The following is a 110689-nucleotide window of genomic DNA, read 5'->3' as shown; positions in this document are numbered from 1 at the left end:
TCAGCAGAAAATGGAAAAACATTTGGCTGCAAACTGAAAAAAGTCGGTTTTCTGCTTAAAAAAATTGTCAAAGAAAGCAGATACTTTCTGTAAACACTTTCCTTTAATGGAAAATGTACATTCCATCAAAACAAAGTTGTAGCCAGCTCCACTAATGAACAGCAATAATTTTGCTGAGTGATTTTGGAGAAGGTTTAAGGTCTAATCCCAGTGGGTTTTTCTAGCCTTAGAAATTATGCCTCTGCGTCTCTTAGGCTACATCTACACTTCAGCACTATTGAGAGATCCTGGAGAGATCTCGAATCTTTGGAGCACGCCCATGATTTCAAAATACAATGGGCTCACTAGTCCGATGTCCCTGTTAATCTCATTCCACAAGGAGTAAGGGACGTTTGAGAACAGCGCTTTATTTTGAAATAAGTACTATGTAGACAACGCCAAATTTTGACATGAGCTATTTTAAAATTGACTCGAAATAAGCTACGCAATTCGTGTCACTCAAATTGAGTAGCTTATTTCGAGCTTCGGGTGCAGTGTAGAAGCACTCTTAAGGAGCAGGATGAGAAAGATTTGTTCATTGAGCCTTTTGGAAGCTTTTGGGAGAAATATCTTAAATTTAAGTTGTGCTGCTGTGAGGTTCTTGTATGGCAACAGAGCATGAGTTGGTAGATACAGTGGGTGGAATATTTTAGGAAACAAGTGTTAATCCCAGATTTACATAACATCATAATTTAGGGTTTTAAATGACACCCTTGTACTTCAAGAAGCAAGAAAACACATGTCTCTAAAGCTATTTTGGAAATGCTCACCTATGATTTCTTCATTGCACTTTGCTAATAGCTATTCCCTGCCAATTACAGAACGGGTTGACATTGTCACAGGTTGCTTTAGATGTCTGTTAAAAGCAGCTCAGGCCTTTATTTATTGATTTCCCCACCTAATTATCATCGCAGCTATCGCGTTTTAAATCCTAGTTCCTTTAAGTGGTGAGGTTTGAAGATGACGTGGATTAAGGATCCACTCAGTTCCAGTCTAATTTAAACCCATCATTACCAAAATCACTGAGGCTAATCTCAGTTACACCCAGGCTTCTAAAATGTCACCCCATAATGATTACACTCATTATTATTGCAACATGATGCTCCCAGCTGAGCTCAAGGTTCCATTGTAACTGACCAGACTCTACAAACACGAAAGGCCACACGTCAGAGTGTAAACACAGGCGCGAAGATGGGAAGCGAATTCCCCGGGGGTGACACAGCAGGTCAGGAACAGAATGAAGAACAAAACCTAAATCCCCTGCATCCCAGTTTGATGCCTCTAGTTAATAGATCACACACAATATCTCTTAACGGACCCTGTGAAGAGAGAAATGCCTTTTATGGACACATTGGGCCAAATTCATCCCGGGTTTACACCAGTGCAAATCCAGATGAACTCATCTGGATGGCTCCAGATTTAAACAGGGGTTAGCATGTGTCTAATGAATTCTCACCGTGGCTAGAACGCAGAAATCTTCAGACGCTGCAGGTGATTGGTTAACTAGACAACCTCTTTGCAAACCAGGCTGCTCCCTTCGGGAATCAATCACCTTCACACCTCCCAGCGAAAGACGCCTGCCTCCTGGCCCCGCACACAACCCCGCAGGCTGGGAGATGCCGGGATTCATATTCTTTCCATCAGAGCTTTCTTCTCAATGTAAGAGCAAATTCTCAGGCTGGGGGAAATTCTTCTGAAGCAGAAACCTGAATTGGGAGTTACAAATGTAACAGAGAAATGCCTCCTCCTCCCATTCCCAAATCATTTGCTCAACCCAGAAATCTGAAAGGTAAAAACCTTCTCTCAGTATGAAGTCACAGAATCCTAGAATCCTAGAACGGGAAGGGACCTCGAAAAGTCATCACGTCCAGTCCCCTGCCCTCACGGCAAGACCAAGCACCATCGAGACCATCCCTGACAGGCGTCTGTCCAACCTGCTCTTCAATATCTCCAGGGATGGAGATTCCACAGTCTCCCTGGGCAATTTGTTCCAGTGTTTAACCGCCCTGACAGGCAGGAAGTTTTTCCTAATGTCCAACCTCAACCTCCCTTGCTGCAGTTTAAGCCCATTGCTTCTTGTCCTATCCTCAGAGGCCAAGGAGAACAATTTTTGTCCCTCCTCCTTGTGACACCCTTTTAGGGACTTGAAGGCCTCATTTTTTGAGGAGTCCAGGATCTTTCGAAAAAGGGTTTATTTTTCGACAGATCTGTGTCTAGACTGCCAATTTTTTCCGAAAAAGCTCCATTTAGAAAAAAAGCGGTGGCCATGTTTATGCTAATGAAGCACAGGATATTTAAATCCCTACTTCATTAGCAATTTCGACATGCCCATTCTACATCTCTCTGTTGACAGACAGGTGTAGTCTAGACATACCCGAAAGCTGCTATCATGTCCCCTCTCAGTCCTCTCTTTCCATCTTCCCATGTGGGTCCAATTTTCTAGACTTATACCTGTGTCCCCAGCAGTGATGGGACGGTACCAATGAATCAAGGACATTTTGGCCCTGACTTTCCTCTCCTTTGCAGAACTGTGACATCCACGTAGGTCCACAGACTTCAGTGGGCACCCAGCTTGTGCTGATTACCAATGAGGCTCAAAGCTAATTACCAATGAGGCTCAAAGCCAATGCACGTTGGAACAGACCAAGGAGTTTTGCTCTGGCCATGTCTGGACAGATCACATGGGAGAGGATGTCATTTTCTTCATCTTGGAAATGTAACTGTAAGCCACACTTCGGCTACGACTAGACGGCAGCACTTTTCCGCGATACCAGAGGTATCCCGGGAAAGCAATGCCTCGTCCAAGGAACACATCCGCTTTTTCAGAAACATTTTCGAAAACGCGGAGACGCTCTTTCGCCCTCCCTGGAAAGTTCGTTTTAGGAGGAAAAAGGGATGTGTCGCAAGAGGACTTTTTTCCGAAATTTGGCACCGTGCAGATGCGCCGAATTTCGGAAAAGCCTCTTTCGACAGTAAAGCGGGAAAGGCTACGCAATTTACATACCGCAAATTGCATTTCTTTTTCTGATTTATCTTTGCAGTGTAGACCTAGGTCTGGTGTGGGTCACTGCTCCATGTAGCAGCACTTAGAGTGAGAGGTAAGAAGGAGGGATGCTTAAGCTGGGAGCCAGTTGGCTTTAGCGTGCAAGCTGGAGGCTTCTACCCTGAGGTCCCAGGTTCAAATCCCCCCACCACAATTACACAATGTTGTCTTCTGTAGCCTCCAGAGATGTAAGCAGCCAAACTCTACAATCCTGGGATTAGAGCACCCCCTTGCTACAATGCTGCCTGGGCCCTACCGTTGGTGGTTTAATTACATGATTAATTAAAAAAAATGTTTTAACTGAACGAGCTTCAGGGGCTAATGACTCACCTCCTTGGCGATAAGACGCAGCAGGAATGCTGGAGGGACACAGATTGGGCATGCATCAGGTTTTCAGATTGCATAAACAAATCAGTTTTAATTCAGGTTCTTTCAAGTTCTGAGGCAAAGGAAACTTGGTTTGGAAAGTGATCAACAGAAAAAAAAAAAAAAAAAAAAACCCACGGTGAGACACTGTGAATGGTGCCCCTAAGCCTCTAATTTTGGATTCAGTCCCTGTGCTGGCAGCTCACGCACCTGAGTCTGCAACAATCGGAAGACGGGTTCTGATCGCTCTGCTTTCCTCCTGCAAAGCGGTTTCGGTGTCATAGCTCCATCCGACATGGGCATGAAATTCATGGGGGTCTGTAGAAATTACTCAAGTCCTGGAGGGCGAGAGAGACTCTTCAGCCTGGAAGTTGATGGAGCCACATTTGCCGAAGACACGTTGGCAGAATCTGGGTTATGAGTCATTCTACTCGCTAAACGTTTCTACTGATTTTCAGGGACTTTTCTCTTAGAATCCTAGGACTGGAAGGGACCTCGAGAGGTCATCGAGTCCAGCCCCCTGCCCTCCCGGCAGGGCCAAGCACCATCTAGGCCATCCCTGACAGGCGTCTGTCCAACCTGCTCTTAAATGTCTCCGGTGATGGAGATTCCACAACCTCCCTGGGCAATTTATTCCTGTGTTTCACCACCCGGACAGTGAGGAAGCTTTTCCTAACATCCAACCTCAACCTCCCTTGCTGCAGTTTAAGCCCCTTGCTTCTTGTCCTGTCCTCAGAGGTTGAGAACAATTTTTCTCCCTCCTCCTTGTGACACCCTTTTAGGGACTTGGAAGTTGCTCCCATGTCCCCTTTCAGTCTTCTCTTTTCTAATTCTAATTTTCTAATTTGGTCTTTTGAGATTTCTTCCTGGGGTCTGAGTCCCAGAAACTGCTCCCTGAGACTCAGAGCCCCCTTCTACCACAGCAGGCAGGGGCCCCCAAAAGCCAGGACCACCCACATCGCTAGCAATGTTTGAGCACGTTTCCCTGAGGGAGGGTGGGCAGCATTGGACGTCACGCCACACGGCTGGGGAGTCCAGCGGGAAGAGAGCAGACTGCTGCTCCAGCCTGGAATCCCACAGCCAAGCATCGTAAATTTCAGCTCAGTGGGGGCGGGGAATGCGAGGGGGGAATCAAGCACGGTACACACACAGTACACACACACACTGTACACACACACACACACACACACGGTACACACACACACACACACGTTGCTGGTGGAACAGAGCCCGGCTGAGAAGTCCAACGGGATCGGCTTGGGAACGGGCGACCTTTCTAGAGGTCGTTTTTAAAAAGAATCCCTATGGAACGTAATCGATAATGCCGTCCCCCCGGACACACCCGTTGGAGGGCTCCAACCGACGGTGGAAGTCCCATTAGGTACCAAAGACTGTATCCTGAGCAGGTGTTGCTCCGTTAACATCAAGGCTGAAGAGACTTTCTGACCCTCCAGAACCCAAGTCATTTCTACAGCCGCTTGTTGATTTCAGTCCAGTTCAAATGTTCAGTGTCATCAGTTAAACAATTGCAGCAGCCGCCCGCCCTGCCGCCACGGGCTGGCACATCCTTGCCTGTTCCCATTCCCACAGGGGGCTGCTCCACCCTCTACCGGTTAACCGTAATCCCGCGTTTCTCAAACTGTGGGTCCCGACCCCCTGGAGGGTCGCGGTATCACAACGTTTGAGAACCCCTGCCGTAATCAATAAGCCTCACCTGCTAAGGGCGAGGTTTACCAATTAACTGGTTAACCAGTTCACCATTAACATCCCTCATTCGTATCGAGAGCACGTTTCCTTAGGGGGCAGTGGAATTTGCAAATGCTCCCTAAGGTAGGATGTGTGGGTTTTTTTTTGCAATGTTCTTTTTTTTGCAGGCTCTGAGGCTGGACGGAGGCTTCTCTTGCCATGTGGGGCTACGTTGATTTTTGTGGGTGCGTGCAAATGCCAGTTGGAGTCGCCTTTGAAAGGCTTGGAGGGGGGAGCCGTGTGAGTCTATAACTTTAAAAACAACGAGTCATCTTGGGGCTCCTTAGAGACTGACAAAAATAGGTACACCGTATCAGATGGGTCGGAGTGGGGGAAAAAAACGGGCCAAATTTAGAACAGGAAAAAAGGGAGAAAGAGGGGAAAATACCTGTCAATTTTAGTGCAGGTGTTAATGAGGCTAATTGAGTGGGCACACTGCAGCCTACTCAATTAGACTCATTAGCGCACACACTCCAATTGGCAGGTACTTTTTTTTTCTCTCTCTCTCCTTTTTTCTGTTCTAAATTCTGGGTTCCTGTTTCCCCTCCACTCCCGCTCATCTGAGGAAGTGGATTTTGCCCACGAAAGCTTGTGATGCTAGATATATATTTTTGTTAGTCTCTAAGGACATGTCTACACTAGGAAATTATTTCAAAATAACTAAATTCGAAGTAATAAACTCCCGAAATAGCAATATTGAAATAGAGTGTCCACTCTACAGGGGAGCCTCAAAATGAGTCCGAAGCAGGCTCCCTTAATATTACTTCGACTTAGAACACCACGAAGCACTGGGGAGTAGTTAGTTTGAATGACTCCGGGGAATCGCTATTTTGAAACAGTAGCGGCAGAGCGTCCACACGACCGCTAGTTCGAAATAACTATAGCAGAATTTGCGTTATTCCCTGAGGGTACGTCTGCACTGTGGCGCTATTTCAGGATACTTCGGGTATCCCGAAATAGTGATTCCGTGTCTTTGAAACAAGCCCGTTATTTCGAAAGAGGCCAGGCTTGCTCTTCCGACATCCCTGTGAACCTCATTCCACAAGGAGCAAGGGGCGTTTCAGAATTGTGCTTTATTTTGAAATTTGACGCTGTGTCGAGTGCGCCGAATGACGCAATACGCTGTTTCGAAATGAACTCGAACTGAGCGACGCAATTTGCATCGCTCAAATCGCGTAGCTTATTTCGAGCTAAGGGGGCTGTGTAGACGCTCCCCGAGGAGAGCAGGAGTACAGACTTCGAACTAACCAGCCCGTTATTTCAAAATAGCAGGCTTGGTAGCAGGGATGCTCCGCGTGTTATTTCAAAATAACTCCCCGGTGTAGACCAGGGCAACGGTGCCGCAGAACCACGCGCTGTTTTCATCGTTGGACGCTGGTTCAACTTTCCTCTGCTGCTCCGTTTGCCCAAACCCAGATGCATTAAAAATAAATGTAAAAAAAGTGTTCGGCTGAGATTTTCAAAGTTGCCTAGAGGATTTGTGCACCCGGCTCCACGAACATGGTCAAGAGTGGGCCAGCAAAACTCCCAAGGAGACTTGGAAAATCTCCACACACAGACACAGACACGCCAGTGTTGTTCACACCCACCCACACACCAATGCTGTTCACACACACACACACACACACACACACACACGTACACACGTACACACACACACACAGATACACACCAGTGCTGTTCACACACACACAGGCTACACACCAGTGTTGTTCACACACCCACCACTGCTGTTCACAAAAACACACACACCAGTGCTGTTCACACCCACACCCACCAGTGTTGTTCTCACACACACACACACACACACACACACACACACACACACACACACACACTGGTGTTCACACATACGTACACACACAGTGCTGTTCACACACACACACGTCCCAGTGCTGTTCACACACACACAGGATACACACCAGTGTTGTTCACACACCCACCACTGCTGTTCACAAAAACTCACATACCGGTGCTGTTCACACCCACACCCACCAGTGTTGTTCACACACACACACACACACACACAGAGTGCTGTTCTCACACACACAGATACACACCAGTGTTGTTCACACACCTATCACTGCTGTTCACAAAAACACACATACCGGTGCTGTTCAGACCCACACCCACCAGTGTTGTACACACACACACACACACAACCAGTGCTGTTATGGCTCTAACGGGCGTTAGTGGTGTGTTTAAGAGGCCGATTTCTCGGCAGGCTGTGCGCAGCGTGCTTTGCACGACCGACTTGCTGCCTCTTTGCAATGTCCCAAACGTGCTCTCAGGCCTGCAAAGACTTGAGCGGGGGAATCTCTCCTAACGCCAGCTGCATTGCTCAGCCCCGCAGAGCAGCTGGTGTGGTCTCCTCCCGCGGCTCGCCCTGCGATAGGGCTGTCTCCAGCGACGAGCCCTGACAGACCCGAATCGCCGCCGCCTGCCAAATCTCATGAGTCAGGGGTTCAGAATCAGGCCCACCATCAGGCGTAATTAAAAAAAACAACAACCCAACACCCCTCCGTCGGGCTTAATTAAAAAAAAAAAAAAAAGCCGCCCGGCTGCGAAAGGGCGAGTGAGCTCACCCCGTTACTTTCTTGCCTACAAACAATGCATTTTTTTCCCCCGCTCCGGGCGGCTGCCGAGGTGTGTTTGACGAGACAAGTCGCTGCAAGGTACGTCAAGCCCGGCACCGCGCCTGCATCCCGCGCCAAGGACGGCAGGCCCATAAAAGAGGAGGCGCCCAGATCTCCCCTCAGAGGGGTCTCATCTCCTTCGCTGCCTGCTCGTTCTCCCGCTCCGCCTGCCTTTTGCTCCCCCGTCTTCTCGGGCGCCGTCGAACGAGGCCGCCATGAGTCAACTCTCCATGAGGAAATCCACCTCCGGTGGCATCAGGAACTTTAGCTCCGGTTCCGCGGGGGTCGGAGGCTTCGGCGGCGGCGGCGGCAGGAGCAGCTTCAGCTCCGTGTCGGTCTCTCGTGTCGGCGGAGGACGGGCCGGCGGTTATGGAGGTGGCGGCGGTGGCGGCGGCGGCGGCTTCGGCAGCAGGAGCCTCTATAGTCTAGGCGGGAGCAAAAGAGTTTCCTACGGCGTGGGCGGCGGAGGTTTCCGGAGCGGCTATGGTGGCGGCGGCGGCGGCGGCAGCGGCTACAGTTTCGGTGGCGGAGCGGGCAGCGGCTTTGGTCTCGGTGGAGGCGGGTACGGGATGGGTGCTGGTGGTGGTGGTGGTGGTGCTGGCTTTGGCTGGGGTGCCGGCCCCGGGTTCGGCGGACGGGGCGGTCCCGGCTTTCCCGTGTGTCCACCCGGCGGCATCCACGAAGTGACCATCAACCCGAGCCTCCTGGCGCCCCTCAACCTGGAGATCGACCCGGAGGTCCAGAAAGTGAAAGTGCACGAGAGGGAGCAGATCAAGACCCTCAACAACAAATTTGCCTCCTTCATCGACAAGGTGAGTTGCCACGACGGTCAAACCACGTGGACCGGGACCGTTCCGTAAGCACGTGTCGCGGGGGCGATTTCGGTATTCACCCAGATTTACCCGCAGGTGGCGGATTCCTTGTCTTAGGAGAAACCGCTAAGAACGAGGATTCCCCCCCTAAATTTCCACTTCTTAGAGACACGCCGGGGGATAATAAACGACTTTGTAAAGGCCTTCCCCCCCTTTCACTCGATAAGAAACCCTCCACCCGTGTCAGTCCGAGGGCTCCGTGGACTCGACAGGAGTCACGTGGAATTAAAGCCGTGGTGGATCTGAGGCCGGATTTTCAATGCTAAGGGGGCACCTAAAGTCAGGGAGTTGCAAGTCTCCAAAGAAGAGGGGTGCCTAACTTCCTTAGGTTCTTTGGCAAATTGCCACTGGGCATTTGGTGCTTAAATGCTACTGCAAATCTAGCCCCTGGTTTTCTAGTACCCACCACATCCTCCTTACTGGCATCTCTCTCTTTCTCTCTCTCTGTGCCAATTGATCGCTCTTCTTCTCACCAGTGCTTTTGTGTCTACTTGGAAGGAGTTTCACCATGTTTCTCTGGGTTGTTCCCTCCCCAGGTCCGATTCTTGGAGCAACAGAACAAAGTCTTGGAGACCAAGTGGTCTCTGCTTCAAGAGCAGGGCCAGATAACTGTCCAGAAGAAACTGGACCCTCTTTTTGAGGCCTACATTAACAACCTCAGGAAGCAGCTTGACGGCCTGCTGGGAGAGAAAGGACGGCTGGACTCCGAGCTGCGGAACATGCAGGACCTCGTGGAGGACTTCAAGAACAAGTAAGGAGCAAGGCTTCGAAATCCAGGCTCGTGCGAGGCGGGAAAAGCCCAGGCACAGACATGCGCAGAGCTAGGGTCAGGCCTCGGCGCATCTGGCGCTAACTCCCTTGAACGCTGCGGAATTACCCGCGCATAACCGAGCACGGCATCCGACCCGCCCAAGTGGCTTAGGCACATCAGGCCCACTTGCAAAATGCAACCTGGCACGCCGCGTTTCGTCGCGGTGACGTTTGATGTTGCAAACGAGACCCTGACGTAGGCGCCTAAATCCAATCGGCTTCCAGTGGGACTTAGGCACCTTGGAAGATTTCGGCCAATATCTAAATTGCCGTCGCTCTTATTTACAAGACGGCCCTCGCTCCTGCACCCTGCGGGGCAGGGGAGGGACCCAGACGTGCCGAGTGCAGAGCGGAGATAAATTACACTGGAGGATCTGAAATGTTAAGCTGGGTGTGTGGTTAGGGATCTGCACAGAACGTTGCAATGGGGGTATGGCATGAAGGGGCATCTGGTATGCCTTTGCGTTTCTTATATTTGTATATTTCAGTCACTTTTTAAGTGCCTTATAGAGTCATATACATTCCAAAACATGCACTGTATCATTCAACCCACTGTCCTTCTTGTTGGATAGAAATACTGGATAGGAAACAGATCTTGTCCTCTTTCTAATCTATCTATGGCTTCCTCCCATGTCATCCACTCCCAGCTTCTGACAAACAGAGGCCAGGAACACCATTCCTACCCATCCTGACTAACAGCCATTCATGGATCTATCTTCCATGAATGTATCTAGCTCTTTTTGGAACCCTGTGAAAGTCCTGGTTTTTGCAACATCCTGTGGTAAGGAGTTCCACAGGTTGTCTGTGCATTGCATGAAGAAATACTCCCTTTGGTTTGTTTTAAACCTGCATCCTATTCATTTCATTTGGTGACCCTTAGGGTATGTCTACACTAGCCACCCTAGTTCGGACTAGGATGGCTAATGTAGTCATTCGAACTTGCAAATGAAGCCCGGGATTTAAATATCCCGGGCTTCATTTGCATGTTCCCGGGCACCTGGATAACGCTTCCTTTCTCGCTCTCGCCATGACCCACTATGCCTATTGGATTTACCCCCCAACCATGAATTTTCATACAAGCCTTGTTGTAGCAGGCTGGGCTGCTTAAAAGAAACTCCAGCTAAAAGCTCTTGGAATAAACTGTGCAGTGGGTCCATCAGGCTACTTGATGATATAATCACTGCCTCTAGCGTAATTAGTGCTGCTTGATAACGGGCCCTGATCCTGCAAAGAACTTATCCACACGCTTAACTTGATAGCTCTATTGGACAAGGACCAATGCGCTTACATTGCAACAAAGTAGTGTGGAGAAAGTGCATAAGGAAAAGTTATTTACTTGTTCCCATAATATAAGAACTAGGGGACACCAAATGAAATGAATGGGCAGCAGGTTTAAAACAAAATAAGAACATAAGAACATAAGAACGGCCGTACTGGGTCAGACCAAAGGTCCATCTAGCCCAGTATCCTGTCTGCCCACAGTGGCCAGCACCAGGTGCCCCAGAGAGGGTGGACCGAAGACAATGATCAAGCGATTTGTCTCCTGCCATCCCTCTCCAGCCTCTGACAAACTGAGGCCAAGGACACCATTTCTATCCCCTGGCTAATAGCCTTTTATGGACCTAACCTCCATGAATTTATCCAGCTTCTCTTTAAACTCTGTTATAGTCCTAGCCTTCACAGCCTCCTCTGGCAAGGAGTTCCACAGGTTGACTACACGCTGTGTGAAGAACTTTCTTTTATTAGTTTTAAACCTGCTACCCATTAATTTCATTTGGTGTCCTCTAGTTGTTCTATTATGGGAACTAATAAATAACTTTTCTTTATCAGCCCTCTCCACACCACTCATGATTTTATAGACCTCTATCATATCCCCCCTTAAGGGAAGTTCTTCACACAGCGCATAGTCAACCTGTGGAACTCCTTGCCTGAGGAGGTTGTGAAGGCTAGGACTATAACAGGGTTTAAAAAAGAGCTAGATAGATTGATGGAGGTTAAGTCCATTAATGGCTATTAGCCAGGATGGGTAAGGAATGGTGTCCCTAGTCTGTTTGTCAGAGGGTGGAGATGGATGGCAGGAAGAGAGATGGCTTGATCGTTGCCTGTTCAATTCACTCCCTCTGGGGCACCTGGTGCTGGCCACTGTGGGCAGACAGGCTACTGGGCTGGATAGACCTTTGGTCTGACCCCATGTGGCCGTTCTTATGTTCTAAAGGAGGTTGAGGTTGGACATTGGGAAAAACTTCTTCACTGGTAGGGTAATTAAATTGCCTAGGGAGGTTGTGGAATCTCCACGGTCCCTGAAGTTTAGGAATACACGTGGCCTGTCTCACTGATTGAGGAGGGACCTCGAGAGGTCACCTCGCCCCCTCCTCTGCCCCCTCCCGCAGGGTTTCTGCCCGCCCCTCCAACCTGCCCCCCTCTCTCCCCACAGATATGAAGACGAAATCAACCGGCGCACGGCCGCGGAGAACGACTTTGTGGTGCTCAAGAAGGTGAGTGGCCCCGCTTCCGAGAGGCGCCCCGCAACCCGCCGGGCCCCACCAACGCTGCGGGGAGCCGTGGGCCCCCAACCCCGGGGCCTGCCGGGGAATTACAGCTCCCGCCGGCATCGGCAGCTGGAGCAATCGCTCGTGGGCGAGAGGAAGTTGGCGCGGCGCCGCTCGCCTTTGACATGAAACCCCTGCGGGCGGAGGGAGACAGGGCGGAGGGGCGTGCTTGTGCTAGGGGAGTACAGCGGCGGGTGGAGGTGCCTCGTGGGGAATCCAGTAGCCCCGCCCTCGTGCGCCCTAAACGGAGCCCACCCTCTGAGATCCAGAAGGGGCAGAACCCGGGGTACAGAGAGGATTCGAAGCAAGGGAAATATGGGAGGGGGAGAGTTTCTTTCTGCCCCCACCCCGGACCTGGCTGCTTTCCTGACATGCGTGTGGTGGGGCAGAGACAAGTGGGGGGCTGCCTGCCAGGGAGCTGGGTGGATTCCCCAGCCTGGCCAAGTCTTGCTTTCCAGCCACTGCGGGCCCTGCTGGAGACCCTCTTGCCTGCCAGCCGCCAGGCACTTGGGTGGGGAGCATCGGGGCACGGGGCTGGCACCAGCTGCCCAGAACTACCCAGATGCCCCTCCCCATCCCTGCTGCCCCTCTGCCCCCTGCCTCACTGCCCCGCCTGGCTTTCCTGCCTCCCCTTTAGGACGTGGACGGCTCCTACATGAACAAGGTCGAGCTGCAGGCCAAAGCGGACGCCCTGATGGACGAAATCAATTTCCTGAAAATGATCTATAACGCGGTAAGCAGCCCCCCTTCCGCCCCCCCGCCCGTGTTCGAAGCTTAGAGAGGGGTCAAGGAAGGGGGCGGATTACGCTCCCCTTTCACAGGGTTCAAACTCTTCAGCGTCAGGATCCTCCACACCCCCCGGTGGGCAGAGAACTGCTAACCCCCCTGGTTTCGCAGCCGGGAAACTGGCAAACCGAGAAATGAAGCATTCGCCTCAGGGCACACAGAGCAGAGAATGAAACCCAGGTCGGGGTGGGGAGCAGGGAACAATTTTTATAATGGGGGATACAACCGTAAATCCTGCATAGAGTGGAAATCTCTTCAAGCCTGGGGGTGCCACGACACTCCCTGCACATCGAGTTCCAACGCCTCAGGTGTCCTAGGCTAGCGCTTTAACCATTGCACCATACTGCCTCTGAAGTACAGACTACTGTAGCAATCCCCTCAGCCGGCATTGGAGGCAGGGGTTGAAGTCTGGGCCTACCACACAGATTGCTACTTGTCACACTGCAGGCCTGCAGGAGCTGCAAGTCACAGACCAGAATCAACGTGGTGCTGGTGCTTATTTATTAGGTGTATTATGGTAGCACGACCCTGCTCCAAGCACAGACCAGCACACTACTGTGCATTTATTAGGTGTATTACGGTAGCACCCAGGTGCCACAGTCATGCAAGGACCCCAGTGTGCCAGGTGCGGTACATTATGTATTAGGTGCATTACGGTAGCAGTCAGGACCGTAATACACCTAATAAAGCGGCTACCGTACAGTGCCGATGACTGAGGCTTTGCGATCCATGCAGGAACTGAACCAGATGCAGCAGCAGGTCTCCGATACCTCCGTCGTCCTGTCCATGGACAACAACCGAAGCCTGGACCTGGACAGCATCATCCGGGAGGTCAAGGCGCAGTACGAGGACATCGCCAACAGGAGCCGCACTGAGGCCGAGTCGTGGTACCAGAGCAAGGTGAGTCCCCAGGGTCGCAGCTGGGATGAGGGCCAGTGACCACCTGGGCTTTTTTCACTCCTTGGACCCACGGCAGGCAGCTACACAGCAAGATTTTCATCAGCAGCTCTCAAACTACTTCCCAGGGGGGGATAAATATCAGTCTTAATGTGGGGAAACTGAGGCACACAATATTAAGAAGATGTGAAAGCGCAGTTGGGGTCCAAACTGTGTGATGGCTAACGCTAGGTGGACCCCCACGGCCTGGTTGCACACACGTGCTGTGGGTGCGTGACGCCGCGGTGGCTTCTGCAGTAGAAGAGGTCGGGCTCCGTCCCCGTCTCAACGGCTATTCCCCAATTCCCCACCGCGGCAGCGAGTAACGGGCGGCGCGTTCTCCCCCTTCTGTCCGAACATTTAGTACGAGGAGCTGCAGCTCACGGCCGGCCGGCACGGGGATGACCTGCGCAACACGAAGGTGGAAATTTCTGAGATCAACCGGATGATCCAGAGGCTGCGGAATGAAATCGACAACGTGAAGAAGCAGGTAGATGGGGAGCATCTTTGGGGGGACGAGGACACTTTTCCTCTGACTTCCCTTCCCTCGTCACATGAGGGGTGCAGGACTCGGAGTACAGAGCCCCGTTATGTTGATTCTGAAATGACGGGCTCACTGAGTAGACGGGCTCTTTATTCCGCGCTATCGCGGCTGTGTAGACATGGCCTTAGACACCAACAAATATGTCCTGAGCTCGCATGGGTGAAGCCCACTTCATCAGCTGTCCTGCGGTGTGGTGCTGAGGCCCTCGCGGAGAGAGGAGGAGTTGGGTCTACTGTAGGGGTGGGCAAATCTGGCCTGCCATCCTTCCTCTTGGCTCCTCTGGCGCGGCTCTGGTTTAGGATTTGGCCAGATCTCTGTCCGCGGCCCAGGATGCAATGCACAACCGTGGCGATGCGTCAGCCACGCGGCGATTGAGTCAGGATCTGGGGGCCCCTCGTGCGACTCCCTCCAATGGAGCAGTGGCTGGTTGACACCACTGCCTGCGAAGGGAGTCTCACGCCCATTCCGAGTCCGGGTTTACACGACAGTAAGCACCAGGGGGAACGACTCCCATTCACTTGGAGGAAGTTACTCCTCATTGACCCTGGTGCATGCAAAAGAGGAGCATGCCTGTTGACGTCCAGCGGGTGAGGCCTGATTTGCACCCGCGCAGGAGACAGGGACTCATCCCCGTTGCCTTTCAGTGAAGTGACTTCAGATTTGCCCTCAGTGATCTCACGATCACGCGGGATTTGCATGGTCTGGAGCAGGCAGCCGGGCCCAGTGTGAGTTTTTGCTGCTTGGGCCACCCGTTGAATAACACGATGATTTTTCTGTGTCGCAGTGCGCCAACCTGCAAACAGCCATCTCTGAGGCAGAGGAGCGGGGTGAAATGGCCCTGAAGGATGCCCGAGCGAAACTGGCTGATCTGGAAGATGCCCTGCAGAAGGCCAAGGCGGACTTGGCCCGCCAGCTGCGGGAGTACCAGGAGCTGATGAACGTCAAGCTGGCCCTGGATATCGAGATCGCCACCTACCGCAAGCTGCTGGAAGGAGAGGAGAGCAGGTGGGGGCAACCTTACATAGTATTATTCGGGTTATGTCCACACAGCAACGGTGCAGTGCAATGTACACAGGAGTCAGACAGCTAGCCTGTATGCCGGGATTTTGCTGCTCGGTTTGGTGAGCTGGGTTGATCGAAGCTGCCTTGGTTATGCCTACGTGCACTGCAGAAGCACCTCCTGATTGCAGTGTAGACGTACACACAAAGAGGGGCAGAGTAAAGGGTACCTTCCAGCAGGCGCTCTCGAGAGCAAAGAAAAGTGGTTTCTTTCATATTGGAAGAGCTTCTTGCACAGGGTGGGATTTCCTGGAAATTAGTAGACACTAAAAAGAAGCCACATAAACAATGAAAGGAGGGAGGAGACCCTATGGGTATGTCTACACTGACACCCTAGTTCGGACTAGGGTGGCAGTGTAGACATACCCTATGTGACGTAAGCCGCGGGGATGTAGATGTAGGGGATCCGACGCGATGAGCCCGCTGGTCCCTGCGGGGCATAATATACATCGGTATTGGTCATTGGTTGCCTGTGAGCTGAGCATGTCACTTATGTCCTTTCCCTCCCGGTCTCCCTCTTCCCTAACAGGCTGGCAGGCGAGGGCGTCGGACCCGTGAGCATCTGTAAGTGACCCAACGTTTTCATGGTTTTTTTCCAAATGAAACTGCTGTCTGGGCCGTGGGGGCTGGCAGACCCCGCAGGCCCCAGGGCAAGGAGTAGGGGGAGTTGGTTCTATACCCGGAAGGGGCGGGGCCTCAGACAGAAGGGGCGGGGCCTAGGGTTGAAGAGGCGGGGCCTAGGGTGGAAGGGGAATCATCCCTTAGCACTGCCCAGACCACGGTTCCACCCCCGCCCCCAGCCCTCAGAGCTGCTTGGCGTGTCCAGCACAGCTCTCGATCTAGTAGCAGTGGGTGCTCTGGGCCCCGGGCCGGGCCCGTGTTTGAGTTTTGGAAACAAAGTTGTGGTGTTGCTTGTCCTGCAGCTGTGGTCAGCTCCTCGACTTCCATGGGCGGCGGCGGCTACGGCATGGGAGGCGGCGGCGGCTACGGCATGGGAGGCGGCGGCGGCTACGGCATGGGAGGCGGCGGCAGTGGCTACAGCATGGGAGGCGGCGGCGGCGGCTACGGCATGGGAGGCGGGTCCGGCCTCAGTTTGAGCGGCGGCGGCTACAGCATGGGAGGCGGGTCCGGCCTCAGCTTGGGCGGCGGCGGCGGCGGCGGCTACAGTTACCAAAGCGGGCTCAGCAGCGGCGGCGGGGGCGGCAGCTTCAGCGGCGGGAGCGGGAGAGGCGTGAGCTCCGGAGGAGGCAGCAGCTCCAGCATGAAGATCATCTCAAAGACCACGACAACCAAAAAGTCCGTGAAATAAAGAGGAGGCCCCCGGCCACGCCCCGCGCGAATGAAAACCCGTCTCCCCCCTTCTGAATGCAAGTGCCGCCCTCGACACCCGCGGTGTAAATAGCTACGCAGCCCCTTTCTCTCTTGGCCGTTCCCTGTTTCCCCGGGGCCTGCGCACCGCCCAGGGCTCCCCGAGGGAACCGGGCATGTGGTTGGCCAAAGCGTTCCATTTCCTGAGCCTCCATCACAATCCACGTCCCAGGTGAGGTTCGGAAAAGCACAGAGGCCAGGCCGAATTCCCGGCTCAGCCGCGCTTTAACTGTAATTCCCATTGGAATCGTTTACTTCAAGAGAACCTGGAGTGTTTTGCTGAATCGGGACTGGTCTGATCCCCGCCGTGAGTAAAAGCCATCACTTACAGCGGATGGGAAGGGGGGTTTCCATTTCCATGCCTGGGAAGACGGTGGTCTGAAATCCTTCCCCGAGTGAGCCCGTTCATTCGGCTCACCGGAAAGCGAAAACGACAGCCTCAGGAAATCACACATCAGTGTGTTCTCACTAGCGGAAGCAGTTGCCTGAATCTGTAATAAGATCAGGTCTGGCCCCTAAGGTGTGTCCTAAGATGCGGGCAACGAAAAATATCTTCAGCTCCATCTTTGTGTGTGGGTGTGTGTGTGTGTGTGGGTGAGTGATCCGGTGGAAAGGTGATTGCTTTTCTTGATGTATAAACTGCAACACTGGTTTCTTCTTCTTTGCTCGCGTGGCAACAGCCCCTTGACTGCCGGGTGTCTGCTACTGTATGTCCAATAAAAAGCATTTCTCATTTTTAAACCTGTTGTTTCACTCTGTTTTTCCTCCCAAATGACGTGTTATCACAACACCAGGTGTACCTCAACTGAGAACAGGTCCCCTTTGCACTAGGAGTCTATAAACACCTAGGAAGAGACGGTCCTTGCCTTGACGAGCTCATGTCTAAGGCCTTGTCTATACTTACCCAGAGATCGACACTCCAGAGATCGATCTTCCGGGGTTTGATTTAGTGGGTCTAGTAAGGACCTGCTCAATCAACCACCTATGGTGCCCCCATCGATCCCAGTACTCCGCAGAGTCTCAAGGAGTAAGCGAAGTCAATGAGAGAGTTTCTCCCTTCAGCCTCCCCGGAGCTAGAGTGGCATATCTTAGGTTGACTTTCTCCCTCAGATAGACCTGGTCTAAGACACAGCTGGGAGGTATAATTCCCCGTTCAGCCAGTGCCCTAAAATAACCATCTGGCTTCAGCACAATGGAGAGCAGGGCGGGATAGCTGCCCACGTCCAATCCCAGCTGAGATCCGACGTACGTGCTTGGGTAGCTAGAACCAGAACCACTCTGGCACGACCGTCCAGACTTTTTTAGTGCATTCGCATACTGTGTCTACCCAAGCTGGGAATTAAACTTCCCAGCTGCAGCGTGGAGGTAGCCCCGGTGGAAAGAGATTAAAAGCAGGAGAAAAGAAGAATCATTACCGCCCTGTTTTCCAGAGCAGGCCCAGAGAGTCCACGACCTGCCCAAAGTCTCACATAAAAGCCTGCGGGAGAGCTACAAGGGAGCTCAGGTCTTCAGACTCCTGGCCAGGACATTAATAACAAACATTCCCCCGATGTGGCACTTGGTGGAAGAGGGGTGGGCGGGGTAGCGCCTCCCAAACGTTGAGCAAGATTTCCTGCAATCGCGTTTACTGGCAAATCTAACCCCTACAACGCCCCCCTCCAAAGCCAGTGGAAACGCTGGCGGAACGTGAGTCACGTTCAGTGCCGCCACAGTGAACACGGGTGGATTACAGCGGGAAGAGGTGACATTAGAGAACCCCAGGGTGGGCAGAGACCTCAGGAGTCACAAGTCCAACCCTCTACCCAAAGCAGGACCAACCCCAACTCAATCAACCGAGCCAGGGCTGGGTCAAGCCGGGACTTAAACACCTCTAGGGATGGAGACTCCACCCCCTCCCTAGGGAACCCGTCCCAGCGCTTCCCCACCCGCCTAGGGAAATAGTTTGTCCTAATCTCCAACCTAGACCTCCCCCACTGCAATTTGAGCCCATTGCTCCTCATTCTGCCATCTGCCCCCACTGAGAACAGCCTCTCTCCAGCCTCTTTGGAACCCCCCTTCAGGGAGTTGCAGGCTGCTCCCAAATCCCCCCTCACTCTTCTCTTCTGCAGACTAAACAAACCCAAATCCCTCAGCCTCTCCTCGTCGGTCATGTGCTCCAGCCCCCGAATCATTTCCCGCTGGCCCCTCTCCAATGCGTCCACATCCTTTCTGTAGTGGGGGGCCCAGAACTGGCCGCAACACTCCAGACGTGGCCTCCCCAGTGCCGAATAAAGAGGAATAATCACTTCTCTAGATTTGCTGGCAACACTCCTCCTAATGCCCCCCAATCTGACAATTGGAGAAGCAACCGAATTAGGACAGTCTCTTGGGAGCACAACACTGTCCATACGTGATGCAGCTGACTGTAGAAAGGATCCGTGGAGGATACTTCCAACCCATTGTGTGTGATCACACAGCACAGCCAACAACTTGGCTGTGGGGCAGAGCTAAGGGTAAATTCCAAATCCACCAGCTCCAATGAGAAGTTTACAGGGCGTTGCTTTAGTAGGGAATTTAGTAGCCAGATCTCTTGAGGGCCGCTGATGAATTAACGCAGGGGCCTGCCAGGGATGTTGGATGCTTAATCGCCCGGACGTATCTCTGGAAATCTCCACTCACGCATCGTGTGAGGCCCACGCAACTTCTTGTTCCCCCAACCCGCCACTCAGTAGCAGGGGCAGCAGAATGGGGGAGGGGGAGGGATGGAAATACAATGGAGGCTCCCCCTCTCCCCCACAGACACACGTGTGCCCCGGGACAAGTGGCAGGGGGTCCCAGAGGATCTGGCGTGGCCGGCACAGGACCCAATGGTGCTGGGATGGGACCTGGGACAGGTAGGAACCCACAGGACCCGGCTGGAACTGGCTGCCAGAGGACCCACTGAGTCTCTCCCTCTAGAGCCTCAGCAGAGCCGTCCCAAGGGAGGGCACAGGGCTACCTTCCACAGTGCCCCAGGCCTGGGGCAACCCCCCTGCCACAGGCCTTGACTCCACCCTTTCCCTAAACCCCGACCCTCCCTCCTTGCCCCCTCCCTCCAAGCAATGTTTCCCAAGGGACTACCGGGGGGAAGGGGCTGGTGTGGCGACAACTGGGGGTCTCTCCCCACTTGGGCGGTGGGACCAGTGCGGCCCAGCAGCATGCACCACCCCACTGCCTGTGTAGGGGGTGTGTGGGGGGAACCCTGCTACCACTGGGCCGGGCTCCTATAATCCCCGGGTCCCTCCCGTCCATAGGGCGGTTGGGGTGGCCCCCGTGGGACCCACAGAAGCACAGAACCTGGGGCAGCCGCCTGGATTCGTCCTATGGACGGGACGGCTCGGACCGCCCATCCCAGGCAGACCCGCCGTACGCTGGAGCCTCCGCGGAGACGCTCTAGAGCCCGCCTGTGGGACGCTGGCCGAGAGTCGCTCCGGTCTGGAGAACAGGGCTGCGTGATCCCCTCCGGGAGTGGAGGCCCTGGGGGGCAGAGGGAGGGGACTCCCTGAGGGGGCCCATGGTGAGAGGCAGCCGTGCGGGAGGCCCAGAGAGGGGCTGTCTCATTGAAGGCGGCCCACCGTAGGCCACGCTCTTTGAGTGCCTGACCCCTTCTCTCCCTCGTGTCCGCAGGAAATGCAAGAAGGGGAAAGACGCGTCTCCCTGCTGCAGCTCAGCTCCCACCCCATCTGTGCGGCCCAGGCCCCATGGCGCCCCCATCTCAAGGCTGGAGTCAGGGAGAGGTTGTAAGTAGGGTTGCCAAGTGTCTGGTATTGACCCGAACAGTCCAGTATTTTCGCCTCCTGTCCGGAAAAAAATCCAGAAAATACTGGACACCTAAAATGTCTAGTATTTTCTGTGGTTTTTTCCCTACTAGGAGGCGAAAATACTGGACACCTGGCAACCCTACGACACACTCAGCAACTGGGCCCAGCCCCTGGCCCACTCCCCCCCAGGCTCCCACCCCCGGCTCCCCTGCTTACCTGGTTCTGCAGGGAAGCTGCCTTCTGGCTGGGTCAAGAAAACAAGATGGCCGCCAACAAAAAGCCTAAAGACCAAGGGGAAGCAATGCCTTCCCTGGGTCTTAGTGCTCAACCTCTCCCCTGTTCCTATCCCTATTCTGACTCTGCACACACTTAAAGGGGCCATGCTGTTTTAATCATGGGGTTTTTTTTTTGTTGTGGGGGCAGGTGTTCGGTATTTTTGGTTAAACCATCTGGCAACCCTAGTTGAAGGGTGAAAAGATCTGCCCTCCCTTTCCGGCAGGAGGGTTGTGATCCCTGCTGGGGTGGACTGATCCTAAGCTGGTGTGTGGGCGTGACATGCCCTGGAGCCAGGTTGGAGTCTCACTGAAGCGGCTAAGGCGAGACTGACACATTCTCCTCCGTAAAGAGTTGAGCTGTTGACCCAGCTCTGCGGTCGCGATGGAGTTCCTGGATCAGGCGGGGTGTGGCCTCTGACAGCGATCTGCCTTCCCCCGAGGGTCCTGGCTTTGATCTTCTCTTGCATGGCTAATAACAGTCGCTTCATTTCAGATTCTTTTTTTCCCAAGAGCTGGTGGGGCAATGCCGGTGTTATCGACATTTTGTGAGAGGTCATGAAAAAAGAATGATTTCCCGGCCAGATCTGGGGGGGAAACGGGTGAAAATGAAGCAAAACGTCTGAGGAAGGGTGCCACTGTCTTTGGAAACCCCCAAACTGTTCAGCGGTGGGTGAAAATTTTCTAGGAAAACTGAAATTCAAGATAGAATGAGAGAAATTCTTGAAAGTTAAGTCCATCCAGGATGGGCAGCGATGGTGTCCCAGGCCTCAGTTTGTCAGGGGTTGGAAATGGGTGACAGAGGAGGGGATCACACAATGATTTCCTGTTCTGGCATTGGCCACAGTGGGAAGACAGGACACTGAGCTAGAGGGACCTTTGGTCTTACATTCTAATGCTCTAGTCTGGGTGGACATTCTCATTGCATCAAGTATTTTCAAGCCAGAAATATTTAAATGGGAAAATTTGAACCAGGCCTAATTTTTTCCTCTGAGTTTACTTTGGGAATAAGTATTAGATTGCTCTGTTTTCAAAGGCCATATTGTCCATCCCCAAAGGCGCTGGCTCCAGCCCATGAGAAGCCACGAACGACGGCTTATACGATGGGAATATGGAAGGTTAAAGGTTATCAGTCAAAGGGGTTGGGAATTTTTTGAAAAATTCTGAGTTAGTGGAACTCAACTTTTGCTCAGAAAAGCAGGGGTTTCGATTAACGAAAGATGGTGCACGATACGTTTATGAATGAGGTTCACCACTAGGTTTTCTAGGATGGTCAGGAACTAGGGTCAGCAACCCAGGAAATCCTTTTCTATCCTGTGTGCGACATTGCAATGAATTTTCTCGATCAATATTTTTTTGAGCACACATTTCTAAATCTTCACAACGTCAGAGAGCTTGTCCGTCTGTCTGTCTGCTTGTCCAAGAGTTCCTCCTAACCGGTAGAGCTAGGACCACCAAACTCAGTGTGCTGTTTCCGTTTCTCCTACGTTAACGCAACATCAGGGTTGGGTTGTGCCAGGAAAACGGGATGTGCCTGGAATGGGACCACTCGTAAAACCATGCAGAAAAGAGACAGAATCACCAAAGCAAGTACAGTCCTCAACACTGACGTAACTGAGCAAAGGGGGGAAAAAGACGGAACCAAGATGCGCCGGAAAAATAGGATGAACCTGGAATAGGATTGCTTCTCCAGGAACCTTCCAGAAAACCGATAACATGGAGAAATTTCCAGCTCTGAGAGGCTTAAGGAATCCAAAGAATTTTGAAAAGTTTCATGAAAATAAACCCTCTGTTACCGATTTGCAGTGTTGTCTTCAAGTCGTCATTGTCGAGACTCAAGTCCCTAAAGTCACTTTTGAGTCAAGTCCCAAGTTGAGTCTCAAGTCTTAATTTAAAAAATGTCCAGTCACTTTTGTACAAGCCATCAATATCGGCGTTTTTGGACAATTGTCTCACCAAGTCGATTTAACAAAATGAACAAGTCTCAAGTCGAGTCTCAAGTCGCAAACAATGAAGCCGAGTCGAGTCTCGCGTCGAGTCACCTCAGCGACGTAAGTTGGACTCGAGTTCGAGTCGTGGGACTCGAGTCAACACCTCTGCTGATCTGTTCCCCTAAGCGTAGCCTCGTCAAATGGTGCGGAAACCGACTATGAATGCAAAGCCAGAAATTGATCTGACAACATTGCTCTTTGGCAAGCACAGAATTCATGCCAGGCTCCGCTCACAGAAGAGCCGCTGGCGTACTGCTTGGGAGACCCAAAACCTTCCCAAGAAAGGTGTGTGGGTCCCTTCCAACCGAGGAGTTTAAGTGATTTAGGAACCGAAGCCACACTGAAAGTGACTAAGTTTTGGGCTGCTGCAGGCTTTAGGGACAATTACCCTCAAACCCTATAGCACGTCATTAGAAACGGGGCCTCTAATGCCTTTCCTGGTCTTTGAACAATCTTGGCCAAGTAGCCGACATCTCATCCTTGACCATGGGAGGGCATCTCCCTACATCTTTTCTTCCAACCCCATGATTCTAAGGGAGAGCCCGATTGTAAGAAGACAGAAACTACTCAGCTTGGATGTTACTGAATGAGTCATTCCTGGCCCTGTAGAAACAAGAATGCTTCGCTGCCGGACCTACTTGGGCTAATTCACTCTTCCCACGGAGCCTGGTTCGAAACGAGTATTTGGCCTACTCAGCATCCCCTCTGCTGGTGTAAATCCGACATCGTTCCATTATGAGAAGTGGAGTTACTCTGGGTAAGAGAGCCCCGTTGACTTCAGTGTAGCCTCTGCGGGGTGACGTGAACCTCTTTGGTCTGGGACGCTGGGGTCCGGCAATGTCTGTGGTCCAGCGGCCCACGGATGGTGCTGGACCAGAGAGCCCTGGTGGCTGGAAGTGGGGGCTGACTGGGAGTCTGGCAGAAGTGGGGCTGGAGCCTGGGAAGCCATCTGGGGCAGGGCCGATGGCTGAGAGCGCAGAGGGCTGGGAGCAGAGGTGGGGGGGCCAGTGGGCTGGTGGCAGAGGGGCGGGTGGCAGGAAGGGAGCCTGGAAAGAGAGGCCGCCTTCATTAACCGCTCCTGGTCTGGCAAACTCCCTCGTTCGGGTGCCGGACTGGGGAGGTCCAGCTGTTACCCTCGGGTGTTCTCAGTCCGCAGGCCGGCTGTGAGACACGGCTCTCTTGTTCCACAGGGGCCCGCCCGACGCCTTTGCCAGTTGCCGAGGCCCTGGGGGAAGGACGCCCCTCCAGGGTTTAGCTGGTGTCTCAGGGCGTGAACCAGGAACGACGGGCGCTTTGCACGGAAGCCGCTGCACCCTGAGCAGAAGAGCCAGACTCACCACCAGGCCGCAGAGAGCCGCTGGGCCTGCGACAGCAAGGTGACCCCACAAAGCAGGGGCCCCCAACCTTTGTAAGCATGAGATCAAGTGCAATCCAGGATCTACCTCAGACCCAAATGCCCTGGCCCCGCCTCCTTCCCTCCCCTTCCCCGACGCCCCACCCCCTTCCCGCCCCTTCCCCGAGGCCCCACCCCCTTCCCGCCCCTTCTCCGACACCCCGCCCCCTTCCCGCCCCTTCTCCGAGGCCCCGCCCCTGCTCACGCCGTCCTCCCTCCTCCCCCATTCAACCTCCCTTTCACCAGGCAGGGGCAGAGGGCTGGGAGGCCGGCTCTGGTCTTGGGCTCAGGGATTTGGGGTGCGAGGGGCTCTGAGCGGAGCCTGGGGCAAGGAGTTGGGGTGCAGGAGATTCAGGGTACAGGCTCTGGAAGGGAGTTTGGGTCCAGGGGGCCCAGGCCTGGGGCAGCGGCTTGGGGTGCAAGGGGGGGGGTTCATGACGGGGGTAGGGGTTCGGAGATGGCTCCAGCTGGGCCCTGCTGACCTCAGGTGGCTCCTGGGTGGGGGGGGGCAGTGGGGCTAAGGCAGGCTCACCCCCGCCCTGGCCTTGCACCACTCCCCAAAGCAGGCAGCAAACTCCCTCCCAAGTCCTGTCCCCCCCCCCCCGCATCCGTTCTGCGGGGACAGGATACAGGGTGGGAGGGGGGCACCTTGACATGACAACCCCTCCCCTCTCTCCCCTGCCCTGCGCAGCAATTGGGCGGCTCGCAGGGGGAGGGGGCAGCTCTGAGGCAAAGGGCAGGAGATGCCCAGCAGTGGGGGCAGGGCCGGGTGACGTGTGGGCACTTGAGAGCCTCCCAGCCAAACCAGTCGGGATCCCCTGCCAGAGGCGCCGAGATCTCCCGGGAGATCCCGATCGACTGGCGGGTGACCCTGCCATAAACAGCCCTCGACCGCTGGGTGTCTGTGCCCCTTGATACCCCCGTGTATTCGTGACCGGGAAGGGGCTGCCGGCTTTCCCCTCGGCCCGGAGGGCAGCCCCCAGCACTGACGCTGGTCCTGAGGCTCAGCGATCTTCCGCTTGCCGCTGCAGACGCTCCCGCTCCTGCTGGTGCACAGTGGCCCTGCGCACCACGCTGCCACACGCCGGCCGTGTTCCCTCTCAGCGGAGCGCCTGGGCGGCCGGCCAGGAGAGATTCAAATGCCACCTGGGTGATTAGCCACCAGCCCACAGCCACCAGCATGTGAGAGAGACTCCTCGTGGTGCACATCCGCACCTGCCTCGGTGCATAGAACAACTTTATTCCACACATGCATGGGGAAAATTAGAGGGAACACTGCTTGCAGGATTGGGGTAGAGCTCTGGTTTCCCACTTCCACTAGGGCTGGGCAGGAGGGGTGAAGAAAACGGCACGGCCAGAGCTGTTCCAATTCAGGCTTCCCCCGTGTAGGAGAACATTTGAGGGGGTGGGATCGGGCCTGTTTCTGTTCCCGTCTCATGGCTGGCTTGGGACTAAGGTTACGTCTACACAAAGGGGTGCGCACAGGCATCATAGACTCCTAGAACAGGAAGGGATCGCGAGAGGGCATCAAGTCCCGTCCCCTGATCTCATGGCAGGACCAAGCAGCAGCTAGACCAGTGTTTCTCAACCTTTTTTTTTTTTTTTTTTTATAAAGTACCCCTTAAAAAAAAAAAAAGATAAGTACCGCCAGTACCTACAGCTTTCAGACACACACAATTTTTTTCTACCCTTGCAACACATTTGTTTAAACAACTTAATTGCAGCCGGGCAGGTGATGACATTTTTATGTGTAAGAAGTACAAAAATAATAAAACGCTGTAAAACTTAAAACAAAAATTCAGTTTTCTCCAAATTTCAGTTGTGTTGATGTACGCCCCAGACGTCTCTCGAGTACCCCAAGGGTATTTGTACCACTGGTTGAGAAACACACTGGTCTAGACCATCCCTGACAGGTGTCTGTCCAACCTGCTTTTCATAGGCAATTTACTCCAGGGCTTCACCACCCCTGACATTTCTCCTAATGTCCAACCTGAACCTCCTTTGCTGCAATTTAAGCCCATTGCTTCTTGTCCAAGGAGAACAATTTTTCTCCCTCCTCCTTGTGACTCCCTTTTAGGGACTTGAAAGCTGCTCTCACGTCCCCTCTCCGTCTTCTCTTTTCCAAACTAAACAAGCCCAATTCTTTCCGTCCTCCCGCATTGATCATGTCTCTAGAACTTCCATCGTTCTCATGGCTCTTCTCTGGACCCTCTCCAGTTTCTCCACATCTCTCTTGCAATGTGCTAGAACTGGACTCGGCACTCCAACCGAGGCCTAATCAGAGCGGCGCGGGAGAACGACTCCTCGGGTGCGCCTAGACTACAGGGGTTTTTCGAAAAAAGTGGCCTTTTGGTGAAAAAACTCCCCCTGCATCTAGACTGCTGCCGCGTTCTTTTGAAAGTAAATCGAAAGCCCGCGGCTGTTTTTTCGACCGCGGAACACCTCGTTTTACGAGGAGGAACGCCTTTTTCCGAAAGGGCTCTGTAATGCAAACTGTGCTTTTTCGAAAGAGCGCATCCAGACTGCCTGGGGGCTCTCTTTCGAAAAAGCGGCTCGCCTTTTCAAAAGTACTGGTTGTCGTCGCGACGCTCTTTTTCGAAAGAGGCTTGCTGTCTAGACGTAGCCCCCGTGTCTTGCTGCTCATGCCTCCTAGAGTCTATCCCCTCTAGCGCTCTCTGCGCAACCATGTTCTAAACAGCGCACCGGGTACCCCAGGCGCATATCCGAGGGGGGCCAGCTGGGTTTGCTCCCCCCCACTGCAGGCATGCTGCTTGCTTCAGGATGCTAGTGAAAGGAATCAGACCCCCTAGCTCCAAGTGTCGACCACACGGACTCCATGCCACACCAGGCCTCTGCCTGCGTTCATACGGCGTGCCTAATGCATTCCACAAACACCGCATTTCGACAGCCGGCTAGGGTGGGGGCCGTCTTGTCATCATCAGTCACTGCAGACCTGTAGCTGCAGCTCCTTGCACATTGAACTCTGCCTTTTGTCTCTGGCTTTCCCTTGGAATTCCTTTCTGATGAATGACAGCCGCGCCGTCCCCGCCCGGCCGTAAGTGCTGAATGGAAAGTTTTGTGGAGCTCCTTTCAAGTGGGCCGGGAGAGTGTTCTGTTTGCAACGGTCTCCACCCCAGCTGGAATGTTCTTTGGCTCACAAGGTCTGTTGCAAAATTCAGAGGGGTAACCAGGGAGGGCCACAGGGCAGCTTAGAACCCAGGCCTGGGAGTTTTCAGAACCTCAGAAATTTCAGTAGGGGTGTGTCTAGACAACAGGTTTGGGGGTTTTTTTCGAAAAAAGCAGCCTTTTTTTCTGAAAAAACGCCACCTGCGTCTAGGCTGCATCCGTGTTCTTTCGAAAGTAAACCGAAAGAACGCAGCAGCTTTTTCGATCGCGGTCAACCTCATTTTACGTGGATGAACGCCTTTTTTCGAAAGTACTCTTTCGAAAAAAGGCGCTATTGAATGCAAACGGTGCTTTTTCGAAAAATCTGCTTGCAGTCTAGACCCTCTCTTCCGAAAGCAGCTTGTAGTCTAGACGTCGCCTAGGTGATTAGCATAATCATAGGGATGTGGAGGTGGAGATTGGATGCTAAACTACATGGCTACATCTACACTACAAGTTTTCTCGGCCAAAAAAACACTAATGAGGGACTCATTTGCATGAGTCGCGATCTCATTTGCATATTTTCTGCCGCTTCGTTTGGTGCTGGGGTAAACCTCCTTTTTCGGCGGCATAAGGATCTTGCGGGAAAAGGGAGTTTCTGCGCAAAAAGAAAACGTCCACGCGGCTTGTTTTTGCGCAAAAACCCCAGCGCCAAAACGGATCGGCAGAAAATATGCAAATGAGATCACGACTCATGCAAATGAGTCTCGTTAGCATTTTTTTCGCTGAGAAAACTCATAGTGTAGACATAACCCATCTGGCTTCTTGCGTTTCACCCATCAGGAAACCATGTAAACGTGAGGGCTTGATTCTCCGTCGTTGCTTGTGAGGTCGTTTGCAGCTGCGCCAAGCGAACACGATGCGGGCCCGTGAGGCGGCTGGCAGCACGCGGGAAGGGAGAAGTGATCCGGGATCCTTCTCGAGCCGCCACGGCATGGCTGCTGTCTTGCCCTGCGCACTGGGAACCGACAGCGCTGAAAAGGCCGAGCTGCTACAATTTGAGCAAAAGCAACCGCTGGGAAAATCGACTGGTATTCTGGGCGGCTCAGGCAGAGAGAGGGTTCAGTAGCAGGCTCCCTAGTGGGGTACATCTGCCCAGGTGCAAAAGACGACCCAACCTGTAAGTCGGATGAAAATCAGGCCAGAGTATTGTCAGCAATTCAGTTCTTCTTTGAGCTTGATCCGGCAGTTTCTTACATAGGGGACTATCCCTTATTCATGCAGAAAATCCGGTTTCTGGGACTATGAATAAGTCTACTTGGATGAGTAAAACCTGTGAACTTGGCACTCAAACACCACATCAGGAGCGCTTCCAGTGCCACCCAGCTGATTAGCAGAGCCCCCCAATGCTAGGCTTTTGTTTCTAGGGGTGGTGCACATCCGCACCGGCCTGGGTACACCGTGACCAATTTATTCCGCACATAGGTGGGAAAAAAGATTAGAGGTAACCGTCGTCTCGCCATCTGCGTGGCTATCCGAGCGGACTCGGCTGAGATGTCAGTGCAAAGGCAAATCGATGCGGTGACCAGCTAATCGGGGGTCTTATCTCCAGTGCACGGCAATTTGGGGGGGTCCATCTACAGCACGCTAGCGTGTCACACACTGCCTGGCCACCGGGTCCCCGCTGCCGTGCACTCACAGTTCTGCAGGGAGGTTCAACCAGACGTTCTTTCTGGGATCTGGGCTTGCACGGAAAAACGAGAAAAGAGGAAAACTCCCTAGCGCCGGTCGGGGATGACTTTTCACTCCAGCTCTGACTTCTCCAGCCTCACCCTTAAAGGAACCCCCCCCCCCCCCACCCCACCCCCGGCGTCTTCCAGAAACAACTCTGGGAGCTAAACTTCCTAAAGCTGCTAAGCGCCCCACCGCATGGGGTTGCTAAGAGACGCTGGTTTGAAGTCTCGCTGATACAATCTGGGACACACCGAGGCTTGATGCTTTCGTGGGTTGGGGGTGTGAAAACCCCCCCCCCCCCCCGGCTGATCAAAGGGCGACACTCTTGCCCACGTAGCTACGGAGCCTGCTCCCCCTTGTCTTGAGCCGTGACACTCCGAGAGGGGCAGGGGGTTGGGAAGGCTGGCCCCTGGCTGGCCTGCCCTCCCCATAGAGCCTCGACCCCCCCAGTGTGGGCTCTTCCCCGCCCCGGAGCTCCCGGGGTGCAGGCAGTCAAGGGTCTGGCTCCAGCCACCCGGAGGCTCTGGGGGTAGGGTGGCCCCCAGCAGCCCAGGGCCAAGGTGCTGGAGTGCTCCCAAAAGTGGGGGGTCAGGATCCCCCACCGAGGTGGAGGCAGGCAGCCCGTGTCCCAGCCCCCCGGCCCAGGGCAGGTGGAGGAGCATGGCCTCTCTCCCCCCCCGGCTCCGGCTGAGGGGAAATGAGCATCCTTCCCCTCAGCCCCGGGGACCCTCCACCAGCCCAGGGTGTGGGGGGCTGAGGGCAGCCCCCAGCCATGTCGCCGTCCCCTGGCCGGGCTGCATCCCCGAGCCAGGTCGGGGGGAGCCTGTGGGAGCCGGTGCAGAGTCCCGGCCCCTCCTCCTGCCCCCGGAGAGCCTGGGGAGCAGGGCTACGAGCCCGGGGTTGCTCTCAGCTCCCTGCACCCCACTCGGGGGAGGGTCTGCCGCAGCTCCCTACAGCGGCCTGGGCTCCCTGGCTAAGGCCTTGTGCCCCTTCCTCCCCGCTCCCCGATTTTGGCACCTCAGACTCAAGGCCCCTCCAGAAAGCAGAAGGGGCCTAGAGCTGGAGTGAGGGTGGCTTACATTTTGGTCCCTTTACCCCTCCCTGCCTCAGAACCCGCCCTCCCCCCCAGCTCTCTGATTTCTCCGTGTCACTCAAACACTGGCCTCCCCCACCCACGGAAGTCGGCCCAAAAACAGACTCCCCCCCCCAACTGCGTCGCTCGCTCGCTCACGCCACCGGCCCGTCACCGTGCCTTCCAGTTTTCTAATAGAATGCCACGCCCTGGGGTCGGAGAGACCCGAACGCGGGCCCACCCGGGACCCCACGACCTTTCTGGGACCCTCCCGGCCTCATAGACTCATAGACTTTAAGGTCAGAAGGGACCATTATGATCATCTAGTCTGACCCCCTGCACAGCGCAGGCCACAGAATCTCAACCACCCCTCACGCGACTGCGAGGGGACGGGAAGTCAGGGTGTTTTCGCAGCCCTTCGGGGCTCGTCCCCAGTCATTGCTCCATCCCATTCTGACAGCCTGCAGGTCCTTCGATGTGCTCATCGTCAGGCTGGAGCGTTCCCAGGGGTAGGTGGCTGTGAGCTCACTCTGCCTGTGTCAACAGATTTGGCATGAATCATGTAGTCTTCAATTCACCGGAATGCACCCACTGTCTCAGCGCGTCCCTGTGTGAACCTGATTGAAACGGGACCATCCCTTGGATTGTACTTCCACCTGCCAGCTGGATCCCTGGTGACGCCAGACACAAAGCCGGTGGCTTGCGGGAAGACAAGCCTTGAGAAAAAGCCAAGAAAGACGGTTGAGATGGCTAGCCCGCCTTCCCAGTAAGAGCCTAGATGAAAAGAGCCAAAGAGAAGGTAGGAAAATGGAGCACACGCAAGTACAAAAAATCCGGTGGTCGCAATCTAGCACCTTGCTACAAACAGTGTTGCAACCCACTTTCGGTTCTAACCCCCAAGCATTCAGAACCACCGGAAAGTAGCCTGCTTTGGCTGTCTGCAGCACAGTGACTCTCCCCCGCCTCCCAGAAAGTGTGAATGAAAAGAGATCTTGGAGGAGAGGTCTCTGAAAACATCCATGCCATGGTCTGCGGCCGGCAAACACGCCAACAGAATGTTGGGGATCATTAAGAAAGGGATAGAGAATGAGAAAATATCGTATTGCCTCTCTATAAATCCAAGGGACACCCACTTCTTGAATCCTGCATGCAGATGTGGTCGTCTCATCTCCAAAAAGATCTATCGGCATTGGAAAAGGTTCCGAAAAGGGCAACAAAAAGGATCAGGGGCTTGGAAGGAAGAGCGATTAAAGAGACGGGGACTTTTCAGCTTAGAAAAGAGGAGACAAAGGGGGGAAGTGATAGAGGTCTATAAAATCATGACTGGTGTGGAGAAAGCGAGTAAGGGAAAGTTATTTACTTGTTCTCAACATGAGAACTAAGGGTCATCCAATGAAATGAAGAGGTAGCAGGTTTAAAACAAACAAAAGGAAGTATTTCTTCATGCAACACACAGTCAACCTGTGGAACTCCTTGCCAGAGGATGTGGTGAAGACCAGGACTTTACAGGATTCAAAGAAGAGCTAGATAGATTCATGGAGGTGAAGTCCATTAATCCACGATGGGTAGGAATGGTGTCCCTAGCCTGTTTGTCAGAGGGTGGAGATGGATGGCAGGAGAAAGATCGCTTGATCACTACCTGTTCTGTTCTCTCCCTCTGGGGCACCTGGCTTTGGCCAATGTGGGCAGACAGGACTGTGGGCTACATGGACCTTTGGTCTGACCCAGTCTGGCCGTGCTTATGTTCTTATTTATTTTGAGATGAAAACTATTTTAACCAGGCTGTTTAGTGAGCGCGACAGGAAAACTGGCCACAGCTTGCATGGCGAAATTGAGACAGGCCATTGTCACAATTAAGGCCGAGTGTCACTGGTTGATTGGGTAATCATTTTAATTTCACAAGGAAATGACGATTTGACAAGGGCCTGTTAAACACACTTAGGAGATTTCCTTCACTCTACTGGCGAGGCGAGGCAAATACCAGCGCACCGAACACATGGGCAGAGTTAGTTGTGGCCTAAACCTGAACGCTCTTGCGCGTACCCAAGTCAATGGGAGAGGAAGGGGTTTAGTGAATACCAGGCATGGTCAAGCAACTCTGTGTAGCGCACCTGATTTTAAGAGTTTCAAAGGTCTGGAAAATCCACCAGGGTTTGTAAGCCGTGTCTGAGCAGGGCAGCGGCGACGGGAGTTTGTCGAGTTTCATAGAGCCAGCACAGGGCTTAAGCAGCATCAGTTTCCGGGTGAATTTTGTCTCCTTTGTTTCTTCCAGTAAAATGAAGACTGAGCAGTTTCACAGCAAGTGAGGGGACGGTCGCACCCACAGGGTAAGGGCAGCTGTGAACATCTCAGGCATAGTTCGTGATAAGGAGCACGCCTGTGCAGCCGCGCACAAAAAATCTTCCCCAGCCCATCTGGCTGCTCCGGCAGGCGGGGCCGGCTGAGACAGCGTGGTGGGGGAGCTGCTGGGGTGGGGGGCGGGACCTGCCGTGGCAGGGAGGGTGGGGTCCACTCCGGCGGCTGGACGCGGGACATGCTGCATGGTAGGGAAGGGGAGGGGGTTTCTGCTCTGGCAGCCGGGAACGTGTGTCCAAACCAGCACCCGTGGCCTCATATTGGCGCACAAGCCAAAACTCCCTCTGCGCAGTTGGAAAATTGTAGGGGGACCCCTGATCTCTGTGTAAATCCATACAAACCCCCCCGAATGGGTGAGATCAGCCCCGAAGAATGGGGGGTCGTGGTGGCCAGGGGGGTCCCCGGGTATCAGGGAGAGAAGGGGGGTGAGCCGACTTATTACCTCACTCAACGCTCAGGGATTTCCAGGCTGTTTCTGTGACATTATCTCGGCTTTTCTCTACTTATGTGTCCAGATGGGCAGCTGACGCAAATCCAGAGTCTCATTGATTTTAGTGGAGTTATTGCGGAATCCCAGAACAGTAGAACGGGAAGGGGCCTCCAGATGTCATCGAGTCCAGCCCCCTGCCCTCACGGCGGGACCAGGCACCGTCTAGATCATCCCTGACAGGTGTGTGTCCAGCCTGCTCTTAGATATCTCGTGATGGAGATTCCACAACCTCCCTAGGCAATTTATTCCAGTGTTTAACCACCTGGACAATGAGGAAGTTTTTCCTAATGTCCAACCTCAACCTCTCTTGCTATTTCAATGTATCCCCAGTTTCAGCCATGTCAGCGCTGCCGATCCTGTCTACTTTTCTACAACATCTCTGGTTTAGGTTTCTTATCCACCAACACCTTCTCAAACGCATTTTGGGTCCTGAGCCTTTTTGAGTCTCTGACACTCATTTAAGGCCCTCATGAGAGCTGAACACTTTGGGAAATCCAGTCCAGCGGTGCGAAGCACCATGGTGATTCATGAGTCTCGTGTAGCATGAAAAGAAAAGTCTCAGAGGGGTCGCCGGGTGAGTCTGTAACTTTAAAAACAACGAGGGGTCCTGTGGTACTTTAGGGTATGTCTACACTGCGCACGGGGGTGGAAATAACAGAAACCGAGAGATCGATAGATAGATATAGAAATGTGTGTGCTTGTGTCCCACTCATAGCTTTTGATGTGAAAACGTGGATGTTAAAGGCAGGGGAAATTGGCTTTGTAGTGCGCCAACCAGTTACTGTCTTCATTCAAGCCCAGGATAACAGTGTCAAATTTGTAGATGAATTCCAGTTCTGCAGGCCTGCTCTGTAACTGGCTAGTGAGGTTCCTTTGTGGAACAATGGCTACTTTTAAATCCATGCTTGAATGGCCAGGCAGGTTAACACGTTCCCCTACAGGTTTGTGTGTGTTACCATTCCCAATGCACCTGGCAGAGGCGCACTGCTGGCGCTCGATGGCACAGATCACATTGGTGGACGTGCAGTTGTAGGAGCCCCTGATGTGGAGGCTGACGTGGTTACATCATGTTGATGGTGTCGCTTGTATAGATGTGTGGACAGAGCTGGCAAGGGGGTTTGTGGCAGGGGTTCCTGGGTGACTGTCAGAGGTGTGTTGTGGGTCTCGCCAGGTTTGTGCGCTTGAGGGATCCTGTAAAACGAAAGTGCCAAAAAAGCTGACAACAGAACGTTTGATTCTCTCTCTCTTCTGCTGCCGCAGGGAGGGGAGGGAAGCAGTTTTGCACGGGAGCAGGACCGATCGATCGGACGGCCCGCTCGCTTTGGCACAGAGCAACCCAGGCGACCTTGCTCTGAAGGGAGAGCCGGGACCGCCAGGACGAGACTCGGCCCTGACGAAGCGTAAGGCTGGAGCGAACCGGGTGACCGCAGCGCGTTCCCGCGGTTGGGTCCTTCGGGCCCCGAATGACGTGCACCGGCCGTGCCCTCGTTCACACTGCTTCTCGTCTTGCCCAGGCAGAGGCCTAGAGGCGACAGTTATTTCCAAACAGTCGCCGTGTTGCTCAGAGATGCAGCAATCGCTTTGCACTGGGGTGTGGCGAAGGGATGACCTCACTGTTCGCACCGCTGCAGGGCATGCCTTGCCCAATTCATCAGGCAGATAATCCGCCTCGTCAAGCCAATCCCAATTGTTCAAGCAAATAAAAGAGGCACCCTCAGCCTCGGAGAACAGAGGTGCATCCTTCTCTTCATTGCTCTGTACTCTCCAGAAACCTCTCTCCTTCCTTCCTTCCTCCCGTGACTTCGGTTTACCCAGACCCACGACAATGTCCCACCAAGCCAGCATCAGACTCCAGGGCGGCAAACGCGGCTTCAGCGCCTGCTCTGCCGTCGTCCCAAACAGCTGCCGTACCAGCTACAGCTCGTATTCGGTGTCCCGGGCCAGAGGCTGCGGCGCTGGCGCCGGCAGGGCTGTGGGCGCCGGCTCTGGCTTCGGCAGCCGGAGCCTCTACAATCTAGGTGGATCTAACCGCATCTCCATGGCCGGAGGCAGCGGTGGCTTTCTGTGTGGCGCTCCTGGACCGGCTGGCTTTGCGGGAGGTGCCGGCTACGGGTTCGGTTGTGGGGCCGGAGCTGCTGGCGGCTATGGGTTCGCTGGAGCCGGGTTTGGTGGTGGACGAGGTGGCCCTGGGTTCCCAGTGTGCCCCCCTGGCGGGATCCAAGAAGTAACCATCAACCAGAGCCTCCTGAAACCTCTCAACGTGGAGCTCGACCCCAGCATCCAGAGAGTGAAGCAAGAGGAGAAGGAGCAGATCAAAACCCTCAACAATAAATTCGCCTCCTTCATTGACAAGGTGAGAGAGACGACTTCGCAGCTCTTTTGCCTGGCTGGTGCCGCGGGGAGGGACACAAACGCATTTCCTTAGCAGGAGGGCCCTGCCGGATTCACAGCCTTGCGAAACGCATCTTGGGGTGTGAAATCCGGTGTCCTCTCGGGGAATTTGCCTCTTTGTGTGCTGCTGGACACTACAGATTTCCTGGGGGAGCCGCATGGCTCAAGTGGGGGTCCTGACCCAAAGGGGAGTTGCAGAAGGTTCTTGTAGGAGGGTCGTGGGATTGCCCCTTTACTTCAGTGCTGGGTAACTGGAGAGCAGGGGTTGTAATGTGGGCCGGGTACCCAGCTCTGAAGGCAGCGCTCCGCCAGCAGCAGTGCCGAAGTCAGGGTGGCAATTCCATACCCATTCGCTCTGACTTCTGTCCTGCTGCCTTCAGAGCTGGGGGCCCAGACAGCCGAGGGTGCTGAGTGGGCCCAACTCTGCTGGCAGCAGCACAGAAGTAAGGGGGGGCGGGTCAGCAACATCTCAGGCCGTCCTTCCTTCTGCACTGCTGCTGGCGGTGCTGCCTTCAGAGCTGGGTTCCCGGCCAGCAGCCGCTGCTCCCCAGCTGCCCAGCTTGGAAGGCAAAGTTGCTACCAGCAGCTGGGCAGAAGGTAAGGGCAGCTGTGTGCAACCCCCCCACAGTAATCTCACACCCCATGGCTCCTTTTTGGGTCAGGAGCCCTCCAATGATGCCCCCATGTGATTTCAGATGTAACTATCTGAAGTCATGAAATATGCCATTTAAAAACTCCCGTGACCACGACAGTGACCCAAATGGACTGTGAATTTGGTAGGGCTCTGTGGCTTTATCCACTCACAAATAGAGCCGGGCGGGGAGAATCTATCAGCCCCTTTTAGCTGACATTTGCATCTGGCCTGGAGAGGCTCTTACTGAATATCTATTAGCTAGAAAATGGCCAGGGAATGGAGCTGTATCCATGTAAGCTAACAGGGAACCAGAGTAGTGTTCCCTGTAAGTTGAGTGCTTGGGCGGCTGCCCAAGACACATTCAAATGCCGCTCAGCTGATTAGCAGAGCGCCCCCCGCTGGCAGCCCATGTGTCTAAGGGTGGTGCACATCTGCCCATACCTTGGTGCACAGAACAAAATCTATTCCGCACCCAGATGGAAAAATGAGAAGGCACACAGAACCAGACCTCCAGACTTGATAATGCTGACACGTGGGTGGGTCTTTTAGAGTCAAGGTATTGGGAGGACTTAACCGCATCGCATTCATCTCTGCGGATTGCAGTCAGATTTGCCAGAACAAACAGAATCAGGGCAGAACAAAACCCGCTTCTCATTCTTGTTGAGCAATCTGCCTGCATTTGTGCTCAGAGCCAATGTGACTTTGTCATTCTCTACACTCGGCTCCTTTAAGGAGGATCATAAATACCTGAGATTTATTTTCCACTTAGACGTTAATTGTCCCCTGGCCTTGTCCCATGTCCCGCATACAGCCTGTCCGTCTCCATCTCATTTTACAGCCACTTGGAGCAGGCGTCAATAATTTCAGAGGGCACGGATATCTTGCCCTGGCTGCTCAGTGGAGAGTCCACAGGATGGTTCGGGGCGGCTGCCCCAGGCCCTGCACTTTGGGGGGCCCCCACGGTGGCAGCCTCCACCGTCCTGTGGACAGGCCTTGTGCTGGGCAGCAGCAGAGGTCACCCTGCCCCACACTCTCCCTGGAAGTGGGAGTCACAGTGGCCCCAGCACAAGGCAGAGAAGTGGGGTGCAGTGGGCCAGGAGAGGGGGCAGTGGGGCAGGCTGCCGGGTCACTCCGGCTCCCATCGCCATAGAGAGGACAGGGGAGGTGGCCCTCACTGCCACCTAGCCCCCCAGTAATCCCCTGGCTCATGTGGTGCAGCACAGGGGGCAAGGGGAAGGGCAGAAGCAGGAAGGGGCGGGGCAGGGGCGGAGCTTGGGAAAAAGGAAGGGGTGGGGCAGGGGGGGCAGGGGCGGAGCTTGGGGAAAAGGAAGGGGTGGGGCAGGGGCGGAGCTTGGGAGAAAGAAAGGGGCGGGGCAGAGGTGGAGCTTGGGAGAAAGAAAAGGGCGGGGCAGGGGTGGAGCTTGGGAGAAAGAAAGGGGCGGGGCAGGGGTGGAGCTTGGGAGAAAGAAAGGGGCGGGGCAGGGCAGGGGTTGGAGCTGAGGTGGGCGGGGGCTGCGGGAGGGGGTGCACTTGGGCCCACGCCTAGGGCACGGGGGGGCGATGGCCCAGGTCCCGTGCCCCCCCAGGGATGGCCGTGGGGGAGGTATATTCTCTAAGGAACAGGGGGAAATGGCTTCTAATTACATTGTAACTTGGGCAGGATCCTTGAAGTCAAATTTGCTACACTAACTTCCCAGCTGAGGAGCTGGCCTAGGCTATTTTCTTGCCAGCGCCAGCTTGCTCGCTACCTCCTAGGAGCTCGGCGGGAGCTGAGAGCACTCAGCATCCTCCACCTGCATGGCCGTTCCCCCGAAACGACCCGTATTATTGTCATGCTTTTCTGGATTTTTATGCCCCCTCCCCCCTCTTAAGCATCTTCTGCATCCTCGTGCATTTCAGGTCCGATTCCTGGAGCAGCAAAACAGGGTGCTGGAGACCAAATGGAGCCTGCTGCAGGAGCAGGGACAAAAAACGGTGATGAACATCGATCCCCTCTTCGAAAATTACATCAGCAATCTCCGGAGGCAGCTGAACACCCTGACGAACGACAGAGGAAGACTGGAAGGGGAGCTGAGCAACATGCAAAACGTGGTGGAGGATTTCAAGAACAAGTAAGACCTTCCCTTTCACCTGTTTCCCATTTCCACAGGTGCTGGGGTGCTTATATAAAAAAATATACAGGGCCTCTGTGTAGTAATATCCAGCCGAAAAGGGAGGGGCAAGGCTAACAAATTTCCAAGTTTGCATCTTATATTGTTTGGACGTTTGCCACTTCCCCATAGTTAAATTAGAAGAACATAAGAGCAGCCAGACGGGGTCAGAGCAAAGGTCCATCCAGCTCAGTGTCCTGTCTGCCCACAGCGGCCAATGCCAGGTGCCCCGGAGGGAGTGAACCGAACAGGGAATTCTCACATGATCCCTTCTCTGTCATCCATTTCCAGACAAGCAGAGGTTAGGGATCATTCCTACCCATCCTGGCTAAGAGCCATTGATGGACCTAACCTCCCTGGATTTGTTTAGCTCTTTTTTGAACCCTGCTAAAGTCCTGGTCTACACAACATCCTCCGGCAAGGAGTTCCACAGGTTGACTGGGCGCAGCATGAAGAAAAACTTCTTTTTGTTTGTTTTAAACCTGCTACCTCTTCATTTCATTGGGTGACCCCTAGTTCTTGTGTTATGGGAACAAGGAAATAACTTTTCCTTCTTCGCTTTCTCCACACCGCTCGTGATTTTATAGACCTCTGTCCTTGCCCCCCTTCGTCTTCTTTTTTCTAAGATGAAAAGTCCCCGTCTTTTTAATCTCTCTTCATAGGGCAACTGCTCCAAAGCCCTCCTCATTTTGGTTGCCCTTTTCTGAACTTTTTCCAACATTAATTAGGACTGTTAAACATCTCTCTGTTGAGTGAAGGGACACAAGAGGTCCGGAGGTAGCAGTATTTTGTGGATGACAAGTTCCGTCTAAAATCTGCGAGGATTTAGGGAAGCAATTACCGGTGTGAGTAAAAACATCCATGCGCTTTAGACTTTGGGAGGCTGCCTCCTTAAACTCTTAGGCTGTGTCTAGACTGCAGGGTTTTTTCCGAAAAAAGTAGCCTTTTTTCGAAAAAACTTCACCTGCATCTAGACGACAGCCGCATTTTTTCAAAATTAAATCAAAAGAACGCGGCTTTTCTTTCGACAGCGGTACTCCTCATTTCACGAGGAAGAACGCCTTTTTTTCGAAAGTGCTCTTTCAAAAAAAGGCGCTCTGTAATGCAAACTGTGCTTTTTCGAAAGAGAGCATCCAGACTGTCCGGGTGCTCGCTTTCGAAAAAGCAGCTTGCTTTTTCGAAAGTACCGATTGTAGTCTAGATGCTCGTTTTCGAAAGAAGCTTTTTCGAAAGTATCTTTCGAAAAAGCCTCTTTCGAAAGAGGCTTGCAGTCTAGACATAGCCTTAGGGAAGAAACAGTGAGAACGAGGGACAGCCAGGAAGCGAGAAACTCTTCAGACAGTTGTCTGGGCAGTAGTTGTCCAGAGACACGGCTTTGCATGTTTTTCTCTGGTTTTGCCTCGCCGCACGGCACACCGCCTGCGCCTCCTGCACACGGAAATTCAGATCCCGGGGACAGCAGAGAGCGGCATGCTCACCACCTGCTCTTTGGGGCGTTTATTCTGACAGGCTGCGATTGTCTCTGTCGATGACTTGCCTAACAGCGACCCTCCCTCTGCCCCATTCTCTCAGGTACGAAGATGAAATCAACAGGCGCACGGTGGCGGAGAATGACTTTGTGACACTCAAGAAGGCAAGTGACGGTCGTGCGGTCCCAAGCCTTGAGATTGTCTTTCAGCAACACCTGGGGCCGAGGGACCTGGGGAAAGGGGGAGGGAGGCTCCGGGCCCCTCCTAAAAGGGGCGGGGCTTTGGGCAAGAGGCTAGTCTCCCCCCATAGGCCATTCTGCACTGCCCGGACCACGTGGCCACTATTGAAAAGGGCCCAGACCTCCGGCTACCACTGCGGCTGCAGTAGCAGTGATGCTGGCCATGACTCCCAGACCAGGCCTGGGGGCAGCTGCCCTGTTTCCTCCCCACATTGACAACCCTGCCTAGAGATCCGGGCACCACGGTGCTAGGCGGTCTCCGGACGCAGAGCAAGAGGCGGGCCTTGCCCCAAAGAGCTTGCACTAGAGAAGACGGACAAAGGGAGGATTCTTAGTCCTATGGTATAGACGGGGGACTGCAGCACAGGCAGGTCCCAGGGAATCCGGAGCCCTGCTGGTGAAAGAACTTTGCTCATGACCCCCGCTTCCCTTTCAGGATGTGGATGCTGCCTACATGAACAAGGTGGAGCTAGGTGCCAAGGTGGACTCCCTGACGGACGAGATCAACTTCCTGAGAGCCCTGTACGAGACGGTAAGTCCCGGTCTCCTGCCGTCTCTGCCAGCGGCTGAGTGGTCCCAGCAATGGTCCAAATTCTGAAGCTTGTTTGCGACGAGTCTTTCCCGATCTTGATTGTTGTTTGTGGGGCGGGCACGCCTTGCAGGAGCTGAACCAGATGCAGCAGCATGTCGGCGACACCTCTGTCGTCCTGTCCATGGACAACAACCGAAGCCTGGACCTGGACAGCATCATCCGGGAGGTCAAGGCGCAGTACGAGGATATCGCCAACAGGAGCCGAGCTGAGGCCGAATCTTGGTACCAAACAAAGGTGAGTCACCATTGTGGTATACGACTGTACCCATAGCCGTGTGCAACCGTGGATAGTAACCATAGCGGTGTACAACCGTGTACGGTAACCATAGCCGTGTGCAACTGTGGATAGTAACCATAGCGGTGTACAACCGTGTACGGTAACCATAAGAGTGTGCAACTGTGGATAGTAACCATAGCGGTGTACAACCGTGTACGGTAACCATAGCTGTGTGCAACCATGGATAGTAACCATAGCGGTGTACAACCGTGTACGGTAACCATAGCTGTGTGCAACTGTGGATAGTAACCATAGCGGTGTACAACCGTGTACGGTAACCATAGCAGTGTGCAACCATGGATAGTAATCATAGTGGTGTAAAACCGTGTATGGTAACCATAGCCGTGTGCAACCATGGATAGTAATCATAGCGGTGTAAAACCGTGTATGGTAACCATAGCAGTGTGCAACCATGGATAGTAATCATAGCGGTGTAAAACCGTGTATGGTAACCAAAGCAATGTGCAACCATGGATAGTAATCATAGCGGTGTAAAACCGTGTATGGTAACCATAGCAGTGTGCAACCATGGATAGTAATCATAGCGGTGTAAAACCGTGTATGGTAACCATAGCAATGTGCAACCATGGATAGTAATCATAGCGGTGTAAAACCGTGTATGGTAACCATAGCAATGTGCAACCATGGATAGTAATCATAGCGGTGTACAACCATGTGTAGTAACCATAGTTGTGTACAGTGATAGTGATTATAGAGGTGTACAACCAGATATTGTAACCATAGCGATGTACAACCATGTATAGTAGAGGTGTACAACCGAATGTGCTGTTTGGAACTCAGCCCTGTGAGGGGTGAGGGTTGGGTTCCAATCAGTGGCACCTTCGGTAGGCCGCTATTATTAGTGCTTACTTGTTTGTGTGGCTGCGCGTTCAGAAGTACCGACCGGGGTTGCCGAGGCGACCGATTGTACTGGACGCCACACACACGTAATGCCATGCATTGCCTGCCCCAAAGAATGTGGACTTTAATGAGATATGTGTGTCCTTCTGTGCATGGCAGTATGAAGAGCTGCAGCTGACCGCAGGCAGGCACGGGGATGACCTCCGCAACACCAAGCACGAGATCTCAGAGCTGAACCGGAGCATCCAGAGGCTGCGGGCTGAAATCGATGGTGTGAAAAGACAGGTAGGCGCGGCGGAAACCACAGGGGGGTGTTTTCTGTGTGGGCGTTTCATTGTCTCAGGTCCAAGACTTGGGACCATCCTACCCCTTAAGAGAGGGTCAAATGCACCCTCGCCGATATCGGCTGTGGTCCCTCGGTCCCCTTGGATCGCAGAGTAAAGATGCCATCAAGAAGTTCACCTGATATTTCTGCCTCTAAAGAAAGCGAATAAACGACTGTCAAGCAGAACCGACTGCCGTGTAAATGAGCGTCACTCCCCTGAACTCAATACATCCAGTGGCATGATACACCGTCTGGCGAGCCGGACCCCAAATGGTTAAGCTACACGAACCTATCCCGAATGTTCCTTCCCTTGCAGCCCCTTAGCCAGAACCGGTGAATTGTTGTCAAGGTGCTAGATTAAACCACAGAGAGAGAAATTCTCAGTGGGATAAATCACTGACACGAGCACTGGAGTGAGGATGAGTGACACCAGCTGCTGATCAGTCCTAAAGTTGATGGGTGGGGATGAAATCCCCAGAGAGGAATCCCCTTTCTCTGCAGCCATGCCGGTTCAATTTCATCCGAGGAGGGCCAAAGGGTCTGATGTTTCTGTGGAAGTGTAGCTAGCTTGTCTTCTGTCCCACAGTGCGCCAACCTGCAAGCGGCCATCACCGAGGCAGAAGAGCGTGGAGAACTGGCCCTCAAGGATGCCCGAGAAAAACTGGCTGATCTGGAAGATGCCCTGCAGAAGGCCAAGCAGGACATGGCCCGCCAGCTGCGGGAGTACCAGGAGCTGATGAACGTCAAGCTGGCCCTGGATATCGAGATCGCCACCTACCGCAAGCTGCTGGAAGGAGAGGAGAGCAGGTAGGTGAAACGCAAACCCTTTGTGTCCAGATTGTAATAAGTGCCAAACGGCCAATTGCCCACCTGAAGCCAGTGGGAACGGCAGGTGCCCCACAGTCCTGAAAACTCCTTCCCGAGACACGTCATTTCCTGCTGGAATCAATTTAAATCTGAACAGAAACCTGTTTTGAAATGTGGCTGAAAAGTATCTGCGATTTGAGTCATTCGCAAAGGTGATCGTTCCCTTTGTCAAGCGGTGTGCAGGGAAGTTGCAATGTTTTGAAGCATCAAAACACAACTAGAAAAAACCCTTGAAGACTAGTCTAAATTTCAGGCCCAACTTTTTTTGTTTTAGTTGGAAAATTGAGGTTTTGGCGCACTGAAGGGGCCTGTTTTCTGCATGCCAATTTCAACTCCTTAAGGAAAAACATTAATTGATATTTTATTTTTGCTTTATCTTCCACCATCTCTTGCCAATGAATGTGACTTGAATTCTTACGGTGCTCTCTTCTGTCCTCGAACAGGCTGTGTGGAGATGGTGTTGGAGCCGTGAATATCTGTAAGTCATTTCAAGGTGTACATTTTACCACTGCTTTGCTTTCGTCACTCTCCGCCTCTCGGTGGCCACCGCACCATGAGATCTAAATGAACGGCGCTTTCTTTTTGCAGCTGTGGTCTCCTCAACTGTTGGAGGCGGATATGGAGGCAGAAGCGGTGTCTGCTACGGAGGCGGAAGCGGTCTCGGCCTTGGAGGTGGAAGCGGTGTCTGCTATGGTGGCGGAAGCGGTCTCGGCATGGGAGGAGGAAGTGGTGTCTGCTACGGAGGCGGAAGTGGTCTCGGCATGGGAGGAGGAAGCGGTGTCTGCGTTGGAGGCGGAAGTGGTCTCGGCCTTGGAGGTGGAAGCGGTGTCTGCGTTGGAGGCGGAAGCGGTCTCGGCCTTGGAGGCGGAAGCGGTGTCTGCGTTGGAGGTGGGAGCTTCAGCTCTGGAAGTGGAAGAGGCGTCGGTGGGTTGAGTCTTGGAGGCGGAAGTGGCTCTAGCGTGAAGTTCGTCTCAAAGACCTCTTCCACCCGGAGAAGCTACAAAAGCTAAAGCTCAGATTGCAACGCCCTCGCTCCCCGAAAGAAATAGCGCTCTGATTTCCTGATGCCGATACGTTCCTCACCCATAATGGGGCCACCGCCACGAATCAAGGCGACTTTTTCTAACCTTCACTTTACGAACCAAGCTTAAAAAATGTTTGAATTTTCCAAACGTTGTCTTGAACCTGTTCTTTTTTTCAGTCTTTATTGTCTCTCACGTAGCCACCTAGAAGCCCTGTCCAACAAGAAGGGAAGTACACATTTCTCCAACAGAATGCTGACAAAATGAATGTTTTTGACAAAGCCAAATATTTCTGTTAATTTTCACCCCCAAACGTGCAGCCACACATACCAGCATCTCCTCCCTGAATGCTGAAAAGTGTCTCCAAATTTGGTTTACGTCAAAAATATTCAGTGGAAGGGCTACCTTTTTTTCTAGTGAAATAGTGAATTTTTGTATGGGAAAAAAAAGAGGTCTCCAATTTCTGAATACCTCTGGTGATTACACTGTTTCTCCCATTTCTAGTGCAACCAGCAAAGCCACCCTTCTTTCCACATATATTTTCCTTTTTCTCTAGACCAAGTGGCGCGTGTAATTCCATATTTTTTTAGGCAAAGATCAATTGTGTAAGTTGTAGAATGGCAAGTGAACCATTAGGTTAAGCACTGATTTTTTTATTCTGATCATTCATTTCTTATCCAAACATAGTGCACATTTCAAAAAGAGGTCTCTGTGTCCATTATAGGACACGATGCACATGGCTCTCTCTTCATAGTGATTTGTGTCATCCTGATGGTTCAGTATTCGGTGAAACCGGTGGCCGCTTGTCTAGAAATTTACAACCCAGACTAGCGTAGCTCATCCAGATTCCACTGAGTTCTGTTTCTGCAACTTGTTCTGCATTTGCCGCCTTTGTTGCTCCTCCTGCATGTATTTCCCCGTTTTATTTCCAATCGACTTGGAACTTTAGTGGTCTGGCCTTATGTTGTATATAAAACTTGTTGTGCTATTGTTTGTTCTTTGGGTGCAGGAGCTCATGTTGTTGGAAACTTCATGTTGCTTTCCAGTGTTTGTCTAATAAAATGCATATGTCATTTATTCTGCTGTCCCCGTCCTTTTCATTAACGATGATTCAGGGAAATAATCTGGACTTATTTAGTTTGCAGAAGAGACGGGTGAGGGGGGATTTCAGAGCAGCCTTCAAGTTCCTGAAGGGAGGTTCCAAAGAGGCTGGAGAGAGGCTGGTCTCAGTGGGGGCAGGGGGCAGAACAAGGAGCAATGGGCTCAAGTTGCAGTGGGGGAGGTCTAGGTTGGAGATTAGGAGAAACTCTTTCCCTAGGAGGGTGGGGAAGCGCTGGGCTGGGTTCCCTAGGGAGGGGGTGGAATCTTCATCCCTAGGGGTGTTTAAGTCCTGGCGTGACACAGCCCTGGCTGGGTTAGAATCATAGAATCATAGAATAATAGGACTGGAAGGGACCTCGAGAGGTCATCGAGTCCAGCCCCCCGCCCTCAAGGCAGGACCAAGCTCCACCTACACCATCCCTGACAGATGTCTATCTAACCTGTTCTTAAATATCTCCAGAGAGGGAGATTCCACCACCTCCCTTGGCAATTTATTCCAATATTTGACCACCCTGACAGTTAGGAATTTTTTCCTAATGTCCAATCTAAACCTCCCCTGCTGCACTTTAAGCCCATTACTCCTTGTCCTGTCCTCAGAAACCAAGAGGAACAAATTTTCTCCTTCCTCCTTGTGACACCCTTTTAGATATTTGAAAACCGCTATCATGTCCCCCCTTAATCTTCTTTTTTCCAAACTAAAAAATATTGAGTTGGGTGGGTCCTGCTTTGGGCAGGGGGCTGGACTCGATGACTCCTGAGGTCTCTTCCAGCCCTGGGAGTCTCTGATTCTATGAAATGAATATGCTTTTGGTAAGGCAGTAGTCCAAGTTGAGGGGGCAAATTTTGCTCTCCGCTTCCAGTCCATGAAACTCCACGGATGCCCGCTGTAATGCACAGTAACAGAGCAGTATGCCTTCCAGTGTTTTAAAATAGTCCTAAAAAAGGAGGTTTTTTCGAAAAGGGTTTTTTCCCCAACAAAACGCATCCAGACTACTTTCATTTTCTAAAGATCCTCTTTTGCAAATGCGACCGGAAGAAAATATGCAAATTCCCATGTCCATGGGAATTGGCATATCCTCTTTCAAAAAATCTTTGTAGTTTAGACATTCCCCTAGAGACTAACAAAAAAATATATAGTATCATGTGGGCAAAACCCACTCCATCAAATGAGTTGGAGTGGAAATAACAGAATTCAAGAGATATATAACAGCACAAGAAGTATCTATCAACTGTAGGACCCGTGTTAATGAAGCTAATGAAGTGGGCTGGATGTGTCCCATTCATAGCTTTAGATGTGAAAATGCAGATGTTAAAGGCAAGGGAAATTGGCTTTGTAATGCACCAACCAGTTACTTTATTTAATGCCAAAGCGAGATACTGCAAGATTTCAAAAGGCGAGTGAAACACTGTGTTAAGTTTAGTTGGAATAAGGTGAGAACTTGCGTTCTGTTCCTTCATTACTGACCCAATCCCGTGCAGAGCTCTGTCCATTAACAGGTGTATTGTGAGCAAGACATGAGAAGTCATTCTCCTGCTCTACTCTGTGCTGATTAGGCCTCAGTTGGAGTATTGTGTCCAGTTCTGGGCACCGCATTTCAAGAAAGATTTGGAGAAACTGGAGAAGGACCAGGGAAGCGCAACAAGAATGATTAAAGGTCTAGAGAACATGACCTATGAAGGAAGACTAAAATAATTGGGCTTGTTTAGTTTAGAAAAGAGAAGATTGAGGGGGCACATGAGAGCCGTTTTCAGGTATCTAAAAGGGTGTCACAAGGAGGAGGGAGAAAAATTGTTCTTCCTGGCCTCTGAGGATGGAACAAGAAGCAATGGGCTTAAACTGCAGCAAGGGAGGTTGAGGTTGGACGTTAGGAAAAACTTCCTGTCCGGGTGGTGACACACTGGAATAAATTGCCTAGGGAGGTTGTGGAATCTCCATCTCTGGAGATATTTAAGAGTCGGTTAGATAAATGTCTATCAGGGATGATCTAGACAGTATTGGGTCCTGCCATGGGGGCAGGGGACTGGACTCGATGACCTCTCGAGGTCCCTTCCAGTTCTAGTATTCTATGATTCTATGATTATAGGACACAAGGCACCTGGCTCTGTAGCATGGACAACATATTAGGTTGCCGGGAGTATTTCATTATTTGGTTAAGAAAGTGGCTTCTTCCGCTCTGCGAAATTCCATCGACACCAGCTATCGTGGACAGCTCCAGAGTAGCAGCCTTTTAATTTACGTTGGGTGCCCTCTAGTGGCGTTCGCTGTGCTCTGTGGTTTTCTAGCCACCTGAAACAGACTCACGAAGGAAACACCCTCAGAGAATGGAGCGGAGAGCGAATCGGGTGTGGAGAAACATCTAAGGATTTGAAAGGAAAAAGACGTTTGAAGTCCTTCCGGGCAACAGCGAGTTCCCTGCCCTGGCGGGTTTTGTGTGGCTGTGTTTTGATACAAATCTTTTTCATCGCTGGCTGTCTCGTCAGTGATCTCCAAAGCCTTCCAGATATTGGGTAAAATCGTGACCTCAGAGGAAAACAAATCGCTGGGGAATGAAAATAACCAGCTCTCTTCCAGGGGAGTTTCAACTCGGCGTGTCCACGCTCCTGCCCCGTTTAACATTTGGGGTTTTTTTTTTTAGTGATTCAGATTCAAAACTATTTTGTTGTCTCCAGGTGTTTTGCAACATGGGGTAAGGAATTGGAGCAGTATGGGACAGGAAATAGCAAGATGGGCTAATGGTTATCACACTTGCCTGGGACCTTGGACACATTGAATCAATTCTCTGCTCTGGGACTGGGGTCAATTCACTTCATACCTCGTCCTTCTTAACCCCAGCTGTAAAATGGGGATAATTTCACCTGCCTTTCTGACAGGATCACTGTGATGTTAAAGACATCAAAGCCTGTTGCCATGTGCTCTGAAGCTGCAGTAAAAGGGGCATATCAGCACCTAAGGCCTTGTCTACACTAAATGGAAGATTATTGCTGCCGTGATTGAGCTTTTGGAGTTCAATTTAGTGGGTCTAGTTAAGACCTGCTAAATGGAACTCAGAGGGCACCCCCACTGGTGGCCTGTACTTCTGCTTTTGTGAGGAGTAAAGGAACCCAATGGGAGTGTTTGCTCCTGTCGGCCTCCCACTGAGGGGATACCACCAAGCTCAGCTTCCATTACACCTTGTAGAAGCAGGAGTATTGGCTGCCAATGGGGGTGCCCTCCGAGTTTGAGTTAGTGGGTCTTAACTAGGCCTGCTAAATCGAACTCCAGAAGATCGATTGCAGCAGAATTGATCTTCATCTGAGTGAAGACGTGGCCTTCAGGACAGAGGTTTCCCTGTCTTAGGAGATGCCACCAGAATTCCCTGTAAGCTAACGCTTGGGTGGCCACCCAGGAGAGATTCAAACGCTGCCCAGCAGATTCACCAAGTGTCCACAACCGGCAGCCCATGTTTCTATTGGTGGTGCACATCTGCAGATGCTTGAGTGCACCGGACAAAATTTATTCTGCACACGGCTGGAAAATAGAGAGAACATTGGCAGCTGCTTTTGCGGAAACACTTGCCAGTCTAGATGCAGCCACCGTGTAGAAATAGCCTCAGCCATGTAAACGTATGTAATTGACTTACTGATCCTGGGGGCGATTTTACGGGGGGGAGGGAGTTGCCTGGGTTCCGTTCCCATTTAAACTAGTGGGAATTGTTCACCAAAGCCCGTTTGGATGGTTAAAAATATCAGCTGCTTCTATTCCAATCAGCTGTAGAAAATACCTGTCTCGTGTTTTGCAGTGTGGCTTGGTCCTGCCGTGAGGGCAGGGGACTGGACTGTGATGCCCACTTCAGATCACTGCCCGTTCTAGGGTTCTGTGATTCTATGAGATTTAAGCATCTGCTTTAAAGGTAAGCACGTGAAAAGATATGCAGAATCGTGGCCTAGGGGAAGATAGCTTTTAAAGAGGTAAATCTAATCCTCCAAAGTTAAATGCTGGACTGAATGAAAGAGCAAGGACTGAAATAATAGTCCTGGTCTCTCCCCCCTGTATTTCTTCTTTCTTGGCAACAAAGGGCCAAGTTCTGTGGCCAAGTCCAGGCTCCACCCCCAAGACGCAGGATTCAATCCTGAACGAAAACCCAAGAACTCAGATCTAGGTTCTGTTTTCCAGCTCTGCTGAGAGATCATGGGCTGTTGCCTCTGTCCTTCACTCAGCCCCTCTGAAAAAAAGGCACAAAATCAATGCCCATGCCCCCTTTGAAATATATCGATGCAAAATGACATGGAAGTTCCATCAGCGCCCCCAAACGGCTGGCCATTAAGCAGAATATACGACAAGTCCTTCCTGGTGTATCCACAGTCATTACTATCTAGCGTTATTAAGCTTTATGGGTACCTAAGCGAGCTAAATTAGTTCCCTGGGAGACTTCCAGAACTCCAGATGTTCCAATTAAATGCAGCGTGGTTAAGAGGAGGCTGTGGTATGACTAAATCAAAGTACGTGGGGAGTCTCGGTTTCGGTAACGGTTTCAATTGCCTGTTCAACTCGCTGCTATGGGACACATGCCCAAGATGGCATTGCAAATGGAGGCCGCGACAGCTGTGCTCTAAGGGTATGTCTAGATGACAGGGTTTTGTCGACAGAAGTTTTGTCGACAGATACTGTTGACAGAGCTTCTGTCGACAAAGAGCGTCTAGACAACATCCAGTTCTGTCGACAAAGCAAGTCGCTTTGTCGACATAACAGTGTGGACGCAAAGGACAGTGTAGATGCAATAATGCCGTCTATCGACAGAACTCTATCGACAAAAGGCATTATTCCTCGTAGAACGAGGTTTACAGCCGTCGACAAAACTCAGCAGTTATATCGACAGAACTCAAAGGCAGTGTGGACGCAGGTATAGTTTTGTCGACAAAACCCTGTAGTCTAGACACACCCTAAGGGTGGTTGGGGAAGGCTTCTGTGATATCAAACCAAGAGAGGCCCTGAGCACAATGCGTGAGTGACACATCCTATGACCTGCGTTACGTGGGACCTCAGACTGGATTATCGCGGGGGCTCTGAAAATCTCCGGACCTACAAGCTGTTGCATCTGTTGGAGCTGGCTTCAGATTTACACCCAGATGGAACTGGGCATAGAATCTGTTTCCTTATGAATGACTCCTCTTTCCAAACGTAAGAATCAGAGAATCATAGAACACGAGAACGGGAAGGGACCTCGAGAGGTCATTAAGTCCCGCCCCCTTCCCTCACGTCAGGGCCACGTACTGTCTAGACCACGGCTACTCAACACAAGCGGCCCACGGCCTGTTTGAGGCTTGCGGTGCGGTTTGGGGCTCAACACCTGGCCCGCGGGTGGGATGCTTTGAACACGGCCTCTGCCGGGAATACGCTCCACAATGGCGAGGCGTCTCCCAGGCGGGGTGAGCACTGAAAGATGCAAGCATATGGGCTGGCTGGAACAGGCGGGTACAGGGTGTCGGCATTTCTAGCCCCCAGGGAGGAGGTGCCGGGAGCACCGGGGCATTGTGGGAAGTGCTCTGTATTATGCTCATCAGTGTGAAAGAAGCTATTTGCATATATTTGCATATATATTTACATGTCTATGCAACCACACTTGAGTGGCAGCCCTCGGCATGTGCTGGGAGTATCATCGTGGCCGCCGGGGCTTCCAAAGTTGAGTAGCCTTGGTGTAGATCATCCCTGATAGATGTCTATCCAACCAGCTCTTAGATATCTCCAGAGATGGAGATTCCACAACCTCCCTAGGCAATTTATTCCAGTGTTTAACCACCCTGACAGGCAGGAAGTTTTTCCTAATGTCCAACCTGAAACTCCCTTGCTGCAATTTAAGCCCATTGCTTTTTGTTGTATTATCAGAGGCCAAGGAGAACAATTTTTCTCCCTCCTCCTTGGAACTCCCTTTTAGGTACTTGAAAGCTGCCAGCATGTTCCCTCACCATCTTCTCTTTTCTAAATTAAACAAGCCCAGTTCTTTCAGTTTTCCTTCATGGGTCATGCCTTCTAAGCGGTTCATCATTCTTGTTGCTCTCCCTGGACCTTCTCCAATTTCTCCACGTCTTTCTTGGCACGGGGTGCCCAAAACTGGACACAACACTCCCGTTGAGGCCGAATCTGCGCAGAGCCCAGCGGAGGAATGACTTCTCGTGTCCTGCTCACGACAAGAGAAGGCTGTTCAACTGAGGCATGAGACGCCTTCTTGGGGACAGCTGAATCCAAGCTCTGAGCCAGCTCTGTGATGCCCAGAGGCGGAAGGGTGGCAAAGCGGGTCCGTGCTGAAGCAAAAAATGCCAACGGTCTCCTCTCCGCACCCTACTTAATTCCCCTGAGCTGGGAAGATGAAAGGCTATTTGTGCTGAGTTAAAAGCAAACCCCGAGGGAGCCTGGGATTTTTTTATTTTGGTAATCATCTCTGCTCTGAGAAAGGAAAATTCGAGTTAGCTTTACGAGTTTCTAGCTTGCCAGGATGTTCTGTGAAGGGATGTTCCAGGACAGCCGGTGATTAGCGGGTTGGGGAAGATGGGCCGCTGCCAGGCATACCAAACGGATTAATTCAGCCCAGGGATCAGAGCTGTCCCATGACCAAGCCCAGCTCCTCAAGCAGATAAAAAGAGCGACCCGCCGGACCCGAGCTCAGAAGGACCTCGCTCTTCCTTTGCATTTCGACCGTTCTACTCTACCCGCTCCTCAGACCTTGCGATCGGAAGCCATGGCTCAGAAAACCATCAACCTTCGGTCGGGCGGATTCACTAGGAATTTTAGCGCCTCCTCCACCGGCATCCCAGGGAGCCGAACCAGCTTCAGCTCCATGTCCGTTTCCCGGGGAGGTGGCGGAGGCCTGGGACGGATCAGCGGCGGCGGTTTCAGCAGCAGGAGCTTCCATGGTCTAGGCGGAAGCAAAAGAATTTCCGTTGGCGGAGGCTATCACTCCGCACGATCGGGGTACGCTTACGGGTTAGGTTACGGCGGGATGGGAGGTAGGATCAGCGAAGCTGGATATGGGCTTGGTGGTGGATTCGCATCCGGAGCTGGCGGGATCCATCAGGTCACCGTCAACCAGAACCTCCTGATGCCCCTCAACCTGGAGATCGACCCCAGCGTCCAGAAGGTGAAGAAAGAGGAGAAAGAGCAGATCAAGACCCTCAACAATAAATTCGCCTCCTTCATTGACAAGGTAAGGCAGGGTCAGCCTCCGCCGCGGCACCTGTCTTTGCATGCACGCCATTGGCTACTCGAGATCCGTTAAACGTTCTGTGATTCGTTATTGTTCTCCGTTATGAGGGACAAAATCGTCATAGCCCTTTCATCACAGAATTTTCCCTCTGCTTGCCCCCATGTTACATTCTGGGCATGAAAGAAGGATTTTGATCCTTCATTCTCCCATCCCTCTAAGTTCTGTAGCTTTGGCACGTGAAGTGCGAGATTCTGAAAATGTTCGACTTGCCCCCTGAGCTGGGGGACGTCTTCTGAGTTCTTTAATTCAAAGATTTAAATATTTTAATTCTTTAAAATAGCATCGGCATCTGAGTGAAAGCAGACCCGGCGATTTTGTGCCGGGCTTGGTCAATTTCTCTTCTAAGTTTTCAAGGCTGAATGTTTCTCCATGCCTGTTCTCTTGCAAACGAGGAAAACAAAAGACACGCACTAACAATTTGCATCCAATTGTTGCTTGACCGTGACGTTTCAAACAAGCGGTACTGCCTCATTTTTAAATCGCACCTGAAACAGTGCCTGTTTATTATGGCTTCAGCACCCCCCAAATGGGAATAAACATAAAGGAAAGATATGGTCATGGATCTAAGAGCTTTGAAACGCAAATGTTTCCTGCACTAGGGTGTGATTGTAGCTTTGTTGGCCCCAGGGTTTTGAGAGAGAGGATAGGCGAGGAAATATATTGTATTCTGGTGACAGGAAGAGCTCTGTATAGCTCAAAAGTTTATCTCCTTCACCTGCCAAAACTGTTCCAGTAATATTCCCTCGCTCACATTGTCTCTCTATTGCAGGGGTCGACAATCCAAGAATGTAAGTGTTCAAGGGCCACATTCTTCCATGATATTCATGGAGGGGATGTGGGGTCTGAGATGGAGGTTGGGTGCAGAAGGGAGCTGGTGGTAAGGGATTGGGGTGTATGGGATTTGGGTGAAGGAGGGGTTGTGATCTGGGGCCAGAGACTGGGGTCCAGAAGACGGGAAGGGGTACGGGTGCAGGAGAGGGTTCTGGGATGGAGGTTGGGTGCAGAAGGGACCTGGGGGTAAGGAATTGGGGTGCAGGGTCTGGGAGGGAATTTGGGTGAAGGAGGGATTGTGATCTGGGGCCAGAGACTGGGGTACAGAAGACTGGAAGGGGTACGGGTGCAGGAGAGGGTTCTGGCATGGAGGTTGGGTGCAGAAGGGACCTGGGGGTAAGGAATTGGGGTGCGAGGTCTGGGAGGGAATTTGGGTGAAGGAAGGGTTGTGAGCTGGGATTCTGTCCTGGAGGAGGGGATGCAGGGGTCTGGGATGGGCTGGAGTTGTGACCTGGAGAAGGGGTGCAGGTGTAACCCCCACCAGGCAGATTTGAACCCGGGACCTCTGGAGCTTAGTGAAGGAGCTGCTACAGCTTGCGCGATAAAGCCAGCTGGCTCCCCGTGGCGGCTGTAGAGCTCCCTTGTTGTTCTCTCTCTCTATAAGGGTCTAAGTGCCGCTCCATGGGGGAGTTGTGTGGGTTACACAGGATTTAGCTGGACAGGCAGAGCCTCTGGGTGGCTGCGGGCTGGATCCAGTCCTTGGCCAGCCCGATCTAGTCTGCGGGCCGTATTTTGCCCGCCCCTGCTTTGATGGCACTCTGCGTATTTTACTGAGATGGATAGAAACAACTGACTCTTAGCCCCGGCTTTTCTAACATGTATTAAATGCACATGCTCCTTTAAAGCCATCCTGCACTCAAAGTCCCTGCCCAGAAGACCTTCCAATCGAGGTCTTAAGAAGTCCGCTCGGGGGTGGAGATGATCTTTTACTTTTTTAACTCGATGAGGCTACTTCTAAGTTTTCGGTGTTTTGTCTGGTGGGGCTCAGGTCCGATTCCTGGAGCAGCAGAACAAGGTGCTGGAGACCAAATGGTGCCTGCTGCAGGAGCACAAAACCGTGAAAAGTAACATTGAGCCCTTGTTCGAGGCGTACATCAACAACCTGCGCCGGCAGCTAGACGCTATCAGCGGCGAGAGGCCTCGGCTGGAGGCAGAGGTGCGGAACATGCAGGACACGGTGGAAGATTTCAAGATCAGGTAAGCGAAACTTTCTAGCCTGGTCTGCTACGCTCTGCTAATCTGTGGTACTCTCATGATTATGCCACACCCATAGGTGTTGTACCGAAAAACACAGGCCGGGGCTATACTACAAATGTATCGGCGCGACTCCCCCTCCCTAAACCTAGGTCTACACTAGACCAGGCAGGTTGGTTTAGGGTACACCATCCTCCTTACGCATAGCTGGATTCGGTTTGCCTGTGGGACCAATCGGCTTCCCTTCCCCCTTGCAGAGGGAGGAGTACTGTCTGCCCTCAGCGTTCGATTTGGGGGTCTACACTAGACCTGCTAAATTGAACACTAGAAGATTGATCTCTGGAGAATTGATCTTCTCCATAGTGTGGACATGGCTTGAGGGTGGTGAAAAATCCCCCCTTCGCCCCGAGTGAAAACAATGAAGTGGGTTCCAGCCCACGAAAGCTTATACCCGCATACACGTGTGGGGCCATGTCTCCGCTAAACGGAACATCGACGCTGTTGCGATCAATCTTCCGGAGTTTGATTTAGCGAGTCTAGTTAAGGAGTAACGTGAAGCCAGTTACTCTGCAAGGAATAAAGGAAGCCAATAGGAGTGTTGGCTCTTAGCGGTCTTCCGCTGTGGGGACAGCAGGAAACTCGAAACAAGGGAGTTCGACTCCAGCTAGGTAACTAATGTAGCTGGAACTGTGTATCTTGATTTGACCTTCCCTGTGAGTCTTGGCCCTTTAGAGCTGGGTGCCCGGCCAGCAGCCGCTACTTCCGTTCTGCTTTCAAGTACAAGGGCAACATAAAATCCCGCCGACCCAAAGAAGAGTGAGGCAATCGAATCAAACTGAGAACCACTGGTCTAGCGTAGACACTGTCTGCAACAGATCAGCGGCATGGGAGGCTAATTCATTTAAGGAGGGTCCTTGGAAACCGTTAGGAATTCTGCTTGGATCAAGGCGGGAATGACTGTGTGAAATTCTAGTTGGTGTGGTTCAGGAGGTTGGGCTTAATACTCAGTCAGGCCTGCAAATCGATGAATTTCTGGCTCTGTTTCCAGAGAGGGACCCCACAGCCACTTGGGCCCCGATTCAGGAAAGGATGTAAGCACACGCTTAAAGATAAGCGCGTGCATAAGTGCTCTGCTGAATAGAGATAAATTGTAGCCCCTGTCCTGACATGATCCCCAGAATCTCCGGCTAATGGGAAAAGGATGTGGCTTGTTTCAGGGGTGTGCCCTGTGATGGGGAGTTGAAAAGAACATGGGAGCTATTTGCTCTCCTTTTCAACTTAATTTTGGTGTGTTTTGGGTGGGAGGTTGAATGAATTTGCCACGTATAGAAGCCGAGATAGATATGAACATAGCTGGGCCATCACGCCCTCTCATGGGTATCGTATTCCCGAGGAGAGAGAGCCTGTTATCCTTCCTTTCGTGAAGAGACAATCTTGCCTGGCTTACTTTCCATGGGGCACAAAATCTCTCTTTGAATTGTAGCCATTTATCTCCCCCAATTAATTGCAGGTTGAACCTCTGTAGTCTGGCACTCTCAGGACCTGCCCGGTGCCAAATCAGAGAATTTTCCGGACCACAGGAGGTCAATATTGTCTAGCAGCATTACCGATGCTGGGCTCTGAGACATCGAGGGGGCAATTAGAGCTAAATAACAGCACCGAACACTGAGAGCCAGGACTGGGGGTGGGAAACAAACTTTATGGGGCCGAGAAAACTTGGCCACACCTTTGCTAAGCGGACATGTGGTGAACACACATCATGCCGGACCACGGAGGTTGCCGGACTAGAGAGGTTCAACCTAAGGGTATGTCTACACTACCACCCTAGTTCGAACTAGGATGGTTAATGTAGTCATACGAACTTGCAAATGAAGCCCGGGATTTGAATTTCCCGGGCTTCATTTGCATGTTGCCGGGGGTCGCCATTTTTAAATGTCCGCTAGTGCGGACTCCGTGCCCGCGGCTACACGCGGCACGGACTAGATAGTTCGGAATAGGCTTCCTATTCCGAACTATCTGTACTCCTCGTGGACAGGACAGCAGTCTGTGTGTAGTGTTCTGTGTGTTGTGTTAGCCATCATCCTCCCCACAATTGCTGAGGGGCATTGCTAAGTATCACCAAGCAGGAGAGCTGGAGTCAGACGCTGGATTCGTCACGTAGCAGAGACACGCACCAGGTTGGAGTCTGCCCATAGACCCTCTGCTTTTGCAGCTCCACCAAAGTCACCCGGATGGCAGGCATCCATGCCGAATCCAGCCTCGACTGACTAACCCAGGCGTGGCACGCATGAGCTCAACCAGAGCCCCACCCAACCCTTCCAGCCTGAGAACAGTTACAGGGATTACGAGCCTGCTTTCAAGCAGGGTGGAAAATGGGAGGCGGCTGGAACATGCCTTTAATGAAGGCTTGCTTGTTCTGGGAATGGCGCCCTTCCATTGCGTGGCCCCAGGGTGCAGTATCTTCAAGTAGGCTTCTCGCGTACTCCAGGCAGGCGACGCCCCATCAGCCACTTCTTCCTGCTGCTCCTTCTGGCCTCTCAGGGGATCAGCTAGTAAGTGGCCTTTCTGAACGGGCTCTGACCATGTCCTTGAGAGCCAAGGTCAAGACGTTGGCCAAGCCCAGGCTTGTCAAGGAGGACCACATAGCCAGGGCTTGCAGCGTGCGGGCCATGGCGACTATGTGGTGATACTTCCCCACGTCGTGACAAGTTGCTTGTCTCCCCTTCTTCCCACCCCAGGTACGAGGACGAGATCAACAAGCGCACAGCGGCGGAGAATGAGTTTGTGATGCTCAAGAAGGCAAGTGATCTTGATAAAAAAGGACCGGGGAGGGGGGTTGGTTTTTTTTAAAGGACTTCTTTATATCTGTTTGACCTTTTCTTCCCCCATCTCCGGGAGAACAATGAGGGCAGAGCTCTGCCCATCCTCACCGAAACCCTTCTTTTAGGTAAGCTGGTGGTCCAACTTGTCTCTCTTTCTACCCCCAGCCAGGGTGATGTATCTCCAGATCATAGACTCGTAGAGTTGGAAGAGACCTCAGGAGGTCACCAAAATCAGATATCCCATAATATCTGGCATTGTCCGGTTGTCCCCTGGCATTTTGTGCCCTGTCTGGCTAGACCTTCTCCGTCCTTGTGTTTTCAGGATGTGGACACTGCCTACATGAACAAGGTGGAGCTGGAGGCCAAAGCAGATGCCCTGACGGATGAGATCAACTTCCTGAGAGCTCTCTACGAAGCAGTAAGGCCCTTCCAGCTTTCCCAAGTCTCCTGGGGCTACCATAGTGCCATTTTGCATTCTACCCATTCCAGAAGCCAGCCTTACCTCAGAGAGAATCAAACCACTGGAGATACACGTGCCTAGTCATGTGTATTTATAGCGCTGTCATTCCCTTTAGGCTGGTGTTTTAGCATGCAACATTTCAATGAAGAGGACGCAAACCAGAGGAGGCACGAAGAGAGAGCCTGATCCCGAATGTCATTTTTCTTTGATTTTTTTCAGGAATTAGCTCAGATGCAGTCACACATCTCGGACACTTCTGTCGTACTTTCCATGGACAACAGCCGAAAGCTGGACCTCGACAGCATCATCACGGAGGTCAAAGCTCAGTACGAAGATATTGCCAACAGGAGCCGAGCTGAGGCGGAGTCTTGGTACCAAACCAAGGTGAGTGGCGCTAGAGTTCGGAGGGTTTGCACTACGATATTCGTCGGTAGGCTCGGTGGAGAGATTGAATCCGTTTTTTCCAGAAAAGTGTCGTTGCCACAAAAGTGAAAATGTTTGCAAAACTGTTATCAACTGGGATATTATTTTTAAAGAATTGGAGAAAAAATGTCCAGTATTTTCAGAAAAAGTGTCAGGTGTTTTTATTTTGAAAAGATGTTATATTTCAACTCTGTTATGTCTTAAAAATAGTTTAAAAGGGTCAAAACTGAAATGAAACATTTAATCCATCCTCCCAAAGCACAATGCGGAGGTGTGGGAGGTGGAGGGCATGTGTCCACTTTGTGAACATTTTTGATAGTTTGATTTTTTACCCTAATTTGGGACAATTTTGTTGTTCTTGTTTTCAATCTCAGAAGTGTTTGCAGGATGGAAAAGTTTGCCCCAAGTACATGCCTAGGGCTTTAGATGGGTTGGACTCAGAGTGGCTATCCCATCGTACCTTTCATGCCAGCACCATGATACTGGTATTTTTAGGATGCTAACTTGAGCAGGGCTAGAATGGGCATGTCTACTTTGGCTGGAAATTACACCTTCCGTGGAAACACACCCTTAGAAACCCATTTCACCTCCTTGCCATATGGACCTTGAATTTCTTATTGGGAGCAGGAATGGTGAAATGCATTACCGTTTCTAAGCAAGAGCTGAATTTTAGAACATACTAGAAGACTTACCCGGTGTGATCTGGTCCTTGAGGGCAGGGGGCTGGTGATGTGGGGGGTGCAGGGGGTTCAGGGCAGGGTATTGGGAATGTGGGGGGTGGGGCAGTGCAGGAGGCTGGGAATGGCAGTGTGTGAGAGTGAGGGTTGGGGGTTGAGGAACCCTACCTGCCCCGAGGGGCATTTTCTCTCCCCCCCCCCCCCCTCTGGCATTGCTACTGAGGACAGAGGGGGAGAGAAAGAGTATGGGGCAGGGAGCTACTTACCCCATGTGCTGGCAGGCAAGATGGCGGAGCCCATCCCTGCTGGCCACTCCTTAGCTGGTGCGGCTGCCCCCAGTGGCCACTCTGAGTATCACATCCCTCCAAATAACCCCTCTCTTCCCATGTTGTGGAAACCAGTCCCATTCCCAGGGCTTCCGGTTGCCCTGGCACAACCAAATCCCCACCTTGCTTTAAGTTAGGAGAGTAAGAAGCTGCCTGCCATATTTGGCGGCCCTCGCTCTGTCTGTTTAGGAGGAGTTCTTGGAACAAATGGACTCACAGATGGAAACACTCTAAATATATACGTGGGACAGGGTATGTGATCCCCAGCTTATGGAGACCTCCTACCCCACCAGGGCATTAATGTAGCTCCATGCAAAGGAAGAGGGGAAAGAAATCGCTTCCTTTCAGTTGTTTACATGGCTCACCACAATCCCCTCTGATGCCCCTTTCCAGCCTCCTCCCCATGTCTGACTGTGCGTCCTCTGGTTTCCTCCCACCCCTCACAGTATGAAGAGCTGCAGCTGACTGCTGGAAGACACGGGGACGACCTGCGCACCACCCGGATCGAGATCTCCGACATGAACCGCATGGTCCAGAGGCTTCACTCGGAAATCGACAATGTGAAGAAACAGGCACGTCCATGGGGTGGTTCCTGTGGTGGTTAGAAGGGACGGTGGTGGGGTCGGGACAGGTGTCTGGGAGGTGGGCGAAGGAGGCATGAGGAAATATCCTGGAATTTCAGGACCAGAAGAGACCCAGCAGAGGGAAATCCCTCCCAGGAATTCCCAGCTGCCTTAGCGGCAGTCCCATGCTCCCAGGGACAGGAGAGGCAAATGGCTGGAGCATCCTGTGCTCTGGCATTAACTGCCAATGTGGCATTGGTCTGAGACTCAGGAGTGAGAGACTCAAATCCTGGCTCAGCCTGACCTGCTGGTGACCTGCCACAAGTTGCCTCAGTTTTCCCTTCTGCAAAATGGGTATAACAACACTGCCCTCCTTTGTATACATCTTTGGGAACTACTGCTAAAAGATACTAGGGATTATTGCGATGATGATGCTAAGGGAGCTGTTGCAAAACACAATAAGTTGCACAGTCCTGAGGTTTTCCTAGGAAAGCAGTAATATTAGATTAGTCCCTGGCAGGCCTACAGATCTCGGGGGTGCGGAGATCAGGGATCGATCTGGCGATCTGGGCCAGTCTCTGAAACCCTGAGTTCCTTGCTGAGGTGAGAGGTTCCGTGATCGACAGGTGACAATTGTGCCACCTTTCTGCAAGCACTGATGCTAGCCCCAGTCAGGCCCTGTGCAGTGAGGGGGCTGGTAGGCTGCCCTTTCCCCCAGGCTCCAAAGGGGATTCATTCACCGTGCGCGGTCCCTGCCTTCGCAGTGCGCTAACCTGCAGACGGCCATCGCCGACGCCGAGCAGCGGGGCGAACTGGCCCTTCGAGATGCCCAGGCCAAACTGGCTGATCTGGAAGATGCCCTGCAGAAGGCCAAGCAGGACATGGCCCGCCAGCTGCGGGAGTACCAGGAGCTGATGAACGTCAAGCTGGCCCTGGATATCGAGATCGCCACCTACCGCAAGCTGCTGGAAGGAGAGGAGAGCAGGTGGGGGGAATACACCGCACGACGTTTTTGGGGAAGAAAATAGCTCCTCGATTTGCATTTTTGCAAAAAAAAAAAACCCCAAAAAATCAGTTTTGGTTGAAAAAACCGAAACCCCAAAGGGAATCTTTTCACATTGCCACGGCAAAAATATTCAACGGGGAGCGGGAGGCTGAAGGGAGGACGAAGGATTTGGGGGGTGAAAGTTTTCCAAAGACATTTGGGGACGACGTGGGGAAAGGGCGTGTGCGTGCTGGATGTTCGAATCCTGTCTCGGCACCCTGATCCAACCCACAGCCCTCCCGCCGGCCACGGGGAAATCGCACCCTGGGAAGATGGGTCCCATGTCTGCGCTCAGAGGATGAAACTGAACCCGGACGGGGGGGGGCGGGACGGGACTCAGGCCCACCGATGAGGGCGGGGCGCAAAAGGGGCGACTGCTCCGGGACCCGGTGATTCAACAGGGCAGCCGTGGCGACTGGAGCCCTGAGCCCTTTAAATTGCCGCTGGAGCCCTGGGCGGGGGGGGGGGGGGGACAGCAGGCAGCACTGGGGACTGGCTGAGGGGGGTTGCTAGGCGGCGCTGGGGGCTGGCTGAGGGGGGTTGCTAGGCGGCGCTGAGGGGGGTTGCGAGGCGGCGCTGAGGGCTGGCTGAGGGGGGTTGCTAGGCGGCGCTGAGGGGGGTTGCGAGGCGGCAGTGGGGGCTGGTTGAGGGGGGTTGCTAGGAGGCGCTGAGGGCTGTCTGCCCCTGGCCTACTCCTTCCCCCCAAGTCCCCACCCTTTCCAGGAGCACAGAGCTGCCCCCCAACTGCCCAAAAGCCTGCCTATTCTGTCAGCACCCTCCTGCCAAACATATTCCATGTGCACCATTCCAGGTGCTCAGGGCCTGTCTCACAGCAGCGAGACACCCCCGGCTGGCCTCAGGCTTGGGCCGGGAAATCCAAATCAGCTGGCATGGGCCAGCCACGAGTCTGTCTTTGCTGTGTAGACGTAGCCATAGGGCTGGCATAGGTCTTCGGCCCTGGCCCTATGTCCAGTGGTGAATTAATTTCTCGACTTGGGACAGATCTGCTCTGGTCAGGGCTAGGTTAGGGAACATCACTGGCATTTCTGGCCCTAAGACTGTCCTCATTTCAAACATACAATGGGTTGATCTTCCCACAAGTTAAGGGGCGTCATTCCTGTTGTGTGTCAGAACTTCCCCAAGGAACATAAGAACAGCAAAATGGCCAGACTGGGTCGGACCAAAGGTCCATCCGGCCCAGCGTCCTGCCTGCCCATAGTGGCCAATGCCAGATGCCCCAGAGGGCGTGAACAGAACAGGGAATTCTCACATGATCCCTCCCGTGTCATCTATTTCTAGACAAAGGGACTAAGAACACCATCCCTACCCATCCTGGCTAATAGCCATTGATGGACCTAACCTCCATGAATCTATCTAGCTCTTTTTTGAACCCTGTTAAAGTCCTAGTCTTCACAACATCCTCTGGCAAGGAGTTCCACAGGTTGACTGTGAGCTGGGTGAAGAAAAACTTCCTTTTGTTTGTTTTAAACCTGCTGCCAATTCATTTTATTGGGTGACCCCTGGTTCTTATATTATGGGGAAAAGTAAATAACTTTTCCTCATTCACTTTCCCACGCCAGTCACGATTTCATAGACCTCTGTCCTATCCCCACTTCATCTCTTTTCTAAGCTGAAATGTCCCAGTCTTTTTAATCTCTCGTCAGGTCTTATTGGAAGCCTGGTCTTGCTGGGATGCTAGTGATGTTAGCCTCCTAAGATATTCAGAACCACAATCCTAGATGTTAATTGCTTACAATAAGCATACTAACCCTTCCTTTCCCTCTCTCTAACAGGCTAGCAGGAGAAGGTGTCGGTGCAGTGAACATCTGTAAGTATTCTGGCTCTCAAATGCTAGAGGTGCAATGGGCTGACAACTCGTGGAGTTAAGCTCTGGAACGGGTTTCCAAGGGCAGATGTGAAATCCCCGTCACTGGAGGTTTTTAAGAACAGGTTGGACAGACACACATCAGGGATGGTCTAGGTTTACATGGTCCTACCTCAACCTACATCAACTCCATGGGGCTGGACTTGATGACCTCCCTCCTTCCCCACCCTATATTTTTATCTTTCTGTATATTTTAGAAATGCACATCTGTTTGTCCATCTGTCCAAGAACTCCTCCCAACCAGTAAGAGCTAGGCTTTCCAAATCTGGCCAGCAGCTACCTTGTATCATAATGTGAAGCCAAGTCAGGGTTTGGCTGTGCCAGGACAATGAGATGTGCCTGGAATGGGATTGTTGCTCATAAAAACGAAAGGGAGGGGCCTGGAAGGTGGGACAGTCATCCCGCAGAATGACCAAAGGGGGCAGCGAGGGGCTAGAGATGGGGACTGGGGCAATTATAACCCCATGGGGAAAGCAGGATGCCAGCAGGGACATGGGGTGGAGGAAGGGACAGCTATCTACCATAGATTTCAGAGAGATTGTCAAGTTGTGTGTCTGTCCGTCTGTGTCTGTCTGTCCGTCCCCCAGCTGGGGCACATGCACCCCCTTCCCCAGCTGTGCCCAGCTGTGCAGGTCAGCTGGCCCCAAGCTGCTGAGAGAGGGCTGGGGGTGTCCTCTCTCCCCAGGGCACCCTGTACCCCTCCTCCCCAGCCCCACCCCAGAGCAATGATTGAAATGAAGACCAACAAAACGTATTTGAGTGAAGGATCTGAGCAAGGCCTGGTCGAACTTCTAGTGATTCAATAAGAGGCTACAATAAATTCCGCACCAGATACAGCACGGAGTCCTGTGGCACCTTAAAGTCTAACACGGTTAATTTGGGCATCGGCTTTCATGGGCTTGCATTTCATGAAAGCTCATGCCCAAATTGTATTGAAGGAGCCACCGGCCTCTTTGTTCTGTTTGCTGAAACAGACTAACCCGGCAATCCCCTGAAACTTGGCATTGGCAGATCCGTACGGCACAACTGAGACAGACGCCAGAGTATTTCTCTGAGCTCCGGGAAAGAACCCGAGAACCTCTCCTTGTGTGCTTGAGGTGCAAACCGTTCTTGTGCAAAGGGACAAACGCAAGGCCCACACAAGGCTGTGCGTGTTGGAGTCCAAACAAGAGAGATTTCCACCCTGAGGGCACCTTTTCTCGGCAGAAAGAGCTCTACTCACAAGGACTCAGGAGAAACCCAAGTTCAGCAGGGTGATGACTGAGAGACCTTACAGGGTCCTATTGGGTGCTCAGTCAAAACAGGAGGGCAGCAGAGAGGTGAAATCAGAACAGGCAGGAAAAGTCGGGGCTGTAAATATCTAGTTTGGCCCAACAATTGGGGAAGGATTAAAAGCAGGGGAGGCAGATGCATTCATCTCTGAGAGACAGGTACCTGGGGCACCTGGCATTGGCCACTGTTGGGAGGACAGTGGATAAATGGACCATTGTTCTTAGGCTGGGAACAGGGGTGGGTTACTGAAACGAGCGAAGGGGAGACCTGAAGGAAAGACAAACCTGGAAGGCCTGATGTCAAAGGGATTTAGCGCCCCAAACCCTGCTGGCAGAGACTAAGGGGAGTGAGTACGAGGCAACTACATAGCGGTGAAACTGACTAGAGAGTGCGAGGAACTCCCAGACAGTGGATCTCAGTTGCCGGACAGGTGGCAGGAAGCGAACCGCTGGCTGTTGGGCCCCAGCGGCTCTGGTGGACAAGGCTTTTGGAGGACCGATAGCATTTTATTTGCACATTTGCATATTTTTTATTTGCACAATGAAGATGCACGTATGCAAATAAAATGTTACCGGTCTGCCAAAAGTTTGGGAGTGGGTTTGCCGGTCCCCGGTATAAAAAAGGTTGGGGACCACAGCTCCAAGAGACCGGTGGAAACTCCGCCTCTTCAGCCATCTGAAACAGTACATTTTCACGTCCTTCTGTGAGGTGCTGGCAGCTTTCTCTCTAATTTTCCCATCTGTGTGCAGAATAAATTTTGTTCGGTGCACCAGGGCAAGTGCAGATGTGCACCACCCACAGATACACAGGCTACTATGGGTGCTCTGTTCATATGAAGATCAAGCACACAGTCTAACCCTCTGCTTTCTTCTGCTCTGCAGCTGTGGTCCACTCTTCCGGGGGAAGCAGCTACAACTCTGGAAGCGGGCTGTCCCTGGGCTCCGGGCTGGGAAATGCATCCGGGCTGGCCTATGCCGCCGGGCTCGGCGTCGGAGGAAGCAGCTTCAGCACCAGCAGTGGGAGAGGCCTGGTGGGAGGATACAGTTCCGGAGGAGGCAGCAGCTCCAGCGTGAAAATTGTCTCCAAAACCACCTCGACCAAAAAAAGCGTCCGCACTTAAGTGCCAACCCAGTCTCCAATTCCCAGCAGCCTGGCGAGAAGAAATACGACACTGCCTCCTGGTGGCGGCACACCCCAAACCACTCGAAGACACCCGCTTCTGGGGGAGGGAAAAGTCCCCTAAAATACCACGGATGTGCCATACAAGTCCCATTCTCGTGGGACGAGGCCTTTACTGGCTTGAAGCCGAGGCCCTTTCTCCATTCCTCTCAACTCCCAATTGTAACGCACCAACCCCAGCCAGCACGTAATTGGCCAGGCCGGTTAACGAGCTCTGTGGTAGCAGAAATTCACCGATTTTGATCATCTTCCCACTCTTGCTTGGAGCCATGTAACCTGGGTGTAAAGCCAAATCCAGATTGACACCAGTGTCACTGAGAGCCAAGTCTGGCTTTATCCATGGCTAGATGTTGTTTATTCTGAATAAACATCAGGCTTGACTAGAGAGTCACATTTCCATCTTAGGGTCCATATTAGTCGACCGGCAGAGACCTCTCTCTCCCCCTCGCTCTTGGGAGGTGACATGTCCCTCACCGGTGGGTGTGGCGCATGGGGGTGTGGCGACCAATAAGAGGCAGTGTCGATATTTCTGAGTCCATCTTGCTCCTACCAGTTCCCCTTTCTCTCGGGGATATTTTTCTTACCCTACCTGCATCACGTAATTTAGTCTTCGTTCCCACTGATTCGTCTTCTGTACTCGACTCTAGCTTGCGTACTAGCCAATGGGGCATTAGCACCGACCCTGACATAGTTTTCTAGATCCAGTACGAACCTCACAGTGGTCCCAAGCTCCTCTGTGTGAGCCAGGAGATCATGACAGTGAAGTAGAGATGTCACAAGATCGAGGGTGTCTATGCACCCAGTGACAGATATGCAGAAACCAAAGGGTGAGGAGCCTGCTTTGGGGATCAGGACATGGCTTCTCACAGGTAAACAATGTCGGTGTCTCATCGCCTGCATTTTTAGGGGGGAACCTGCGTTTTTATGTGCCCATTTTCACAGTTCCTATTACTGGATGCGGATGTTGATTTCATGTAGCAGTCCCCTGATTTCATGACATTTCTTCAATAAACTGCAATCAACGTATCTGTCTGCAGTGTGGTTTTCGGCTTTATTAGACAATGGGCAGGTTGAAACTCTTGAAACCGGGGACTTTCTGGTCCAGCAAGAGTCCCGGTGGAGATCCAGCAGCAGGGACTCCTGTAGGGGCCGGGAGCTGGCGGGGAACCCACCCAGTGCATGGCAGCGGGGCTGGGAGACCCAGCGGGTCGGCAGGGCAGCGGGGCTGGGAGGAGATGGCGAGCCAGCCAGGAGGCCGGCCAACCAGACTAAGGGAGCTGTTGGCAGGGGTCAAGAAATGACCACTCCTGGTCTGGCAAAATCCCTCATCCGGGGTGGGTCAGGTCCCAAGGGGGCCGGACCAGGAGGTTGGAACCTGTAGTAAGATGAGGGCCTGGAACACAAGCCTACGTATCACAGGCCAGGCATGAGGCCTGAGGTCTGGCCAACAATGGTCAAGACTTCGCTAACGTGAAGCTGTGAGCAAGAGGCAGGCCCTGCTCACAGAAGTTGGCAAGGCCAGGGCTGGTATCACAGAAACACTCTGACCTAAGAGGTACCCGGCCCAGGCCGAGAGCATGTTCCAGACAGGCTGTCCCAGAACACCTCACGAAGAAACATCTCAGGACCAACTTCCTCCCCACACACAACAGGCCTGCCTCCACCCCGCCCAGGGTCACGACAGGGTCTAAACTGACGGCGTGATAAATAGTCCTTAAATGTGTGGTAGGAATGTCCCCTCTCTGTCAATGCTGCCTTTCCGACTGTTCCAGTCAGCTTGAGGGAAGGGGTGGTAACTAAGCAACAGGCGGTGGAAACCTGACACGTCAGGAGTGACGTGAAGCTTGTTTGTACCTGTGGATAAAAGAGGGCCCCAAAGAGTTGCTGTTGGTTGACCTAAGGGGCAGTGATGAATTCCCATATCACTGGCTGACTCGGTCCATTGTCAGGGGGTACATTTGTGTAGCGGTGCGGTAGAGTCGACTGACAACTCTTATTGTACTTTAACAATAAACCTGCCTGGGCGACTTCCATCCTTAACTGACGTGGTCTTTGGGGGCTCGCTTGGAGTCTGCATCACTGTCTGCACAAGCCAACACAACGCACAGAGGAGCACACGCACACAGCCGAACAGTGATCCTGGCGAGAGCGGTCCGGACACCACCGGTGAATCCTGACTCCTCTGGCAATGTACTTGGAAGTCTAATTCTCTCAGCAGTTTCCATGAGACTGGCCCTGAGCAGAGGTGGAATTATTCATTGCTGCTCATATTTTCCTTCTAGCAGTTACAGCCCAAGAGACAGAGTTAAACTGATGGTGTCGTTGTAATGTTTGGTGGGACTGTTCCCTCTTTGTGCATGCTGCCTTTCCGACTGTTCCAGCCAAGGCCGCTGCAGCTGTTTGCTTGTTTCTTTGTTGTTCTTAACAATGCCCTGAAATCAGGGCTGGGCTAGATGTGGCCCGAGGGCCCAGCTAACACCGATCCAGCCCACGGCCTGCATCTGGCCGCTTTCTATTTATATCAGGATCCTGTGTAAATGGCTCCCGGCTCCCCGTCGCGGTGCTATCCAAGGAGCGGCGAGGCCACGAGACATGGGCTCTTTAATTCCTGCTGCGACTGCATGGCTTGGGAAGTGCTTGGGGTTGCTGCCGCTATTTAAAGGGCTCCCAAGTGCAGCCACCCCGGGCGGCTGGTAGCAATGGGGCCAGGAGACACAAGCCCTTTGCTGTGTTTTTAATTCAAAGCCTTTGTCCGCTGACAACTCTGGGGGGAGGCTAGTCCCATTCCCCCGCCTTATCTGCCCCAGGCCCTGCCCCTTCTGCCCCAGGCTCTGCCCTTTCTGCCTCAAGCCCTGCCCCTCCTGATCCAGGCTCCGCCATATCTGCCACAGGCCCCTCCCCTACCTCCACAGGCTCCGCCCTATCTGCCCCAGTCCCCGCCCCTTCCACCCCAGGCTGTGCCCTTTCTGCCCAAGGCCCTGCCCCTCCTCATCTAGGCTCCGCCACATCTGCCACAGGCCCCTCCCCTTCCTCTGCAGGCTCCGCCCTTTCTGCCCCAGGCTCCGCCCCTTCCAGGGGTGGAGCCAGCACATGACCATCTACCAACATTCACTAAGTGGCCCGTCCTGCAAAAATGATTGCCCACCCCTGCCTGAAATTTGCCCTGTGCATTTTTAGCGATGATCAGCTTTGCTCCCCTCCTACCTTTAGCTTCGTGATGGTCTGATCAGTATCAGAGTCAATTCCCCAGAAGGCCAACCTCACTAGCTCGCCTTCTGGGAGACGAAGGTGAGGTGCCCTGCACGGGACTCATACAATGCCAGCTGCAACTCCAGTGGCTAACTCCAGCAGATATTCCAGAGACAAACTGGAGTCGAGTCGCCGTGTCATGCCGTGGGCTTCCGTGGAATCCCTCTGGGTAGATATGGGTGGACACGAGCAATGGGCAGGACTAAATCCCAGCTCTACAGCTGGTCATGAGCGCTAACGGCCACCCAACCTACATCCCTTGCACACCTGAAGCCCCATCCGCCACACCAGCCCAAGACGTGCTGTGTGGAACCATGGGGCCTCTCGGCCGTGGCTGCTGAGTGCAGGGGCGGCTTCTTACTCCCACCCTCTGTGATGTAGTGGGGGTGCTGTTACAGTCACTACTGTAGAGTGTGTGTGTGTGTGTTTGTGTGTGTTTGTGTACCTCAGTTTCCCCTCCGCCCCTGCAGCTCTCTGAATGAGGGGGGAGAGGCCAGGCATGACTCACTGTGGAAGTATGTGAGTGTCTCACCTCCTGGGGACCAGATGACAAGAGATACCCCTTGGTTCTGGGAGCAGGACAATGCAGGAGCCTGGGGGGCTGAGGGACCCCGCCACACCATCACACCCCCATAACGGTGGGGCAAGGGGAGAAGGGTGGTGGAGCCCCATTTCTGTCCCTCCTCCTCACCTGCCAGGGGAGCTGCCAGGCCACGATGGGGTGACGTCCTGGCACCCCAGGGCGATGCCAAGTCAGCTACGACCGGCACTCACCCGTCTGTGTCGGTTCGGCAGGCGTGGGCAGGGCTGGTTCAGACAAGCCGGTTGTCCCACGGTCATTCCGTGTCCACGATGATCAACCCGCGAGAGACCAAGGGGAAGCTAATTTTGTGGCTTTCGTTCTACCGCAGGTGCCGGCTGACTAATACACGTCTCAGGGCCTCGAGTCCAGTCCTGAGAGATGCTGAGCTCCCCCCAGGCCGGCCGACGGGGGTTGGCAACTACAGCGTCCAGGGAAAGGTGCTTCTCCCCTGGCCCCAAGCAGGGAAAGAGGGCTGGGGGTGTCTTCTCTCTCTGGGGCAGATGGCCCCCCTGCTCCCCAGCCCCACTCTAGAGCACTGATTGCAATGATGAAAAACAAAACTTAGGTGAGCTAAAGAGCCGAGCCATGGCAAGTAAATCCTCTAGTACTAACATAAACCACAGGTGCCGGGGTTTTTACAGCCGTACAACACCCGTTCAGAAGCACTCGGAGCCGCTGGTAGAGTTACACCAGACTTACGCTGACATCAGACGCTGACAACACGCTCGATTCCCACGCCTGTGCGGGCGACTTTAATAAACCAGGTGCATTTTTTCCCACAAGAAAATGACCTCTTTCCCAATTCGGAGCCCATCACAAGAGGGTTTTTGGTGCGTCGCTTCCATCCCGGTGATTAAAAAAAGGGAGTTTTGCAAATGCGGGTTTTATAGAGCTGGGCTCCCCGGCGATGAAACCGGACTGTCTTTGAATAATGTAACGGCAGGTGCATTTCAGTATCGCTCTAGTTCTTGCTCAATGAAAAGTGCAGTGTGGGGCTCACACCCCAAGCTCATAAACAGCCTCGTTAACTGGCCCAGGCCCGTTCTCCGAACAGAATAAAAGGCCCAGCCATCGAGTGAGATGTCAGAGGGAGCCACGCTTGGCTTCTTTTCATTCTGCTGCCTTGCTGAAGCATTTCTTCACTTTACCGTCTGCCGTCCTTCCTCTTCCACTCTGCCGCCATGTCTTGCCGGTCCTATCATGTTTGCTCGGGAGGTGGCGGGGTCCGGAGTTTCAGCTCATCCTCGGCTGTCATGCCAAGAAGCGTAAAGCACTATAGTGTCAGCACGGTCTCCTCTCGGGGGGGCGGTAGCATGGGCTATAGAGGCCTGGGGTACTTCGGCAGCCGAAGTCTCAGCGGCTCGGCCTCCGGTAAATCCCGAATGGCCGTGGGGAGCTGTCGTTCGGCGCGCTACGGTGTGGGGAGTGCGGGTCTCGCCTATGGCTATGGCGGAGCTGGCTTTGGCTACCGAGCGGGCGGCAGCGGGGGGCCGTGTCCACCCCCCATCACGCCCGTCCACGTCAACCCACACCTCCTGCAGCCCCTCAAAATCGAGATCGACCCCAACGTGCAGTCGGTGAAATATCAGGAGAAAGAGCAGATCAAATGCCTCAACAACAAATTCGCTTCGTTCATTGACAAGGTGAGATGGGCGGGCGCCACCTTCGCCCCTTGCCACCGGAGTGGGAGACGCAACTAGCGCAGGCCATTCAAAGATGAAGCCTGAGATTTCCTACCATTTTTAGGCGTCCAAAATGTCCAAGGGATTTGGGGTTCCCAAATCTTAGCCTAAAATTACAGTGAGGCCATGTCTATTCTTTCTGGCAGATAGATGCTCCAGAGGTTGATCTTCTGGCGTTCGATTTAGTGGGTCTAGTATAGACCCACTAAATCAAACACTGAGGGCAGCTCTGGCCTGCATCTGTACTCCTCGCAGTCACAAGGAATAAGGGAACCTGATGGGAGTGTTTGTTTCCATCAGCCTCTGTAGACGGAGCTTGGTCCTGCCTTGAGGGCGGGGGGCTGGACTCGATGACCTCTCGAGGTCCCTTCCAGTCCTATTATTCTATGATTCTATGATTCTATGTGGACAGCACAGAAATGTGGAATTAAGATACACTGATTGCAGCTATGCCATTAACGTAGCTGGAGCTGCGTATCTTAAGTTGACCTCTTGCTGTAGAGTAGATCAAGCCTTAGGGGCTAATTCTCATTTACACTAAGACCACTCTGCATAACGCCAGCGATGCAAAGGGGCCTTACTGGGGGATGTGAATATGCTATTTAAGCGGGACACAGTGGTTCGAACGTAAATAAGAATCAGATTCCAAGTTGCTAATGTAAATTTTAGACAGCCCCGTGTTTGCTCTCACACCAGTTCCACACCAGCATAACTCTGTCGATTTCAGCGGCGTTACTTCCGATTTACACTGGGGTGAGAGGATGTCTTGGCTTTGTGCTTTTTCAACAATGTTATCAGCCAATTTGTACACGTCGCTTTCTCTGTAATGAATTGATCTATTTCTCACGTATAACAGTACTAGCAGATTTACCCAGCATTCCTCAGGTCCGTAATTTGGGAATTCCATCTAAGTGTGTTTTTGTTTCTTCATCCCTAGAAACTCTTCTCATCTGCTATGTTTTAACAAAAAAGGGCTATAGTCAATTAGGTTACCAATAGTTTTCAAACCTTAAGCTTTGATCTAGCTGTGCCAAAAAAGATCACTACTCCAAATTTCTCTGTGTTATCATTTTTCTAAACAGTTTCTTGAGAAACAATCCTAGTCCACATCTATCCTATTTTTCTGACTCAGTCTCTTTCAACTTTCACGCGGTTATGTCAATTTTGAGCATTTTCTTTGTTTTGGTGATTCAGCCTGGTTTTATGAGAAGCAGTCCCATTCCAAGCACATCCCATTTTCCTGGCACAACCAAACCCACATGTTGCTTTAAGTTAGAAGAGGAAGCTGTATACCAACTGTGGTGGTCCGAACTCTGGCTGTTTAGGAGGAGTTCCTGATCAAACAGACAGACAAAATCTCTAAAATATATGGATGTTTTAGAATAACCTTGTTTAGAAAGAGATGGCCTCAGAATTATACATTTGTGGGGGGTTTTCCATTTCTCTGTCTAATGTCTTTGGTTTCTCATGTTGCTGATTCTGGGGAATCCAGTCTGGCAGTAACATCAAAGATTTCATAGATGGCAAAGCCAGAAGGGACCAGCTTCAGTAGAATACAAGCCATAGGACTTCCTTGAATTCGTTCCTGTCTGAACCACTTGCTCCTAGTTGTTTCTGGTCTAACACTCCGGTAGGTTTTGAATGCTTCAAAGCAAACTTCCTTTTGGGATTCAGGTCCGATTCCTGGAGCAGCAAAACAAGGTGCTGGAGACCAAGTGGAACCTTTTGCGGGAACAAAAATGCTACCAGAGCAACATGGAGCCCATGTTTGACGCTTATATCAATAACATGAAAAGGCAGCTGGAGACTCTGGGATTCGACCGAGCTAAGCTGGAGACAGATCTGAGCAACATACAGGACGTGTTGGAGGATTACAAGAGAAAGTAAGTAACAAGACGCAGTTTAATAACAGGTTGTTAAAGTAATGTCTCCAAACATGCATGCACTGTTGTTAGAACCCTGACTCACCGCTATCCAAAAGGGTGGAGAGGCTTTGGACTACAGGCAGGCTGTATCAGATACACCTTTTCCATGGGAGACGCCTACATTACTACCCAGTGGTGCAAAGATTCTGTGGCCCCGCCCCCCATAAAAAAAGCAACAGTCGTTCTGCGACATGAGTGTTGTGAGCCAGGCATGAGAAATCATTCTTCTGCTCGGCTCTGCTCTGATTAGACCTCGGTTGGAGTCTCGTGTCCAGTTCTGGGCACCGCATTGCAGGAAAGATGTGGAGAAAATGGAGAAGTTCCAGAGAAGAGCAACAAAAACGATGAAAGGTCGAGAGAACATGACCAAGGAGGGAAGACTGAAAGAATTGAGCTTGTTTAGTTTGGAAAGGAGAGGACTGAGAGGAGACATAATTACAGCTTTCAAGTACCTAAAAGGGTGTTACAAGGAGGAGGGAGAAAAACGGTTCTCCTTGGTCTCTGAGGGTAGGACAAGCAGCAAGGGGCTTAAACTGCCACAAGGGAGGTTTAGGTTGGACATTAGGAAAAAATGTTCTCACTGGTTAAACACTGGATTAAATAGCGTAGATGTCCTACCCGTTTTTGTTGCCTTTCTCCACACTTTTCCCAATCCGAAGATCGTTTTTTTCTAAGCTGGAGCAGCTAGCGTGACACATGGGAGTCAAGGTGCGGCCATACTGGGGATGTGTAGCGGGGCATTATGATATTTTCAGGTTTATTAGCCATTCCTTGTCTCTGCTGAAAAGCTGCACCTTGGGAACTAGCTGGAGAACTCGAAGTTTGTCAATATGTTATTTATTCTGCACCTTTTTATAGTGACAGCACCTGGCGCAATGAAATCTTTCTCCTGGAGCCCCTGAGGTGTGATTGGAATAATAATAATTCATAATTGCATGTTATTACTTTGGGATAGTTATACATTACACTCTTTGTGGTTATTCATTAAATAGTCGGTTTGAAGAGAACTTTTCAACGTTTTAGCTAAGTAGAGATCTCAGCAGATGCCTCAAGGGTGGATGCATAGAGCCGCCCACAGGGGGAGGTCAAAAGGGGCAGGTGATTGGACTCTTGGCGGCTGCTACCACAACCGTCACAGAGGACGGATCCTGGACAGTGCTGAAGGACTGGCTGAGAAATGCTAAGTCCTCAGCCCCACCCCTTCCCACCCGAGGCTCCTCCCCTTCCACAGGTCAAGAGCCACGCCCCTCCCCTCCTTGCCCAGGGAAGTCTGGTGCCAGCCCACTTGATATGTAAAACCCGGGTTGGAATAATAAGATGTTGTAGCTGAAAACGTCAATTTCACGATACACACACAAACCGATGAAGAAATATTTCCATCAATTTACAGATAGACAAAGTAAGTGAAATCCTACTTGAGAGCTCTTTAAAGGTTGGCTTAATGAAATTTACTTTGTACAGTCTGACGCGTGTTGTTGACTGTTTGTCTTTAGTGGTTACCAGGCCTTACGGTTTTGAACATCAATGTCTAGTGTCGTTAAATCATTCTTGTCTGACCCACCCAATCTCTGATATCCTCCCGCCTATAATTTCCTGCACGTGTGAAAATCTAAACAGATAACAATCAAAAATGTGCACGACAGTGGAGATTTAAAACAATACATAGATTCAAATGCCTTACCGTAAAGATCAACGTTCTTTAGTGGAAAGACCAAACTGAGTGATTGGGCAACAAAATGGCAAATGAAATTTAATGTGGATCAATGTAAAGTAATGCACATCGGAAAAAATAACCCCAACTATATGTACAGTATGATGGGGGCTAATTTGACTATGACAAATCAGGAAAGAGATCTTGGAGTTATCGTGGGTAGTTCTCTGAAAACTTCCACACGGTGTGCACCGGCGGTCAAAAAGGCAAATAGGATGTTAGGAATTATTAAGAAAGGGATAGAAAATAAGGCCCAGAACATCTTACTGCCCCTGTATAAAACTATGGTACGCCCACATCTGGAATACTGTGGACAGATGTGGTCTCCTCACCTCAAAAAAGATATTTTGGCCTTGGAAAGGGTTCAGCAAAGGGCAACTAAAATGATTATGGGTTTGGAACAGGTCCCATATGAAGAGAGGTTCAAGCGGCTGGGACTTTTCAGGTTAGAAAAGAGGAGACTAAGGGGGATGTGATAGAGGTCTATAAAATCATGAGTGGTGTGGAGAAGGTGAATAAAGAAAAGTTATTTATTAGTTCCTATAATAGAAGAACTAGAGGACGCCAAATGAAGTTAATGGGTAGCAAGTTTTAAACTAATAAAAGAAAATTCTTCTTCACACAGCGTGTAGTCAACCTGTGGAACTCCTTGCCAGAGGAGGCTGTGAAGGCTAGGACTATAACAGAGTTTAAAGAGAAGCTAGATAATTTCATGGAGGTTAGGTCCATAAAAGGCTATTAGCCAGGGGATAGAATTGGTGTCCCTGGCCTCTGTTTGTCAGAGGCTGGAGAAGGATGGCACGAGACAAATTGCTTGGTCATTGTCTTCGGTCCACCCTCTCTGGGGCACCTGGTGCTGGCCACTGTCAGCAGACAGGATACTGGGCTAGATGGACCTTTGGTCTGACCCAGTACGGCCGTTCTTATGTTCTTATGACAAAAACAGCAAAATCTGCAAATGTAGAAAATATGCTACAGCAACTGGCCGAGTTCACCAAAACATCTGCCGCTGTTCTGGAATTGCAAAATGCACTCCGTTTTGGGAGGTTTTTTTTGAGAGTTTGTGGATGTGTTTTAGATCCACAATGTTTTCTCAACCGAACAACTGAACAAAAAAGAATCCTCTCTCTTTCCCCCTCAGATATGAAGAGGAATGCAGCCGCCGGACCTGTGCTGAGAACGAGTTTGTCGTACTAAAGAAGGTGAGCTATGCACCGACAGCGAACTACCTCAAAAACGCCCACTGCCCAAATTTCAAGAGGCACACAGATGACACATATTGCTTTTTAACTCATTTGAAGGGAAAACAATGCACAGCTCATGTTTCCGCACAAGTAGAGCTGGGATGGGGGAAAGCAATTCAGCAACTGAATTGTTGAAATTTCACTTATTTCATCCTGAAAAAACGTAAAAAATGTTTCAAGTTGTTTTTCCATTTTTAATCACCTGAAAAAGAATTTGTGAAATGGTGGTTAGAGGTGAAAAAAAATTCAGGTATACCTATGTGACTTTGGAGACCAATATCTTTAAAGATATTTAGGTACTTAACTCCCGAGGGTGTTGCTTGCATCAGACTCACCTAGGTGATTTTTAAAAATCTCACTAGGCATATTATCTGCAACTCTAGGTATCGAAATACCTAACCATGTGTCTCATTGGAAGACAGTCACATTTAGATTCCTAAGGCCTTGTCTATACTTATGGAGGATCGACACTCCAAAGATCGATCTTCCAGGGTTTGATTTAGAGGGTCTAGTAAGGACCCACTAAATCGAATGCTGAGGGCACCCCTATCAACCCTGGTACTCCTCATAGTCACAAAGAGTAAGGGAAGTCAATGGGAGAAATTAACTTCTCATTGTGGGGCTGCCCCAGAAAATCAATGTAAAGTATCACTTTAGCTATGCAATTCTTATAGCTGGAGTTGCGTACCTTACATCTATTTTCTCCCCCAGCTTAGACCAGGCCTAAATGTCTATGTCACTTTTCAAAATGTCGTTTGTGCCTCTACACCACTTGGTTGTTTTGAAAATATTATCTTACAGTCTTTGTCCGTTAGAGGTTGTGAAGTTGTATATTTCATAGAAACTCTAATTTCTCTTATCAGAGGCATTTAAGGCCAGATTTTCAAAATTGCACAGCACGATTGCTGGATGATTAATGCATTTGTTGGTTTGCTGGCAATTCTGGAAAACCTGGGAGAAAAAAATTGTTTCAGGTTGAACCAAAATTTCACTTTGATTGTGAGCATTTAAAAATGGTTTTAATGCTTTTCTGGTACAATTAAAGGATACGTTGAAACAAAAAGGCCTTGTGAAGCAAAAAATGAAAACCTTGCCTTCTGAAAATGTCAGAATGAGGCATTTTAATTTTAGGAGCGTTTTTGTTTACTAAGAACAATTTGATGAAACCAGCATGAAGCCACAAATGATTTTGGTGTCACTGAATCTGCTTTTTTCACTCCAGAAAAGCTTCATTCAGAAAATTTCATACTCAGCAGGTGGAAGCGTTGACTGCATTTTGGATAATCTGGGTTGAGTTGTTAAACAGGAGCCGAGTTCTTTTGGAAATCACTTTTGAAAATCTCTAACACCTTCTCAAGACCCTGGGGGCTGTGTGTATCTGCCAACCTTTGCAAATTAAACCACTTAGTTAGAATCCGAGGGTGTGTCTAGACTGGTAAGATTTTGCGCAAAAGCAGACGCTTTTGCCCAAAAACTTGCCAGCTGTCTACACTGGCCGTTTGAATTTGCACAAGAACACTGACGATCTAATGTAAGATTGTCAGTGTTCTTGTGCAAATACACTAACACTCCCGCTCGGGAAAAAGCCCTCTTGCGCAAATGTTTTTGCGCAAGAGGGCCAGTGTAGACAGGGAAGAACTGTTTTGCACAAAAAAGCCCCGATGGCGAAAATGACCACGGGGGCTTTCTTGTGCAAAATCACATCTAGACTGGCCATGGATGCTTTTGCACAAAAGCACTTTTTGCACAAAAGCATCCGTGCCAATCTAGATGCTCTTTTGCGCAAATGCTTTTAATGGAAAAACTTTTCCGTTAAAAGTATTTCCGCAAAATCATGCCAGTCTAGATGCAACCCCACAGTATGGATTTTCAAACATATTCGCTCCCCAACTCCCATCGACTTCCAAAAGCAGTTAGATGCCCTTTGAACCTTTTTAAAATCTCCCACTAGCTGCCTGGTTTTCCCCTGGTTCGATCATTCTGATTGTCGATGTAACAGACCATTTGGCTGGTCGATGGAAGTGACCTATTTATCGTCCTTTCTAATGTCTAGTGATTTTTTTAGCTGTAAAAATATAGTCGGAAAGAATAAATTAACGTGTAACACCGACAGAGCCAGTGCGATCGAATCTGTGACCTTAGGAGTTCAAGCCACATGACCTAAAAGCCAGCAGGCTCTTAGCTAAAGCTGTAGTGGTCTCAAGCCTTCTGGGTTACATATGGAAAAATTAAACTGCTTAGTGGTGACAATCCAGGGGACTGAGTTATTCACCCGACTTTGCTCTAGCATGAACCAAAATGTCTTATCGGCAATTAGAAGTTCTCTCACTGGGTTTCCAATCCTCCGCAGGACGTGGACTGTGCCTACATGAACAAGGCCGAACTGGAAGCCAGGGTGGATTCCCTCATCAACGAAATCGACTTCTTGAGATGCGTGTATGAAGAGGTAATGCCATTTCGTACGCCAGTCGGCCTTTTATGAGGAAAAGGAAAACAAGGAATGCTGGTATTTTCCAATGGGTTTTATGAGAGAATGGCAAAATTCATGGGGATTTGGGGGCTACGCTCCCTAAGGCCAGGTCTATACTACTGGAGAAAGGTCTCAGAGGAATAGCCGTGTTAGTCTGAAGTGGGTTTTACCCACAAAAACGTATGCCCTAATACATCTGTTAGTCTCTAAGGCCTTGTCTCCACTTGCTGAAGGATCAACATTCAGATGATGGATCCTCAGGGGTTTGATTTAGCGGGTCTAGGAAAGACCTGCTAAATCGAATGCTGAGGCCATCCCCATCCCAAGGAGTAAGGGAAGTCGAAGGGAGGATTTCTCCCATCGAGCTCCCACTGTGGGGCTGCTGCAAAACATTGGTGCATGGTACACCAACTCCAGCTACGCAATTCACGTGGCTGGAGTTGCGTATCTTATCTCACCAGTGTAGACTTGGCCGAAGGTACCACAGGACTCCTCGTTATTGGTACTACCAGAGAAAGTTGACCTAAGATACACAACTCCAGCTATGAGAATAGTGTTGTTGTAGTCAACATACCTTAGGTCAAATTTCTGCGGCATCCGCGCTGTGGGTGGTCAATGGAAGAAACTTTCTCATCAACTTCCTTGTTCCTCCCAACCTGGTAGAGCACCAGGGTTGAGTGGGGTGCCATCAGTGGTTGATTTAACAGGTCTTTACTAGACCTGCTAAATCAAACCCTGGGAAATCGATCTCCAGAGCATAGATCTTGGGGTAAGTGAAAACAAGCCCTTAGTCTAAGAGTCAAAGACTTTACAGCCAGACGGGAACACCAGATCATCTAGTTGGACTTCCTGTGTCACCCTAAACTCCACCCAGCTTCCCTTGTGTGGAGCCAATGACCTGGATAAGGCTAAATTTTCACAGGTGAATGAAGTACCATGTGCCACAAGCAGGGGGCTGGAGGATCCAGGATGCATTAGTGTCTGCGACCCCGGCCATGGCAGGGAACTGAATTTGGAAAATCTCTTTGGGAGGCTTGGGAAGGTTGATTTCCTGGGGTTTGATTTAGTGGGTCTAGTAAAGACCCACTAAATCAATCGCTGATTGCATCCCTCTCAACTTGGGTATTCTACCCGGGAGTAAGGGAAATTGAAGGGTTTTTCTCATTGGACTCCTGCAGTGGGGACGGTGCAGAAATTTGATCGCACCAGGTGGATATGTTCCTACAGTGACAAACACCTTCTATCAGGCTTATGCTTCAGGGTTTACAGCGATGTAGTTCCAGTGTAGACATGGTATCAATCAAGCTTGCTGGAAAAAGGAAGCTAAAGGGCAGGTCTCACTGAAAATCAGGTGCCTTCAAATCATAAATCCTCCATTTTAGATTAAACCTGAAACTACGAAACAGGTAGAAAGTAGAAAACGGGGGCCAGGAAAGTGCCTTCGAGAGCAAACGCCTGATGAATTTCATGTCTCCGGCAGGAACTTGCTTGCCTCCAAGCATCCATTTTGGACACCTCTGTTGTCGTGCAAATGGACAACAGCCGGGGCCTGAACATGGATGACATTATCGCGGACGTCAAAGCACAGTACGAGGACATTGCCAACAGGAGCCGCGCTGAGGCTGAGTCCTGGTACCAGAGCAAGGTGCGTCCCCCCCAGACAGAACGGGATTCTGGATGGCCCTTCCATAGATCTCCTTGTGGAAATAGTTCAATTCACAGGCATGAGAGAGCACAGAGACCGGAAACGGGCTCTCTGTAATTCAAGAAACCCATGAAATGACAGTGACTGTGAATGAAATGCATGCTATTACCCAGCCGAAACTGCCTTAAGACAAAGGGGTGTATCTATGCTGGTATGTTTTATCACCAAAACCTGCCTTTTGGTGCCAAAACAGAGAAAGCGTTTGCACTGCCATGCGACTTTTGTTGGGGGAAACACCCAGTTTTGGCAACAAAAAACTTCCAGCCCTGCAGGAGATTTTTGTTTTTTCCCCTCCCTTTATTGTTGACAAAGAGCTAGCATGGACTCTGCTGTTTGTTTTGTGAAGTGAATTGGCTTCCGTATGTATCCCACCATGCCTGCCCTGCTGGCTGTGCTCAGTGTTCTGTGATCTCTGCTGCCCTGCATCCATGTGCCCCCCTCCCCTTTCAAAGCTCTAGCAAGTGTCTGACAGCTGAGTGAGCTGCTCCATTTGGGGAACATGGAACAAACCATTGGGATGTTCCTGTTCTGCTGGTCAATTTATTATAATTGCTTCTTCTGTCTCCCTTCAGTATGAGGAGCTGAAGGTCACTGCGAGCAAACACTGTGACAACCTGCATAGCACAAAGAATGAGATCATGGAGCTGAACCGAGTGATTCAGAGACTTCATGGAGAACTGGAAAGCGCAAAAGCCCATGTGAGTGTGCGAGGCTGGCCTGGGGGCTACAATGTGTCACTGATAACACACAAATGCTACGTAAAGGGTCCTGAGCTAAGTGGTCATCCAAAACCGCCCCATCATAACAGCTCAGCAGTAAAAAATCTTAATGACAGACAAGGCTGTGCCACTAAACTGTTGTGAGGAACTGCTGTTGCCTAGACTAGTGACCACACCATGGGGGGATAATAGCATACTACTGCTACCAACTAAAAGAGTTAGTTTGTTAACTCAAGTGGTAGAGGCCTGTAGTGTGAAGCTGGCACCTAGCTGTCTAAAAAAATCTCAGAGAGGTAGCTGTGTTAGACGGTAAGTTTAAAAACAACGAGTAGCCCTGTAGCACCTTAAAGACTAACCAACATATCTAGAATCAAGAGCTTTCGTGGGCAAAACCCACTTCCTCAGATGACTTGGAATAGAAATAACAGAAATCAAAAAAATCTATATAATGGCAGGAGAAGAAACTGTCAATTGTAAGACCCGTGTTAATGAGGCTAATTAAGTGGACTGAATGTGTCCCATTCATAGGTTCTGATGTGGAAATGTGGATGTTAAAGGTAGGGGAATTGGCTTTGTAATGCGCCAGCTAGTTAATGTCTTTCTTTAGGCCCAGAGTAATGGTGTCAGATCTGCAGAGAAATTCCAGTTCTGCAGACTCTTTCTGTAAGGCTATGTCTACACAGCAGAGTTATTTCAGAATAACTTGACCTGGCAAGCTGTTATTTCAAGATAATGTCGAGCTGGAGGACTTCTTACTCCGACCCTCATTTCACAAGGAGTAAGGGAAATCGGAGGAAGAGTGCTTTTCCTTTGATTTCCTGCTGCGTAGACAGCCCCAAAAGCCAAATTGAGCCATTTCGACTTCAGCTACGCAATTTATGTAGCTGAAGTTGCATCGCTTAATTCGACTTTTTCCCTGCTGTGTAGACGTGCCCTAATTGGTTAGTGACATTTCATTGTAGAAGAACGGCTACTTTTAAATCCATGCTCCAACAGCCTCATGAAGACAGGTCCCACAACTGGCAGATACTTCTCCTGCCGTTATATAGATCTCTTCATTTCTGTTATTTAATGAGTTTATGTCCTGTCCCTGCAGCGATGCAAGCTGGAAGGAGCCATCGCAGAGGCTGAAGAGCGAGGAGAGATGGCTCTCAAAGACGCCAAGTGTAAACTGACTGACCTAGAAGCGGCTCTGATGAAAGCCAAACAGGACCTGGCTTGTCAGCTGCGGGAGTACCAGGAGCTGATGAACGTCAAGCTGGCTCTGGATATCGAGATCGCCACCTACCGCAAGCTGCTGGAAGGGGAGGAGAGCAGGTAGGTTCACAGCGGGAGCCTGCGAATCACTGATCAGGAAAGAATAAAGGTCAATTTCAAATGTCTGTCAAAACGAAGAGCACAACCCAGCAACCCTTTCTCCCAGCGTGAGTCCATCCACTTGCAAGTCACCTTATCCCGTGGGGAAACCGATTGGTGATTTAGAAACTGAGCTCGGAGAAAATCAGCTGAAACTTTTTCCTAGTGAAAAAAAGCAGTTTCAGGTTGCCTGGAACATTTGATGAATTCAAGCTAAAATTTCCAAATTACAGATGATTACAAATGACCAATTATTATTATTCAGGCTAAATTTACCAAATTATGACACTTAAAAAAATTAGAGGAAAAATAAAAGGTTTCGGTTTGACATCTTCCAAATGAAATTTCCCATCTGACATTCCTTTTCGCTTCAAAATGTCGTTTGTTTTCCACAAAAACTTTTTTGGAAAAAACCAAACCATAGCAAATGAAACCCAGCATTTCGTTTCAAGATGATGGAGACATTTCGTTCCACCTAAAAGAATTTTTCACTGGACTTTTTCTTCCCTGTTTCGGGTGGACCCCAAATATTTTTTTCTTTATTCTTCAGTTCTGTCATTGACTTAGCAAATCAGTGATTTGCCCAGCTCTGTTTAGGAAGTTTAATCCCTTTTGAAATCATGATCGCTTAGGCTCCTAATGCACTTACCCGTTTTTGAACAATTCACGCACTAGATCTATTTGCAGGAGTAGAAGCTGCCCATGCTTGTGCCAAAAAAAAGAAATGAACAGTGTTGGTGTGTGTCCGACAGCCAAATTGCAAGTTTCCTAAGCACAGTCCTTGTTTGCTGCACATACAGCTAATTAATTATACAGCTAATCATAATCAGCACATAGCTAAAACACTTGGTTTCTTACATTTCAAACTTTCTTTGTTTTCTTCTCCTGCTAGGCTCTGTGGAGAAGGTGTTTTCCCTGTCAATGTTTGTAAGTATCAGGAGTTTTCACTTTCTGAGAAGTCCGACATGATGCATCATTTGCAGCAAAAGCCATAAACCAGACCATAATCTCTTGCTTTTTCTTTTTTCCCCCCAGCGGTGTGCAGATCCCAGGGGGGGCTGGTGTGTGAAAGCGACCCCTGCTTCGGCGGCGGCTTCACATCCAGCAGCAGAGCACTCCTCAAAACGGGCGGTGTGGTTAGCAGCGGAGGGGTGTGCGATGCCAGGTTTGGCAGAGGCTTGGGAGATGTGTGTGCACCATGCGTCCCTCCCATTGCGTATAGCACGGGCAGTGGAAGGAGCTCTACTGTCAAATATGTCTCTACCACCAGCTCCTGCAGAACAAAATGTTAAATGAGCACTCCGGAGAGGCCTCGCCTTGTGGCGTCCCTGCTCCCAGCACTAATGTCATTGGGGGATTTTAAAGATGACAGCCCCTTCTGCGTTGCTTGCTGCCTGACGCATTTTTAATTTCTGCGCTGGGTGCTGTTCTTAGGCACCTGTGATTCACAATGAGGAATCCGTGCCCTCTGAGTTCGATTGAGCAGGTCTTAACTAGACCCGCATAATCAAGCTCCGGAAGATTGATCACGGCAGTGAAGATGTGGCCTTGGAGACTAACAGATGGATTAGGGCATAAGCTTTTGTGGGTATTCATCTGATAAAGTGGGTTTTACCCACAAAAGCATATGCCCTAATCAACCTGTTGGTCTCTAAGGTGCCACAGGACTCGTTGTTTCTGCAGAAACCGACTAACACAGCCACCCCGCTGAGACTTTGCACCCTGTGATTTAGTTTTACAAAACTGGTCTTCCGACATTTTCCTTCTCCTCCTGGGTTATTGAGAGCTAGCATTGTAACACCCTTTGATTAGAGAGTAGATCGTTAGTATGCTGTATGTATTGAGGAATCCAATCGTTTGTGGAGACATGCAGCTCAGAAAAAGGCCTCCGTGAGACAGGGAAACCCACAGAGTCTCGCAGTTCAGTGCCTTTCCTCCCACCAGCGGGAGCCAGCTATGAATCTGAAGATCTATTGTGTTCCAGCTCCTACAGTGTATTCTGTGTTGTTAGCTAATGGCACCGGTTCACTATGCCCTGACTCATTGTGAAGAGCAAGCCACGGACGTGCAGCTGGTGTCTTAATAACTGCCTGCTGCTGTGACTCTTATTTGCTTCCATCTTTGTTCGATTCCATTTTCCCAATAAACTGAGCAATGGATAAAAATGAGAATTGTAGTTGTTCTAAGAGAGGGACTCTCAGAAATGCTACCATCAGCCCCTGCTTTTACCGCCCCTAACACCATCAGGTCCCCAGGTAAGGGATGATGAGCTATGGAGAGTGGATCAGTTATTAATGAAATACTGGAATCCTGAAATCCAGGTAGCTATCATCACTGCCTTACCGTGACGTGTCCCACCTTGTTTCTGCATGCACGGGCACAGACTGAGCCAAACGGCAAAGCGAAGGCCTGCCAGGCCCCCGAGTGTGGCAGGGGGTCCCCAAAGATGATGTTTGTTCAAGGGAGAAGTGGGCGCTCCAGGAGAGGGAAAGAATTCCAAGGAGCCAGCTTGCTTGGACAAGCATTGTAACACCGTGTGATTGGAAAGAATATTGTCAGTACGCCGGAGATACCAAGGAACCGAATCCAATGGGCATAAGGGGAAGGGGAAACAAGATGAAGAGACAGGGAAGGTGAAAGTGAGGGGGTGGGCCTGCTGGTTCAGTGGGGTTAGAGCTGTCCTGGTCCCCATCTCTGGCTCTTTGCTGCCCCCTTGTGGTCATTCTGCAGTAGAACTGTCTCTCCTACCAGACCCCTCCCTTCCCAGAGAACCCCCTATTTATTATTCTTTTTAAACGCCTGCGTTTTCAGCCAATCGAATGGTTTGGGGAGAGCCAGACACCTTGATCATTGAGGGCTGGCCACACTGCGTCTGAGGGCGAAAATAAAGCTTGCCCCCCAGCGATACGTAGCGCATGGGCAACAGTTTGGCAGGGGTTTCAAACCAAGCGCAGAAGGGATGTTGGCTCCATTCGGGGCTCTTCCATCCATTGAAATAGCAGCAGCGGTTGATCTAGTCTCAACTCTTCTTTTGTTAAGCAACACCGGCAACTTGGCCAGCCTGCTGCGGTCGACCACAACCCGGGGGAAGATGTTTGCACAGCAAAGCTGTATTGTAAAAACCGTTTGGGAGGAATCGTCCCGATATCCTTGCCGACATATTTCACTAGGCATTTTTCACACTTTGCGGATAGGGGCATAGAAAAAGACACCACCATGCCAACCAGATTAAATGCACCCCGCCATATCCTGCAATCGCGGGTGGTGGGTAAAATAGGCAAGGGAAGGCGTTGCCTTTCCAACATTGCTTGGCCGAGGCGGAGGGCTGGGGACACAGCACGGCAGCCCTGGCTCTCCAGGTGGCCAAGAAGTATCAGGCTTAAGAGCTGGGGTTGGGTGGGGCTTGGCTGGGGGGAAGGTTGTGGAAGGGGCGTGATCGCAGGGGAAAGGTGTGGCTTCAGGCAGAAGGGGCGGGGTTAGTGCTTACCTTTCCCAGCCACCCCTGCCCCGAGCCTTCCACAACCCAGGTGCCCTTTGCGGTGGGCTTAGGGGGAGATGCATCCCTCCCCCGGCTGCCCGTTGGACGTGCAGTAGCCATGGAGAGGCGCTTCTCACCTGGCCCCAAGCTGCTTTGGTGAGTGAGGTCTGGGGTTGCCCTCTCTCCGTGGGGGAAGCCTGCGCCCTGAACCAGCCCCACCCCAGAGCACCGCAACATTTTTTGCATTAAGGACCTGAGCCACGCCAGGCCCATCTCCTAGGAGGTCATAAGAAGCATCCAGACTTTCCCGTCCCCACCTTCCGCAAGCAGAACGCCGTCAGCAAGAAACGCAACTGTGGTTGCGAAGGAACACAACAGGGTAACTTTATTGAAGGCGCACGACGTGCAGTCAGAGCACAAACCCAGCAAACGGCTGCCACGGCTGCATTGCGGAGAAGCTAGGGCCGATAACGCAACACAACGTTCTGCACAGGGAATTTTTCCCCCCTCTCTCTAATACAGTCACCACAAAACAATGCGAATGGGGGTAGTTAGCAGTTCTCACCACACGTTTCGCCAAGAAGACCACTTGGGCATAACTCGTCCTGCCTCCAAGGACGAGAGCTTCCGGGGAAGTGCAGAGAACTAAGAAGTTTTTGCTTCTTCCCCTCTCAGCATCTGCCCGTCAGCGATTTAGGGGGTGCCAGGATCTTGGGATTAAATCCCTGACCAGCCTAACTAACCTATCATGGAGCTATCTGCTGGTAACGTCGCTAGTGTGATGCTGAACCCCGTTATCACGTTGGCCATCACTCCATCTCTTGGCACGGCGTTCCACACTGTCTGAAAAAGGATTGCCTCATTTTCTGCCTACCAATTTCATTGGGTGACCCTACGTTTTGGGTGGTGGGACAGGGAAGTGTCTTAATGACCGTTCTTTTCCTCCACCTCATTCATGATTTTATAATCCTCTATCGCTTCCTTCGTTCCGCACGATCTTCCTTCGTTCTGGCAGAGAACTCAGAATGAAGGAAACAATTCACACACCCTTCCCTTCCTCCCCCGGATCAGGTTTGTAAAACCTCCTAACACTCGGGTAGAGGCATTCTCTGCCCTGCATTACAGTTCTCAGCCAATACGCTTTTTATTCAGTGTTTGTTAAACTAGACACATGAAACCCTCCAGTCCAAATGACATCACTCATACTGTAGGAAAAACCACAAAAACCTGATATAGTTCTGGGCCTCCCACTACAGAAAGGATGTGGACGTATTGGAGAGGGTCCAGCGGAGGGCGACCAAAATGATTCGGGGGCTGGAGCACAAGACCTAGGAGGACAAATGGAGGGATTTGGGTTTGTTTAGACTGCAGAAGAGAAGAGTGAGGAGGGATTTGATAACAGCCTTCAACTTCCTGAAGGGGGGTTCCAAAGAGGATGGAGAGAGGCTGATCCTAGCAGTGACGATGGCAGAACAAGGATCAATGTCTCAAGTTACAGTGGGGAGGTGTAGGTTGGATATTAGGAAAAACTCTTTCCATAGAAGGGTGGGGAAGCACTGGGCTGGGTTCCCTAGGGAGGGGGTGGAATCACCGTCCCTAGAGGTATTTAAGTCTCAGCTTGACAAAGCCCTGGCTGGGTTGATTTAGTTGGGTTGGTCCTGCCTTGGGCAGGGGGCTGGACTTGATGACTCCTGAGGTCTCTTCCGGCTCTATGATTCTATACAGCTGTGGCACGGCATCCGTACCCAAACAGGAAGAGAGTGGGAAAAGTCTGCCTCTTAGAGCTACCCCAACGAGAGTTAGAGCCGAGAGGATAACTAAGAGGGACATCTGGAGTAAATTCCATAGTTCCTCTGCAGTGGAGAAAGCTGCATCAGTTTGCACCAGCTCATGACTTGGGTCCCTGGATTAAAAGGAGTTCAGTTAGACACAGGAAACTCTAGTGTCATCTCTTTTAAGTCCACAGACTTTGTCCTGGGGATGAGAGAGAATTTTGAAGTCCTCCCGGAATTTTAGCTGTTCGAAATCACCTTGCATCATATCAGTTGGGGGGGGGGGGGCATTTAATTTCTGCTCAGACAGGGTATGTCTACACTGCAACACTATTTCAAAATCACTAGCGCTATTCCGAAATAACTTAGTTTGCGTCTACACAGCCGGCGGTTATTTCGAAAGAATGTCAAAACACTGTCACGCTGGAGAACTTCTTACTCCGACTCCTGGTAACCCTCGTTGTACAAGGAACAGGTGAAGTCGGAGGAAGACGGCTCTGTTCCAAAATAAGTGCTGTGTAGACGCTCCGAATTTCGAAATAAGCGATTGCGAAATAAGCGACGCAACTGACGTAGCTCATTTTGCGTAGCTTATTTTGAGGTAAGCCCTGCAGTGTAGATGCGCCCAAAACGGGCCCCATGTAAGTAAGAAGAAAGGAAGGAAGGAAGGGAAGAATTTTACCCAATTTCCTTCATTAACAAAAATAGGGCTGTTTTTCGATTCTGAACTAACCTCTGGCATTTCCAAAACAGCTTGGCTACGTTTACACTGGCATGATTTTCCGGAAATGCTTTTAATGGAAAAGTTTTCCGTTAAAAGCATTTTCGGAAAAGCACGTCTAGATTGGCAGGATGCTTTTCTGCAAAAGCACATTTTGCGGAAAAGCGTCTGTGGCCAATCTAGATGTGCTTTTCCGCAAAAAAGCCCTGATCACCATTTTCACGATCGGGGCTTTTTTGCGGAAAACAAATCTGCGCTGTCTACACTGGCCCTTTTGCACAAAAGTTTTTCAGAAAAAGACTTTTGCCCGAACGGGAGCAGCATAGCATTTCCGCAAAAGCACTGACAATCTTACATGAGATCGTCAGTGCTTTTGCGGAAATTCAAGCAGCCAGTGTAGACAGCTGGCAAGTTTTCCCGGAAAAGTGGTTGCTTTTCCGGAAAAAGTGGCCAGTCTAGACACAGCCATCAAGTTATTTAGATGCCCACATCCTAGTCAGCACCTTACTCGTGGGGGCTCCTCTGATCCAAATTCAAGCAGAAATTTAGGAAAAAAACTGATGTTCAAACGGTTTTGCCTTTGGGGAGGTGAAATTCACTGTCATGCAGAGACTCAGCCCAAAAGCTACGGTCGGATTTAAGTCGAGTGTCGAATGATCCTGTTCTCTGCATTGGGGGGATTTTCACCCTAGATCTTACAAAGCTCAGTGGGGCAGGGCCAGCCCTTAGGTGCTCTGTGGAGGGATCACGTTCTGGGAAGGCTCTTCCTGGCATTTCATTCGCCACGGCAGGATTTTGCAGCCACGTTGGCCGCCAGGGGACAATACAACAATACAACTTTTCTTTCTTTGCATTTTTTTTTACTGATATTCCGGCAGTGACGAGCTTGGTTTCCGGAGCCTATTTCCTGACGCTCCTTCTGCTGGAGGAGGTGGTGGTCATGGAGTACGCGGTCACGCCGCCAGGGCTGCCTCCGGAGGAGAAGGAGAGACCGCTGCTGCCCATTCCGCTTCCCAGGTGAAGTCCTCCTCCGAAGCCGTACCCGCCTGCACCGCTGTAGCCTCCTCCAGCGCTAGAATTGACCATAGCTACGGAGCAAAACCAAAAGGGTGTTACAAGGAGGAGAGAGAAGCATTGTTCTCCTTGGCCTCTGAGGACAGGACAAGAAGCAATGGGCTGAAACTGTAGCAAGAGAGGTTGCGGTTGGACAATAGGAAAAACTTCCCAACTTTCAGGGTGGTTAAACGCTGGAATAAATTGCCCAGGGAGTCTCCATCACTGGAGATATTTAAGAGCAGGTTAGACAGACGTCTATCAGGGATGATCCAGGTGCTTGTTTCTGCCGTGAGGGCAGGGGACGGGACTTAATGACCTCTCAAGCTCCCTTCCCGTTCTAGTGCTCTATGATAGTGTGTCCAGCTGGTGCACAAAGGGGCTGATTCCCCATTGCTTGGGATCTTGTGCCAAGGAGCTGCGATCGCCCGTACCTGCGGCCATGCAGGTAAATATGGCAGGATGGGGTCCCACCGGGGGCTAGCCCTGACGGACCAGATGCAGCCAGCGAACTGGTATTTGCCCAGCCCCCTTAGATACAAAAGTCAGACAGTAATTCCTCATTTCACACTATCGAGATGTTTCAGAAAATGATCGTGTTAAGTGAAAACGTGTTACGGGGGGTCAATTTTCCCATTGAAAATAATGGAAAAGGTGGGGGTTGCGTTTCAAGCGGTGGCGTCTATTGGGACCGGGACATTAGGTTGGGGGAGAAAGAGGACTGGTTGACAGCATGGAGGGGAGGGGTTTCGCTTTGAAGGGGAGAGGAGAGAAGGATTGGGTTGGGAGTATGTCCCTGTGACGGGTCTGCCGGGACCCGCACTGTGTCCGGCGAGGGGGGGTCGCTGGGGAACAGCGCGGCGAGCAGCAAACCCTCCACCGCTTTGCAGGGAGGCGGGAGAAGCCCCGCACAGCTGCCAGCAATGGGCCAGCTGGGGAAATCGTGTTATTCCGGGGACAGTCATGTAATTCAAAAAATGTTCCCTAAAAAAAAATCGTGCTATCGCGAAAACGTGTGAAGCGGGCATGTGTTAAATGAGGAATTACAGTATCCCTTTAACTATGCCCCAGTCGTTAAAACAATACAGACTGTCTCGTGTGCCTGCTGTAATCCAGGTATAAAAGTGCAGCGATTCTCATAAGGGGAATAAATGACTCCTGTATAAGGCACCGTTCTATTGATATAAAAGCATAGATACAGCAAACTTCTGATAATCCGGCACCTTTAGGACCTAGGGGGTGCCGGATTATCAGATATGCCGGACTATCGGAAGGGGGGGCTATGAGGGGTCTGGGGTGGGGTGGGGGGGATGCCACCCCAGATCCCTCATAGCCCCCCCTTCTGATAGTCCGGCTCTGCCCCAGGCGTCCCCGATTCAGCCGCTGCTGGTCAGTTTCAGCAGCGGCTGAATCGGGGACGCCTGCGGCAGAGCAGCTGGGGTGCTGCCGGGTTGGTCCGGTAGCACTGCCCCTCGGCGCTGCGAGACCAACCCAGCAGCACCCCAGCTGCTCTGTCTCCGGCTTCCCCGATTCAGCTGCTAGTCAGTTTCAGCAGCGACTGAATCAGGGAAGCCGGGGGCAGAGCAGCTCCAATGGTCCGGCTGCCCGGAGCACTTCCGGGTTCCCAATGGTGCCAGACCATCAGGAGTGCTGGAGCATTGGATGCTGGACCAATGGAGTTTTACTGTACTAGTGGGTGTACCTGTTCTTTCCATATCTGCAAAAAGCCATCTTTCTAACCCAAACGGATTAATTCAATACAATGCCTTGTTTATACTACCGTGGGCTGCCGACCTAAGATACGCAACTTTAGCCACGTGAAAAACGTAGCGGAAAGTCAATGGGCTTCGGTCTGTTTAATGAGATCTCTTCCTAGTGGTAAGTCGGTAGCTGCCGCCTGTGCTCCCTCTTCACCGTTTGGTGCAATGCTGGCGTCCAAGGGAGAGCGCTCTGCAATCGATTTATTGTGTCTACACTAGACATGGCAAATCAAGCCCCACTGGCTGGATCGCTGCCTGTCAATCCAGTGGGTAGTCAGCAGCTCTCCACCCGCCCAGTCCGAAAAAGGCATCTTGCAGTAAGTGCAACTCATTTTCGCCCCTTTACCTAGCCTGTGCAGTGTCAATAGGCTACGTCAACACAATTCCCAGTGCCTTTAGACATGCCCATGCTAAGTCTCATCTAAGTCAGCACACTAAAATAAAAGGGCTGTGAACCGTGGAATTGCGTGTACTTCCAAACCTCGTTAGAGAAGGAATTAATTGTAAAGCCAACTCACAGACGCTGACGTTTCCAACGTGGTCCCCAGACAGCCTGCAGAGGGAGGGAAAGAAAAGGCAAGAAAGAAGAATATTGGTTGGAGCTCACATCAGATCTGGTACCTGGAGGCATGGGGCTTTGAAGAGCAGCACAATGGGAATGAATGAGGATTGTTCTTATCAATAATGAAGAGGAGACAGCTGTGTTATCAGGGATTTTGTCCAATGCAAACAACAAACATGCTCAGCCCTTCAGGACACGTGTCGTTAATGGCACACAGGTGCAAAGCGTTGGCGGGAGTCAATGCGGTTGAAACTTTTCCATCCGTGTGTGTTGTGATGGATAGAAAGCAAGGGGAGGGGGGAGGTATTCGGACAGACCAGCTGTTTCCACGGAAAATGTCACCTGGGTTAAAATATTTGGGGATTTTGGTTAAAAAAAAATGTCCGGGACCAAAATGTCGTGTGTGTCTTTTAAAATCAGAAACAGAACATTTTTCAATTTAAAGGAAAGGTTTTGAAGAAAAAACGCTGTCGTTGCTAAAAAACCCCAACCCATTCATTTCCATTGACTGTTTTCACAGAGGAAAAACACCTTGGACGTTTGCCACCGGTCTCGACAGGAAGGCAGCCGAGCATTTAAAGCTCTTCTGAGCTCCCGGGAGGCTAACGTGGCGTATTCGCCTTTCCCGCCCTGGGGTTCACTTCCCTCCCGTCCTCGGGAATACGCCCACTTGCGGGATGCACTTGGCAGTATCGCTCCGACCCAGAGAAGAGCTGAGAACCTGCCTTTCCCTGGAGGTTTACGACCGAGGAATCACTTCTCGGGTTCAGCCTCCACCTGTCTTTTACCTTTATCGAGCAGTTTCCAAGCCCTGAACCCTACTCCAGTTAAGAAAGTGGCCAAACTCTCCTTGACTTCCAAAGGAAACAGGACAGAGCCCTTTCTAGGGTGCATGGTACCTCCTGGGGAACTCTGAACATCCCCGAATCTGGCTCCCCACCCCCACGGGCAAAGCGGGTGCGAGATGCCACGTGTCTGGGGAGAGAACCACACCCACCCCCCGCACGGGTGTGAACGTCTGTTCACAGGGTAGGACAATGGAGAAATGGGCCGTTCCAGCAGTGGCACGTGCCGGACGCAGCATGGGCCGGATCCCGCCTGGAGTGAACTGGCCTAGCTCTGATGAACTGTTCCGATGATTTGGGGCCTGTAAATCGCACCCACCTGCTCTCCTCCCCTTCCAGCAGCTTGCGGTAGGTGGCGATCTCGATATCCAGGGCCAGCTTGACGCTCATCAGCTCCTGGTACTCCCGCAGCTGGCGGGCCATGTCCTGCTTGGCCTTGTTCAGGGCTGCCTCTAGCTCCGCCAGCTTCCCCCGGGCGTCCTTGACGGCCAGCTCGCCCCGCTCCTCCGCCTCGGCGATGTCTGACTCCAGCTTGGCGCGCTGCAAGGGAGCCACAGGGGACGGCAGGGTGAGTTTCTGCTCTACAGCCCGCTAGGCCATCCACGGCAGCCATCCCTCCCCTCTGGTACCCGTCCACGGCAGCCATCCCTCCCCCCTGGTACCCGTCCACGGCAGGCATCCCTCCCCCCTGGTACCCGTCCACGGCAGGCATCCCTCCCCCCTGGTACCCGTCCACGGCAGCCATCCCTCCCCTCTGGTACCCATCCACGGCAGGCATCCCTCCCCTCTGGTACCCGTCCACGGCAGCCATCCCTCCCCTCTGGTATCCATCCATGGCAGCCATCCCTCCCCCCTGGTACCCGTCCACGGCAGCCATCCCTCCCCTCTGGTACCCATCCACGGCAGCCATCCCTCCCCCCTGGTACCCGTCCACGGCAGCCATCCCTCCCCCCTGGTACCCATCCATGGCAGGCATCCCTCCCCTCTGGTACCCGTCCACGGCAGGCATCCCTCCCCTCTGGTACCCATCCACGGCAGCCATCCCTCCCCCCTGGTACCCGTCCACGGCAGGCATCCCTCCCCTCTGGTACCCATCCACGGCAGCCATCCCTCCCCCCTGGTACCCATCCACGGCAGCCATCCCTCCCCCCTGGTACCCGTCCACGGCAGCCATCCCTCCCCTCTGGTACCCATCCACGGCAGCCATCCCTCCCCTCTGGTACCCATCCATGGCAGCCATCCCTCCCCTCTGGTACCCATCCATGGCAGCCATCCCTCCCCTCTGGTACCCGTCCACGGCAGCCATCCCTCCCCCCTGGTACCCGTCCACGGCAGCCATCCCTCCCCTCTGGTACCCATCCATGGCAGCCATCCCTCCCCCCTGGTACCCATCCACAGCAGCCATCCCTCCCCCCTCTGGTACCCGTCCATGGCAGCCATCCCTCCCCCCCTCTGGTACCCGTCCATGGCAGCCATCCCTCCCCCCCTCTGGTACCCATCCATGGCAGCCATCCCTCCCCTCTGGTACCCATCCATGGCAGCCATCCCTCCCCCCCTCTGGTACCCGTCCATGGCAGCCATCCCTCCCCCCCTCTGCTACCCATCCATGGCAGCCATCCCTCCCCTCTGGTACCCATCCATGGCAGCCATCCCTCCCCCCTGGTACCCGTCCATGGCAGCCATCCCTCCCCTCTGGTACCCATCCATGGCAGCCATCCCTCCCCTCTGGTACCCATCCATGGCAGCCATCCCTCCCCTCTGGTATCTATCATCCCTCTACGACAGTGTTTCTCAATCTGTGTTCTGCGGCACACCGGTGCGCCTCGAGGCAGTCGGAGGTGTGCCGTGGAGACCAAAATAATTCAAAATGGCCACCCTTAAAGGGGCAGGTGACCTTTTTTTCCCCTCAATAACTTTCCCACTGACCCTTGGTGTTCCTCATTAAAAAAAAATTCTGTGGTGTTCCTCGGTCTTAAAAAGTTTAAGAAACACTGCTCTGTGGTATCCATCATCTCCCTATGGTATCTATCATCCCTCTATAGTATCCACCCATCCCTCTACGGTGGTGGTGTCGAACACGCGAGCCACTAGCCACATGAAGCTAATTGGCCGGTTGAGTGTGGCTAGTTGGCTATTGCAGAAGCCATTATAGTGGCTACAGCTCCAGAACTGGTTGGACACCCCAGATCTGTGGTATCCATCCATCTCTCTAGGCCATCTCTGGTATCCATCCACCCTTCCGTGTCAGGGGTGGGCAATAAAAGGGCGGCGGTTTGCTAGGGCTACCCCGTGGCAGGCTGCCACCGCTATATTTACCTGCACTTCCGCAGGGACCAGAAATCACAGCCCCCATTGGCTGTGGATCGCCTCTCCCAGCCAATGGGAAGTGCCGTAGACCAGGATACTGCAGCTCCGATTGGCCGGGAATGGTGATCCGCGGGCAATAGGAGCTGTGCTCGCTGGTACCCGCGGAGATGCAGGTAAATATAGCAGTGGCAGACTGCCCGGGGGTAACCCTGGTGGACCGGATGCAGCCTATGGGCCGGTATGTGCCCCCCTCGCTCTATTCCATCTATACTATTCATCCAAGCGTGACTCATAGTGCATCCATCCATCCACCCCTCTATGCTACGCTCCACAGCGGCGAGGCGTCTCCCAGGCAGGGTGAGCCCTGAAAGACGCAAGCGGCTGGGCTGGCAGGAGCAGACGGGTACAGGATGTCGGCATGTCTAGCCCCCAGGGAGGAGGTGCCGGGAGCACCGGGGCATTGTGGGAAGTGCTCTGTATTCATGCCCCGCCGTGCGAAAGAAGCTATTTGCATAGATTTGCATAGAGATTTGCATGTATATGCAACCACCCTCGGCGTGTGCTGTATCACGGTGGGTGCCTGGGGCTTCCAAAGTAGCAAACCCCATTTCTTCAGAGGAGCGTGAGCATCTGGAAACCTGCCAGAGCTCATGAGCCTATCTGAGCTTCCAGAAGAAGACAGAGAACCCGCCAGGCACTCTGCCTGGCCATGGACTAAGCGTGTTTCTAACGCAGCCCCAGCAGGAGCAGCTAGAAAGCAGGACACATGGGCGGCTGGAAGTGCTTGCTTTTCATCTCCCATTCATTATTCACAGGATCCTATTGTGACTGCGCCTTCCAGCCGCCCTGCCCTGCAAGCAAATAAACATCCCCCGTGATTCACAATGGCTTATCTCCCCGGCTTTGTGTGCGCTCTGGTTATTCATTTGCAAATCTCCAGGCCTGCCAGGCACCGAACAACCTCCCTGGCATGAGTCAAGGGTTGGGGGGAAGAGAACTCCCGGCCTGGCTGAAGGAGGGGCGGCCGGCAGGTCCCTGGGCCCAGAAAGGGAAGTCCCGTGGGTGGATCGTGGGAGTCAGAGATGGGGGAGAACTGGTGTGCTGCACCCCTCTCCGTACCCCAGGCCAGATTGTCCAATAGGGGTACGTCTACATGGAAATGGAAGTGGACCCTGTCCGCTGACTTGGCCTTGCAGGGCTTGGGGGGGCTATGAAACCGTATCGGGGGTGGGGACGGACAATCTGTCCTGGTTTGACCGGGACAACCCCCTTTTTAAGCCCTGTCCCAGCCAAATGTGTACGGCAGACGTGGGGCATTTGTCCAAAAAGTGGGGGGGGAGGAACATGTAGGGGGGAGCGAGTGGTGAGACCAGCCCCACAGAGAGGGGATGGCAGGGCTCGGGCAGGGGGCGGGCCGCGCTCGGGGGAGGTGCAACTCCAGCCCCACATGCAGGGGGTGGGGGCAGAAGGTTTAGGTGATTGTCCCCCCACACACACACCATGGGAGGGACTCAAATGAGCAACTGGAGTTGGGGGGGGGGGCGACAGTGGGGGAGGGGGAGCTGGGAGGACTCAGACTAACCCAACGGCTGAGCTGGGATTCAGATGCAAATCTGACACCATCAGAAGAGATCTGATCAGCGGTTCCCAAACTTTTCGGCATCCCGCCCCCCTTTTTGATTTTTGAGAATCCCTCGTGTCCCCCTCCCCCAATAGCAGCAAAACTTGATGAGCCAAAAAGAAGAAAAAAAAAGGAAGTGACCGGGGCCGAAAAACAAAAATAGCAGCAAAACTTGGGGGGGACGGGGGCTGGGGCACCTTGTGCGGCCCCTGGAATTTCTTCACGCTCCCCCCCCCCCACATGCTCCCCACTTTGAGAACCCATGGGGCATGGAACAGCTCTCCGTTACAAGAATTTCCCCTTCAGGTCCCCTCACCTTCTCATCACCACTAACAGTGCCAAAGGTCCATCCAGCCCAGCGTCCTGCCTGCCTGCAGTGGCCAACGCCAGGTGCCCCAGAGGGTGTGAACAGAACAGGGAATCATCCAGTGATCCCTCCTCTGTCGCCCATTCCCAGCCCCTGACAAACAAAAGCTAGCGACACCCATCCTGGCTAATAGTCATTGATGGACCTAACCTCCATGAATTTATCTAGCTCTTTTCTGAAGCCTGTTAAAGTCCTGGTCTTCACAACACCCTGGGGCAAGGAGTTCCACAGGTTGCCTGAGCACTGGGTGAAGAAAAACTTCCTTTTGTTTGTTTAAACCTGCTACCGAGTAATTCCATTGGGTGTCCTTGAGTTCTTACGTTATGGGAACAAGTAAATAACTTTTCCTTATTCACTTTCTCCACCCCAGTCATGATTTTATAGACCTTGATCAAGCGGATTGTTATTCTTTAAGGTGCCACTGGACTCATTGTTTTTGCTGAAACAGAATAACACAGCGACCCCTCTGCAATGAGGTGTCCCTTTTTCCCTTTGGAAGATATAGTTACCCTGCGTTGGGGGTCAGGCTGGTGCGTGGGCTTTCAGACCCGCCCCCTCGCGGGAGCCACTGTGAATGCTCCCTTTGTATATATAGTACCAATGCTTGACAATCTGTTCTAGCATATATTTAGCAGTGGTGCTCAGAGAACTTTTCCCCGATGTGAGGGAAGAGCTCTGTCTTGTTTCTCAACCACAGAAGTTGGTTCAATGAAAGATATTATCTCACCTGCCTTGTTTCTCTGTTAACCTGTGTTGCTGATGCAGCGCTTCATGGGAGTTGTAGTTCCATGTCCTTCGTGGCCCAGTTCTTTTTTATGGGCCTGGCTCTCCAGTCAGACGGCATCTCCCATGATGCACTGCAGCACCTCACTGTGGCTGAGCCCTCGTGACATAGAGCCAGGAATAGAGACCACATCTCCTGACTCCTAGTAGTATCCTGTACACTAGACCATGAATGCAATTCAAAGCACTGGCCAGTAAAAGTCATGGTGGCAGAAGTGGGATTAATATATGTGGGATCCCAATTTCTGGACCTTGCTGTTGCCTTCCCTAGCCAGATCTTCAGCTTCTGACATTATAACTACAGCTTTCCCCCAAGTGCTTTTACTCAGCCCTGACATGAAGACCTCACACTGTCTGCATGAAACTTATTTCTATTCAGCTCGCGACTCAAAACTCGCTGGAAGGAGCAACAACTCCTCACCTGGTTTTTCAAGTTGTCGATTTCAGCCTGCAGTCTGTGGATCATGCGGTTAAGCTCTGTGATCTCGGTCTTGGTGTTGCGCAGTTCATCCCCGTGTTGCCCCGCGGTGGCCTGCAGCGACTCGAACTGCGAGACACAAGAATATCTCCATAAAAGAAAGCCAGGAGCAGCACCGTCAGTCGCGCAGCTGGCTGCTCTCTATGGTCCTTCACACACTAGAATCAACAGAATCCTACAACTGGAAGGGCCCTGAGGTCTCTCCCAGCCCTGGGATTGTATAAACCTGAACCTCCCTTGCTGCAATTTAAGCCCATTGCTCCTTGTCCTAGAGCCATCACCTTTTAGGTACTTGCCTCTCCAGATGCATCTTAACAGCTGAAGCTCCTAATTCCCCTAGTTCCAGCATCACTCACCTTCTTTTGGTACATGGACTCTGCTTCTACTTGGCTCTTTTTGGCCATGTCCTCATACTGTGCTTTGACCTCAGCAATGATGCCGTCCAGATCCAGGGTCCGGGTGTTGTCCATGGAAAGGACCACAGAGGTATCAGAGATCTGAGTCTGCAGCTCACGAAGCTCCTACAAGTTACATACAAAAAAAAAAGGCAAAGTCTCTGTGGGTGATTTTTCTGTCTCAGTTGCGCTGCCTGGTCGCTCTCTGCTGCTCTGAGGTTTTGCTTTGCAGAGATCAGACCCGAGAAGTGAAGGAAAGGAAGGGAGAGAAGAGGGAACCCGTCCAGTCATGAGCCAGGAAGGAATCCAACGGAGTGTCACTAGCTGCCGGAACGGATCATTCCCGATGGTGCACATTTTTTTTTTTTAAAGCAGAAGGTGAGTCCGGTCTCCTAACTCACCCCACGTCGAAGGGCCTCGGGGGGCGGAGAAAGGATCCCACCTGGGATGGGAAGGGCCAGACACACATTTCATTCACAGCTTGGATCAGAGTGTGGGACCGGACCCGACTTTATTACGGAGTTAGGGCCGGATGCTGCCATCTTAGCCCAGGGGTGAGCCGCTGCATTTACCTGCACCTCGGCAGGGACAGGCGATCGCAGCTGCACCTGGCTGGGAATGGCGATCCGCAGCCATCGGGAGCAGCGATCCCCCCACCTGCAGGTAAATACAGTGGGGGGGATGGGGCCTGATCCAGCCCACGGGCCGGTATTTGCCCACCCTGATGTAAAACAACTCTGGCTGCTTTGATTGACATGCCATGGGGGGGGGGGGGGGTGCCTTACAAGCAATTCAAGCTCCTTGGTCCCTAGTCTCCTGTATAGACCAGGCTCCCTCGTTGGACTTCATCTCCCATGATGCACCACTGCTTTGGGAGTGCTGTAATGCACTGCTTTCCCCGAGGAAGGATCCTGGGAGATGCAGTCCGACTAGGAGAGTCTGGTTTGTAAAAGAGAATGAGTCCCATGATGCGCTACAGTTGCATTTCGCAAACAAAAAGTTTTGGGGGGAGGGGCGTGGCCCAAATAATTTTTTTCTAACATGCAAAACTTTCCACAGAACCCCCCCTTCCCCCTGCGTTTTCCAATCAGGTCTTCCAGAAATGCAATCCAAAATAAATCCTCAACCCTATAGGTCTTCTTTCAGCGCCTGGGTCTTTCCTCATCGGGGACAGAAATCACTGCAGGAGATTGCAGCAGGCCCTGCAAGCGACACGTCATCTGTCTTATCCTCAGGCTTCTGCCAGAGCAGCCTGGGGCTGTATTTTATAATACGGGGGAGGGGAGGGGGTAAATATAGCACTCCAGGGCTTCATTTTTGAACAGCCCTGAAGAGTTCCTCCCAGTCTGAACTTCCTGCCCACATGCACAAGACCCGATCCTCCTCCTCACGGCAGTATAACTCTGTTATCTTCCAGGAAGTTATTCCCAAGGGATTCTTGTTTTAAGGGAGAGAAGAACCGGGATCTATCCAACCAACTGTCCATGAGCTTTACAAACCATCATGCGACCCACCAAGCCTCCTTGATGGAGTTAGACAGACTTGAGGCGTCTGTCGATCCGCGGAGTCCAACCGCTTTGGAAACAGTCGCCACTCTAGTGAACTAGCCCCACTCAACCAGCCAAATAGCCATGTGGCTAGCGGCTCGTGTGTTGGACACCGCGGCTATAGATGATAGAGAGGAAGGCCACTTACAGCTTCATAGAGAGACCGCAGGAAGTTGATCTCATCCATCAAGGCATCTACTTTGGCTTCCAGCTCCACCTTGTTCATGTAGGCGGAGTCCACATCCTGAAAAATATTCAGATCCAGTGAGAGCATGTTTCATCAATAATCAGACTGATTATTCAGATTCCCAGATGAGGATTTCGCTGTTGCCTACATTCAGGGCAAGCAATGTTCCCGCTAATCTTTTCAATCCTTGGGCTGATTCTTTTACACCTATGTGTGGAATCAATTTTGTTTGGTGCACCGAGGCGTGTGCAAATGTGCACCCACCGGAGACCCACAAGCCTCGCTGTGGGAGTGCTGCTGGTCAGCTGGGCGGCCCTGGAATTTCTCCTGAGCGCCCGGCTTCCAGGGAGCTGGTCCCTTTGGAAAGCAGCCTCTGCGGTTTCATTTGAAAACTGCGCCGCTCACCTTTTTGAGGATGACAAAGTCGTTTTCCGCCGTCGTGCGCTTGTTGATTTCATCTTCGTACCTGTCGGGAGGCAAGGGAGTGACAGTCGTTAGAGCACACACCGGTGGGGGATTTTCGGGCACAAAGTCCAGTTGTGAAAACAGAAAGTGTTCCCTGGGTCGGATCGATCTCCTGAGTCGAGGACTTTTTTTGTTCCCTTTTGGTTTTTAATTTTGAAATTGCAGAAACGGGGCTGCTTGATGGGAGCGACGAAGATTCCGTTCTCCGGTCAATGTGCCTTTTGGGTTGAATTTTATTTACCTTAAAATGCTTTTTTTTTTTTTTTTTTTTAAAGGATGTTAAAACCGTCGACATTGAAACCGAGTTGGCCCAAGGGGATGGGTTTTTTTCAGGTTATCCATTTGGGATAATAACTCTGAGATTTTGACGCTTTGTTCTGATTTGGAAGCTGGGGGGAGGGTCTCAAACGTTCATCACGTGGGGAAACAGTTTACCCCCCTCCCCAACACACACATCAGACCCCCACCAAAACACCACAGTGTTGATCCTGTAGCCTCTTGCTCTGTTTGAGAATCATCTCCAATTAGAGTCGGATTCCCTATGCTGTGTTTGCCATTTGAAATCGTTTGCTGCAGGTGCTGCACCATTTCAAGTGTGGTGAGGCAGGCGCATAGATTTCTAGATTTGCCCCCTCCCTGATATGACTCTGATCTTCCATTCTTAAGGCTCCCCCAGAACCAGCCTGAACCCCCCACCCCCTGTCCATGAGCCCCGAGGTTCACACCCTCCAAATGTAAGCAAAACATCCTTAGCCCCAGGCCGGCGGACATCCATGATGGATTTGCCATTTACATCAGCTTTGGGACTGAGCCTGGGTCTGCCTAGCCAGACCGCCAGTGTAAATGTCAGGTTATGCTGCGCACTCAAGAAGGACACCTCCTCAGCTTGTAGAAATTGGTGCAGCTCCACAGAGCCACACCCAGTTCCACCAGCAGAAGATTTGGTTCTGGAGAGCAAGTATCCAATGCTTGAAATTCATGCCGTGGGGTTGCGACTGGGCACACAAGCAGGGAACAGCCAAAGGCCATATGGCCTTGTATCTTGTCTTCCAACAGTCGCCAATGCCAGGTGTCCCAGAAGGAACGATCAGAACCGGGAATCACCACGTGGTCCCTCCCCTGTCATCCATTCCCAGCTTGTGACAGATGCTAGGGACACCATTCCTGCCCAGCCTGGCTAATAGCCATTGAGGGACCTATCCTTTATGAATGTATTGAGCTCTCTTTTGAACCTTCTTAAAGAGCTGGCCTTCACAACATCCTCCAGCAAGGAGTTCCACAAGTTAACGTGATAGAAATGTAGCCGTGTTAGTCTGGGGTAGCTGAAGCAAAATGCAGGACAATGTAGCACTTTAAAGACTAACAAGATGGTTTATTAGATGATGAGCTTTCCCTTCTGTTTGCGTGTTTTAAACGTGCTGCCTATTAAGTCACATGCTATAGTTTTCGTTGCCCGTTTGGATGAGCAATAACCCATGGAATCAGGTGTCTGGGGCAGTCACAATTTCTTCCCCAGGATATCCGCTAGAAGCAAACATTTAGTGCAAACAGGGTGTGAACTGTTACAGCAAATTCACACAAACACTATTTCCTCCTCCTCCTTATCATTACTATGATGCACCTCATTCTACTGCGATTTCAAAGCATTTTGCAGGTGTTGATTAGTCCACAAGGCCCTGGCAGAAGGTACGTACGTTCCCTTTCACAGATGGGGAAACTGAGTCACAGAGAGGTTATGGCTCTAATTCACGTTCCCCATTTTTAGTAGTAGTTGTTTGTATGACAAGGCAACCAAACTATATTGATGCCAGATGAGGATCTGCTGAATCGAATGGAAGCTTTTCAAATTCTCTGTGCACAGGTCAAGAGAACGCCTCTATAGGAGAGACAATAAATCAAACCAGGGGAGAGGGGGTAGAAACATCCATTCGGCAGGATACAAGGCGACCCCCTGTAGTCTTTGTGGTATTTCACCGACACGCCCCTCTGCTGCACCCCACAGGGATTACCCGTTATTGACTTTTCTCCTGTTACTCCCTGATGTTTATCTGCACTATTTGCAGTTCCTGTTTGTGCCTTTTATTTTTTGCTCCCCTCCCCCTCAGATGGGCGCGGCCCGCGGTGAAAGGAGCCAGAAGTGTTTGAGTTGGACTTTTCCCAAGAGATTTGATTCTGACCGAGAAACCCTTTGCTAGAGCTTGCAAGTCATTTTCCCCTCCCTTGTTTCCACGGGACTATTTCGATGTAACCTTACGGATCCTTAGGGACTTACATGATAGGTAGCGTTGCCTACTGGAGCGCGCTCAGAATTGGAACTGGGGAGACTTGGCTATGGGGAGACTTGGCGATATTCCAGGCTAGTGGCCCTCTGGCAAACTATTTCACCGGCCGCCCGTGCCTCAGTTTGCCCATCTATAAAAGGGGGTTAATAATACAGGCCTCCTTTGTGAAGTGCATTGAAATCTGCTAGTAAGAAGTGCATGATAAGAGCTCAATATTATTATTTTTAGCAGCTGATTATGTATATGTATATGCATATGCACATGTATATGGATATGTATATATATATATATATATATGAAATTTGGCATTTTATATGATTATGTTGTGACATTATCAAAGCAGAACGCTGGAGTGTCTTTCAGGTGGAAACAGTTTTGAAATCACCATTCCACACAAAACTTAGAAAAACTTCTGCCTCTTTGCTACAATTCAGACCAAAAACACGGTCTGAAAGGTCGGCATTTTGCCCCACTCCCAGGATGGGAATTCTGTTTCTTGACTGGCTTAATGCAAAGGCTTTGTTTGCAGAACTTTCTCCATGGCTCCAATCTATCTGCCTTTCCTTCCAGAGAGCCTTTCTCATCCCTGATTTAATAGAGGTGGAACCTCTCTAGTCCGGCAACCTCCATGGTCCGGCATGATTTCAGTTCGCCGGCTGTCCACTTAGCGTGGGAGTGGTCTAGTCTTCTGCAATCCCTTAAAGTTTGTTTTCAGCCCCCAGTCCTGGCTCTCAGAGTTCTACGCTGTGACTTGGCTCTAATTTACCCTGCAAAGTCTTCTCCGGGCCAAGGAAGCCGTGGCAGGATTGGTAATGCTACTAGGCAATATTGGCCTCCCATGGTCCGGCAAATTCTCTGGTCAGGTCCTGCGGGTGCCGGATTGGAGAGGTTCCAGCTGTAATTGTGAATCGGCCAAAAGCCGACGACCGACGACGGAGCTGGAAATCGGAATGCGCCATCTCAGTGGCTTTGGCACTCGGAAAGGGTCGGTTTTACAGAGCTGCGTTGCTGGCCACTCGTGTGTACAAGCAACAGAAAGCAACGACTGTCCCTGCCTGTAAGCTATTTCCCTGCCTGAGGAAGGATCCCCCCCGGGAGAGTTCCCTTTGCAAGGATGCCAGACGGCTCTCCGGCCCTCCCCTCCCCGCCACGCCCTGTCACACAATCAGATTGTACGTTACTTGTTCTTGAAATCCTCCACCAGGTCCTGCATGTTCTTCAGCTCCCCCTCCAGCCGCCCTTTGTCGTTCATCAGCCCGTCCAGCTGCCGCCGGAGGTTGCCGATGTAGGTCTCGAAGAGCGGGGCGATGTTGCTGCGGGTGGTCTTCTGGTCCTGCAGCAGGCTCCACTTGGTCTCCAGCATTTTGTTCTGCTGCTCCAGGAACCGGACCTGCCAGCCGGGAGGGGAATCTTAACAGGGAGCCAAGCGGCCCCCCGGCCCGCAGCTGGGAGAAGGCGCTATGGCTGCAAGAGCCTCATTGTAGGACAACGAGAGAGCCCCGTGGCCTGTGGGTGGATTCGAACCGTGGCCCTCTGGAGCTTCGCGTGGCAGCCTCTGTCCCCTGAGCGAAAAGCCAGCTGACGTGCAGCTAAGGCTGCCGAGCTGTGGTGTCCAACGAGACCTACTGTGATACCCAACTAGCCACATTCTTCAAGCCAGCTAGCCCCGCTCAACTAGCCAAGTAGCCACACGTGGCTCGTGGGTTGGATACTAAGGGTACGTCTAGACTACAGGCTTTTTTCAACAGAGGCTTTGTCAACCGATACTGTCGACAAAGCCTCTGTCGAAAAAGAGCATCTAGACTCCAACCAGTTCTGTCGACAAAGCAAGCCGCTTTTTCGAAAGAGTGTAGACGCGCTCTTTTGAAAAAGCACAATGTGGACGCAAGAGCGCCTTTTCTCGACAGAACTCTGTAAAACGAGGTTTACCGCCGTCGACAAAACTAACTGTCCACAGAACTCGGCGGCAGTGTAGACGCAGGTATAGTTTAAACCCTGTAGTCTAGACACATAAGGATGCATCTACACGGCAAAGTGAGTCTGGAATCACTCTGCGAGCGTCTACACAGCCCTTCCGTTATTTCAAATCTTTTCGAAATAACGGACAGCTTCTTTCGACTTCCGTGAACCTCATTCTGGCAAGAATAATGCCTCTTCCGAAGTAGCTACGTCGAAATAAGGCTTGTGTAGACACTGCACTGCTGCTATTTCGAAACATCGCCTCTCTAGGACCGTGCTAAATTATTCCTCTTGGGGCTATCATTTGAGAGAGCACGTCTGCATTAGACTTGGACTTATTTTGAAACTTCCCTGCAGCGTCGACATGCTATTTCGAAATAAGCTATTTCGGAAGAACGATTCCAGACTAGCTTATTCCGAAATAACTGTGCAGTGTAGCCATAGTCTAAGGCTGTAAAGCAAACTCCTGTTCTCTCTGTATCTGGTCTCACTGCCACTCAGGACGGTACCACACCCAGCAGGTGTATGTTACTCCGGCGTGGGGTGCTAGGTGTGTGGCAGAGGAAAGGGATTGGAACTCTTCCAATCGCCCCAGGAGAGGGTGGACGATTCTGAATGAAGAGTTTTCCTGCTCCCAGCTCGCTATGCAAATGCACTTCGAGGGGGGTAGATTCTGCTGCCCCTGGGAACCTATCTAATGGCTCCAGGGGTCATTGGATCATACGAGGGAGGTTGGAATGTGTGTCATGAAGTAACCGTGTAACCGCTGAAAATTGCAGGGCGGCCGTCGGCTCCCTGGGAGCTGGTGCGCACGGGGAGCCGGCTTTTAAGCCATCTCCTTGCACGCCCCAGGAGCCTGCACGTAACCGTGGGTGCTTAACCCGTGGCCCATCCGTTAGCCATGTACAGGGTAACACCTTCACAGCCTGAGATCACAGGGGTCAAGAGCGAAAATCCTGCCGCCCTTGGAGATCAATGAAGAACCCCGCCCTGGATTCCAATCTGAACCTCACCCAGGGACAGGGCCCGGGAGGGTGGGGGGGGGGGGGGGGGAGACATCTGAGCACAATGGGTGTGAATTGCCTTCTGGCCAGCAAGGCCTGAGAACAGCTCCACGCCCCAGATCCATACACCACCTCCACCTGGGTGCGGATTTGGAGTCCGTGCTGACCCTTTGGGGCTTTGGGAATCCCCGGGGGCTTTTACAGGGCCCCTGAATGGCAAAATGCCAGCGGGAGTCAACCCGGATAAATAGTCACGTCAGGGCAATGGGATCATTTTACCACCCAGTTGTAGAACTACACGGCCTGATGCAAACCCCAAGAGGACCCTAGTAGGTTTCACGGGGCGGGGGGGGGGCGGGGAAAGGGAGCCGCCTCTTCCTGCATCTCACCTTGTCAATGAAGGAGGCGAATTTGTTGTTGAGGTTCTTGATCTGCTCCTTCTCCTCCTTCCGCACCTGCTGGATGGCGGGGTCGATCTGCAGGTTGAGGGGCGTCAGCAGGCTCGGGTTGATGGTCACCTCTTGGATGCCGGCGGGGCCGTAGCCGGCCCCAGCTCCAGCACCGAGCCCATAGCCGGAGCGGACGCTGTAGGAGCTGGCCCCGCTGCCCGCGGAAATCCTCTTGTTGGCAGAGCCCAGGTTATAGAGACTGGAGCTGCCAAAGCCCCCGGCCCTGCTCATGCCGAAGCCCCCTCCCGTGTTGCGGCCGGAGGAGACGGTGCTGACACGGTACTGCCTGATGCCCCCGGGGGCGGCCGCAGAGCGGGAGCTGAAACTGACCGACCTGGACATGGCTCCTGAGCAGGATTCTATCCTTCCCCTCCCGAGAACGGCTGTGATAAGCTAGGGTGGAGATCAGGAGAGAGCAAGCGAGCCCCTCTGAGCCTTCCTCTCCTTTTATCCGCTACCAGAGCTGGGCTTGGCTTGAGGGCAGAGAGAGGATCGTTTTACAGGCGGGTCTGGCAGCTGGCCTGCTGCATTCAACCTGCTGAACACGGGTGGGGGGAAGGGGGAGGCGGTGTGCACAGACCTGGGACGGTAGCATGCTCCTCTCCCCGCTCTTGGCAGGAGGCTCCTGCACTCCTGAACCTTGCTCCATTTCCTGGTGGTGCAGAGAGAGCGTCCGTAGCCTCCAGACAGTCTCATTCACGTTACTGCTTCCTCTAGGCTCACAGGAGCCAAAAGGAAGGGTCAGCCCCCCTTTGGCTCTTCACAGGAGCCTTAAATAAGGAGCAAACGTATGGAACCCGTAACACTGCCAGGGTGGTGCCCGCTACCCAGCCAGAGTGCATCCTACGTGCAAATTAGAATCAGGCCAGACACAGAGACTTAAATCAAGAAATCCAGCCACTGGCTGCTCCTCTAAACAATACAGTAAAACCTTCCCACTGCAACCCCCTCTCCCCCGGGCAATGGAGCCTGGTTGTCACTCTGAAACGGTTGCAACAGGGACCAAAATGTGCGGGGCTGTTCTTTCAAACGTGAACCCATCAAATCCCAGAATCCTAGAACGGGAAGGGCCCTCGAGAGTCCAGTCCTCTGCCCTCATGGCACGACCAGGCACCATCTAGATCACCCCGACAGGTGTCTGTCTAACCTGCTCTTAGATATCTCCGGTGATGGAGAATCCACAACCTCCCTAGGCGATTTATTCCAGTGTTTCAATTAGACAGGTGGAAAGTTTGGATGCTATCCAACCTGAACCTCCCTGGCTGAAGTTTAAGTCCATTGCTCACTACATTTCGACTTTGTACATCTCTGAAACGTGGCGATGGAGAAGGCGGCTGCTGTCGCTTGATTTTTTAAAAAAACATGAGCTTACATTTAGCACAGTGCTGCCCTGTATTGACATTTTTATTGTATGTGGGTCTCTCCTGCTGCGTGGTGGCGTGTGTCTGGTTCCGAAGGAGGGGTGAGTTGGCTGAGCCATTCATAACTCGGAGGTTCTACCGTGGATGGCAGATCCTGCTTAAACATCACAGTGCGAGAGCAAAAGGGAAGGGCCCTGAGAGCTTTTCCAAGATAAGCTGCGGCCGAAAGACGCTGCGGTCTTGCCCGGTGTCTTTCCTTTTCTTCGGACTTGGATCTAAACTAAAAGACAGTTGAGACTGACGGTGCACGCAAGAAACCGTGCGGCTTTCGCCTCATGGTCAGAACACGCCCGGTCAGATCCAGGGTGAATCCCTCCGACTCCCACCCAGAGGGAGGCACAAAGCAAAAATGTTTTGGAAAACCTCTCCCACTTCTGCGGGTCTGCAGCAACAGGAAGGAGCAAGCCGCCTCCGAGCTCTTGAAGCCCTCTCCTATCTGAGAATCACGCCTGGGTTTTCACCTCCTGCACAATTCTGCAGGGCAGCATGGGGGGTGGGGAGAGACTCTGCAGGCCAGCAAAACCCAGCCCCACTGCAATCTTTTGGCCGAGAGTAGAATCGAGTTAACACTTTGCGGGTAGGACTTTAGCTGGTTCCACAAACTTTTTCTGGCACCCTTGGCCTTGTCAGTTACACCAGAGCACAATGGGGATGAAATGCAGCCAGGCGTATCTGGGTGTGTTCCACGGTCGCTTTGCACAAAGGGAAAAGGACACCATGAAATGCAAAGCGGGGGGAGGGAGAGAATCCAGACCCGTTCAGAGACAGCCTTGATCTCAATTAAATCAATGTAAACCCAGCCAGCGGGCCCTTCTATCCATTAGAAACCGGTTTCTACTCTCGTTTACCCTGATTTTTAACCAAGGTCACTCCAGTTTGACACCCGGGAAGGTGAGAACGGGGGTTGGCGCTGTACCTTTTCTCCGGCAATCCCCACGGATTAGAAGTAAAGTTTCTCTTTGTTGTTGTGGATACCATGGTAACGCCGCATAGTTTTGCAACTGGCTGGATGACCGAATACTCCCAATGACCCGGTGCCTCTGCAACCAGACACAGTAGGAGCCTGTTTTCCCGAAGGGAAGATGGAGAGCTCTGGCGAGAGGCGGGGGAAACCCTCCCCCACACAAGTCAAAAGGTTCCCGTCCCGCTTTTTTGCACCCAAAAGGTTTGATTTCCACACTCGATCGTGCTCTCCGTTTTGGGTACCGTTTGGTTTGACAACATTTTCGGCTTCCAAATGAAACAAAGATTTGTTGGATCCGCACCAAAAACAAGCCATCAATTGTTCGGTTTGCTGTCAAAATCAGAATGTGTTTTCTGCAGGTCAACCCAGCATAGCTGCCCCACCCTAGTTACAGTTTAACTAGTAAACCAAAAAATCAGGCGTTTGAAAGTCCTGGGTCGGGTTACCTGTTTCTAAGTTTAAGCTTTCTCTTTGTGCAGCCACAATGCCCAAACCATGCACGGCCAAGGGCAACCCCCTCGCACACAGAGAGGAAGAAAGAGCCTGAGTCATGAAAGAGAAATCTCCGGGTAAACACAGAGTCCTTCTAGAAACGCCTGGCATGCTCAATGAGGCCCTGTCTCTGCAGGTCTCTGCATAACAAAAGGTGGGTCACCCGCAGGTGTTACACTCCGGTGTCCCGCTACAGCCCCCTCCACCAGTGTCGGGGTGGCTAAGGTACCTGACTCTGGAGTGGGATGTTGTGGGATGGGGGCCCGTCCAGGAGAAACCCACCACCAGCTTCCCAAGGGATAGAGTTGGCACCCTTGGAAGGCTGGAAGGATAAAGGGGCCCGTGACGGTACAGCAGTTGGGGGGCTCCTCCAGTGGATAAGGTGGCACAGCGGGTCTGGCCCCATGTGAACCTGGGTTGTTTGCATCAAGAAGGTAGGAAAAAGAGGCAGCGTTGGTAGGGACAGGCGATGGAGCTAAGGATAATTCTCCTTGGCTACGTCTACACTGGCATGATTTTGTGCAAATACTTTTAACGCAAGAGTTTTTGCGTTAAAGTATTTGCACAAGAGAGTATCTACACTGGCAGGTGCCTTTGCACAAGAGATGTGCTTTTGCGCCAAAGCATCCCTGCCAGTGTAGACACTCTCTTGCACAAGAAAGCTCCGATGGCCATTTTAACCATCGGGCTGTCTTGTGCAAGAAATTAACGTTGCCTACACTGGCCTCTTGCGCAAGAACAGTTGCACAAGAGGGCTTATCGCTGAGCGGGAGCGTCAGAGTATTTGCGCACGAAGCACTGATTTTACACATGAGAACGTCAGTGTTCTTGCGCAAGTACTCACGGCCACTGTAGACAGGCGGCATTGTGAAAACAGGATGCTCATGGACCGCAGACTGATAGATCTGACAGCCCGACAGGACCATCGGGTCACCTGGTTATAGCCTACGGTGGGCAAAGCCCAGTCCGCATCTGGTCTGCCAGGGTGAGTCCTGCCGTCTTTACCTGCAGGTAACGGGGATCCCGGTTCCCACCAGCTACCGGTCACCGTTCCCGGCCAATGGGAGCTACAATCGCCCGTCCTTGTGGAGGTGCGGCTGAACACAGCGTCCAGGGGTTCACCCTGGTGATCCGCTGCCGTTTTATTGCTCATCTCTGGCATAAGCCGTAGCTATTCAGCCAGCTGCACCGAGTCAGCGATTTCTGTAGCGCCGTGGCAGAATTCACTTTCCGTTTTTCCATCCTTTTCGTGGGTACTATCGATTCTGCTTTCCAAGCGTTTTTAACTCTGTTTGCACATGTGCCGTGTTGGGATTTTAAGCATTTTATTTTTACCGAGGTACTTTTTCACCCTTCCGGGGCAATGTCGTCCGGGCGGTAGGAGGGGGCCAGGCGACAATTACGTCACAACAGCCGCCGGTGAGAGTCAAACTCCGAAAGCTTGATCGCCGTGGCAACGCCGCGCGCCGGCCGCTCGTGTCAAACTACGCTCGGCAAACGGCCCTCCTTCAAACACCGAGATGCGGCGCGGCTGCATTTCGCTGAGTTTGCCGCCCAGTAAGTGCTGTTCTTCCTCGTGCACCTCTCTGGTCGGTATCGGTTTCCCCCACGGTGGTGAACTCAGCAGCGATGGGCAGCTGCTTGCAGTGTAGACGCGCCCAGAGCAGTGAGATCTGTGGGCCCGGGGTGCCTGGGGACCCGGAATATTCCGGGGCCTGGCTCTGTCAAGTTCATGGCTGCACCCCCCACGTGTCCCTCATCCCTGCCCGCCTCCCCCGGGTGATGCAACCCAGCCCCTGCCACCTCCCTGGCAACGCAGGGCGAGTCAAGCGGCCTCCTCGGGTGGGACGGGGGTATCTCCACACAGTCCCCGCCCCAAGCACCTCCAGAGCCAATGGGGAGCTTCAGGGGCGGGGCCTGAGGGCAGCAGCGCACGGAGAGCCCCGCCCCCCGACTAGGAGTTGGGATGTAATTGGTTAACGGTTAAACGTTCTATGTAAGCAGTTAACCGATTAAAGGGGGTGCAGGTGGGGGGCTGGTGTGCCCCCCCCACTGAGGCCAGGTGGGAGCCCCCCATATTGCCACGGTGGGTGAACCGGTTAACCATTCCCATCCCTACCTAGGAGGTGCTGCCCCCCATCCTCACCCCCCCCACACTCCTTCCCACACCGCTCCCCTCCCAAAGCTTGCACCCCCTCTCCCTGCATCCACGCCAGCCCCCACATTCCCCACTCCCTGCCCCAGCCCAGAGCCTGCACCCACACTCCCTCCCAGAACCCACATGCTGCACCCCTCCACTGCACCCCAATCTCCTCTCCCAGCCCAGGCCCTGCACCCATCCCTCA

At 51.9% G+C, this 110689-nt stretch overlaps 5 protein-coding genes across 7 annotated transcripts; 4 read left to right on the top strand and 1 right to left on the bottom strand.

Moving 5' to 3' along the window:
* The first annotated feature begins 8025 nt into the window (after positions 1-8025).
* On the top strand, positions 8026-17495 carry LOC106731992 (keratin, type II cytoskeletal cochleal-like). Its single transcript, XM_075901667.2, has 9 exons — positions 8026-8642; positions 9239-9453; positions 11947-12007; positions 12699-12794; positions 13583-13747; positions 14148-14273; positions 15112-15332; positions 15916-15950; positions 16310-17495. Exons 1-9 carry the CDS (start codon positions 8046-8048, stop codon positions 16693-16695), a joined length of 1902 nt encoding a protein of 633 aa, XP_075757782.2. The 5' UTR covers positions 8026-8045; the 3' UTR covers positions 16696-17495.
* Positions 17496-34659: 17164 nt separating this feature from the next.
* Positions 34660-44849, top strand: LOC102462751 (keratin, type II cytoskeletal 5-like). Of its 3 annotated transcripts, none has more exons than XM_089774794.1 (10): positions 34660-35298; positions 37870-38081; positions 39693-39753; positions 40265-40360; positions 40491-40655; positions 41718-41843; positions 42470-42690; positions 43194-43228; positions 43339-43566; positions 43615-44849. In XM_089774794.1, the coding sequence occupies exons 1-10, from the start codon at positions 34771-34773 to the stop codon at positions 43758-43760; spliced, it is 1818 nt and encodes a 605-aa protein (XP_089630920.1). In that variant the 5' UTR covers positions 34660-34770; the 3' UTR covers positions 43761-44849. The 3 variants fall into 3 exon arrangements, with proteins under 3 accessions (XP_089630920.1, XP_089630921.1, XP_006122761.3); XM_089774795.1 differs by having other exon boundaries at positions 34661-35298; positions 43339-43422; XM_006122699.5 differs by having other exon boundaries at positions 34661-35298; positions 43339-44849.
* A 6157-nt stretch (positions 44850-51006) lies between these two features.
* LOC102459866 (keratin, type II cytoskeletal 5) lies at positions 51007-65805 on the top strand. The gene is made up of 9 exons (XM_006122688.5): positions 51007-52051; positions 53931-54139; positions 56875-56935; positions 57281-57376; positions 57638-57802; positions 59291-59416; positions 60172-60392; positions 62246-62280; positions 64491-65805. Exons 1-9 carry the CDS (start codon positions 51587-51589, stop codon positions 64727-64729), a joined length of 1617 nt encoding a protein of 538 aa, XP_006122750.3. The 5' UTR covers positions 51007-51586; the 3' UTR covers positions 64730-65805.
* Positions 65806-69720: 3915 nt separating this feature from the next.
* On the top strand, positions 69721-83584 carry LOC102460107 (keratin, type II cytoskeletal cochleal-like). The gene is made up of 9 exons (XM_006122689.5): positions 69721-70263; positions 71977-72185; positions 75080-75140; positions 77533-77628; positions 79133-79297; positions 79930-80055; positions 81173-81393; positions 82325-82359; positions 82468-83584. Exons 1-9 carry the CDS (start codon positions 69802-69804, stop codon positions 82722-82724), a joined length of 1632 nt encoding a protein of 543 aa, XP_006122751.3. The 5' UTR covers positions 69721-69801; the 3' UTR covers positions 82725-83584.
* Positions 83585-85269: 1685 nt separating this feature from the next.
* Positions 85270-105917, bottom strand: LOC102460346 (keratin, type II cytoskeletal cochleal-like). Its single transcript, XM_075901672.2, has 9 exons — positions 105408-105917; positions 103237-103445; positions 99714-99774; positions 99270-99365; positions 97536-97700; positions 97123-97248; positions 91943-92163; positions 90735-90769; positions 85270-88491 (listed from the first exon to the last, which is right to left on the bottom strand). The coding sequence occupies exons 1-9, from the start codon at positions 105807-105809 to the stop codon at positions 88304-88306; spliced, it is 1503 nt and encodes a 500-aa protein (XP_075757787.2). The 5' UTR covers positions 105810-105917; the 3' UTR covers positions 85270-88303.
* Between the last annotated feature and the right edge of the window lie 4772 nt (positions 105918-110689).

Source organism: Pelodiscus sinensis, chromosome 31, assembly GCF_052426305.1.
Source record: "Pelodiscus sinensis isolate ZL-2025 chromosome 31, ASM5242630v1, whole genome shotgun sequence".
Classification (NCBI taxonomy): domain Eukaryota; kingdom Metazoa; phylum Chordata; order Testudines; family Trionychidae; genus Pelodiscus; species Pelodiscus sinensis.
Note: the sequence above shows the minus strand (reverse complement) of the source record. Positions and strands in the feature narration are given on the sequence as shown.

Excerpts from the sequence above, each read along its gene's own strand:
- LOC106731992 (XM_075901667.2), top strand. The coding sequence starts at position 8,046 with ATGAGTCAACTCTCCATGAGGAAATCCACCTCCGGTGGCATCAGGAAC. Across the intron at positions 9,454-11,946 it reads GTGGAGGACTTCAAGAACAA|ATATGAAGACGAAATCAACC; the intron begins GTAAGGAGCAAG and ends CTCTCCCCACAG. Across the intron at positions 15,333-15,915 it reads CTGGAAGGAGAGGAGAGCAG|GCTGGCAGGCGAGGGCGTCG; the intron begins GTGGGGGCAACC and ends CTTCCCTAACAG.
- LOC102462751 (XM_006122699.5), top strand. The coding sequence starts at position 34,771 with ATGTCCCACCAAGCCAGCATCAGACTCCAGGGCGGCAAACGCGGCTTC. Across the intron at positions 41,844-42,469 it reads TCGATGGTGTGAAAAGACAG|TGCGCCAACCTGCAAGCGGC; the intron begins GTAGGCGCGGCG and ends TCTGTCCCACAG. Across the intron at positions 43,229-43,338 it reads TGTTGGAGCCGTGAATATCT|CTGTGGTCTCCTCAACTGTT; the intron begins GTAAGTCATTTC and ends TTCTTTTTGCAG.
- LOC102459866 (XM_006122688.5), top strand. The coding sequence starts at position 51,587 with ATGGCTCAGAAAACCATCAACCTTCGGTCGGGCGGATTCACTAGGAAT. Across the intron at positions 57,803-59,290 it reads AGTCTTGGTACCAAACCAAG|TATGAAGAGCTGCAGCTGAC; the intron begins GTGAGTGGCGCT and ends CACCCCTCACAG. Across the intron at positions 62,281-64,490 it reads TGTCGGTGCAGTGAACATCT|CTGTGGTCCACTCTTCCGGG; the intron begins GTAAGTATTCTG and ends TCTGCTCTGCAG.
- LOC102460107 (XM_006122689.5), top strand. The coding sequence starts at position 69,802 with ATGTCTTGCCGGTCCTATCATGTTTGCTCGGGAGGTGGCGGGGTCCGG. Across the intron at positions 70,264-71,976 it reads TCGCTTCGTTCATTGACAAG|GTCCGATTCCTGGAGCAGCA; the intron begins GTGAGATGGGCG and ends TTTGGGATTCAG. Across the intron at positions 81,394-82,324 it reads CTGGAAGGGGAGGAGAGCAG|GCTCTGTGGAGAAGGTGTTT; the intron begins GTAGGTTCACAG and ends TTCTCCTGCTAG.
- LOC102460346 (XM_075901672.2), bottom strand. The coding sequence starts at position 105,809 with ATGTCCAGGTCGGTCAGTTTCAGCTCCCGCTCTGCGGCCGCCCCCGGG. Across the intron at positions 92,164-97,122 it reads TCGACAACTTGAAAAACCAG|CGCGCCAAGCTGGAGTCAGA; the intron begins GTGAGGAGTTGT and ends GCTCCCTTGCAG. Across the intron at positions 88,492-90,734 it reads CGTTGGAAACGTCAGCGTCT|CTATGGTCAATTCTAGCGCT; the intron begins GTGAGTTGGCTT and ends TTTGCTCCGTAG.